The sequence below is a fragment of the Carlito syrichta genome, unplaced genomic scaffold, assembly GCF_000164805.1.
Source record: "Carlito syrichta isolate Samal-C Ts95f unplaced genomic scaffold, Tarsius_syrichta-2.0.1 Scaffold287575, whole genome shotgun sequence".
NCBI lineage: Eukaryota > Metazoa > Chordata > Mammalia > Primates > Tarsiidae > Carlito > Carlito syrichta.
The window spans coordinates 392,354-536,532 of NW_007231671.1; positions in this window are offsets into that span (position 1 = coordinate 392,354).

Here is a 144,179-nt window from a genome sequence, read left to right on the forward strand (position 1 = left end):
AGTGTTTCAACAGTGGAGTTAAATCAGTGTTTTTAATAAACTAATCAACAGGAGAAATACCACAGAGTAAGACTCTGAGAAGTGCAAGACCAGAGCTAGCTGGGTCATTTTGCAGCCACTGGAACTGAGATAAGAGCTGTCAAGGGCCTGGGATTAGACAATATTGCAACAGTGGAAACATTAATGATATAGTCAGGAGTTAGGACCAGCACTGGGTTCCTCATCTATGCCCCACTTACCAGCAGGGTGTTTGGGGGAAGGTTACTTAGCTTCTTTGTACCTCAATATCTTTATCTGCAAAATGGTGATGAAACTAATAACTAATTCATGGGGTGATTGTGAAGGTTAAATGAATTAGCACCTACAAAGCACTTCTAGAGAAGTAGCTGGCACACAGTTGTCACTCTATGATGGAATATTATTCCTACTACCACTTTTAAGTAGATACAAGCATGACAGAGAAAAATATGCAAAATGGCTCCCAATTTCTAACTTGAGTGACTCTGAGAATGGTGACATCATTCACTGAAAACAAGAATAGAGAAAAAAGAGGCAGTAAAATAAGAAGAGATTAGCTATAGAGTAGAAAAGATGCCTACCTGATGGAACAGGATCCTAAAAGAAAACAGAGAGAATAGGATCTAGAATATAGGAAGGGGACTTGGTCGTGACCAGACAAGGGTCAAGTAAGACAATATCGGAAGTAGCTATAACTACCTTTGCTTCAGAGAATGGGAAGATTGGGAATTGTCCTATCCACAGGCCTCAGTTTACTGGGTGAATGTTCCTGAGTGGGATATAATGAAATGGCAAGAATGCAAGAAATTGTCACTGTAGCCACCCAAGAAGGAAGGAATGAGGCTTGATATGCACTCATAGACTGATAGAGAGGGAATAACTGATGAATAAAGGAAGAGGAGACCCCCAAAGGACAATGAGTAGGTATAGTGGACATTACACCAAGAGAGAGATAGAAGGGTGGGCAGGCATCATGGGAAAGTTTACTTGTTGTGGTGTTGAATCAAGGAGTAGGGAGTTGCGTAAGGCCAGAGTGAAATCAGTGGACCTGATGGTGTCAAAGAACCCTGAGGTGGAAGTGTCGGTGAGATAGATTGCATGTATATTGAAGTAGTCCACTTTGATGGTACAAAATGGGCTGTATGGTTGATTGTGACCTAGGTACTCATATCCTCAGTAACTGTAGGAGGATGACTCAAACATGGGTGGCTTCATTAAAGCAATCAAGAGGATGGAAGATGAAAAAGTTGGGTGGCATGAGCTATGAAGGAAGGTGGTTTTACCTAAAGATACAGGAACATTTCTTTGTAAATGGGATAAAATAGTTCAAGGAAGGCCGATCCTTCTGGGCATTAAGTAGACCAGAACACCATCACTTTAGCAGGTAGCAAAAAAAGGAAAAATGTCAGGGAAGAGCCAGGACTTCTTTAAGGGTTAGAGAATAAAGCCTGTGAATAGTTGACAATGTCATGGAGGAATTTATCATGCAAGGAAGCTCTAGAGGGAACAAGTGAAAGACGAGAAATTAAGGAGCATGGAGAGGGGAGATGAAAAAAATCAAAGCAGTGTGTGGAAAATCCATTGGTGGACACTGGGGTGTGGGGGAGCAGAGGGAGTTTCATGGACAAAGATCAGAGTGTGTATGGCATAGTCGAACACCTTCAATGATCCACTCTGGCCTCAGCATGGAGAACAAGGCCTGAGCAGCAGAAGAAGATGACTTGAGTGATCATTAATTAATCTGAATATCTAGACTGCTTGCTGCTGGATGGGTAGATAGAAGGAGAGAATGCAACAAGTTACAGGTCACTCTCACATACAATCAAAATACAACAGCTCTTCAGACTCCAAAGGGAAACTGAGGCCTAGTTGTCAAGTAGTGTTCAAATACGCCGTGGCATCATCAAGGGTCAATCAGGTTAATTTGTTAGCTCATTGCTCCTCTCTGGTCTCCGTATTCTAATGCAGTAGGTCAAGTCTTAGAACATGAGAGTAGGACTAATGATAAATCATTAGACTTCAAGTCTGAACCTGAACAAGTCAGCGAGAGACAATAGAAGCTGATAATAAAATCTTGGTGGAAAAGGGACAAGAAATGCATTACTTTGCTTTTTCAAATAGTTTACATGAATACTGCTTATTTTCCCCCAAATTTGCCTTTTGGTATGGTCTAATGCATACATAAGAAATTAGGCTGTTATTAATTGCTGGTTTAAATGGAAAAAATACTTTGCTTTGCAACTTTTTAGAATTAAAAATTTAAATACTTGTGGTTTTTGATGATGTTTAAATGTTAAACTTCCATTTGTGTCTTTGTATTTTATCAGCAAAAAATAGCTAAACTGTTTCACAGCTCAAAAACACTTGCCGTATGTGTGTCAAAAGTTTTTTGAACCAGGCATGAAGTTAAAACTTCATACCTCAAATTCCACCCAAGTCATATTCAAATATATTTATAATTACTTTCCATTCAATTCAAGAATAGAGTTATTATCTTTTCATGAAGCTCTTCTCAATAGTATAATATTCATCAGATCATGAGATATGAGAAAGAGAAAGGACGATGCCTAGAATTGGGGCTTATATGAAACAACTTTTTACAGGATTAAAATGCAATACATTGGGGGAAATGAACAAACAAGAAAGAGACCAGGGAATTTACAGTTGGCTGCCACGATCAGAAAAGGGATCTGGTAACATTTTTTTTTTTTTTTTTTGCTTTTACCACTAAATCCCTGAGAGAAGTATTTGATGCTTTGCGTTTGTAGACATGATCTCAATTTTAAACTATTCTAGAACCCATTCATCTGATCATAAACTACAGTGGTAAGCACTATTCATGTTTACCTAGTCGTAGGAGAATATATCTTCAAATTATTGTGGGATTGGAACACAGAGATTTTTTTTCCCCACTCTATGACCCTGCATGGTACAATATGGGCCACAAGGGATATGTCAAAATAAATTTTATCTTTTCCCCAATGTCTTTGGACTGTAACTACCTTTCTTTAATCTTTGGAAGGAGACAGTACAGAGATTACCAGCTACATATAACACATGCATGTCAAATGGAAGCTTTCTTTCAAATTTTATAATTTAAGTATCCTAAAGTTAACTGGGAGCCATGATATGAAATAAACAAAACAACACCTTCTTTCCTTCATCCTTTTGTCTGATAGGCAACAGGATAGACATTGTCTAAAATGGAAAATTCCTTCTAGAATGTGGCATGGGGGTTGGGAGAGGAAGCAGATCTTTGAATTTGAAAGTAGTGTAGCGTAGCGGGCTGGGTGGCTCAGCCTGTAATCCCAGCGCTTTGGGAGACCGAGGTGAGTGGATGACCTGAGCCCGCGGGTTCGAGACCTGCCTGGGCAACTTGGCAAGACCTCATCTCTACAATAAAATAAAAAATGAGCCAGTCGTGGTGGTACGCACCTGTAGTTCCAGCTACTTGGAAGGCTGAGGCGGAAGGATCACCGGAGCCCAGCAGGTCTAGGCTGCTGTGACCAGGAGCGTGGCACTGCACTCCAATCTGGGTGACAGGGTGAGACTCCAACTCAAAAAAACAAAACAAAACAGAAGGAAAGTAGTGTAAGTTGGGTAATTTTAGGTCAAAGATTGACCTACATTGTTTTATCCAATGTGAAAGACAAATATGGTGATAGAAGTTGTCGCATTAGTGTCACATTTTAAAATACAGATGTTTCATGATGGGCAAGTCTACCCTCAAAGGCCAAGAAAGATAATAGGCCAAAGAAAGAAGCTGTATACAGTAAGTAAGTCCCCTATAAATGAATGAGCTCTCTTCCAGGAATGTGTTTGTACATCCAATTTGTTCGTGAGTCCAGCGAAGTTAGCCTAGGTACCCAACTAACATAATCAGGTATTTAGTACTGAGGCAATAGGTTTATAATACTATTCACACAAATAACACATAAAAAACACACAAAAATAAAGAAAACATTTTTAATCTTACAGTACAGTACCTTGAAGAGTACAGTAGTACAGTACAGTATACCAGCTGGTACACAGGAGTTGGCATTCTGTGAGTAGGCAAGGAAAGTTCCTGCCTGGAGGAGGGAGAGGAGGTGGGAGGTGGCAGATCTGAAGGGTCATCAGCAACAGGAGACTGAGGGCCAGCTGCAATGTCACTCATGCCTGTTGTTGATGTCATGAGTTCTGGTTCCTTGTTGCATTCTAGTCTTTCTATCCTCTTGAAAAAATGATTCAGTGATATCTGGGTAGCAACTCTTTTTTTCTCGTCACGGTGGCACTGGATTGTGCCCTGAATGGCGGCTGTAACCTTCATGTACAGTTCTACATTTGGGTTCTGTGCCTCAAACAATAACAGTGCCTCATCAAGTAATGTGAGCATATGTTTGCATCTTTGAAAGTTCACAACTTGAAGATTTGTATGTAGGGGATTTACTGTATCCAGTTTTCTAGAAAGAACCATTTAATAGGGACTTATGAACGAAGCCATGTCTGTGTCTCAGACAGTGGTGAGACAAAATTGTGGATCCGTGTGCCATAATCCCCCAGACCCAGGGCTTAAATGCCACAGGGAAGGAGTGATTCAGAAGAGATGTTTAAGACAATTGAAATATGATAACATCAAGGCTGTTTGACCTAAGAATAGGATTTATGGTAAGTACCTGCTCTTACACAAGGAACAAAAGATAAATGGGAACTCTTAGAGACCTTCCTGGAGCTGGGGTCAAACAGAAGTCAATATGGCAGATTAGCATCCAAGATGAAGTTGCTTTAGTTTTCTCAACTGATGTGATGTGGAAAGTGTATCTCTCTCACCAAAAAAGGATTGTGATCCCTAAATGAACGAGAGCTCATCAACTATCAACATTCTCCAGAAGACATGGGTCCAGTTGCTCAGTGTGCTAAACCCTCCACTCTGATTTGCTCTCAGTTGAACTCACCCTTTCTCAGTCTTCCCAGACACCATACCTTTGTCTTCTTGGGTTCCTTCCTCTCTGGCCTTCCATCCTGGCTTGGCAAATAAATCTATAACCATCTATTTGTTTAGGAGACCTCATTCTATTCTCTGTAGTCTCCCATTTCTCATACTGGTATTCTCAATTGTAACTTGCCATTAATCTTACCATATCCATGTCTCTAAGTGGGACAGTGTCCTAGAAACAAAAAAAATACATTTCTAAAGCTTTTGCACATTATATAGGAAAATGCAAGATTTGAATACACTTAAAATCTTGTGGATTGTAGTCACTCCAATTGTCATATTTTATAAACATGTGTGGGCTATTAGTGCTCACTGAGTCACCATCACCCCATGCTGCATTATAACATCAAGTGTCCTGGAATTGTACCACTCCAGGACAGGCAATCTCAGACTGCAGACATTGGGACTCTCATCACCCCCAAGGTAAATGAGCTACATCCTCTGGCTACTACTCTGCAACCAGCAACCTCAAATAGGCCCTTAAGGCAAAATTTATGAGGACTCTCATCCCCCTTTAAGAATCAATCCCGTAATATCCTATACTTCCTGTATCATAATCCAGACCTCAACTCGTCACTTCTCAAACACTGATGAAGCTTTTGGAAACTGTCTTTCAAGAACCAACAATCTACCATCTAGATGTATCCTCTTCTCAGAGCTTTCCTTGATCTCCTTGAACTCAGTTTTAGCCTTTCTCTAAGGAAACTATTTCTCTGAATCTTTCTAGCCCATCAGTTTATCCTCTCACAATTTAGTATTCCGAGAAGACAAGACGGTTGTTCTCTTTGCTGTCCACTGATGCTTCCAGCTGTTTTCCCATTAACCACCATCTTTGGGTATTTGCACCACTTGATTCTACCACTCTTCTTACCCTTCTCATTAACGCCATCTGCCAATCTCTGAATCTTTCCCTTCCTTCTTCAAAGACTTTAGCAAATGGTTTGTAGCCTCACTCTTCACTCTAGATCCTGCTATTCTCCTGTGTGGGAGTACCACATCCTCTTCATAGCTCTTCAAGCATCTCTTTCATGGATGAGGAAGCTTTCTCCTCTGAATAGGTTAGTTAACTACTTCTACAAACTTTCTTTGAGTATAGTACATAGTTAACCTGAATCTGATGAAGCAATCTAACCATTTGGTTGAAAGCAAAGATTGTGCAGTAAGAGTAGTCTCATTTGGAATCCTGGCACTACCATGAATATTTCTTTTAATTTGGGCAAATCACCTAACCATTCTAAACCTAATTTTTCCCACTTCTAAATTGAAGAGGATATTACCTAAAGTGAATGACAGTTAGATAATTGAATGAGATAATATATAAAACTTCTTAACATATCATTCAGTCATTCATTTCTCTAATACCCCCATATCTATTAAATATCTAGTACATAGTGCATTCGGTAGGGGGAAAACACCAAGGAGCCAATACAAGGCAGGTCTTTCTTTTAAAAACTTGTTGAATAATGTATATATTCATAAATCAAAGGATCACTTTAATAAGTAAACAATTAAAAACAACATAAGGTCTCCAAAGGAAAGGAAAGATGTGCTAAACAAGAAGATGATAGAGGAAGATGACCTAGAACTTGTAACCCACAAGGACTCTCCAAATGGGAGATGTTAGAACCAAGGTCAGATGATGCAATTGGCATTAACTAGATGAAGAGATTTTTGTTTTATTTTTTTCTAAAGTTTGACCTTTTAGAGAAGATTTAGGTTCACAACAACATTGAGAAAAAGGTACAGATTTCAGGCATAAACTCCCCCATTATCAGCACCCTCCATCAGACTGGTAGGTTTGTTATCATTAATGAGCCTACATTGACACATCGTTATGCAAAATTCATAGTTGAACTTGGAGTTCACTCCTGGTATTGCGCTTTCTATGTATGGTTTAGACAACTGTGTAATGACTCATGTCCATCCTTATAGTATCATACAGAGGAGTTTCACTGCCCTAAAAATTCCCGGTGCTCCATCCCTCTTTTTCACGTTCTCAATCCTTGGCAATCACTGCACTTTTTACTGTCACTATAGTTTGGCTTTCCAACATGTCATAAAACTGGAATCATACATTGTGTGGACATTTCAAATTGGCTTCTTTTAATTAGTAATATGCATTTAAGTTTCCTTCATGTCTTTTCATGATTTGGTAGCTCATTTATTTTTAGTGTTGAATAATATTCCATTGTCTGGATGTACCACATTTTATTTATTCACTCACCTACTGAAGGACATCTTGGTTGCTTCCACACTTTAGCCATTATGAATAAAGATGCTATAAACATCGATGTGCATGTGTTTATGTGAACATAAGTCTTTGGTTCCTTTGGATAAATACCATGGACCATGATTGCTGACTCCTCTGTTTAAGGATATGTTTAGTTTTGTAAGAAACTGCCAAACTATTAAAGTGACTTACCATTTTGCATTTATACCAACAAAAAAATAGAGTTTTTGTTACTCTGCGTGCTTGACTCTGTCAGTGGTCTTAGTTTTGGACCTTTTAATCGGTATCTCATTATGGTTTTAATTTGCATTTCGCCGATGACATGTGATGGGAAACATCTTTTCATATGATTACTTGCCATCTGTATATCTTCTTTGGTAAGGTGTTTTATAAGGTAATTCGTCAAATTTTTAATCAGGTTGCTTATTTTCTTCTCGTTAAGTTTTAAGAGTTCTTTGTATATGTTGGATAATATTCCTTTATCAGAAATGTCTTTCACAGCATCTTTTTAGAGTGTGTGATTTGACTTTTTATTCTTTTGAAATTATCCATTGTCTTTTTGCAGAGAAAACATTTTTTTATTTTTTTTAATTTTATTTATTTATTTAGACAAGGTCCTGCTCTGTCACTCAGACTGGAGTGCAGTGGAACAATCATAACTCACTGCAGCCTCAAACTCTGGGGCTCAAGTACTCCTCCCATCTCAACTTTCTATAATAGCAAGAACTATAGGTGCACACCATCACACTCGGCTAACTTATTTTTTAAAGATAGAGTCTCATCACTATGATGCTTGGACTGGCTTCAAACTCCTGGCCTCATACAATCCTTCTCCTTCAAATTCCCAAAGTGCTGGGATTACAGGCATGTGCCACCACACTCCCTCATTAATTTTTCATCTGTATGTAGCTATACTTAAAGTGGTTTTCTGGTAGATAACATAGAGTTAGGTCTTATTTTAGGGTTCACTTGGACAGTCTCTATTTTTTTAATCAGAGCATTATAACCACTGATGATCAAAGTGATTATTGATGTAGCTGGGTGAATATCTACCATAGTTATTATTGCTTTCTATTTGATACACTTGTTCTTTGTTTCTATTTTTGTCTTCCACTTTTCGTCTGACTTTTGTGACTTTGAACAAGCATAAAACTCTATTTTCCTGTCCTTTCTTAACATATGAGTTTTAATTTTTTAACTGTTTTAAGTAGTATGTAATATAAATTTACACTCCACATCCATTTTCAGATAACACTGTAACACCTCACAGGTATTATATCTTATAGTAACAAAATAATCCTAATCCATTCCTTTTGTGCTTTGTATCATTGCTACTATTTATTTCACTTTTATATCAGCATATATAAGGGCATATTTGTATATAACACATATACATAAGCATTCAATATTGAATACTTGTTTACTATTATTGTTTTAAACAAGCTGTTATCTGTTCAATCAATACATGTTTCTTTTAAGAATAAGAAAAATTAAAGTTTATTTTATTTTCAGTTATTCCTTCTTCAATGTTCTTTATGTGGGTTTTAATTTCTACATGCCAGAGATTTTCCTACTCCCTAAAGAACTAGTTTAACATTTTTTGCAAGACAGGCTTACTGGCAACAAATTCTTTTTCCTTTTTTTAAAATGTTGCTTGAGTGTCTATTTGACTTTCACTTTTTAAGGATAATTTGGTAATGTATAGAATGGTAGATTGGTGAATTTTTTTCTCTTAACTGTAAAAATATTTCACTCAACTCACTTCTTGCTTGTGTGAATTCTGATTTGATTGTAATTCTTATCTTTTCCTCTTTATTTTCCAATTGGCTTTAATTTATTTGGTCTTTGATTTTGTGCACTTAGGAATATATATATATATATAGTATCTAACCCGCTCATTTTTTCTGAGCTTTCTACGCTTTGGTGTCTGGCCTTCACTTGTGCAAAATTGCTATTATCATTTTAAAAGTTACTTCTGTTTCTTTCTTCTCTTTTTCACACTACATATGTATTATTTTATGTAAAATACATATGTATGTATTTTACAGTTGTACCACAGTCCTAAGATATTAAGCTCCCTTTTTTAACTCCAGCACCCTGCCATATCTGATTCTGATGCTTTCTCTATCTCTTCAAATTCTGCTTTTTGCCTTTTAGTGTGTCTTGTAAGGTTTTTCTTGATTGCCAGACGTGATGTATGAGGTAAAAGGAGTTGCTGTTAATAGACTTTTAATAATATGGTGTTGCCAGGCATGGTGGCTCCCACCTATAATCCCAGCACTTTGGGAGGTGGAGGTAAGAGGCTTGCCTGAGCTCAGGGGTTTGAGACCAACCTGAACAATTTGGCAAGACCTCATTTCTAAAATAAATAAAAGAAACTAGCCAAGTGTGGTGTTGTATGCCTGTGGTTCCAGCTATTTGGAAGGCTAAAGCAGAAGGATCGCCTGAGCCCAGCAGACTGAAGCTGCAGTGGCCACGAGTGAGAAAGTGACAGAGTGAGACTCCAACTCAAAAATAATACTAATACTACTAATAATGTGGTGGTGGTGTGATATGAGAAAAGAAGAAGTAACCTCTAGGCCTATGATAAGGTCTCAGTATTTTAGGAAATCTACACTTACGGGCTATGAACTTCACAGATATTTCTTTTTATTTTCTCCCCACTTTAAGATAGACGGGACTAATAAAGTTGAATGGACTGTGTACTTCCCTTCCCCCACATGGAAGGCTGACTGGCTGGAGTGGGGTATTCCCCTTCTATCAGCTCATTTAGGCTCAATCAACACCCCAGCTGGTTAAGCTCTTGTTACTAACTTTCTGCTGGGGGTAGGCCTTGTTAAGAAAAACGGAGAGCTCGGACATATTTCAAAATGGTTGCTTTCTCCTTCCCCTGCTGAATGCATGAGGGAAATTTTCTTCTATATTTACTGTGAAAACCTGGTTAAGCTCCTGAAGGTAAAATCACAAAAGTATGGAGGCCCCCCCATGATTGGGTCTCTCCGAGTTGTCCCTATCTAGCCTCTAGCAACTTATCAATTAAAGCTCGGGTTTTAGTACCACAGCACAGGTCCCCATGATGGTTTTGACTTATGCATGTCTGTTCTGGTAAGTCAGGACTCCATGCATTTGCCTGTGTGGAGTAAGAAGTTTGCTATGTGTCCTCACTTCGCATGAATCCAAGAAAACTTGTTCATCTTTTCAGTCCATTTGGCTCTTTATTTGTTGTTAGGATGGAGTGGTGATTTCCAAGCTCTTCACATGCAAAAGTAGAATTTGAATTTTCCTTTTCATTTTATTTTGTGACCAGAGAGATACATTTTCAGATAAAAGAAACAGCATGTGAGAAAAATCTTACTATTGAAAGGATTATGTTGTATTATAAGAATCAAGAGCTTGCCAGTGTGGCTTAAATAAGGAAGGAAAGAGCAGGTATAGCTGTGGCAAGAGAAACAATCAGAAACTAGAACATTCTAAGAGCAACTGGAAGCCGTTGAAAGGTTTTAGGCAGAGAAGTGTCATCATCATATTTTTATGCTCAGAATTTTACTTCATATAAAACTCCACTATATTTCTATATCTTTGTAATGAACAATCCAAACACTAAATCAACACAATCTGTTTACAATTGCATAAAAAGAAGAAAAAACTTAAGAATACATTTAGCAGATGAAGTGGAAATCTTATACTCTGCAAACCTTAAAACATTTTTGAAAGAAATTGAAAAAGACTTAAACAGAAAGACATTGCATGTTCATGTATCAGAAGACTTAATATTAAGATAGCATTACTCCCCCAAATGACCTGCAGAGTCAACACAATCTTTATCAAACTCCCAGGAAAATTTATAGAATTTGAAAAACTGATACAAAATTTACATTAAAAATTCAATAGAATAGCCAAAACAATCTTTAAAAAAGATCAAAGTTGTAAGAATCATTTCAAAACATATTACAAAGCTACCGTAATCAAGACAATAGTCAAAACTGACATAAAGATAACATATACAGATCAATGGAATAAAAGAGTCCAGAAATAGTCTTGAGTGACATCACTGAACATGGTGAAGCAGAGAAGTCCAAATCTTTCTCTCCACAAAAGCAATAAATAAACTATCAAAAACTGTCAGAATCAAATTCCTCATAACTGTGAAAAATAATCAGAAGCTTGCAGCAACCATGTATTGGTGTAATCAAGAAAACCCAGTGAACCCTGTAGGAGAGTTCTGTGGTATTTTATATTACTTGGGTTCCATTCTCCATACCCTAGCTCAGCAGCAACTTTGAGGAAAATCATTTGCATCACTAGGACAGTTACCTAGTATCAGCGAAAGCAGAATGGATTTTATTATCAGAGAACTATAGCTATTTGTTTCACTCAGAATGCTCCAAGGACTGAAGTGGTGACCAAAGGGGCATTTCTATGATTAAAATAAAATGTATTTGTTTCACCTGGAACAAGGAATAACAGTTGGGTACAGCAATAAGCTAATCAAAATGCTTTGCAGGAAAGACTAAGAGAGAATTTGACTTTTGGAGTTGTCATACTATATAATTTGAAAGTACAGTTTCCCAAAAAAATAGTAAGGCATACAAGAAAATAATAATGATGGCCTATACACAAGAAAAAAATTAATAGAAACTATTCCTGAGAAATTAGACAATAATTTTAAATAAGCTTTTGAAATATTCTGAAAGAGCTGAAGAACTATTCACAGATAAACAAATAAATCATGAGAACTTTTCACAGATAATCAAATAAATCATGAGACCTATTCACAGAAGATAACCAAATAAACTAAATAAACCATGAGAATGATATTTCACCAAACAGAAAATATCGATAAAGGAATAGAAATTATAAACAAGAACCAAATAGAAATGTTGACATTCAAAAGCATAATAATTTAAATAAAAAGTTTACTAAAGGGCTCAATGACAAGTTTGAGCAGGCAAAAAAAGAATCAGCAAACTTGAGGTAGCTCAATTGAGATCATCCAGTGTTAAGAAAAGAAAGAAAAAGTAAGATAAATTAGCAGTCTTGGGGATCTGAGGAGAATCTCCATGCACATCAACATGTGCAGAGTGTGAGACCCAGAAGGAGAAGTGAGAGAGAAAGGAGAACGAAGAACGTTTGATAAAAACATGACAGAAAACCCAAAATCCGATTACATATACAAGAAGTTTAATGAACAGTAAGTAGTGCAAATAAAAGAAATCAACACCAACACACATTATAATTAAATGGCAGAAACACACAGAGAGAATCTTGAAAACAACAAAAGAGAAATGACGTGTGTATAAAAGATTCTCAATAAGATTAACAGCTGCCATCTCATCAGAAACTATAACATTCAGAAAGGTGTGAAATGAGCTATTTAAAGTGCTGAAATAAAAAACAAAACAGTTAACTAATAATTAAATATTCATCAAAACTACCCTTCAAAAGTTAAGGATAAATTACTATATTCCCAGAGAACCAAAACTTGAGACAGTTCATGGCTGGTAGACCTGCCCTACAAAAAATGCTAATGAGAGTCATTTTGGTAGAAATGAATTACTAGTTACTAAACAGTAACTCTAATCCATATGAAAAAATTAAAAATACCAAAAAACATAGCTCCATAGATAAATATAAAAGTAAATATTAAAGTATTTGGCTTGCCACTTCTATTTTTAACTATAAGCTTTAAAACGCCATTGCATAAAACAATTATTATATATTTATGATGTTGAGCACCCAATGAGTAAAGATGCAATTTGTGACAATAACAACAAAAGAAAGGAAGCATTAATAAAACAAAGTTTTAGTATATTGTTGAATCAAGTTGGTATTCGTTTAAACTAGACTAGTATAAATTATGATGTTATTTTTAAAAAATAACTGAGAACTTATAGTGAAGGAAACAAGAATTAAATCAAATAGCACACTAGAAAACATCTATTTTACACAGAAAAAGGTAATGATGGAGGACTTGAGGGGAAAAGGACGTAAGATATATGAAAAACAAGAAGCAAAATAACGGATGTAAATTGCTTTATATCACTAATTATGTTATATACAAATAGATTAAACTTTTCAATAAAAAGGTGGAGATTGGAAGAATAAGTTAAAAAGTGACACAACTGTATGCTATCTAAAAAAGAACCACTTTAGATCCAAAGACACAAGTAAGTTGACATGAAATGATAAAAGAGATGTTTCATTTGAATACTAACCAAAACACAGTGATAGTGGCTATATTAATATCAATCAAAATATAAGCCAAAAAATTAATTAAAGATGAAAAATTACATAATGATAAAAGAGTGAAACTGTCAAGAAGATATCACAATTATAAACATATATGCACTTAACATCACAGCGACAAAATATATGAAGCATCAATAAAACTTCAAATTCATGGGTAATTTATTTTTGATAAGGTTTCCAAGAAAATTTGCTGGAAAAAATAATAGTCTTTGCAACAAATGGTTCTGAGAAAACTGGATAGGCACATGTAAAAGAATAAAGAAGACTCCCAACCTCACATTATATACAAAAATTCTTCAAAATATGATCAAAGATTTAAATGAGTAAGAGTTAAAATTGTGAAAATCTTTGAGGAAATCATAATAAATATTTTTGACTGTGGATTAAGTAAATATTTCTTAAATATGACACTAAAACACAAGGAAAAAATAAACATCAACAAAAGTAAAAAAAAACTTTGTGCTTTTAAAGAATTATCATCAAGAAAGTAAATTAAAAGTAAAAAGGCAACACATTTTCACAAATAAGGCATAATATTTGCAAGCCATACATATGATACTTGCATTTAGGCTGCAAAAATAATCTTTAGAACTCAAGAATAAAAAATAGATAACCCAATTTAAAAATGGGCAAAGGATCTGGATATTTCTCCAAAGAAGATATACAAATAGCCAATATGTACACTTTTAAAAGCTCAGCATCACTAATCACCAGGTAAATTCAATTCACAACCACAATGAGATACCATTTCACATCCACTATCTTGTCTGTAATTTAAAAACAATAGATAATAAGAAGTGATGGCAAGGATGTGAGACATTGGAACGCTCATACATTCCCAATGGGAATGCAAAATGGTGCAATCTCTTTGGAAAACATTTTGGCAGTTCCTTAAATGTTAAACATAAAGTTACCCTATGACCCAGCAATTTTGCTCTTAGGTGTATACTCAAGAATATAGCAGACTTATTCCTAATAGCCAACAAGTGGAAACAACCCAAATCCCCGTCACTGATAAATGGATAAACATATACGGTATATTTGTCCACAGAATGGAACAGTATTCACCTATTAAAAAAATGAAGTAATGATAAATACTATAACATGAATAAATCTTAAAAACATTAAGCTAAGAAAAAAAAGCCAGTCACAAAAGGCTACATATTGTACAATTATATTTACATGAAATATGATTCATATAATTAATATTAAAGTATATGAATTATGTAATTTATATAAAATCATAATCAAATTTATAAAGATGAAAAGTAGATTGGTGGTTATCTAGGGCTAAGGAGTTTGTGGGAAAATGAAAAGTGACTTTTAAGGGATGTGAATTTCTCCTTCTGGTGATCAAAATGTTGTCAAATTGATTGTGTTTATAGTTGCACAACTCTGAATATACTAAAACCCCTGAATTATACAACTTTAAATAGGTAAATTGTATGATATTTGAGTTACATCTAAATAAACATGTGATTTTGTAAAACTATTTCTAAAGTAAAAAAATGAATTAGAGGATAACTGCAGAGACAGAGAAATCAGGAGGCAATTGTATTAATAAAAGGAGAGAAAACAGCACCTTGGATTAAGATTTTAATGTGAAGATTGAAAGAGTGGATTTAAGAATGTCTTCAAGGGTAAAATCAGTAAGATTTGGGATGATGGACTGAATATGGATGTTTAGGAGAAAAAAATGTTGATAGATATAAGCCTCATGTAGAAAGAACTTAGGGCTATGTTGCACATTGCTATGTTCCCCTACGTAAAACAATGCATGGTAGATAGTCAGCATTTAATAAATATGTGTGAAATCGATTAATAAATGAGTGAATGCATGAGTGACTCCTATATTTCTTACGTGCTTAAGTGCATAATTGTTGTTGCTTCTCCACAGATTTGAACTGAATTTACAAAAAAAAGATATAAAACAAATACCAAAAGTCTTCAAATTGGCATGCACCATGTATGTTAGTGACTTTCTGTTGAGAAGAGTGAAAAAGCACTGCCTGCAAGGATGAGATTGAACTTGGTTTTCTTTGACATGTTGAATTTTAGATACCTTTGAGATGTTAACACAGATGTCGTGAGCACACAATTGGAGATATTTGTCCAGAACTCATGATTGGTCAAGACTGGATATTCAAATGTGGGTATCAATATTGTGCATGCTTAAGTCCAAAAAAAATGTTCATATGAGGAAGTAAAGAATTCGCAGGACTAAGCCACGATAAATTCTAATATTTAGTAACCAGAAGAAAAGAAGGAGAATGTAAAGAAAAATGTGAGGACATGATCAGAATGGTAGAAGATCAGCAGATGATACATCACAGAAGACAAGAGACAAACATTTCTGAAGACTTGAAGTCTGGTTAACAGTGTTATGTTACTAAGGGGACAAATAAGAAGTCTGAAAAATGCCCCATTAGATTTAATAACACGTAGGTCATTGTTTGTAGAACTGTGTCAGTCATATGATGAGGAAAGAAGCCAGCCCACAAGTAGATTGTTTAATGAGTAAGAGGAAGACAACTAGAGAACAACACTACAGATGGCTTTCTTAAGATTAATTGCAAGAAAGCCCGTGCTTAGAACATAAAACATGCTCCATATTAGAAAAGATTAAAATAACCAGTGTATTTTTTTTAAACATGTGGTACCCACCCTGATAAGCTTCCTTATGAATGTGGATGTGTGTGGGTATATAAATGTATGCTCGTGAATTGCAAAACAATAATTATTTCCAATTGCCAAGTTACTGTAGCACCCAAAACATTTTGAAAAATAAAATTTGTTTGAAATTTTGCTTATGTGTTATCATTTTTAAAACATGTATATTATAGTAAATATGTGTGACAAGGAAGGAGAATAGTTGAGAGGAAACCTGGTTTGAGGACCAGAAGGACATTGTTGAGGAGAGTAAAGAGAGCAGGTGAAGGGCAGCTTTTATTTTTATTTTTTTTATTTTTATTTTTTTTGAGTTGGAGTCTCACTCTGTCGCCCAGACTGGAGTGCAGTGGCTGCTCCTGGCCGCCGCAGCCTTGACCTGCTGGGCTCCGGCGATCCTTCTGCCTCAGCCTTCCAAGTAGCCAGAATTACAAGCACGGCTGCCACGCCCGGCTGATTTTTTGATTTATTGTAGAGATGAGGTCTCACTGCCCAGGCGGGTCTCGAACCCGTGGGTTCAGGTAATCCACTCACCTCAGCCTCCCAAAGGCGCGGGATTACAGGCTGAGCCACTGAGCCCAGCAAGGGAAGCTTTTATATGGCAGATTCAACCTTGAAGGTGAACACAACCATGCACTTGCAAATTCTCTCCACTGACCTGTAGAAGTGTAGCGTGTGTCCTTTTATTAGATTCACCTTAAGTTGCAAATATTTCACAGGGAATTCACATGCTGTCTGCAATTTTGACCCCACTTTGAGTGATTAGTGCGCCACAGATCAAGCATGACCAATCTGAGATCCTAAACCCTAACACCTTCACAGCTAAGGCATTAGACTGTAGAAATACGAAGGTTTGTGGTACCAGATAGCATACGTTCCACCTAAAAGCATTCAAACTCAAGGTTTTTCTTTTGTTATTTTATTTTAAAGATGTGGGGTGAAATTCAGGATTAGGTATACAAATGGTCATTGTATAGGTAAAGTTTGGGCCTCAGTTTGATCCCCATTGCACCTGGTTTGAGATAAGGTACCCTTATTGATGAAGTGTCCTCCCTGCCCTGGCAGTTTCCCCCTACCGCCAATCTCTTTCTTACAGTATTAATTTTTCAGGGTCTGTTTATGAGTGAGAACATTCTGTTTCTGTGATAGATCACTGAGTATTATAGACTCTAAGTCCATCCAAGTTGCTGCAAAGTTCATAATTTTGTTCTTCTTTATGGCATCGTGATATTCCATCTTGTATATACACCACTTTTTTTGTATCCAGTCCACTTTCAATGGGCAGCACAGTTGGGTCCATGTTTTTGCTGTTGTGAATAATGCTGTAATAAACAGCACTATTTATTACATTGTGTGTATCATAAATTGTGTGTAGGTATGTTTTTCATAGACTCATTTGAGTTCCTCTAGGGATGTTCCCAGAGGCGGATTGCTGGGTCATATGGAAGGTCAATTTTGAGATCTTTTAGGAATTGCCACACTGTTTTCCACAGTAGTTGTACTAGTTTACAATCCCACCAACAGTGTAGAAGTGCTCGCTTTTCCCCACATCCTCCCCAGCACCTGATTTTTTTTTAGTTATTGATGATGGCCATCCTGATTGGAGTTAGGTGGTATCTCAGTGTGACTTTAATTTGCATTTCTTTGATGACTAGTGAGGATGAGCATTTTTTCGTGTATCTATTGGTTTTCATACGCTCATATGTCTTCTTTTGAGAAGTGTCTATTCTTATATTTTGCCCACTTTGTAATAGGGTTGTTTGTTTTTTCTTTTCTTTTCTGTGTGTTTGAGTTCCATGTAGACCCTGGAGGTTAGGCCTTTGTCAGATATACAGTTGGCAAATATTTTTTCCCATTCTGTGGGTCTCCCCATTCTCTTGATAGTTTCTTTGGCTTTGCAGAAGCTTGTCAGTTTGATGAGGTCCCACTTGTCTAGTTTATCTCTTATGGCATGGGTATTTGGGGTTTTGATCAGGAATTGGTTGCCAGTTCCAATTTCCATGAGGGTGTCTCCTGCATTTTCTAAGGTTCTTATAATTTGAAGTTTTACGTTTAGGTCTTTGATCAATTTAGAGTTGAATTTTGTGCATGGCAATAAGTAGGGGTCTTGTTTTAATTTTCTACACATGGTCAGCCAGTTTTCCCAGCACCATTTACTGAATAGGTTCTCCTCACCCCAGTGGCTGTTGGTGGAGGCTTTGTTGAAGATGAGTTGGTTGAGATATAGATGTTTGCTTCTGGATTCTCTATCCTATTCCATTGTTCCATATGCCTATTATTATACCAATTCCAGGCTGTTTTGATTATTGTAGATTTATAGTAAAGCTTGAAGTCTGGAAGTGTGATACCTCCCACTTTGTTTCTTATGCTAAGGATTGTTGTGGCTATTCATGGCCATTTCTATTTCCATATGAATTTCTATATTGTCATTTCCAGGTCTGAGAAGAATGATGTCGGCAATTTAATGGGTATCTTGTAATGTAATTATTTCCAATTGCCAAGTTACTCCAGCACCCAATACATTTTAGAAAATAAATAAAATTCATTTGAAATTTTGTCACAACCTTGAAAGTGAACACAACCATGTACTTGTTAATTCTTTCCATTGACCTGCAGAAGTCTAGTATGAGTCCTTGGACATCAATATACCTTTTGTTAGATTCACTTTAAATTGCAAATATTTTCACAGGGAATTCACATATTGTCAGAAATTTTGATACCACTTTGAGTGATTAGTGCTTTACAGGTCAAGCATGGCCAATCTGATTTCCTAAATTCCAATGCCTTCACGGCCAAAGTATTAGACTATAGAAATACTAAGGTTTGTGGTACCAGGGGGCTTGGGTTTCATCTAAAAGCATTCAAATTCAAAGTTTTTCAAAGTATTTTACCAGCCTAAGAAAACATGACTGCCTATTTTGTCACTGGTGTAGAGCCTCCAGGCTTCCGAAGAAACAAAATTGGGCCCAGTGTCTCAGTCCTTTCCTTGTACTCTCTCAATGCCCTCATACTACTCCCTGCTCATCCTTTATCTTTCCCTGCTTTCCTCCTCATGAATAACGTGCTATGCTTCCAAATGACTTTATCTTTTCCCTTGTCCCCAGAAAATGCTGCTGAGAAAAATGAACCAGCACTGCAAGGATGAGGTTGAACTTGATTTTCTTTGACATGTTGGGTTTTACATGCCTTTGAGATGTCCACAAAGAAGCCCTGAGTACACAGTTGGAGTTGTTTGTTTGGAACTCATAATTGGTCAAGATTGGATATTCAAATTTGGGAATCAATATTGTACACTTTTAAGTCCAAAAATTGTGAACATATAAAGAAGTAAAGAATTCATACAAGCCTTCAGTGCAATGATGTAAACTAACTATGAAAGTTAAATGTGAGCTGATTAAATAAAAACCCATGAAACTCGAAATTACCTATAGCCTACGATTTTCCCAAGAGGTTTTACATCAAAATGCCTCCAAAATGTAACTTCCCTGACTCTCCGGGGAATTTCCTTAAGAAAATAGTTCTGTTGAAGGCACATAAATATCTGTGGCATTGACTTTGATAAGTTCATCCCCGTGTGCTATGATGAAACAGAATGTCTTTATAGTTCTAATTTAATGAATAAGATTAGACATAGCACATCTACCTCCTAGAGAAACCGTTATAATAATTTGAACTTAAGCAAAACTGCTTCAGTACAAATTTTGAAGGCTAGTATATTGGCTATTTCATCACTAAAAGTTAGAGCAGAACCAAGAACTGAAACAGAGTTAATTCTTCCCACATCTTCCAAAACATCCCTCACTAACCTGGGGTTATATAAGGAGTTCAAGTGAGTCCTAACATGTCATCTCTACATGGTAAGTCATTCATGGAAAAATGAGCAAGTACAGAATGACATGAGACCTTCAGATCATGAGCTCCCATTGAAATAAATATCTGTCAGTCATTGGCAATGGCTTTTAGAAACAAGCTGCATTTTACATCTCTTGATGTAATAAAGATCACATCACAGCCAACATATTATCAAAGCTCAAACACAAATAAATGTACATTCCCCTTGCCAAGGCTTTTTCTCAGGTTTTATTGTTCCTGACAATGGAGCCAGTGTTGCGAGAACCATGTGAGTTGGCCAATCCACACATGCCCTGCTTTGTTCTCTGCCTAAACCTGCTCCTGCACGACTTTGGGACTCATGCTATTTATTTGTGTTGTTATTATTCAACACCATTTGGCAGAAATGCACAAATTCTGTAATCGTGCAGTCTGTCTCTGAAATGCTTGGGAAATTCTTCCGGAATGGCATGAAACGATAACATTTCTGTGCAAAGATTAAAACACCTCCGTGACACATCGTTGACCTTGACAGTTTCCATTGTGGAGTGAGTTGCAGGGGATGATCAAGAGACACCGGATCTTGCCCAGACACAGGTACATGAGCAGGCACAGGCGTATGAGAGGCTAGAGGTCAGGACACGCTCGTGGTAGATCAGATTCCCTCAGTAGATTATTGTCTGAGTGATCGTGGTGCCTGGCACCCTGTGGTGTTTTGGGAGGACATGCAAGGATGTTTGAGGCAAAGGGTCTTTCCTGGGTGGGTTGCACCACAAAGAGGTGAGCTAAATTTAGACACTGTGGAAATGGAGATGGATCAATAAAGTCAGATCCAGTTTCCTTGGGGCCTAGTCCAATCTCTGACACTCATGTGTTTTGTTTTGTTATGAGGGCACAGTCATGGCTCATGGCAGCCTCATCTTCCTGGGCTCAAGTAATCCTCTCAGCCTCCTGAGTAGCTGGGACTTCAGTCAAGTGCCACCATGCTAGACCAATTTTTCATGTTTTGTAGAGACAGGGTCTTGCTATGGTGCCCAAGGTGGTCTTGGACTTCTGGGCTCGGGCAATCTTCCTGCCTCGGCCTCTTAAAGTGCTGGAGTTATAGGCATGAGCCACTGCGTCCGATCTCTGACACCCATTTGTAATCTTGTGTTAGTCTGTTCACTTTGTGCCTCTGTCTCTCACCTTTAGTGCCTTCACCGCCATATTAGATGGTGATCTCAGAATTAAGTTAAACAATGTATTGAGCATTCCTTGTGTGAGAGGATGACTCGGTCAGGTCCAGGAGTCTATCACCAGTTTCCCAAGCAATCCAGTTCCCTCTTACTCTCTCACAAATGATCAATATCTATAAGGAGGGAACCTCCCCAAAAACCTGGAATTTATTTACAAAAAATTCTGTATTTATTCTTACATGTTTAAACTTCAGTCATCTTCAAAGTACTCTCCATTTGAGGCAATACGCCTATCAAGATGCCTTTTCCAGTGCTGAGAACAGTTTCTGAACTAGTCAATTTTGATGCCTTTTAGTGCTTCTGACATTTTTTGTTTCACCTCTTCCACATCAGTAAAACGTTTCCCTTTGAGGACTTTTTCATCTGGCGAAACAGAAAACAAGTTGCTCCAGGCGAGATCCAGTGAAAAGGGAGGGTGGGGCAGGGAGGTCATGTTGTTTTTGGTCAAAAACTGCTGAACACTCAAGACAGTGTGCTCATAAACCACCCATCAAGAATTGGGCAAACTCATTGAAAGAGTCTCAAAAAAAATTCATTGAAGCTGAACACAATGCTAGCTGGTCCACTGATGCCAATGTGTTCCTAGAATACGTAGCTAACAGGGGAAGCCTGTACTACAGAGGGCCTGACCTCCAAAAATAATTCTGGATTTTTGGGAGTCATTCCATACATGGAGTTTCAGATGTCTAATGGTTGTAGCAGCACCATTCAAGCAGATACCATTTGGTTGGTAAAATTGCTTTTCGAATACATCTAGTTTTGAAACCTCTCCAAATAGTGCGATAAACTGTGTCTCTCTGTGGCAAAACCTCAATGCCTCATAGCTGATTCTTCATCAAAAATGTGTTGTGATTATTCCATGTAGGGTTGCAGAATGAAGGCCATATTGTGAAACTCAAAGTCTAGAAAATCCATTCAGTGAACTCTACAGAGAATGACCCATAGTGTCTGATTTGGGGGAGTGTGATTCCAAAACCTCCCATCCTTTCCTTGTCTGGCCATGTAGTACACAAGGGGATAAAACAGGCTGGGGCCACATTTTAGGTGTGATTAGCAGCACTGCTCCTAACTTCCTAGCAAAGCTTGAGAGACACATTGTAAATATATGTTTCATTTCTAGCACCTATGACTGAAAATGAGGGCCCACCATCAAATGACATGCGGAAATAGAATTCTCAAATCTACAAGATATCCTCAATAACCAAAAAGTGGGTGGTGCTAATGGACCTCTCTGCCAGAGACCCAAGGAATCTGGCTGCCAGAGTGTAGACCGTTTGCCCTGAGGTTCAGACATGTAAGAGAGACACTGGCATTGTCACTTTGCTGTGGGTTGCAAATCTGGGATTGGAAGAGAGAGGGCAAGGCCTCTTGGGTACCAGAATTCTTCCCTGGCACCAACACTTTTCTTCCCTGATTTATTCAAGGCTGCAGCTTGCAGAAAACACCTGAGGGCAGAGGAAGGCGGCTCGTGGTAGGGCATTGCATTCTGGGAGGTGTAGTCTCTCACAATAAAATGCTACCTGCAGAGTTAGCGACAGGAAGAGTCCTTAAAACAGTGCATTCGATCATGCCTTTTGCAGAAAAAGCCTGGCAGCTCCTGGTGTATGTCACAATTGTCAAAATGATGTCAAGGGGAGGGGAGAGAAGAACAAAATTCAGGACAGGAACAAGGTGGGGGATTCAGGACCCCGATGATGATGATAATGAAAGCAAATGTCATCTGCTCTACCATTTTGCCTTGAATTAAACCCTGTAATCCCGCGCCTTTGGGAGGCTGAGGTGAGTGGATTGCCTGAGCTCGCAGGTTCGAGACCCGCCTGGGCAACTTGGCGAGACCTCATCTCCACAATAAATCAAAAAATCAGCCGGGCGTGGTAGCGCATGCCTATAATTCCGGCTACTCAGAAGGCGGAGGTGGAAGGATCGCCGGAACCCAGCAGGTGGAGGCTGCGGTGGCCGGGAGCGGCCACTGCACTCCAGTCTGGGTGACTGAGTGAGACTCCAACTCAGAAAAAGAAAAAAAAAACCCTGTTCACAAATATGGATCACCTGATGTTTTGTTTGTAATCCTGCTAATGCCTTTTTCTAATTCACCTTCATTTTAAGATATACAATAAATACAATAATGTTCTATTCTTCAAATGCCGAAATCACTTTTTTTTTGAGTTAGCGGTCTAGGTAAGAGTCTTCATGCAAATGTCATTTGGAATGGATTCTCAGAAAGGTGAACTTCACACTTCCCTTTCCATTTCAGGCAATATTTAACCCAGAGAAAATATGTCTGACTAACCATTGCAGATCCTACGGAGGAACAACAGTATTTGTATATTTGTTTTTCTTCGTAGTCGAAAGAAAGATCACTAACATCCTTTTCCAACATGAGCAAGATTGTTTCAAAGAATCAGGCCATGTTTACAAAAAAAAAATGAATTTGAGACAAATAAAATATGTAAGCCATAAGGTTGAATTGTAAAACAATATCACCAAGATAAAAGAAAAGTGCCTGTTGATATAGAAAACAGCCTTGATATTTACAATGAGAAAAAGACAACAGCATTCAAGAGGATATTACTATGCGTCTGAAGGCAATGTACCACAAGAAGTGTGGCTTTTTGTATCCTTTCATGTACTCTGTTCTACATCCAAGCACTGGCTCCCAAAGGTCACGTGCAATCTGATTAAGTGGAAACAAAGAGAGGGAAAAGGTCGCTGACAGAGTTAACAGGAAGTTTCTGAACTCAACAGGCCACTGACAGGGAAGACTACTTAAAAGCACTGCCCAATGGCTGGGTTCGGTGGCTCACATCTATAATCCCAGCACTTTAGGAGGCCGAGGTGAGAGGATTGCCTGGGCCCAATGGTTCGAGACCAGCCTTGGCAACTTGACGAGACCTCATCTCTTTAATAAATCAAAAAATTAGCTGGGTGTGGTGGTGCACACCTGTAGCTCCAGATACTTGGAAGGCTGAGGTGGAAGAATCACATGAGCACAGCAGGTCAAAGCTGCAGTGGCCTAGGCGACAGAGTGAGATTCCAACTCAAAAAAAAGTGCTGCCCAGTTTTGTGATTCCAAGCTCGACCTTGAAGTGTCCTTGAGCAACTCGGGCTTCATGTCATACTTTTAAAAATACACGAATGCTAGACAATGGCTAAGAAATCAAAAGCAAAAACCTCAAGGTGATTGCTGATGGTGGATAACAGCAGCACGAGTGAGTAAAGTAGGAGTATGTTCTTAATGTTTACTCTGCAATTATGGATATGCATTTCCCCTAAAAATATAGACTTTGAGATTAAGGGAAGACCCAGCAACACCAACGGACCCAGCGAGGTAGCCCATGGCACTCGGGAGGTTTTACCACATCGATGGTCTTTCCTTTGCAATTCACTCTGGCTGAAGCTGAAAAGCCTACTATGTTTCTAGAAAGCCTACTGGGTTTCTAAAATGTTCAAGACATGTGCTGTTCATCAAACGATGAACAGATAAAACAATGAGGTACATATACATGATGGAATATTATGCAGCCATAAAGAAGGACAAAATTATGAACTTCACAGCAATTTGGATGGACTTAGAGTCTATAATACTGAGTGATCTATCACAGAAACAAATAACTGAGTACCACATGCTCTCACTCATAAGCAGACCTTAAACAATTATCATAATACTATAAGAAAGGGTTTGAGAGTAGTTGGAAACTGCAAGAGGGGGTGGGATTGACAATAGTGGGAAACTTCCAGGTGAAGAGGGGGCACACCTCATCAACAAGGGTACCTGCATGATGAACATTTGTATACTTAACCCTGAATCATACCCCACATCTTCAAAAAAAAAATTTTTTTTTTTAATAAATAAATAGAATAAAATTCTCAAGCCAATCAGCAGAGGTCTAGTACTGAATTCCGGTTCTTACCTTCCACCTCTATTGTGATCTGTGTTCCTAGTTTCCACCATCCCCTCAGGCAGGACAGATTTTATGTGCATTCATCTGGATGAAGTGTGTGTTCATGAACTTGAAGCGTCTGGAAGCTCAGACAGTATCTGATACTCCAGATAAGACTAACTTCTAGCTGGAGATGAAGAAAGGCTTTCAATAAAGATCAGAGGGAGAACTGGGTGATGGTGCAACGTAACAGATCTTCTTTTTGCCAACTCCTGGGAAGGAGAAGGGGCTAGGGACATGGAGAAATGGAAGAAGGGCAGAAGTTGGGCAAAGAGAAGGAAGTGGATATTAAATCTACTCAAATTCCGCAAGATCAGAATACACACAGTGAACCCAGCCACCCCTGGCGTGGCTGGGATTCCATTCTGAGACTTAGTCACTAATATGCAGCATGTTTTTTGGTGACTGCTTAATAGACATGATGTCATTGTTTCAGTGTTTTACTAATCAACAATGACACAATTGCCAGAGAGCAGTTATAGTGCCGTGATGTTATGAATGGAAAAGGTTGAATTATGATGGGTGGGGATGGGACAGGTTCAAACGGTGGTCAAGCCATCTGGCTGGGATTTTCTTGGTGAACCAGCTCTAGACTTTTAGAGGTGGGGGGTTCTATGTCCCTAGAACCATATTTAAGAACTCACTGTTTTATGGCTCGAAGAAATACCCATAAAATTTAAAGCTTCTGAAATGAGAATCTTGGGGGATGTGAATAAAAACCCCAGACATTCCAACAAAAACAACCTTCTTCTCTCTGACAAGTCTAGGCTTAGACATTCCTGGAGTTTATTACCACAGAGCAGACCAAGCTGGCAGAGGAGCCCACAGGTCCCTGGGCCCCTCTGTGCCGTGCCCTCTCACAACTGTGCCTGCAAACGCCCTTTCTCAGCGGTTATGGATGTGCCCTCTGCCGCGGAAAGACCCCAGCAGGTGCAGATGTCTCTGCATGGAGAGGTGACCAAATAGGTGATCTGAGGCTCACCGTAGAGCTGCAGGCACTGTGTGACTTGGGAGGCGACCCTAAGTGTTCCTGGCCGGGCCATCAGGAGAGGGACTGGGGGTCTGTATACCTCAGGCCCTGAGTATAGATTGCTTAATTGTTGCTCTTCTGCGCCTGTCTCTATTCCACACCCCATTTCTGCTCCAGTTTATTTCCTCCTCACCTTGTTTCATCTTCTGCCTCTGCTGAGTCGATTATGAGCTTGATCAAGGACAGATGTCAATTTCTGGTAAGAAGGAACATTTGTGCACATTCCCCTACAAACATCCAAATGAGACATCTTTAAGTTAATTTAAGTTTGGAACAGTAGAGAAACTAACAGATAATCATAGACCCTGAAGAAAAATAGACAGCTCGAACGGTTCCTCGGAAAGAACCATGTAGAATCATCTAGACGTTTTCTTTGTCTCTTCCGATTTTTCTAGACTATGGTCCCAGAGCGCCTGAGCATGTTTAGTGAACTGGATGTTCAGTGAATTCTTCATCAGAATGGGGCAGAATAAATGAAAAGGGTACAGATTGAAAGAGTAGGTGACTGAGAAATATGGCGCTCTGCTGCCCTGAATATTTTTCTCCCAGGATACACTTGAGTAGTAATTACTCAAAGACATTCTGTGAAATAAGATAAATTCCAAACAGAGAGACATATGCCTCTAAAACTCCCTCCTCTGGGATGTGTGGAATTGTGATAGCAGGCACACGGTGCTATGCTTGGTGTGATGTGTCCTTGGAAATAAAATTAGTTAAAACCCCCTCGGCCTGGTAGTCATACCTTCAACTAAATCCACTGCTATATCACTGTTATAAAAATGCACAGTGAAAAGTCACTGATGCTAACTCAGCAGGAATAATACTACTCAGTAGGAATAGCGCTACTCACTTCTCAAACTTACACTGCTAACAAGGAGAAAAAGCTGAGACACATCACAAGAATTTTAAAACAAATGTGATCAAAAGAAGTCAAGGTGTGATGCTAGGAAGTACTGAGGCAATTGGAAAGACCTAGTTAAAGGGGCAGTGCATACGTAATAGTCGTTTTTGATAAAAATGTCAACCTCACGTTTCAAAGTAATCTTTTAAACAGGGAAAAATTATATGAACGAATGTGTTAATTTACAATGAACGTTCTTTTTCTTGCTTTAAAGTACAGACGTTTTCTTAGCTAGAACACAAGAAAATTAACTATAAAAATCGATGATTACACCTATTCAAAATTTAAAATTCAGCTCTTTAAAAATAGTGCTAAGAAAATTAAACAGATAAGGTCATAGGCCTGAAAAACTATTTAGAAAACCGATATAAAATAACATCATCAGGTAAAGTGGGGACCAGAACGAGGCTCAAACTTTACCTACGCAATGACCATTTGTATACATAAACCTGAATTGTACCCCACAACTTTAAATAAATAAATAGCATCATCATATTGAATCATCTGATCCATGAATATGACGTATCTCTCTGTTTATTAAGGTTTTTAATTTCTTACGGTAATGTTTTATAATATTTAATGCCCATATCTTGCCCATATTTTGTTAGATTTATTCCTAAGTATGTCATGCTTCATAATGCTCTTGTAAATGGTATTGTTATTATTATTATTATTATTATTATTATTGAGTTGGAATCTCACTCTGTCGCCCAGGCTGCGGTGCAGTGGTATGCTCATGGTCACCCCAGTGTCAACCTGCTGGCCTCTGGCCATCTTTCCACCTCAGCCTTCCAAGTAGCCGGAACTACAGCGTGCGCTACCACGCCCAGTTAATTTTTTTCAGTTTATTGTAGAGAGGAGTTGCCCAGGCTGGTCTCCAACCGCGGGCTCAGGCAATCCACTCACCTTGGGCTCCCAAAGTGCTGAGATTACAGGCTGAGCCACCAAACCTGGCTGTATTGTTTTAAAATCCCAGTTTCCAATTGTCTGTGGTGAGTGTATACAACTGATTTCAAATAAACCATCCAATTCATCTGGAAAAAAAACTGCACGGACATATCATGGCCATAGAGCCTGCTGAAAAGTAGCAGACGATAGAACTAGAACTATTTGGTGGACGTGTTAGCTGTAGACCTTCCTTTTGCTACCCTTCTCCCAGGACCCAAGGTGCTTTGGGGAGGATTAGGTTTTCTCTTTCTTTGTCTCTGGAAGCTTCTTACAGAGGAGTTCAATTTCCCTACAGAGATGTTCTTCGCTTGATACCTACTATCCTTACCTTTATACAGAGATTGATCACACCGGTTCACAGAGATATTCCAGGGCAAGACCACAAAGGCATTTGCTGCTCGCACACCATTTATGCGGTGTCAATAAATTCGGTAACCAAGATACATCATCTCTTAATGCAATATCTTTAAAATAAAATGTGAAAAGTCCACGTTGAACAAAACACTCCACCTTAACACAAAGGCAGGATCCACCCCTGAGCTGACAGACTCAGCCTCCTCACCTCTCCCTCCCTCTGGCCCTGCTTTGTCAAGAATATTCTTGCTTTCTGTTAGGTTGGCCAGGAAGTGAGTGATATTATCACATTGAGATGTAAACTTCATGTGTTTGCATCCTACACAAATGCCTATGATATGAGGAATTAGAAGGAAGAAGTGAAGGAGGAAAGGAAGAAAAGTTGGGAGAGATTTTAAAACACCAAAAATATGGTTTAGAAGAAAGAAAAGTCACAAAATTCCCTTTATTGGCATGACGTGCCAGTCTCCCTTCCATACCCATCAATAATGGTGCCCAGTAAACAACAGACCCATAAAAGCATCTTATCCAGGACAAACGAGTTTCCATTCACTCGAGGTCCTTGAGGTCACACAGAGGAAGGGTATCAACCAAGAACTACAGCGGAGGACAAGGTGCCGCTTGTTACTTAATGCCTTTCCCTGTGGGCTTCGTGTATTAAATAACCTTGATTCGAATGAACCTGTGTGTCATTCACATGGCGCTGAGAGACATGAACTTGAAAATCAATTTCTGTCATACTAATTTCCATTTCAATATCAGGGCATCCAAAAAAAATTCATGCAAAGAGCTCAGCATATTCATACGAGGCTGGGGGAAATTTCTCATCTGATAATTCTCCAAAAATCCCATAGTTAACTTTCAGATATTCTAATTTTACAAATGGTTGCAACTCAGACCCATGAAGTTTGAAGTAGGGCAAGTTGTCCATTTCATGGTAGGATGCCAAAGAATGGACCAAGTGAAGTAAGTGAAAAACAAAAGTCATCACTGCATTTGGAGACACACACCTGGGCTGGTTTGCTCTTACAAGAGAGACCCAAAGCCCACCTGCCCTCCACCCGTACCTCCCAGGCCTACACACATCCCTAGCTTTGTGTAGGGCCCGTGGAATGAGTTCACAAAAGCTAGTTCAGATGAAGGGTCATTTTTCAAATACCATGTACATTTGAAACATGTGTAGCAAATGCCAACTCTACAGCAGGGATCAGCAGGACATGGCATTCTGCACTTGGGAGACAGATGAAGACGTTGAGGAGGAGCAGGATCTGAAACACAAGCTCCTCTCCTGAGAATTGCGAGGTTCATATGGCACAGGTAATTGGAAAATGTCTTTGCTGGTCGGTCCAGGGTGCCCCTTAACAGGTGAAAGCTGATGCCGCCCAGGGCTGTATTTTTTGCTCTGGTATACAGCTCTGGATGATTTTACATGAATGCATATATTGGAATGGGTAGGTAGAAAAATTTCAGAGAAGGTTACAGAAACTCGCCATGCCGCCCAGACTCCGTCACCAGTGGACTACTTGCAAGACCTCAGATGTAGTGGGAAATCTTGACATTACAGACTTCGAATTTTAATGACTCTACTGACTAGATGTTTGACTTTGAACACATTTGTTCAACTTCCTGAACATTTTCTCTCTCTTAAAAAAATACTATTGTGATGTTTTGCCCAAGCACAACTGAGATAATGAGAAATTGCACAATTCATTTCTCTCCTTGCTGAGAGGTGTTCTCATGGGTTTGAATGACTGAAGGCTCCCGAACGAGGGAAGGCCTTTCATTTGTTCCATCCTCTTAGTAAAAATAGAAGCATTACTATAGAAACAGCAGCACTGGTATATATATATATATATATAAAGCAATCAACAACTAACAAAGGAGAAAAGGGTCACTATGCATATTAAAATGTTTTATCTCACTATGTAAACAAAAATTCAAATTCAGGAAGAAATCTATTTTTTCACTTGTAAAATTAGAAGTTGTATTTTTACAATGTTAGCTAATTCTGATGAATGTATAATAAAATAAAAATCTTATTTATATATTGCTGAGGTAAAATATGTCCAAACTTCTGAAAACAGATATCAAGCAACTTAAATTATTCCTGCCTTGTCTCACTGTTATATAAAATTATATCCTGCAATCAAAATCTAAATTTACAGCATATAATAATATTCAAATTGAAAATAATCTAAAATATAAAAAAACTTCATGAAAAGAAGGAAAAATAGAAACGTATTTTATATTCAATATTGACAAAGTAGTTAAGTTGCATCTTCTCTTGGATGGGATAGTATTTTGCATTCATTAAACACAGAAAATTTATGTATTTCAGTACATAATATTCAGCAAGCAATATAATAGCAACAATTTTACATATGTAAAGCACATCTCTACAGAAATACACCAAAATACTTATGATTGTTCTCCCTGAGTGGTAAGAATATGAGGGTCATTCCTGTTTCTCATGATTTTAAAAGTTATCATTGAAAAAACTTAAATTTTAAAAGAATAGCAGGAAAACATAGAAATCTGAAGACTCAACACCTATATCCAAATGGGACAGAAACAAAACACTCCTAATGTAAAACTAATGAAAATAGAAAAATAAAAGCATTGGTCTTATTTTTATTTCTCCCTGAAATGTTGATTGATAAGGTATGTGATGGTGGCTGACAACCAATTTCACATGAATTTTTGTATTCAGGTGAAGATCATGAAAGTAAAGCTTGAGTATGTCAAAAAACATAGTTTCAGCAAATGTAATGTAAAAATTACATTTAATTGCCTTTTATGAGCGATTCATGAATCCGGCAGCATCCCAGCTGTGAGATCAGCAGAGAAAAGATAGGCATGAACTGGGCAGGGGGATGGGCATTGTAGGAAGAAATGTGCTGAAGAAAGCAGCAATAAGGAACTGAAGTGGATTGGTGGTGTCTAAGTGACCTTCCTTATAGAGTTAAAACACAGGTGAATTCTTTGTCATGCCAGTTCAGACAGACTGGGCCCCTTCTGACGGGTTGCTTTTTGGAAAATTGGCCAGTTTCAAAGTTCAGTTGAATGATGTGACACCCATCATTATTCCGATTTGACGTGGTCTGCTGGGGCCCAGTGCAGGAGTCCAAACCTCACCCAACCTAATAATGGCCTCCTGTACATTTCATCTGACTGTCCCACCAGTTTGCTGTAAAGAAAGCAAACTCCTAATCAGGCATTGGAAGATTTTCAGACTTATCCCCAAAATAAGCTCCAGCTGATCCCAGCGAGTTCAGGCCTAATATAAATTTGGTCTGGACTTGATGCTTTCTGTTATATATTATATACAAGGGGTGAGGGGATCATCAGGCATTCGATTCTTATAAGGAGCATGCATCCTAGATCACGTGTGCGGTTCACAATAAGGTTCGTGCTCCAGTGAAAATCTAATGCCACCACTGATATGACAGAACATGGAGCTCAGGCAGTAATGTGAGTGATAGGGAGCAGTTGTAAATACAGGTGAAGCTTCGCTCACTCGCCCACTGCTCACCTTCCCAGCCCATTGGGGAGTGGATTAAGGACTCCTGTCTTGGAGGGCAGGACCCTTGCACTCTAGGCTTCCCCTGCAAGTTAAGAGTTCTAGGAACCCATCAGCATCAGTGTACCAGCTAATGCTGTTGTGAGAAGTTGCATTGTGGAAGAAACATCCTGAGTTGTGGCAAATAGGTAACTGGTTCTTCTACCATGACAACTAGTACCTGTCTACACTGCGCTGAGTGTTCAGCAGTTTTTGACCCCAAACAGCATGACCCCCATGTCCCACCCTCCCTACTCACCTGATCTTGCCAAAAGCAACTTTTTTTGTCTCCCTGGTTGAAAAAAGTCCTTAAAAGGAAATATTTTTGCTGATGTGGAAGAGGTGAAACAAAAAACAGCAGAAGCATTAAAAGGCATCCAAATGGATGAGTCCAAAAACTGTTTTGAGCAATGGAAAAAGCATCTTGATAGGTGTATTGCATCAAACAGAGAGAACTTTGAAAGTGACTGAAGTTCAAACATGAAAGAGTAAACACAATTTTTAATAAATAAATTCTGAGTTTTGGGGGGTTCCCCCCTCATAAACGGAAGACTACTTAGGAGACAAAGCTCACAACATCCCACAGCCTTTCAGTCACAACAGATGTGCATCTGGTCTCCTGTGAGTGAACACTCAAAATACAAGAGATATTTTGACAATGAGGAGAACATGCAAAAATAGACATATAATCTCTGCATTCCAGAAGACCACAGTTCAGCTCTCTGGAGTCTCCAGCCTGTTCTCTTGGTTTTTCTTCAATTCTCTCCATCACAAACTTCTCAAAGTCTTCTCCCAGGAGTGTTGGGAGACTGTCATGCTTTTATAGACCAACAAGGACTCTGAAATGTGGGCACAGCATTCTTCCAGACTCACTTTGTAGTAAGTCCTTGGTCAGTAGTATTTTTTTAAAGACATATTATACGTTTATGTTACAGATACAAAATGAGTGTAAAGATCTGGAATGAATTTGCTAACACGGAATTTCTGTGTTAGTACTTATTTTAAGTGATGGATAAATTCACATCATGGTCTTAATCTAATTACAGGGCTTTTCTTGCAGGAAGACACAGCAGGTTCTAGATCACAAGTTCTGAGGACAGGAGCCAGGGTTTATACTTTTCTTGTGTTCTGGCCCTCGTCATTGACTTTCTTGGTCTCAGCAAGTTAGTGACAGCCATCCATTCTTTCATCAAACCCCTACTGAACACCGTCTAGGTGATGTTCTAGATGCTAAGAGACACAGTGTGGAGGAAGACAGTGTTTGTACTCTTGTGAAGCTTGTATGTTTGTGAAGGGAGATGGATTTTTTTTAAATTAGACAGGAAATGTAGTAGCTAGTTCTTAGGGCTATGCTGAGATTTAAAATAGGGTGGTATGAGGGAGGGACTGTGTGGTTGACTACCAATATAATGGAAAGAAATCTTGGAGGAGGAGATATTTACAGTGAACTAGAAATGAAAGGCACCACGGACACCATAAATAGGGGTTCAGAAATTATCCATGGGGTACAGCATTTGTTATCTGGGCAATGGGTCACCTAAGAGCCAATCCCCACCACCAAGCAATATGTCCATGTAATGAATATGCATGTGTACCTCGATGAAACTAAAATAAAAAGCAAGCATCTAAGTTACATTATAAAATAAAAAATAAATGAATAGAACAGGCAACCCATATGTAGATCATCATGAAGAGCTTGTCAGGCAGAGGGAAGAGTTGGAGCAGTGTCCTCGGAATGAGAGAGAGTTTGGAGTGTTTGAAGAACAAAAATAAAGCCATGATGCCTGCAGCTTAGTGGGAAAGAAGAAAGTAGCATGGGGTGAGATCAGACAGGTGGGTAAGACACGACTCCTGCAGGGCCACCTAAGTGTCTTACCCCAACATTCATTTGCTATTGGACTTTGGAAACACAGCCACTCTTCTGGGGACTCAGTTCTTCCATCTTGAAACTAGTGATACCTTATTCATGTAATTTCTCAAGTTCAAGAATACAAACATGACACTCTCACACAGTGCCTTACACTTACTAGAAGGTCAAGCAATTTAAGCTGAATATTGATTTTGTTTTTTGCATGACAGTAAGAAATAGAATGACCTTAATACAAGAAGAAAAATGGAAAATATTCATTCAAGGGTGAACTACATAACTTTGAAAGGTGTAACATAATGATAAAAGTAGAGCAAGGGATGGACCTATTGAACTTGGAACACTGGCGCATGGGTGAGTAAATTTCTTTTCTCTACTTAAGTAAGAGCTGCAGATGGCAATAAACCAAAAAAGCATTTGTGTGCAAAATAAAGAAAAGTTATTCATTTTTTTTTCAAATTGTCCATCAGCAGAACAACCCAGAAAGTTCAAGTCCTTTGTGATTATAAACTATATTCTTATGTTAATATATTCATTTCTAAAAACTCTATTTTTGTGAACAAATAAGTTCTTACATGAATTATGGCTATAAATAGAAACTGGTAGCTTCTAAGTTTTGATTCTCCTCTTTTAGTGCCGAAGAAGGACTGTTCTTAAAGCTCATAGCAGTGACTGGTTGAGTTTCAGCCTATATTTTTCTTGCATCCCAGGATTTTATGTTTTAGTGAAGAAAAATCAGTTCTCAGCAAGCCAGATGGCTGTTGAGCATCCAGGAACCATCCAGTTCAGTGAACCCCTTAGAGCTGTGGGCACCCTGTGGCCACGGAGAGCTCACATTCTGTTGACATCATGCATTTCTATATGAGCCCTTTGATCTGAGTATGAAAGGTTTGTCCAGCCTTGGTACTGCATTGCTAGGGAGAGAAGTGCAATATTTTAACACTGAGGTACACAGCACCTTGGATATTAAGGAGACAACACAGAAAAGCAGCCTCTCCAGCTCCCCTCACTGTGTCAAATGACTGCCCAAAAATTCTGGAAAAGAAGATGAGAAAACTAGACCAATGAGATAGTAAACTATATTACAAGACTCCAGAAATTAAAATGGCCTTACCCTGGGTGATTATTTCTTGTCTCTAGACCTCAGCTTTCTCATTTGCAAAATGAGGTTTTAGGTTTTGCCTCCTGTGAGAATCCTTCCAGCTCTTTATACTCTGGTTATAGGTAATGGGGTCGAGACATATGAACAGGATTTTCTGATGTGTGTAACTGGTGATGTTTTATTTCTATGTTTGTTTAGAACTTAAGAGAGACAAAAGAACATCTACAACATGTTTCTAAAGCCTCTTAAGAAGGTTATAGTTTATATTACTTTCAAAAGGATTGACATCAGCTCCTTTTGGCATGTTTTATGGAGTTCAGCTGTGAAGTCATCTGGCACAAGGCTTTTTTTTAAATTACCCATCAAAAGTAGACTGGATAAAGAAAGTGTGGGACATATACCTAATGGAATACTACACAATCATAAAGAAGGACAAAATCAGCCGGGCTCGGTGGCTCAGCCTGTAATCCCGCGCCTTTGGGAGGCTGAGGTGAGTGGATTGCCTGAGCCCGGGGTTCGAGACCCGCCTGGGCAGCAAGACCTCATCTCTACAATAAATCAAAAAATCAGTCGGGCGTGGTAGTGCGCACCTGTAATTCCGGCTCCTCGGAAGGCTGAGGCGGAAGGATCACCGGAGCCCAGCAGGTCGAGGCTGCGGTGGCCGGGAGCGGGCACTGCACTCCAGTCTGGGCGACAAGAGTGAGACTCCAACTCAAAAAAAAAAAAAGAAAGACAAAGTCATGGACTTCTCAGCAAATTGAATGGAACTAGAGATAAGCATTCTTAGCAATCTGTTGCAGAAACAAAGAACCAAATACCACATTCTCACTCATAAGTGGGACCTGAACATTAATTACATTAGCACAAAGGTGGGATTGGCAGTAGCAGGATACCTGCCAGGGGAGGGCAGAGGGCACAATATAAAGGGTACCTGGTCTTAAACCAGGGGGAGTGAGGACCACTTGGAGGACCAAACGTCACCTGCACATAGATTTCGTATGTACCTAATCCTGACTTGTACCCCATATCTTTAAAATAAAAAGTTTTTTATTTTTTTAAAAAGAAGGTTAACAAACTCTATTGTTGTTATCATCGAAATGGAATATCTTACTCTTTAAGTAATCTCTTAAAAAATTTTATTTGGATTCTGATTCCAGACTACATTTTTTAAATGCCTCATTATACACTATCTTATTTATTTTATAATAATTATATTGTATATAAATTATGTCTAGCATTATGGCAGTGAAAAATCCTTTTATATGGTTATTGAATTAACATTTAGTGCATTTATTTATTTTTTTTTTTAGGTTGGAAAATATAGTTTATTTAGAAAGTAAGTTAGAGAGAGAGGAGACAGAGAAAGATTTACCCCCTCAAGGTAGGAGAGGGGGCCAAAGCCTTAATGCATTTATAATGCTTTATGTATCATGCCAAAGGCTTTTAAAGCTACCCTGATAAGAGAAATATTATTAAAAACTCTTTTTCTTCTGTATTATTTTTTTAAATTATTTTTTGTAGGGGTGGGGTCTTGTTGTATTGCCTAGGATAGTCTTGAACTCCTGACCTCAAGTGATCCTTTCACCTCAGTCTCCCAAAGTGCTCAGATGACAGGGTTATGCCACCATAGCCAGCTCTTTTTCTACTATAACTATAAAACACAGTTTTGAGATATTTTGATATTTTGTAAGTATTTATATTTTACACATTTGATCTACTCAATTTGAAAAACACAAGAAAAATGTCAAAATACTTCCTATTTTACATAAAATTGAACAAAGAGAAAAAGAAGTATCTTCCATCCAATTCCTCCAACTGAGGTTACCAGAATTGGAAGTTTGGCAGGTATCATTTCAGAATTTTTCTGTTTTATGTGCACACATGCACGCACACATCATTTATTTTATAACTATGTTGTCATATTGCTATGCAATCTGCTTTTTGCACTTAAAAATATATCATAAAATGGATTCATCATCCATTTTAATGGCTGCGTAGTCCTGCATTGTATGGATATACCATCATGGTTTAGAACTTATTCTATTATAACTCAGATTGCTTCCATTTGTGGTTTTGAATAATGTTGATTGGACATCCTCGTATATGTATCATTATATATGTATATATATATACATACATTAATAGCTATTTCTATATCATGCTCAAGAACTAAAATTGATGAATTAAAGGATTATTCATTTTTTTGTTTTATGGACTACAACCAAATGGCACTCCAAAAAAGTCATACTGAAATATAGCGCCACACCAACACCATGCTTTTCCATACCCTTGACAAGCTAAGATGTTTCAATCATTTTGTTCATTTGGGAGATGGGGTGAATAAAAATGGTATCTCATTGTTTTAACTTGCCTCAGTCTGATTATAATTTCATTTCATATATTTCTATGAATTAATTTCATGTTCACATCTTGTCCTTTTTCTCAATTGAGTAACTTATCCTTCTCGTTGATTCATGGTAGCTATTTGTGTTAGGAATGTGAATCATATGTCTTATCTTTCTTGCGAATATTTTTTCCACAGTGCCTCTTAAGTTTTAATGTTATTTATGGTATTTCCACCCCACCCCCGCCCCAACCATAAGTTTTTACATTTGGGTCAAGCTCCATCTTTTCCTTGAAATCTTCTGAATTTCAAGTCATTCTTCAGAAGGGCTCCCAGTAGCTCAGACTCACAAATCTATGCTCCCATATTTTCTTCTGTCATATTTTGAAAATCAAGTGATTCCCCAGTGCACCTGGAGTACTATTTCTTAAAAAATTTGTATTATCTTTTATTGTTGTACTGTTTTCTTTTCTTTTTTTAAATTATTAAACATATTTTTTATTTTAAAATTGTGGAGTACAGTTAAGGGTTAGGTATACAAATATGCATCGTTCAGGCACCCTTGTTAATAAGGGGTGTCTCCTGTCCCCAGACAGATATTGACTACCTTTGATCCCACCTCTCTTCCCCTCCCTGCTCCCCCCATAGTTCCCCGCCACTGTCAATCCTTTTCTTATAGTATTACAATAGATGTTCAAGGTTCACTTATGAGTGAGAACATGTGATACTCAGATCTTTGTTTCTGTTTAAGGACCTGGAAAACTTAGAAATATCGTTTCTGGATTCTGTTTTCACGACAGTGCCTCTGCATGTAACCTCAATACCCCCAAACTGACACTGCCAAAATACAGGAGGTTGGAGGCGCTTCCCGGCCAGCTCCTCCACTTGGTGGAGCCAGTGTGTGTCTTTCGGAATCTGCAGAGACCTCAGGCCCCTCTCAGGGTGGCACCCAACCAGCCCCCATCTTGCCTGGGACAGAGCAGAGGAATTGGCTTGAAAACCTGGCAGTGAGGATTGATCTTTGCTGGCATGCATTACCAAGGTCAAGGATGGAATCTCTCTCTGCATGAGAGCCAGAGATTGCTATCACTCTGTCATCAAAACACCCCCTCACCCTGCCTCACAGTGCATTGGAGGGAAGATGCCGGAGCCAAATTACACAGTAAAGGTGGAATAACTGACCTCATGCAGATGGGACGCAAATATCTTTATTCAAAAGAATTTACAAAGGGAATAGTAGGTCCTTTCTCAAAACGTTCCTATGATCTCATCTTCTTACAGCAGTAACAGAATCACCGTTGTTATTTTAACTGGAAGGGAGTTGACATGTACAACATGGTGAATTTTCTCTCTAACGCTTCATAAATGCCATCAAATAATATGAATAACATGTTGCATTATTTTTTTCTCCTTTATGTGTTCCCCCCCCTTGGCAATTGTTCAGCACCATGCACTATTGTTAGCAAGCTAGTCAAGTTTCAGAGTCTCGCTTCAGTTTTGAGACTAATTTAAAGTTTCACTCGATCTACTGCAGCTGTCAAAGAAAATGCCCTAGTTGCTATTCTGAGGCAGTCTTTGGTGTTTCTCTTCAATCCTTATTATCTGGAAAATCTCTAAATAAGTTCTATAAATGTAACTTTCAGCTGCTTTTACCAAAATTACTTGGATTATAAGGTCTTAAGGCCATTCAGTTTTATTTGGATCTAACTCACTCTGCAACTCATGATTTAATCATCGCATATCACCTATTTCAAAAGAAAAGAAGAAAGAGCATCAATATATTTTAAAGGACAGTGTCACCCCACTGTAACTGATGTACTCACTGTACCACAGATAGTTCAATATCTGACCTTCTGAATATCACAATGTCATAATGTTCAGAAGGTAAAATGTTTAGCTTTCTTCTTAATTCCTTCTTTCCTTCCTTCCTTTTTTCCTTTTGTTCATATATATAAAGATGCATATATAGAGCTCTATACACACATATGTAGGCATATATAGATATATTGTATATAATATGTGCTTATGTATGTGTGTGCATATATATATATTATATATAATGCATTTATTCCCCCAAATCCTATAGATTCATATCCATTTCTATTGAGTAGATATCAAGTTAGAGTAGGCTAAAAAGACTATTACCTTCCACACTCCACTTATTTTTCTCTTTTCAGAGCATTTTTGTTTTTAACCTATTAGCTTGGAAGAAACAGAGAGATTGCCAAAAAGAGGCATTTTGTTTTAATTGATGAGAACAACAAATAATAACATTCTTGAACACATATCAATTGGTGCAATAATTATTAGCTCACTTATTTTTCTTTGACAATAACTGTAATGTTTTCTAGCTACTATAACTCTACTTCCCAAAGAGGAAACCAAGGCATAGAAAGCTAAATTCACATAAGCAAGGTGTATAATTCCTAAGTGGGGGTGTGTGTGGACCCAGAACTCGGGACCATAGCCCCCGTGAGCACCATCACTCTTGATAGTGACACCAGTGGAATGAACAACTTGGGTGGTCAGTATCCACACTGGGCTTTGTGGCCAGCAGCGTATCCAAGAGTTCAAGGAAGAACAAGAAAGCTAAGTATCCTGTGATAGACACAGAGACCTCAGACATGACCACCGGTGCGAGGCAGGTATTCCAGAAATTTCTCCACAGGAGAAACTAGGCATATCTTTAGGGGGATACTGAAAGCACAGAGCTAAGAAAAACATGGCAATCATCTATAAGCAAAAGATGGTGAATGATAGAAACCCTCTGAGATGAATCAATAGCCAGTCAGAGGACAGCAACAGATACAACACGCAATATATAAAATCTAGCACTGACATCAGTGTGTGATACTGCCGGTCATGGCCAGGAGCCCGATTCATGTTTGGAGACGAGGAAAACATTGTGGTGTGCCAGGTAAATAATCAAAGCAGGGCCTGGGCTGGTGGGAGCAGGTGGGCGTGGGAGGGACAGATATTAAGGGAGACCGCAGAGGAACCCAGTTCCCATAGCAGTAACAATAACACGCGGGTTTATTTAGCATTAGCGTTTACAAACTTTTTCATATGAATAGTATAGTTTATCCTTGGGTCATCCCTGTGAGGCAGGGGTGATTACTCTCTTTCTACAAATGAGGAAATGAAATCTCAAAGAGATTAAGCCAATTCTCCCCCAAAGCACAGGACTGGTCAAGGGTAAAGACTCAAAACCAAGGTTTCTGAATCATGTGTCTTCAATGATGTTCATGTTCATTCTTTTATTCTATTTATTAGAAAAATGTTTAAGGTCAAATTTTGTCACATTCATCTAGATAGTACCTGAGGAGGGCTGAGGGATACCAAAAACAAACAAGCAAAAACACTTCTTCCCCCACCCACATTGTAAGGAACCAAGTAAGCCAGAAGAATGAACAGAGATTATGAATGTCACCTTTACTGCCAACATCATGGAGGTTGAAGAACTTTGCCTGACATCTACTGAGTGAGCTGGCTAATGTTTCTCCAAATTGAATGTGTCTAGTCACAGTCCAGAATCATCAGAGTCTTTTTTAATAGGACAAACAGAGTGCAGAGGCTGAGAGGAAAAGCTTGAGTCAGGCGATCTGGCCTGTCCCCTTATGTGGGCAGGAGAAAGAGAGAGGTCACATATTGCTCAAGTGGGACCCCCTCTTTCTTCATGGAAACACAAAAGTCATAGAAAGCGGAACCCTTTCCCACAGAAGTGCCCGGCTTTTGGTTAGCATGATAGTTCATTGACTGACTGCATAATGGATGAGTAGATGGATGGTGCTCACCTACTATTTATGATCAGTTTATGATGTGCTGTCAACTTTACATTTCTTGATTTTATTCTATTTGTGATGCTTTCAACAAAAACCCCACCTCCTTATTGCCTGTTCTTTCACCTTGAAATCATGTTATTTGGCATCTCTGCTCACACAACCAGAAATAGGAAAATAAACGGGCAGTCCTAGACAGCAGGTCCCACTGGGTATTGGAAGAGGGGCACAAAATAGTCAGTGATTTACAGTCAGCCAATGCTGATAAAATGGTCACCGTGTGTTTTTTACTGTTTACAAAGAATGTTTTATGTTGGATAGAACTCAACTTTCACCGTCATGTTGAGGATTTGTTATTGCAAAACCATCTTTACAAATAAAGAGGGAACTTGAACCCCCAGTATCAGGAGATCTGGAAAACCACTAATTGACAGAGAACAGGGATGGGTGGTCTTCTATCCTGCCATCTACAACCTGGTATGTGATTCATTTGGGCAACATGTTACGAAGACTCCCATAGAGGCTCCAGGTCTTCTTTGACAAGATGAAAGTTATCTCTTGTAAGCATCCATGACCCTCCTTCCACCACAAGCAGACAGGAGCCACCTGCTTCGGCTCTACCTGCCCTTCCCCACTAGCAGAAATGGCTGGAAGGATTTTTCATGAACTAAATCTCACAAGAAACAAATAAGAGCAACCAGGCAAGGCCAGGTGCAGTGGCTCATGCCTATAATCCCAGCACTTTGGGAAGCCGAGATGAGAGGATTGCCTGCCCACAGGTTCGAGACCAGCCTGGATAACTTGGTAAGACCTCATCTCCACAATAAATAAAAAAATCAGTCGGACATGGTGGCACGTGCCTGTAGTTTCAGCTACTTGAGGTGAAAGGATCACCTGAGTCCAGCAGGTTGAGGCTGTGGTGGTCATATGTGTGCCACTGTACTCCTGCCTGGGCAATAGAGTGAGACTCCAACTCAAAAAAAAGACAATCAGACAAAAGACTACGGAACCCAGAAGTCTAGTGTTGGAATTGGGTGGTGTGAAAATGCTGCTGTACTGCCAAGTACCATGACCCAGGGCAGGGACCAGCTGATTGAAGAGAAGGACAAGAAGACTCAGGATGGGGCAAGAAATGAGACCATGTCAATGGTGATGCTGGGGTTTTTGTTGTGTTGTTTTTTCTCGCCTGCCATTGGAGAATGATTTTGAATGCTAAAGAAGTGGAAGACAAAGTCAATAAGAAGTTTGGGGCTGTTTACTCTGACTTCATAAAATACTTGAAGACAGCATGAGCAGAGACTGAAATTCAGTGTGGCCAGAGTTTCTCTAACTGGAACCTCTCCAGGACTGGCGGGCCAGGGTCACTACACTATGAGCACCTCAGTGCCCCTTCCCAACCTCTATGCTAAGTTACTGAGTTCCCAGGTCACAGGCCGCACTGACCCATGTGCTATCTTCCTCTTTTTTTATGGACACTCTAATGTGAAATCATGTCTCTTTTCTTTAATTAGTATCAGCTCTGCTATCTTAAAGCATGCCTTTGACTTCCCAAGTTTAGCTGAATGTATTTTCAGGAAGAGCCTTTTGTCAAGACAACTCCCATGTGACATCAGGGACATTCCTTCCTCTATTAACTCTGTGGGGTGTTATCCAAATCATACTAGCACCTGCACAAGTGGACTGGACAGAGAAACCACATAATACCTAGGCCTCACTGCCACATTGAAATTGTTTTCATATATTTAATATAAAACACTTTTCAATCTTTTAAATTTATCGCATAAAAAAATAATTTTGGTAGAACATTTTTTCAAGTAACTACTTGCATGGCAAAAGGTGAAAATAATTCCATCTGCAATTGCCTTGACTCATACTTGCATGTGCAAATAAAGTTTAGTGACAGTTTTCACAAACTCATGAATCAGCTTCTTATATTTTTTGTCATGTTTTAAAGAAATGTCAACTCTTTTATTCAGAATGGTGGAGTGTAACACAATATACCTCCTGCAAGTGTTATTTTGTTATGTTTTTTGGTAATCACTTTAAAAAATAGGAAATGTCAACAAAGGATCATAAACCCATCCCAACACAAGTGGATATATATTTTATTGTAATTAACTAAGTTAAGTTGAACCCATGTGAAGAAGCAGGGAAGAATTATTTTTAACTTGTAACTGAATTAATTATTTATTGACAAATTGACTATAAAACTTTACTTATTATACTAGTAAGCAGAGACAATTCTAAACCAGTGATTCTCACTGAGAAGAAAAACCCACATTTACAAACTCCTACCCAGGTGTAAATACCTTCTGCTTCATTCCTGAGAAGTAGCCTCTTAGGTCTGTTTAAGAAGCACTAAAATTTGGAAATGTCCATTTTACGTAAAGCCAGTTTACTTGTTAATACTTTTTGACATTTGGTCACAGTTCTGCCATCCAAGAGCACTGCAAAACAAGTCTATCCCATCTCCAACATGACAGAACTCCAGATACTTAGAAGACAGCAAAACTGTCCACCATGAGCCTTCTTCTATGTGGCCCATATAGCACCAGCTTTAGGAAATGTTCCCCTGCATGGTGTTTGTAACTTTCAGATCCCTCACACTCGTTTTATAAACAACTCTTTGAAATGTTGCTGCCCAGAATTGAACATGATGTCCCAGATCTGACCAGAGCTGAACACAGTGTGGCAACACCTTCCTTGATCTAGAGTTCACAGTCAATTAGCACAATCAGAGACTGTTACTACAGTTAATGGGAATGACATTGTGTTTGCTGTTTTTAGGTTCATGGGCACCTAAAAATCCAAGCTGGTTCTGTGCCACCCTCCTGTCCTGGTACACACACACACACACACACACACACACACACACACACACACACACACACACAGGAACTGATAGACAACATGACTCTTCCATTCCATGAAGAAATGCAAGTTTTGAAAGCTGAATTCAGGACTTCAACCCTGTGTATTACTTCAATCCAGCATCCTACTCTTTGGATGCTTGATTTCATAGTTATTTCTCTATGTTTGTGTAAACCAAATAAGTGAAGACAGTCTTCCTTTCTCTCTCTCTCTCTCTCTCTCCCCCCCACCCTCGCTCTCTTTATATATGTGTGTGTATATATATATTTTTTTTTTTTTTGACAGAGATCACAGATGGACATGGCTATGACTAAAAATGGGGCCACTATAAATCACCCTCCTAGCTGACATGGCCTTTGGGCGCGGTTTCAACAGACGCAGCTCTGTAAGGAGTCTGTGTCAAACACTTGGTCTTAAGATTTAAAAAATATAAAAGCTACAGCAACGCCTCTGAAACATGAGACCAATATGACAAGCACATTTGAAATTGATTCACAACATCAAGTTCACTTCTACCTTCTATATCACTGACGACGCTATTTTCAAGCTTTCTATCACTCCATGATGGTATCGCCCTTTCCCACCTATATTTCTCCCCTGTCCTGCCTTGCTGTGCCAATGTACATTTTCCTTTCACATCACATTCCAGTCTCATCAAAATTCTACCCTGAACAGATGACCCAACACACTCAACACTTCTAAACTCTGGAAACAAGATGAATAAGGATACCACACACATACTTAGTGCTTATAGTTTACGCATCGTAACGGCCACTCAAAACGGAGCACAAATTCTTCTTAGTGCCTCCTCTTTTACATCACTTCCTGCCAACAGGCCTTGGGATCACTGAGTTCATATAGTTCCAACTTGAACTTTGCTTCCCCAAGTGCATTTCTAATTCACTCTCTCGTCAAGTGTGACAAAAAACACAATTTGCGTTTTTTTCTGACCTGGTATTTCTGCAAGTGTCCACTGTGACTAGAAACCCCAAGTTTAATGGGAACCTCTCAGGATGGCCAGAGGATTTTTTTTTTCATGAAAGCATTCAGATGAAGTCCCAGATGGCCATTACAAAGAGTGCTTCGAATGACATTTTCTCTTGCTTTCTTCTTCCATCAGCAGAACATGATGCCAGCTTCTAAATGAGAAAAATAGTCTTCCAGAGAGCCTTGGTACCCTGCATAGACCTTGGCTTAAGAAGACGTTTGGAAGAAAATATATGTTACATCGTGCTGGAGGCTTTCATTCTTTTGTCAACTCTAGCACGGAAAGAAGAACTTGTCACCCCCCTCGCCAGTGTTTTAAGGCTGGCCTCTTTTGTTGAGAGAGTAAAAAAGGTAGAAATGGGAACTCTAACCCATAATTTTTTGCTAACATAATGGAAAGGGCATGTAGCCACATAATAACTGCATGCTTCAGCAGATTACTTGGTAATATTTTTTTAATTATCAAGTTACTTTAAACATAATTACCACATTACCTGACATTCTCAGATCTCCTTGTAGTTCTCCAGAAAATAAAAATAATGCGGTCTTTATGTCATTAAAATTCATTTGTTATTGTGTAGGTAGCTGGCAGAAAACTAGAATGTATTAGTATGTCAACTGTGTTATCTACAGCACTATTAGGAAATAGCATGCATTTACACTATAATTAATGGGCAAATTCCTGTGTGGGAACTACATTTTTGAGAATGAAAAACATGTTCATCTTTAGAAAATCCCATGAAACCTTCACAGCATCGCAGACGGTATCCCTGTGGGTAGGGTTTCACCTAAAAACTACCACTTCCCCATATACTCTGTTGTGTTTGCCACCTTGTCTGTTAAAACTCCCCCACATTCAAAAAGAGCCTGACAAGAATATTATATGATAAGGAAGCCTTCCACATTGAAAACTGGTTTGTCAAAATCATCTTATTCCTTTACTTGTGATTATAAAGCAGAATGGAGCCTCAAAGAGGTTCGACTCAAATTACCAGAGTCAGCAAAGAGTCTCAAATTACCAAAGTCAGTAATCCAATTTCACCTATATTGTGGTCCCATAACATGTCTGCTAGAGGAGCCTTATTTGAAGACTCAAAGTGCATTCCCCTTCTGTGAAAGCACACATGAAATTTGACAGCTCGAATTTTATTTCATTTCTATATGTATTAAAAAGAGCATCCATTTTTCTGTCTTCAGGAACATGTATTACCACAAGGAAGACTTTCTAGATGTTTGGCACAGACAGCTCATTTCTTGTTGGCTGACTCCATTGAGGGGAGGATGGGATTAATGAGACCAAAGCCTTGTATACAAATTATATCTGGATATGTCAGATCCATGCTGATCCACAGTCACAGATGGCACTGACTGCAGTCAGCAAGCTCATGCTTCTGGGCATGGTCATCAGGAACTGGGAAAGTGAGACAAATCAATGCACACTTATCACCTGTACTAGAGGAAAAATTCTATCCTGCTTATTTATGTCAGGACCTGGGTATCATCTGTCTATGTACACAGCATTATAAAGATGTTGAATAATATAAAGATGATGTATGTTTCCAGCATGAAGCCAATGTTTCACCACTCTGACCTGACATCATCAGTAATGCTGCCAGACTTTATACGATTGTGCATCTAGAGAAAGACACTAGAAGTAAAATAAATAATGGTTGCTGAGAGGTGCTTATACATTGGAGAATTCTCTCAGGGAATTGCTGTCAGAGTTTTTGATTCGTGTCAGTAATTATTACCACCAAAGCCTGGGCAAAGATTCCTTTTGAGAGAAAAAGGTTGATTGATAGCAAGGCAGATGCATTTCCAGAAACTCTTGGGAGCAGGAAGGGATGGGTTTATCATCTCTCTCCATATTGCCGCTGTAGTGACCTCTGGATAAAGATGATGGTGTTCTCCGGGGCCAGCAAAGCTGTGAAGTAGTCCATTTTAGTCCCTTTTGGGCTGGTATAACCAAACACCACAGACTGGGTCACTTAGATAGAAAGACATATCTCACTCGCAGTTCTAAGGACTGGGAAGTCCAATGCTGCAGGGCCACATCTGGTGAGACCACACCTTGCTGCATCAAAATATGGGGGAGGCCCGACATGGTCAGAGAGCACGGAGGAGAGAGAGATCAGGAGAAGTCCTCTTTTTACCAGGAAACCACTCCTGCAATAATGGCATTCACCTATCCACAAAGACAGAGCCTCCACTTCCTAATCACCTTTTAAAGGTCCTACCTTTCAACACGGCTGCATTAGGTTTCCAATGCATGGATTTTGAGGGACACATTCAAGCCATAGCAGTGACCAATTGGATGATTTGAGTGAAGCCTGTGCAATCAGCCTCTGGTGTTCCCCAGGGAGGCCCAGCGCTGTCCATGCCCACAGTCTCCCTCCAGTGGTTTTGGTAGGGCTTTCCTCCTCTAGTTTCCTGGTCACACCAAGCTGTTAAACTCTACCAATTGCCATGCCGTAGCCTGTGGTTTTAAACAATGCTCTGGGGTACAAAATGCTCAGCCGGGCTCAGTGGCTCAGCCTGTAATCCCGCATTTTGGGAGGCTGAGGTGAATGAATCGCCTGAGCCCGCGGGTTTGAGACCCGCCTGGGCAACTTGGTGAGACCTCATCTCTACAATAAATAAAAAAATTAGCTGGGCGTGGTAGTGCATGCCTGTAGTTCCAGCTACTTGGAAGGCTGAGGTGGAAGGATCGCCGGAGCCCAGGAGGTCGAGGCTGCGGTGGCCGGGAGTGGCCACTGCACTCCAGTCTGGGAGACAGAGTGAGACTCCAACTCAAAAAAAAAATTGCTCTTCACACCAATTCAATCTCTTTCTGACTCCTCTGGATACATCATTTCTGATGTCAGTGCTGGGGTCTTTTTCTGGTTCTGGGAGGAGTCCTCTCAATTGCTTCATTCCCTCACTCTCTCTCTCAAGCTAGTAGACCTCCCGTCTAGCTTGCATCTTGACTCTCCTCTCAACGACCTCTTGCTGAGACATCAGCTGCTCTTGAGAGTGTTTTTGGGCTTGAACTATTTTACTCTCTGATGCCACTGTAGTCAGCTCCTTTGGGGAGACATCAGAAGGTGTTTTATGGGCCACTTCTACCACCAGGCAAAAATCCCTGCTCCATGAGCTAGCACTTTTAAGGGGAGGGACAGCAGGCTGGAATCCTCTCTAGTGGCCTCTCCAGGTATAGAACCACTGCTCCTGAGTCTAGGCAAGAGTCTAGGACCCCATTATTCTCAAGACACCACACCCAAAGCTGAACTCCCACTTCAGTAGTGAGGGTTGGAAGAACTGGGCAGAAAAAGGGTCACCCCACCTCTCAGCCCCACTCACTCAGGTCTCAGCCTCAGCATCAGGCAGCTGGGGGCAGATTGAAAACCTGATGTCCTGCTCCTCCAGGGAAGAAGGTCCTTGGCCTGTGCTTTTGACTGCAGAGGCATAGTCCCCACCTCCTGAGCTGATGGGCAGAGGAATGAAGCAGTCTTGCTTCGGGTACCACGGACTCTTGCCTTTCAATCTGAATCTTCAGCAGATGGTTCTTCGTTTGCTATTTACCCTTAGAATGATTCCAGAGGCTTTAATGATTAAAAAAAATAGTTTTCACTGGGGAGAAAACCAGAGGAAATCCCCATACTGTCTATCACTCCTGCTATGTGGTCTATTATTTATTTAGTGATCTATTTCTTAATTTACAATATGAGGATTTTCTAGTTACTGTCTTGTTATTGATTTCTAGCACACAAATTACAATCAAAGAATATAAGCTGTGTGGTTTCAGTTTTATGAAAATTGAGAGAATTTAGGACATAGTATAAGGCCCTCAAAAAAATGTTGTGTGTATCTGAAAACACTGTACAGTGGTGCAGAGGATTTATCTGCTTGGGAAAAATATACCAAAGCTTGCCATTACCATTGTGGACTTATCTCTCACTCCTGGGCTGCTATCAATTTTGTTTTATATCTTGTAAAGACATGTTTTAAGAGCATATTAATCCACAAACTTTTATAAATATGTAGTAACACTTAATCTCTAGTAAAGCTTTTGTTTTAAGGACTATTTTGCTTGAAGCATCACTATACAAATATTTGGGGGAGCATTTGCATGTTATATTTTTTCCAACTATTTGCATTCAACCTTTCTTGCATTATATTTTAGATAATATTGCCGTGATTTATCATAAGTAAGCTTTTTAAAAAGTATGTTCTGAAAATCCTTGTCTTTGGAGAAGAGTATATGATCCATTTATAGCTAATGTAATTATGTGTATATTTGAGTTTAAATATATCCTAATACTACATGTTTCTATTTGCATCACCAGTTTTTGAGTCATTTTTCTCTCCAAGGTCAACTTTTAAAATTGAATAAAGAATTCTATTATTTCATTTTTTATTATTAATTTGAATACTTTATTGTTTTGTTCTATTCTTTTCACAATCTTAGCTATTACAGCATGTATTCTTGAATTAGCAAAATCAAATATGCATAATTATTTTTACCATCCTCCCTGATAATGCAAGGACTTTAGAATATTATGCATGTCTTTTTTATCAAGTCTACTTAAATGCTATTTCCCCCCATATTTCATTTAAATATACAAATAGTCAATACTCCTTAGAACTTACACATAAATGTATTATTTTAATTGAATTTATTCTTTTTCTACGTCTGGTCTTTTATCAGAAATTATTTTCATTCTGCCTAAAAAGAACTCTGCTGTTGGCAAGCTTTCTTAATTTTTAATGTGTCAAAAATGTCTTCATTTTCTTTTTATTGTTGAAGATAGTTTTGTCTGTTTCATGATTATATACTAGGAAATAGGTTCTTTAAATATATACTAGATAAATAAATATATATAAGCATGTATATATGTTTTTATGTATGTGTCTGTTTTTATGATTAGGTATATATTCATAAATATCATATATATTTGTGTGTATGTATATGGCTAGTTAGTTCTCAGGATAAATTTCTTCCTTTAAATGTCACATTTCTTCTTATATGGGTTTTTACTTTGGTTTTATGCAGGTTCATTGTAATGTGTCTAAATCTGCATTTTTTTACATTTATCACTTTGAGATTTTCAAATTTCTGGTTAACATATTTACCCACTTCTAGAAAATTTATAGCCATTATTGCTTCAAACATGTTCTCTCTTTCATTTTTCTTCTACCCTGCTCTTGGTACTTTAATTAAATTATGTTAAACCTGATAAAAATGTTTACTATATTTCTTATCCTGACTTTTGTGTTCTTCGTATACTTCTTTTTCCAGTCTTCATTCTGGAATTTCTTTCTAAATACCATTTTTTTTTTTTTGAGTTGAAGTCTCACTGTCACCCAGACTGGAGTCCTTCCACCTCAGCCTTCCAAGTAGCTGGAACTACAGGCGCACGCTACCATTTTTTTTTATTTATTGTAGAGATGAGGTCTCGCCTGCCCAGGCGGGTCTCGAGCCCAAGGGCTCAGGCAATCCACTCACCTCAGCTTCCCAGAGGCGCGGGATTACAGGCTGAGCCACCAAGCCGGCTCCTTTGTTTTCTTAAGTATACTTACAAAGCTCTTGTTTGTTGACCTCTACAATTGTGTCATGCACCTCTACAGTCTATTTTTACTTTTGACTATCAACCACATTTAGCTGCCTCATTGCCTGTCTTTTTCTAATGTCTGCATTTTCTCTTGATCATCAGTCACATATTCTTATCCCTTTGCATGTGTCAATTTTTATTGTATCTTGAACGGCACTGAGCATAAAATAACCAAAGAGTTGGATATCTTTTTCCCATAGAGAGGGTTTACTTTTTCCTTTGTTAGGTAGATAATGTGAAGGATGATCACATCAACTAGATTTCAGTGGAGTAAGAGTCAAGTTTCAGCTTTAGTTAGAATCTTCTTTTTTTTCTGAGTTGGAGTCTCACTCTGTCACCCAGACTGGAGTGCAGTGACCGCTCCCGGTCACTGCAGCCTCGACCTGCTGGGCTCCGGCGATTCTTCCGCCTCAGCCTTCCGAGTAGCCGGAATTACAGGCGCACGCTACCACACCTGGCTGATTTTTGATTTATTGTAGAGATGAGGGCTCGCCAAGTTGCCAAGGCGGGTCTCAAACCCGCAGGCTCAGGCAATACACTCACCTCAGCCTCCCAAGGCGTGGGATTACAGGCTGAGCCACTGAGCCCGGCTTAGTTAGAATCTTTTCACCACTTTTTTCAAATGTCTCAAGTCCTAGACCTACTACCTTATTTTTCTTTGTGGGTCTGACCCTCCTATATTTTTGCTTTGAGAGTTTAGTGCTTCAACCTTTCTCTTTCACCATGAAACTTCTGCTCTTTGGAACTTCAGTGTAGCTGTTCAGCATCCTGTTCCACACAGATCTGAAATATGGCAACTGTTGTGAGGGGGAAGCTTAACCCTGTCCTTGTTACAGACTCCTTCCTAGAGTATACCTTTGCCTATTAAACACTGGTTGACTTGCAATTTCCCCCCTGCGGCTTTCTGCCTCACCCCTATGCGCTTAGTCTTATCACTCAGCAAATGACCGCAAGAAAAAAACTGACCATGAGTTTAGAACTTCTCTACATGTTGATGTGTCAGTATCACTATGCATGTCTGTCAAAGTCTCCACCAGTTTCTCTTTGCCCTAACAGAGATCTACTTTCTAGGACAAGCCTAATCCCAGCCCATGCACAGAATCATTCCATCTCCCTCGGGGAAAACTCGTAGCCAATATCTGCTCACAGGGGAAGAATTCTACCTTCTCTGAAATTTTCATCTATTTAGTCCTCTTTGTTTCCATATCTCTCCATTGTGTTTGAAAATATGATTTTGATCATTCATATTTTCCTGTTTGTCACTATCTGCCTTGTCCTCCTTGGAGTAGAAGTCCTAAACTGTTGAATATTAGTAAGTTAAAAACCCACCTCAAGAAAGCATTTGAGTAAGAAGCTAATTGGAAATAAAGGAGACCAACTTGCTGCTTCTTCCATCATCTTATATTCGGCTTTGGAAGAAATACTTGTCTTATGAGTACTTTAAAAAAAGTTCCTTCTCTCAATCTCTCTCTCTCTCTCTCTCTCTCTCTCTCTCTGGAAATTACAGTAAAGTTCATTTTGAAGACTCATCAGGATGCTTCACAATTATTACAAAACTATTTCCTTCATTTAGTGATGGTTGCTAAGAGCCCACTTACTCAACCCTCAGACTCATGTCTGTCCTTTAAAGTCTGATGGATCATACTTCTGTGACTCCTCTGTGCAAAGAATTTGCCAGACCTGGGAACTGTCATCTTGCAGAGAGAAATGACAAAGACATATGTTGTACAATTATGATTCACCCAGAGAAGAGTGTTTTAAATGGTTAAGTGGGAGTCCTTGAGCTACTTGAAGTTTCAAGTGAGATTTAAACGTTTTTTTGGTGGAGCAAAGCCTCTCCTATTTGTTCTTCGATAATTTCTAAGTACCCTGTAGCAACTAATACTCTAATTAATTGAGAAAAAAATCCTAATTTTAGAAGATAGGCTATCAAAGGCATACGATGAGAAAAGACTTTAACCACAGGGAAGCAAGTGGAAAGGATAAGACAGCTTATAAAGGAATATTAAATAGATGGTTCTGGAAGGTTTTCTCTGATTTCATTTAATACATAAGGTAAGTCTCAACTGGATCGAACATTTTTAAGAATTAACAGACACATTTCTCAGTATTCTTCTTAGAAATGTAGTCCTCATCTAAAAAAAATTATACATATAGCATCTATCTTACATTAGAGACAAGCTACAAGATCATACACAAATCCTTCTCAAAGTCATTATCTCATTCTTAGATATTATTCCTTTTTTTTAATCTCCAAAGGAATCCTTTATTGACCAGAGCAGGACCATGGCGTGTTAATATATACATATTTGCCAGATGACTGGCAGGCAGTAATCCCTTTGCCCACCCACCATCCCCAGCATTGATTTCCTGCCCCCTGCACATGGGAAGGGGATGGCTGCCCCACCCAGGCCACTCGGCCACACTCCCCTGTAAACAGAGGAAGAAAGGGACTTTTCTGTAGCTATTCCTGCCCATCAGAAAAACCAAGTATTCTCTTAAAGAAAAAACAATACAGAAATCGAAACATTACTCTTAAATGCAGATATAATTTTTGGATTCTGCTGACTCCCACCAATTGGCTAAAATCAAGCAAGCATTTTCTTTCAAATATAGAAACCTCTCTCAGTCAGAAGAGAAGAAATGAAAGAACACCACACTTGGAGAATACATCATTTGCTGTCAACCTACCAAATACCTAGTCTCATTCTCTTTAAGCTCTGACCAAATATATTCAGTCTCTTTTGTAAACAGTGTAATAAATTAACATAAAATAGATGGCATTTCAAAAGCCTACCTCACAATATTATTTAACTTTAATTTTTAATTTTTCTTCAAATTCTTTATTTCTTTCAAATCGGAAACTTTTATATTATTTCTGCTATCTTTGTTCCAAAATCAGAATGTATACTAATCACCAAACTTTTGCAAGGCCCTAAAGCATTGATAAAGAAATATCTACAATACCTGTAACTCTAAGGGAATTATAATCTACTCAACAAGGTGAAGATATAATAAACAATATAAAGGTATGATTATTGTAAAATGGGAGTCATCTTGTATATACACAAGCATATTTTAAAGAAAACAACTTAGTGATTTAAAAAAGAGATAGAAAAAAAGGAGATACACCTCAACTTCCAATTGAATCACAGCCACTTTTGCTTCAAGACCTCTGTGAAAGCCCCCAATTAAGTAGTGGAATGATGTATTTTCACAAAAGACTAACAGTGGTCAGACCAGAATTCTTTTATGCTCTGTTCCAAACTGTCCAGTAAGGAGGCCCACCCACCAAGACTAAAAGACCACCACAGCTGCACACACTGTCCATCTAGGAGCCATTCGTGTCACCCAGAATCTTCCCTCAGTGAAAGCTGCCCTGATGGGTTCAGGGAGTCTTGTCGCAAAAACATTTTACCAAGGAGTTCTGGCTTTGCTATATGAAAGCCAATTATGCATTTAAACAACCTTAACCTACACTTCTTGAGATGAGCCATACTCATCACATAGATCCAGTCCCTGACTTGGGAGCCAATCACTAACATTCAGTACAAGAGGATTTCCCTAGACCACCCCAAAATATGAGGTCCAGCAATTAAGTCCACGAATCATCCTAGAAAAAGTATCACCTACCTCACTGCTAAATATCACTACGGTCACCTTTGAAGTCCTCCCCTTGGAAAGTTATGCACCGACACCAGGGCTTAGTTCACCTGTCAAAGCAATTTCGGAGCTCTTTCTGGAATGGCCATCAGAACCGTCGTGGTATTACCCTTGATGTCCCAAATGCCATCGAAATGGCTTCCTTTTAATATTTCCTTTATCTTCAGGCAAAGAAAAAAGTCACTGGGGGCCAGATCAGATGAGGAGGAAGAGTGTTTCAGTACAGTTATTTGTACGGTGTTGCCAACATAAGCTCACGGCGTCAAGTTCGTGAACTTAATTGTCATAGTCAACAAATAACGACAACAGTTCTGATGGGCATTCCAGAAAAAGAGTTCCCAAATTGCTTTGATGGGTGGACTAGGCGCTGGTAGTGATGCACAACTTCCCAAGGAGAGTACTTTGAAGACCATAGTGATATTCAGCCATGAGGTATGTAGCACTTTTTCTAGGATGGTTTGCGAACCTCATTGTTGGACCTCATATTTTAGGAATTAAGCAGTTAAAAATTAAAAGTACATCAGATCTCACTTACTTTGAGACATGATACAACGTGGGCAGCTTGTTAGCCTCTGGGTTCTGCTACTATTGTTAGAAGTAGGGATGGCAGATGCTGGAATGTTTGAGAACGTTATCAGAATGTTTGCTTTAATTGAATCAAGTGGTCACTATGCCACTTTCTAGATGGTCTATGATTGTGGCTAGAAATATAATTCAAGAGAGAAGAGATGAAATCTCTTTGTGTGATTAGTTTGGCAACAGAGTGTCATCCTGTGCCAGTGCCCAGACTGCTTCTTTGAAAATAATTGATCAGATAATTCAACTGGGGATCTTATTCTTACACCTAATGCCATTTGATTTAGGAATGCAAAGGCATAGCTGCAATTTAACTTCAGTGTCAAGAAAACAAGCTCTGTCACATTTTATAAGCAAAGCCTTTTGAAAGCTGATAAGCAGCCATAAAAGAAGGAAAGCCATAAGACTGGGAGTTTTACATTAAACAAACGTCCGCACACGTGTGTGTGTGCCCCCATTTCATTCACTCCATTTGAGATACACATCTCTTGCTTCTTCCCAAAGTTGACTTATTCTCGTAAACATTTTAAGACAGTAAAAAGAAATTGCTAGTTTTATATTGGCCAACCTCCTTAACAAACAAACCCAATGCCACAGTGGCTTAGTGTGGTAATAATTTGTTTTCCATCCACACAACATCCAGGGCACGTTCCAGTTTGAGTGATATTGTTGGAGCAGTTCCATCATGAAACAACTTAGGCATTCAGGCTACTTCCATCTTGGGTCTGCCACCTGTTGACACCTGGGAGCCCTGCAGGACCCTGGAATCCTCCACTAGGTCTTCTGCATCTGGCCATCCTATGAGCAGAAAGAAGGGGTGTGGAAAGTTCCAGTAGATACCAGCTTTGAAAAAGCACACACCTATGATTGCTCATGTGACATTGGCCAGAACGCAGTCACATGGTTCTGCTTAACTACAAGGAGACTGGTAATGTGCTTTGCCTATGTGTTCAAGAAGAAGAAAACAAAAGGTCTGGCAAGCACATAGCATAAATTTTAGTAAATTAATATTGTTCAATTCAACCTCTATGGAGAACAGTATGACGATTTCTAAATGAAATAGAGATTGACCTTCCATATGAGCCAGCAATTTCCCTTCCGGGAATATACCCAGAGGGACGCAAATAATTTTACAAAAACAAAACAAAACAAAACAAAACCTCGTCTGTGCAATAAATTTTAAAAAATTAGCTGGACGTGGTAGCGCACTCCTGTTGTTCCGGCTACTTGCAAGGCTGAGAAGGAAGAATCAACGCAGCCCAGCAGGTCAACGTTGGGGTGGCCATGAGCATGCCACTGCACTCCAGCCTGGGCATGGAGTAAGACTCCAACTCAAAAAAAAAAAATGATACCTGCACATGCTTGTTTATTATAGCACTATTCACAATAGCAAAAATCATCTAATCTTGCTGCCCATTGAACTGGACTGGATAAAAAAGTGGTACACATTCATGATGGAATATATGTAGCCATAAAGAAGGACAAACATATGGACTTAGCAGCAACTTGGTTGGATTTAGAGCCTATAACACCCAGTGATTTATCACAGAAACAAAGAACTGGTGTCACATGTTCTCACTCATAAGCAGACCCTGAACATTTACCATAATACTATAAGAAAGAGATTGGCAGTAGCAGGATACTGCCGGAGTGTGGGGGTGGAGACACAACAGCCATCAGGGTACCTGATCTCAAACCAGGCAAAGTGGGAACCAAAGGGAGGCCCAAACCTTACCTGTACAATGTCCATGTGTATACCTAATACTGAATTGTACTCCACATTTTAAAAATAAAATTTAAAAGTGTATATATTGCTCAATTACAAATGGAAATATTTTCAGTGTTACTTTTCTAAATAGGTGATCCTTTCATCATCTTCCTATGTGTTCACCTATCCAGCTTTCTTTCAAAACTTAATTTAGCTTAAGAAAAGAAAATGGAGAGTTAGCATTGGACCCATGTGCTTGGAAAGCAAAGGGAAACTCTCTTGGAATGTAAACGTGAATCATAAAATATCACCTATTAGCCAAAAACAAATTGTTTGATTTGAAACACTCTCTGTGTAGGGATCAGCTCCATAATCCAGTATCAATATTTTCTTGATATTGGAACTTCTTCCTACAGGATTAAATGTGTAACTCCTTTCTGGTTACTTCGTGCTGATTCAGATTTCCCCTATTTTTATTTTTATTTATTTTTTTGTTTGCTTGTTTTCGAGTTGGAGTCTCACTCCGTCTCCCAGGCTGGAGTACAGTAGCACACTCACGGCCACCCCAGCCTCGACCTGCTGGGCTCCAGTGATCCTTCCGCCTCAGTCTTCCAAATAGCCGGAACGGCAGGCGCGCACTACCATGCCTAGATAATTTTTTTAAATTTATGTAGAGACGAAGTCTTGCCCTGTTGTCTGGGCTGGTCTTGAACCCGCGGGCTCAGGCAATTCACTCTCCTCGGCCTCCCAAAGTGCTGGGATTACAAGCGGAAACACCAGAAACACCGAGCCCGGTCATTTCCCCTATTTTAAAATATGTCCACTTAATTTTGTTGATTAATATAAACTACAAGCAATATACAATATAATTTGATAATTTAAAATTCTCAGAAGATTAAACATTTTCATAATATACTACCAATTCTGAATAGATATTATTTTAGTTACTGCACTTATCTAATCTGGATTTTTAAAAGATGACTCCTTTTGAGAGGAAAATGTCAATGTGTATATGAATGCTAGACCAAAGATATTCCCTAGAGGAATTATCTTTTTCTATTACCTTGTTTTTCTTAATTTCTGTTATTTCTTTTCCAGAAGTCCTTATACTTGTGCAAGTATACGTGTAAAATGACTATTATTTTCCATATCATTCGTTTTTGTCAATTTACACATTCTGAGGACTACCAGATACATGGAAATAATACAGTAATTATAGTAAAGCATTTTGTTTCTTATGCTGTAAAAATTATCCTTATTACATTAGAAATAGATCAAACATTTTCAGATATCATATTTAGAGAATTACAAAATTATAGATAACCTACCAAAAATAACTATATATAATTGGGATAAGTGCCAAGAATAATTGCCATAGGCTCACAAATAAACCAATTGTTTTTCATTTAAGGGGATACTTGATACTTTTTTCTCTGTGAATGAAAAGAAACTATTTGAAAACTGAATAGATCACAATTGCTGGAAAGTGCTTTTAATGGTACCTAAAAAATTTTAGGTTTATTTAAATATTAGAGTATTTATGTTAAATCAGTCTGGTAAAAATTAAGTTGTTTTTGATCAAATTGTACAATGCAATGACACATTAAATTGAATATGAATAATTACTTATTAAAACTGAAAATATATCCTCAGCAGAGGTACAGAGTTAACTCTACAGAGACTTTTTTTCCAGTAGCAATAGGTCAATTGACAGAGTTGTGAGACCAAGTTTCTTAGATGTATGTTATCCCCTTCGTGTGTTTCTGGTACACACCATACTGTGCGATCACTCATGTGATTATCCTCAAGTTATATTTGTTGAATACTTTCTTTCAAATGATCAGCCTGTAAACAAGGAAACTTCATAAATTGCTAGTGATTATAGTCACTCCTCAAATTTTGGAAACAACAACTGGCATGTCCTTCAGAGGCAGATGAAGAAACTCATTTAAGACGTATGCACAAGATGCCCAAGTCAGACCATGCATTTTTATCCAAATTACAGAACTTTGCAAACTGCTTAATAAAACCCTTTCCTGTGCAAAGTAGTACTGCAGGCATGTGGGCATAGTCTTTCTTCTCAAGAAGAAATTCATTTCTCATTCTGATGAAGAGGCCTACATTTATAGGGGGGGAAATGTAACTCCCAATACCAGGTATCAAATAAAAAGCAATGACAAGAGGAAATAGACTAATCACCAGGCAATCATTCTAAACACTAACTGTAAAACATAGTGATCTGGATGGAGCCAGGACAGCTCCATGAGAATTGTGATAGGACTATGCCCTGAAAAATGGGCAAGTCTGGGATAATTTGCCAGACTGTGGGAATGCAAACCTTCAATATTTTGTTACTGTTAATGAAACAAGCCTTCTGAACCAGTGCGACGCTCATAATAATTATTATCTATTTAACTGTGAGCATCAAATCTTCCTTTTTCATTCTTTGATTGTCATTCCTATCATTCCCAAGAGGTGATAGCATCTTTTTACAAAGTGCTTTTTGCCTCCTCCATTTTGGTAGCCATTCTCAGAACTACAGCTCCATAGGGCCACATCCAAAAATTTGCTTCCAAGTCATACATTTTTTTAAAAGTACAAACATATTATTTCCTGGTATTAAAACTCTTTAGTGCCCTCCCCCCTGAAAAGGCAAAGATCACAAGGAGTAAAATCACATAAAAGGATCACTAGATGGGTGTACCTCTCCACTCAATATCATAGCTATTTTAGGTTGCATGTTGCCAGCCACTGACTATTAAACAGTTCTAAAAAAAATACTCTTGTGTACAGTACAGGTGTTCTTGAAAAAACACATCTGGATTTAAATCCAGAAGGTGTTGAAAAACTTAAACAAGGAGGTATCCAGTCAGCTAAAATTAACAGTGCCAGGCTGTGCTGATGAAATATCCCAGGAAGCTTTGTGTAGAGAATGTCCAAAGAGCAAAAAGTTTCCCTTATCTATAGAGCGATGCTATCTGGATGTAAAAGGCGTCCCTCCTCATGGCGGAAAATACACATCAAATACACAGGCCTACTCTGACCACCAACCAGGCAGGATACAACCACCCATTCCAGAAAAGCTTTCATGGAAATGTAGGAGCAGAGGGAATTTCCTTCCTCTCTTTTAAAGGTTCAATAATTTGACTTTACAACATAAGTTGGCAATAAACACATTAATGGGAGAAAGGGCTTGTAAATGTATCACAATTTGGAACCTACAGGACGATTTGCATGGGGCAAGTACTATCTTCACAATAGCAGAGTAATTTCCACCCAGAGTTCTTGAAAATCACTCTTTCCAAGCTGACATGCTGCCTTCAACATCTCAAATTAAAACAAAACAAAACAAAATTCAAACATCCTATACCAACCTCTGAACTACAACTTCCTTAAGGACCTTGCAGCCTTCTACACAAGCAGTAGAACTCTGGAAACTGGTTCATGGACTTACTCCAAGTAGTTCATTTAATTTAGTTCATTTTAAGTTGACATCTCACTGTTGCTCAGACTGGAGTACAGTGTCATGATCATGGCCTGCCCATAGCCTTAACATCAATTTTTAAATTTTTGTAGAGACATGATCTCATTATGTTGCCCAGGTTGGTCTTGAATTCCTGGGCTCAAGCAATTCTCCTGCCTCGGCCTCTCAAAGTGCTGAGATTGCAGGCATGAGCCGCTGTGCCCAGCCTCCAATTAGCTTAAATACGGTAATTAGGAACTTCTTTTGGTCTCTTCTTGAATGTCTCCTTCATGCATAATATCTACATTGTCAGTCAAAGAGAGTTATTCATTACATAGTTTTTAGACAGGTCTTTTATTTCCCATCACTATTCATAGTCTCTGTTTGGCAGGCTGTTCTTACGCTTCAGCTTTTTGCGCTTTTTTTTTTTTGTAGTTTGGTCTCTTTAAGAAGGAAATTCTTTTCCTCATTATTTCTTATAATGGTATCTAGATTTCATCTGATTTTTGAGCAACTTCTGCTACTCAAGAATTTGAATGACCCTAACTCTGACATGAAAAGCTGCATTTGGAATAAAGCAGGATTCATGAAGAAACCTGCATACACAGTAAAGACATCACATTTTCATTTAAGCTGATAGACATTAGTCATGGTGGAATGCAGGGAGCATTTATATCACTTTATAGATGTTTTCTTGACATTTCTGTGAATGAGCATGAGAATTAAGATGGAATATAATACTTTAAAGATAAAATTGGGCTGAGGTTAACAAGAACTCATTCTTCTTTTGGCTTCAGCTATAATATTTTATGAAAGCTGGAAGTTTAACATTGGCTTGTCTCATAATGTTTTTATTGCAAGACCTCATCACTGATATTTCAATTTATTAACAAGAAGAAGAATAGAGTGGCTTATGTATTTATCAGATAGTAACTAGATAATATGTTTCTATCATTTTATCAATAGGATTTATTTTACATTGGTGATTTTCTGCTTTAAATAATACATCACATGAAAAGATGACGTGTTTTGTTTAAACACTTGAAATTTTGAATTCACACATATGCATCATAGACACACACACACACACACATAATATGCAATTCGTTACTTGATGTTTCTGAACAATTAAAATACACAGATATAAAACTCCAGACTAGTTTGCGAACTTTCCTAAAATTCAAGCCATAAATCCAAGCAGAAGTCTTTCGGAAGTATTTTCTTGGGAAAAGGTATTTCTGCCTGCAACTTACATCAAGAGAGAATAGCAGGGTCTTGCAGGGAAAGCCTATGTGACCCTACAGCTAAGAGACAGGGTGGGCCCCTAACTGACCCTACCTGGAAACTCTGGAGATAAAGGAAAGGGTGAACCTGGGTGGAGGCAGCAGAGGGGTCTCAGCTGCACTCTGTAAGATGGGGGTAAAGAACACATTTTTTGTGGCCTATCTTGCAAGCTCTCAGAAAGAACTCCTGGAGATGGGATCTTGTCCCAACAGAAGCTGAAAATGGACTTCCAGCTTGGGGGGGGTCTGCCTACAGACAGGCCCAGAAGGAAGAGGCACTCACTAGAATCAGGTGATTGTCAGCATGAGTCCCAGAGATGAGAGGTCCTCAAAGAACACACAAAGGATTCCATGAGAGGGAGAGATCCTCCAAACCTCACCAACCCCAAGAGCACAAAAACAGAAACAGTAGTTCTAGACAAGGCCCAGTTAAGGCCAAAATGCCCTGCTCCTTCCGAAGTTCTACCTTTCACTCCCTTGGAAGAGTTACAAGAAGAAGAATAGAGTGGTTTATGTATTTATCACATAGTAACTAGATAATGTTTCTATTCTTTTATCTATAGGATTTATTTTACATTGGTGATTTTCACTCCCTTGGACGAGTTACAAATGGCAACCAAGAAGAAGAAGAGAAGATAAGGAAGAGAGAGAGGCAGAACCAATGAATACTTGTTTCCCCAAGGCAGATTTCCCCCAAAGTTTGAGGGAGAATTTTTACCTTCAAATGGAGTTGTAAGCGTTATTATATACAACACATAACAATATATGATCTACAGATAAACAAAGCTTATATAGGATAGATGATTATATAAGATAGCCTAAATAATGTGACAATGTGGCAATAACATGATAATATTACTTATGAAAGAACCAAAAAGTCATGGAGTAAAGATTAAAGAAGCTCATTCACCTAACACCTTGAAAATAAATTAACATGCAATTGTACATATTTATGGGGTATAGTGTGAAATTACAATACACGATGATGGCATCAGGGTAATTGGCATACCCATCACCTCAAACATTTATCATTTATTTGTGTTAGAAACATTTAGAACCCTCTCTTCCAGCAATCTGAACATATACAATAAATTATTGTTTACTATGGTCACCCTATAGTGCTATAGGACACGAGAACTTATTTCTCCTATTTAACGGTACTTCTGTCTTCATTAAACAATCCCTCCCTACCCCTCCCTCCTCCATCCTCCCAAGTCTCCAGCACTCTCTATTCTACTCTCTAAATCTATGTGATCAACTTACTTTAGGTTCCATATGTGAATGAGAACCCGTGGTATTTATCTTTCTGCGCCCGAACTTATTTCACTTATCACAGGTTTATGCATGTTGTCACAAATGATAGCTCTTCATTATTTTTTATGGATGGGTAGTATTTCATTGTGCTTAAATATCACATTTTCCTTATTCATCTGTTGATGGACGCAGGTTGATTCCGTATCTTGGCGATTATGAATAGTGCTGCAATAAACAGGGAGAAGCAGGTATCTCTTCAACGTACTCATTACCTTTCCTTTGGATATATACACAGTAGTGGGATTGCTGGATCACATACTAGTTTTAATTTTGATTTTGTGAGAAAACTCCATACCATTTTTCACAATGGCTGTATTAATTTACATTCTGACCCAAAAAAGTATAGACGAGTTCCCTTTTCTTTGCATCCTCACCAGCATTTGTTATTTTTTTTTCTTTTTGATCATAGCCTTTCTAACTGGAGTGAGATAAAAATCTTATTGTGGTTTTAATTTGATGATTCGTGAAGTTGAGCATTGTTTTATATACTTGTTGGCCATTGTGTGTCTTCTTTGCAAGATGTCTATACAGATCATTTGTCTACTTTGAAAACTGGATTATTTATTTTTGTTTGTTTGTTTTGCTGCTGAGTTGAGTTCTTTCTATATTCTAGATATTAATCCCCTGTCATATGGATAGTTTTCAAATATCTTCTCCCATTCTGCAGGTGGTGTCTTCACAATGTTGATGTTTTCTTTTGCTATGCAGAAACTTTTCAGTTTGATGCAATCAAAGTTGTCTAGTTTTTATTTTGTTGCCTGTGTTTTTGAGGTTTTATCCATAAAATCTTTGCCCAGACCAATGTCCTGAAGTGTTTCTCCTATGTTTTCTTTTAGTAATTTAATAGTTTCAGATCTTACATTTAAGTGTTTAATCCATTTGACTTTATTTTTTTATGGGAAGAGATGGGGGTTAAGCTTCGTTCTTCTACATATGGATACTCAGTTTTCTCAGCACCATTTATTGAAGGGGCAGTTCTTTCCCCAACGTATGCTCTGGATACTTGTGCTCAAAATCTGTTGGCTGTAAATATAGCAGTTGGTATTGAAAACTATCAATGAGTTCTTGAAAACTGCAACTTTAAAGGAAATAATGTACTCCAGGTGCTTGGATAATGTTGTTTCATGCAATGCCATTTTGTCATAACATTAATGAGAACAAAATAAAATTAAAACATTGGTTTTCTTAAAGTCTCAGTTTCCAAGAACCTATTTATGACTTTAAGGGATGACTTGCTGTACACTAATTTTTCCTGTATCATCTATTCCGTTATGTTGGTCTATGTATTTGTTTTAATGCTATAACCATGCTGTTTCAGTTATTGTAGCTTTGTTATATAATGGAAGGCAGATAGTGTGTGATTCTGACAGTTTTGTTATTTTTGCTCAGGATTGATTTAACTATTCAGGGTCTTTTATGGTTCCATACATATTTGAATATTTTTTAATATTTCTGTGAAGAATGTTTTTAGTATTTTGACAAGAATGAATTAAATCTGCACATATCTTTCAGTAATATGGTTATTTTGACATTATTTATTCTTTCAGTCCATAAATATGGGGTGTCTTTTTTATTATTTTGTGTGTTTCCTTTTCAATTTTTTATTAGTGTTTTATAGTTTTACTGGAGAAAATTTTTTTACCTTCTTTGTTATATTTTTCCTAAGTCTTTTTTTTGTCATGTACATGAAATTGTTTTCTTGATTTCTTTTTCAGATAGTTTGCTATTAGCATATGGAAAAATTACTGATTTCTCTATGTTCATTTTGTATCCCACAGCTTTACTGATTTTTAAAATTAGTTTTAAGAGTTTTTGGTGGCTTTTTTAGGGTTTTCTATATATAAGATCATGTAATCTCCAACACAGTTTGACTTCCACTTTTCCAAGCTGGACAACAGTTGCTGGGTTTTTTTTTCCCTTACATAATTGCTCTTGGTAGGACATTCAGTAATAGACTGAATAAGAGCAATTTTTGGTTTCAGTTTTTAGAGGGAAAGTTTCCATTTTTCTCCATACAGTAAAATATTGGGTATGGACTTACCATATATGGTTTTTATTGTGTCAAGATATGTTCTTTCTATGTCTAATTAATTAAAAATTTTTATCATGAAGGGATGTGAAATTTTGTCAAATGCCTTTTCTGGATCTATTGAGATGATCATATAGTTTGTATTTTTCATTCTGTTAATGTGGTGTGTCTCATTAATTAATTTGTGTAGGTTGAACCATCCTTGCAATTCTGGGATAAATTCCACTTGATGATGGTGTATAAATTTTTAGATGTGCTGTTCAATTTGGTTTGTTAGTATGTTGTTTAGGATTTTTGTATCTATGTTTATCAGAGATACTGGTCTGTAGATTTTTAGTTCTGTTGTGTGCTTGTCTGATTTTGGTAACAGGGCAATGATGGTCTTACAGAATGAGTTTAGAAAAAAATCTTTCTTCCTCAATTTTTTGAAAGAGTTTAAAAACGATTTGTGTTAGTTCTTATTGAAATGTTTAGTAGAATTCAGCATTGAAGCCATTCATACCTGGGCTATTTTTATGAGGAAACAATTTATTATTGCTTCAATCACTTACTAATTACTGGTCTGTTCGGGTTTTTTTACTCCTTTCTTATTTAATCTTTGTAGGTTTGTATGTATCTAGGAAAATATCTGTTTCCCCAAGGTTTTCCAATTTGTTTGTAATAGTCTTTAATAAACCTTTGTAATGCTCTCTTATCAGTTGTAATGTCTTATTTCTCATTTCTGCTTTTATTTATGTGAGTTTTTGCTTTTTTCTCCTTTTAATTAATGGATTGTCAATTTTGTTTATCTTTTCAAAAAAATAACTTTTTGTTTTATTGATCTCTTGTATTGCTTTTCAGTTTTGATTTTGTTTATTTCTGCTCTGATTTTTCTTTTTTTTCCAATGACTGTGGATTGGTTTGTTCTTTCTTTCCTAATTCCTTGAGGTGTATGATTAGGTTGTTTATTTAAAATTTTAGACTTCTGTGATATAGGTGTTTATTGTTGTAAACTATCTTCTTGGTATTGTTTGTCTGTATCTGAACGATTTTGATATATTGTGTTTTTATTTTCATTTGTTACAGAAAAATGTTTGATTTATTTTTTAATTTTATTGACCCATTGATTATTTAGAAGCATGTTGTTTAATTTTCCAAAGCTCCTTTTGTTATTACATTTTAATTTTAGTCCATCATGGTAAGAAAAGATACTTGACATGATTTCAATTTTTCAAAATTTGTTGAGACATGTTTTGTGACCTAGCATATAATTTATTCTGAAGAATTTTTCAATTTCGGATGAGAAACAAAGTGCAGTGTGCAGCTATTGTGTAAAATGTTGTGTAGACGTATGTTAGATCTATTTGGTTTGCAGGGCGGTTTAAATGCAATGTTTATTTGTTGATTTCTATGTTGGTGATCTGTCCAATGCTGAGAGTGTGCTGTTGAAGTTTCAAAGTATTATGTTTTTGGCTTCTATCTCTTCATATAGATCTAACATTTGCTTTATATATCTGGATGCTCTGGTGTTGGGTACTTATATATTTATAATTGTTATATTCCCTTGATGAATTTATCCATTTATTGCTATATAATTGCCTTATTTGTCTCTCTTTACAATTTTTAACTTAAAGTCTATTCTATGTGATGTAAGAATGGGTACGCCTGCTCATTTTTGGCTTCTGTTTGAATGGAACATTTTTTCCCATCTTTTCACTTTCAGTTTGTGTGTCTTAGCAGATGAAGTTAGTTTCTTGTAGGCAATATATAGTTAGGAATTATTTTTTTTGTTTTTAAAAATCTATTCAGTCAATCTATATCATTTAATTGAATAATTTAATCCAATTCCATTTAGGTTTATTATTGAGAGTTGAGGACTCACTCTTGTTATTTTGTTATTTGTTTTTTGATTCTTTTGTATGTCTTTTGCTTCTTTCTTCCCCTTTTATTGTTTATCTTTGCACGTTGGAGTCTTATGTAATGATAGGGCTTTATTCCTTTTTCTTTCTCATTTGGGTATCTGCTCTATTGATAAGTTTCAACAATTTGTATGTTTTCATCATGCTAGTTGTTATCCTTTCACTTCTAGATGTAAAATTCCCTAAGCATTTCTTGTAAAACCTGTCTAATGATAAAGAATTCTCTAAGCTTTTGCTTGTCCATAAAATACTTTATTTCTCCTTCATTCTGAAGGATAACTTTGCTTCTATTTTTCAAAGTGTCTGTGACTTTCAACAGTTTGATTTTACTGTGCCTAGGAGAAAACATTTTCAAGTTGAATTTATTTGGGGACGTTGGAGCTTCCTGAATCAGGATGGTCATATTTATCTCAAGCCTTGGAACAGTAATCAGCTATAATTTAATTAAATCGATTTTGTATGCCTTTCCCCATATTTTCTCTTGAAAAAAAAATCTAAGATGAAAATATTTGTTTTCATAATGGTGTTCCATAAGTCCTGGAGGCTTTCTTCATTCCTTTTTATTTCTTTTTACTTTTTGCCTGACCGATTTTTTTTCCAAAGGACCTGTCTTCAGGTTTATCCTTTCCTTCTTTTGCTTGATCTACTTTGTTGTTTAAGCTCTCAATTGTATGTTTTATTTCATTTGTTAAATTCTTAAGCTCCAAAATTTCTGTTTGATACTTTATGATACCAATCTCTGTTAAATTTCTCATTCAGATAATGAATTGTTCTTCTGTGATTGTGTTGAATTGTCTACCTAGGTTTTTAGCATTTGACTAAATTTTTTTAAGATTACTATTTTGAATTTCTTTCAGGCAATTAATAGACTTTCTTTTAGGGTGGGATTACTAGAGGATTACTGTGTTACTGAAGGATTATTGTATTCCTTTGGGATGTCGTGTTTTCTTTCCTTTTCTTGTTTTTTGTGTCCCTATGTTGTTATCTGTACATTTGGTAGAAGAGGAGGAAGGACTATTTCTAAACTTATTCTACAAGACCAGTATTATCTTAATACCAAAACTAGACAAAGACATAACAAAGAAACAAGCCTACAGATCAGTATCTCTGATGAACATAGATGCAAAAATCCTCAACAAAGTACTAGCAAACCAAGTTCAACCGCATATTCAAAAGATCATCATTATGATCAAGTGGGATTTATCACAGTGATGCAAGAATGTTTCAACATCACAAATCAATAAATGTGATAACATAATATCCACAGACTGAAAAAAGAAAGTCATTTTATCATTCTAATTGATGTTAAAAAATCATTTGATGCAATTCAACATTACCTCACGAAAAAAACTTTTAAAAAATTGATATAGAAGGAACATGCCTCAACACGATAAAAGTCGATCATAACAAACCCACGACTAGCATCATACTTAATGAAAAACTGAAAGTCTCTCCTTTAAGGTTTTGAATAAGACAAGGATGTCCACTTTCACTGCTTTTAATCAACATAGAATTGAAAGTCCCAGCCAGAGGAATTAGACAAGAGAAGGAAATAAAGGGCATAGATATTGAAAAGGAACAATTCAAATCATCTTTGTTCGTAGGTGATAAGATTTCATACTTAGACAAACCTAAAGTCTCTAATGTAAACATACTAGAACTGATAGACAAATTCAGTAAAATTGCAGAATAAAAAAATCAACATACAAAACTGAATATCATTTCTATATGCCAGCAGCAAACTATCTGAAAAAGGAACCAAGAAAATAATCTCATTTACAATAACTATAAATAAAATAAAATACCTAAGAATAAACTTAACCAGAGAAATGAAAGACCTCTTCTAAGAAACCTATATGACGCTGATGAAAGCCTAAAGAAGACACACACACAAAATGGAAAGATATTCCCTGTACATGGATAGAAAGGATCAATACTGTTAAAATTTCCAGACTACCCAAAGCAATCTATAGAGTCAATGCAATTCCTATTGAAATACCATTGACTTTTTCACAGAAATAGAAAAATAATCCTGAAATGTATATGGAATCACAAAAGAAATAGTCAGTTAGGTAACATGATTGCCCGGCTTTATTCTTTTTGCTCACTTGACATACATTACCTGACTTAAAATTATACTATAAAACTACAATAGCCAAACCTGCATGGTACTGACTTAAGAACAGACACATAGACCAATGCAACAGAACAGAGAGCCTAGCGATAAACCCACACATTTACAATCAACTCATTTTGGATCAAGTTGCCAAGGCCATACATTGAAGAAAGGACAGCTTCTTTAATAAATGGTACTGGGAAAAACTGATTATCAACGTAAAGAATGAGATAAGAGCCGGGTTCGGTGGCTCAGCCTGTAATCCCGCGCCTTTGGGAGGCTAAGGTGAGTGGACTGCCTGAGCCCGTGGGTTCGAGACCCGCCTGGGCAGCAAGACCTCATCTCTACAATACATCAAAAAATCAGCCGGGCTATGGTAGCGCCTACCTGTAATTCCGGCTACTTGGAAGGCTGAGGTGGAAGGATCGCCAGAGCCTAGCAGGTCGAGGCTGCGGTGGCCGGGAGCGGCCACTGCACTCCAGTCTGGCCGACAGAGTGAGACTCCAACTCAAAAAAAAAAAAAAAAGAAAAAGAATGAAATAAGACCCCTGTCTCTTGCCATATACAGCAATCAAATCAAAATGAATTAAATGCTTAAATCTGAGATCTGAAATCATGAGACCACCAAAGGAAAACACTGGGGAAACACTCCTGGACATTGATCTGAGCAAAGATTTCTTGAGTAAGATCTTAAAAGCACAGATAGACAAGTCAAAATGAACAAATGAAATCACATCAAGCTAAAAAGCTTCTGCACTGCAAAGGAAACAATCAACAGAGTGAAGAGATCACCCACAGAATGGGAGAAAATATTTACCAATTACCCATCGAATAAGGGATTAATAACCAGAATATATAAGGAGTTCAAACAAGTCGACAGAGAATAAATAATCTAATTTTAAAATAGGCAAATAATTTGAATAGCCTTTCTCAAAAGAAGGCACACAAATGGCCAATAGGCATATGCAAAAAAGTGTTTGACATCACTAATCATCAGATAAGTGAAAATCAAAACTACAATGAGATATCATCTCATCCCAGTTCAAATGTCTTTTATCCAAGAGAGTCTGTAGAAAACATTGATGAGGATGTCGAGAAAGGGAAATCCTTGTACACAGTTGATGAGAATGCAAAGTACCCATTATAAAGAACAGCATAGAGAGTCCTCAAAAACCAAAATAGAATCCGGCAATTCCACTGCTGGGTCTCTATCCGAAAGAAAGGAAATCAGTATATCAAAGAGATATCTGGATTCACATGGTTACTGAAGCACTCTTCACAACAGCCAACACATGAAATCAACCCAAGTGTCCACCAACGGATGGATGGACAAAGGAAAACGTGGCACATCCATACAATGGAATAATACTCAGCCACAAAAAGAGTGAAATCCCATCATTTGTGACTGTATGGATGGAACCGGAGGACATTATGTTAAGTGAAATAAGCCAGGCACAGAAAGACAAACATCACATATTTTCACTCATATGGGGGAGCTGAAGAAAAAAAAAAATTGAACTACTGGAGAGAGAGAACAAAATGATGGTTACCAGAGTCTGGAAAGAGGAGTAGGGAAAGTGGGATAAAGTGGGGATGGTTAATGGGAAAAAAACAAACAACAACAAAAAGTACACACACACACACACACACACACACACACACATTTAGATAGAATCAATAAGATCTAGTATTCTAGAATTCAGTAGCACAATGGGGGACTACAGTCAACAGTAGTTGTTTTTGTGTATTTTAAATTAACTAAAAGAATGGAACTGGAATGTCCCTTGCACAAAGAAATGATAAAAGTTTGAGATGTCAGATATACCAATTATCTTGATTTGATCATTGCACAGTGTATGCCTGTCTCCAACGATTGCTTGTGCCCCATAAATGTACACACCTATTATATACTCACAATGATTAAAAATAAAAACATTAAAAGAAAAATATGAAAATGAAATATTTCTTTATAGTCGTCAAATGGTAACCATCCTGCACCCCTACAAATAATAGTCTTTAGCCTAGAAAATATGATGCCAAAATGACTCATGACTGACACTTGGGGTTTACCATTATTTTCCATCTCTCTCTCTCTCCCCTCTGTCTCCCTCTCTCCCCCCCTTCTCTCTCTCTCTTCCCCCTTTCTCTTCTCTCTCTCTCCCCGCTGTCTCTCTCCCCTCCTCTGTCTCTGTCTCTGTCTCTCTCATAGAGATGGGGCGTGACTCTGGAGCCTAGGCTGATCCCTAATTCCAGAGCTAAGCCATCCTCCCACCTCAGCTTCTGAGTACCTGAGACTACATGTGCGAGCTATCACTCCCGGCTTGTTATTCTTTCTGTGAAAGAACTCAGGCCACTGATGAAATCCCATGTTTTCTCAGTGTGAATGGAAATGGTGAAATATAGAAGGTTACAGGAAATGCTTTAGCAATAGGGCCTCGTGCAATTTTGTAACATAGTCAGCAGTCAAATATTGAACAAATTATCCAAATTTATTAAAAGGATACCTTAAGGCTAATAGCCTCAGCCCTAGTGAGAACAAAACGTACCAAACCCCACATCATCTTTTTAATAATTTCCCACTTTTCAAATAAAAAATGCAAAAATAGTAAAAGCTTATCTCAAATGTTTAAAGCGGTGACTCTCAACCTCAGCCGTGGGGCGCCCATCCTCAGAGATGCTCATAAGTGGGTGTGGTGTGCTTATTTTAAGTAGCCAATATTGCAAACCAGGTATTTGAAAAGGAACTTAGAGGTAATCTCACCTCTTTTTCAAGCCAATGGAACACCTTGGGAATTAAGCCAAGCTCTTTTGTCTTCTCTCTGGAATTTCGTAAGTCCTCTACTCAATTTTGATACTGAAAGTTACATGCAGTACATTTTGTTTTATTTTTTTGCCAAAATTAGACATGTGGTTAGGCTTCATTTGATTCTAAACATTATTGCACCTACTTTATCCCATTTATCTCAGCTATTTGATCTTATAACTTCTGGAATCTGACCACACGACCTGATCCTTTAGTCAAACCCTGTTTTTCTTTGACCTACTCTGGAAACTTTAGGAAAAAAAATCTTAATCAAATTTTTATTTAAAACCTACTTTATCTGGATACAAGTATTCACTTCAACTTTTACCAACAGCTTATAGCTTTAGGGTGAGTTCTTGCTGCCCAAATATTTCCTGGAGTTAGCAGAGAACCTAGGATGTGTCACCAGGCCATCCCTACAAAATAAATCTAAAGAATTGATTTCACTTATGTAATTTTTAGGATATAGTTATTCCAAAAGAGCAGTACTTACAGAATAGTATTTTTCCATAGAGCATTAAAAAATTAGAAAAAGGATAACATCTCTCTACCCACAACCCACAGCTTGAAGACTCTTCCTAGTTAATCGACTTGGGTCACTGCCACACTGGTTCTGTGGTTCACCATTTCTGGAACACTCCTGACTCAGAAGCCCAATATAGCCACATTTCATCAACAGATACTGTTTTTATGAGCTCTTACTGCCTGCATTTGAACCAACACCACAGTGGCTTCCTCAGCCGTCTCCTTAATCCAGAGGAAAGAAAGCGTTGGTGACTGCCATGAGTGTTTCCTTCTCCTGAGGGCCCCTGTCTGCTGAGGACGCCCCACTGTTTCTGCTTCAGGTGACACTCCTTTGGCCTGTACTTCCAGTCCGATGTTTTAGAAGAAAAACAAAATTATGCAGTTTGGGCGCTAGGTACCAGCTGATGTATAGGTGGGGAAACAAGAGATGCTGGTCAAAGAGTACAAACTTTGGGTCTAAAATGAGTTTATTGTGGGGTCTGCCAGCATAGTGAACAAAGTTAATGATATTGTATTGTATACTTGAAATTCACTAAGAGAATCAATCTTAAGAGTTCTCACCACACACACACACACACACACACACACACACACACACACACACACACACACGACTACTACATAAGATAATGGATGCAGTAACTAACTTGATTTTTATAATCATTCCATTATACACACACACACACACACACACACACACACATCAGGGGTACCAAAAAAATGTTTATACATTCAACCAAAAGATGGCGTTAATCAAATGAATACTAGTTTCATCACGCAACAGGAAGGACAGTAGAATTGGCCACTGCAACCATCTACCAATTGTGACTTGTGTTCATCTTTTGTTTTGGGTATATATTATCACAATTTTAATACATTTTTTTTCCTTTCTCAAAATTTGTATACATTTTTTGGCATCATCTGCATATATGTATATTAAATAATCATATTCACACCTTAAATATAGACAATTTTCCTTGTCAATTATACCTCAATAAAGCTGGAGGTAAGCAAAGTTGCTTCATTTAATGAAAAAAAAGGAGAAAGAAATCTGTATATTTCTCTACCTAGAATAGCTTTCATTTTTCAATAGACTAAGAAAACTGTTTCAAAATTTTGATCAAATGCTATAATGAAATATACAGAGATCCCTGTAGACCATAGGGATGGCCTGATTCTTGAAAAACACTAACGTGTATAGATGGAAAAGAGTTCCATGACACAGTGCAAATTTGGGGGTATCCATTTGTTATAATAATATAAGATAACAAGCAACCCCAAATCTTAATTCTTACAATGACAATGATTTCTTTCTTTTATTTTTTATTTTAAAGATGTGGGGTATAATTCAGGATTAGGTGCATAAGTGGTCATCATACAGGGAAAGTTTGGGTCCCTTTGGTCCCCACTTTGCCTGGCTTGGGATCTGGTACTCATTGATGTTATGTGGCCCTCCCCCATACTTATTGTACAAATCAGGACTTCTCTAAGTGGTAGAAATAATTAGGACTCATGAGTTCATTGTGTTGTAAGTTACTTTTTCAGTTTTCCATGAGGAGATTGTGTGCTGGGCCCAACAGAAGAAGCCTTGATAAATAAAAGCCACTGGAGCCTGGCGTGGTGGTGCATGTGTGAAGTCCCAGTAGCTCAGGAGGCTGAGGTGGGAGGATCACTTGAGCCCAGGTGTTCAAGTCTGCAGTGAGCTATAATCATGCCACTTCACTCCAGGATGGGTGACAGATTGGGATCCTCTCTCAAAAAAAAAGTTACATAATCTGAAGTTTGTGGTGTGTACCTTTTTTGACAATTCATTTCTTTGTTAAATACCATTCAAAAGTATATAATTCCTCATTCAATTTTCTAAATTTGATATGTATATAAATTTTTGTACCTTTTTGTACTCATTTAAGTATTTATTAACGCCAGAAAAATATGACGACTTATTTAGATTTTATGTGTGAGGAAGTTTGTACAGTTCTTTAGCATTTTAGGTTCTTATGAAATTGTCTTTTTTAAATCTTTTTTAGCGGAAGCTTGGCCTTCTTTGAGGAGAGATTCTAAGCACGTTTCTGTCTTTCCATGATGAACACAGGTTCTTATGGCACTATACTAATTATCCGATTTTCGTCTTACTTCACTATGGGTCTGTGACCATTTAGAGCTTGTTATCTCCAGGGTAATTTTTGTATCCGTCTTCTTGTAATGCCTCAGGGGGTTGGTGCCTACACTCTCTGGAAGTCAGTGACTATTTCCCAGAAGATGACAGCTTGGTATTCCGTTTGTCAAGTCACCATTTGGGTCAGTTTCAACCATCTTTAGTAGTTCTGATTCATGCTCTCAGTGGTGACAGCAATTGCCTTGTGGCAGTGGTTCCCAGACTCTGGTGTCACATGGCTTCTCTTCCTCTATTTCAAGGACAGTCTAAAAGTCCAGTCTCACAAAAGAGTTGGCAAGTAAGAAAGACTTACAGAGGACGCGATAGGTGACACTCTCTTGGCCCTCGCGTTTGTAACTGCCTTCTTCACCTCCATGGAAGTCTTACCCTATGAAGTCTCACACATGAAAGCATTTTTATTAATTTTTTACATTTTGAAGTGCACATTCAGGGATACAAGTGCAAGTGTTTTACACGGATGGGTTGTGTAAAGGTGAAGTTTGGTCTTGTGTTCCCATCACACAAATAGTGAACATGATACCTAACAGGTAGTTATATATTTAATTTTATTTATTTTGTTTTGATTGTTTATTTTAAAGATGTGGGGTATATTTCAGAGTTAGGTATACAAATGTTCATTATGCAGGTACCCTTGTGGATGAGGTGTGCCCCTCCCTCCCCTGGCAGTTTCCCACTACTGCCAGTCCTATCCCTCCTCCCCTGGCAGTTTCCCACTACTGCCAATCCCTTTCTAATAGCATTATGATAGTTGTTTAAGGTCCACTTATGAGTGAGAACATGTGTTATTCAGTTTTCAGTTTCTGTGATAGATCACTGAGTATGATAGACTCCAAGTCCTTCCAAGTTGCTGTGAAGTCCATATGTTTGTCCTTCTTTATGGCTGCATAATACTCCACTGTGTGTATGTACCACATTTTTTTATCCAGCCCAGTTTTGATGGGCAGCATGGTTGGTTCCATGTTTTTGCTATTGTGAATCATGCTGCAATAAACATGCTCGTGCAGGCATCTTTTTTGTGGAATGATTTGATAATAGCCATTCTGACTGATGTAAGATGGCATCTCATTGCAGTTTTTATTTACTTTTCTTTCACGATTAGTGATGTTGAGCTTTTGAAAAATATGTTTGTTGGCAACTTGCATGTCTTCTTTTGAGAAACATCTGTTCACATCCCCTGCCTACTTTTTAATGGGCTTATTTGTATTTTTCTTGTTGAGATGTGTGAGTTCCTCGCAGATTCTAGATATTAGTCCTTTGGCAGATGGGCCATTTATGAATATTTTATCTTATTCTTTAGGGTGACTGTTTACTCTGCTGATTATTTATTTTGCTGTGCAGAAGCTTTTTAGTTTAAGTCTCACTTGTTTATTTTTGTTTCTGCTGCATTTGTTTTTGAGGTCTTAGTTAAACATTCTTTGCCCGGCCCAATGGCCATAATAGTTTTCCTAGGAATTTTATAGTTTCAGGTCTTACATTTGTGTTTTTAATCCATCAACTTAATTTTTTATATGGTGAGAGGTAAGGATTCAGTTTTATTATCTGCATATGGCTAACCAATTTTCCCAGCACAATTTATTGAAGAGGGTGTCCTTCCTCTTGTTTATTTGTGTTGCCTTTGTCAAAGCTCAATTGGTTGTAAGTATGCAAATTTGTTTCTGGATTCTCTATTCTGTTGCATTGATCTATGTGTGTATTTTGGGGTTTTTTTTTTCATGCTTTGGTGACTATAGCCTTATAGCATAATTTCACATCAGGTAATGTGATACTCAGATCTGGGTTTTTTTGCTCATAACCACATTGGCTATTTGGATTCTTTTTCAGTTCCATATGAATTTTAGGATTTTTTTTTCCTGATTCTGGGAAAAATGACATTGGTAATCTGATAGAAATTGCATTCAGTGTGTACATTGCTTTGGGCCATATGGTCATGTTAATTATATTGAATCTTCCAATCCATTAGCATCGAATATGCTTTCATTTGTTTGTGTCATTTATGCTTTCTTCCATTCGTGTTATGAAGTCCTCCTTACAGAGATATTTTGCCTTCTTAATTAAATGTATACTCAGGTATTTAATGAATTTTTTCTTGTGTGTGTGGCTACTATACATGGGATTGAGTTATTGACTAGGTTCTCAGCTTCAACATTATTTGTGCATTAAAATGCCACTGATTTTTTAATGTTAATTTAGTAAACTACTAAAGTTGTTCAAGTCTACGTGTCTTTTGGAGACATCTTTAGAGTTTTTTAAGTATAAGATCATATCATTAGAAAACAGAGACAATTTTTCTTCTTATTTTCCAATTTGAATTCCTTTCTGTTCTTTCTTTTGTCTGATCGCTCTGGTTAGGATTTCTAAGACTGCAGAAACAGGAGCATCTTTGTCTTGTTCCAGTTCTTAGGGAGACTGTTTTCAACTTTTCCTTCTTTAGTGTGGTGTTGACTATGCGTTTACTATATATTTCTATCATCTTGAATTATGTTCTTTCAATGCCCAGTTTGTTGTGGGCACAATAACCTGCACTACAGAATTTTCGTGTTTAGGAAAGAAAAAGGTACTTAACAGTTTTAGTAGCATTATGAGGCACATTGTGTAATTCATATGAAATCACATTTTGCTGCAGCTTTCACCTTTCTAGTAATAAAATGTTGTTTGAAGGATATTTCAAGTACTCTTCATTTAATCCTTAGAGCAGTTAAAGGTAGAAAATGTGTCACCAACTGCCTCCAGTGTTGGTTATGAAAAGCCTCAGTGAATAGCTTGAATCTCAGGAGATCATCTACTAAACACGGATAAAACAGAGGAAAAGCAGAACTGATTTGATCTTTAATGCAGGTATCAAAAGAAATCCATATTCATTCGGCACCAAGGAGGTTGAGCGTACAGATATGCGGACATTACGGATTTAGAATTCAGTAGTCTAGAGTCTGCCCCTCTGGTTCCCACGTGCTGGCAGAGGTCTGGAGGCAGGGCCAGTCTTTGGCTTCCGACCAGGGCCATGCATATGTGAGGTTGAGGATGTGGGAGTGCTGCCTTACACGGCCTGATGCAAAAGTCAGCCAGAACTCTCCTGGCAGTTCTAATCCCCACTGGGCAAGGAGGATATGGGAGAGTCTAAGATGCGCTCAAACAGAATTTTGAAGCATGACATAGAGCTTAGAATATCAGAGTTCTACGATGATACTATGGAAAGTAACAACACATGGGTAGGAGAACACATTCTAAAAATGTTTTCAGGCCCTTGTGCCCTCAAATGGAAAGTGAGCAGTACAAGAAAAAGCAAATGACCTCCAAAACAGCTGGCCTTGTACATGTCCCCCTTTTAGCCCTGAAGCAGTAGCAGATGGCGGTTTCTGCCTGTTGTTGCTAGTATTTTTTTTTAATTGTTATCATGCGTTAATAATTAAATGTTGTCAGCATACTTGGAGCCGCTCTGAACTTAAAAAAACAAAGCAGCTTTGGTCCCTCGAGCTTATCACCTAAATAAGACACAGACTTTTAAAATCATCCAGGGAGAGGAAAGAAATAACACAAGTCAAAGATGGTTGCCTATTCTGATTGCAGTTTTCCCTGTGCTTTCTTCGCTTCCTCTTGGCCAGTTGCTTTGGGATTGGGAGGTTAGCCATGACAGTTAGACTACTGGCTTACGGAAGTGGCCCTGAGGAAACATTAAGAAAGCAGGAAGATGGCCTGTTTGGTGGAGTACAAGGAGAGGAGCCACTTCAGAGCAAAATGGAAGAAGATGCAAAAGAGAGAGCAGACAAGTGGGTTAGAAAAAGACACTGAGGCCACACCTATCACAACAGTGCACAGTCGTCGCTGCCCAGGAAGAGGAAGAAAAGGAAGAAATGCACCAGTGAGGAGGAAGTGAAGTCAAATCTAAGCAGTAGATCATCTTACGAATGTGACTAGCATAACCATCGGATTGAGCCTCAGTACTTCAGGGTTCTGGAAAGATCGCATGAGGATGCAAAAGATCTTCATCAGGATGAAGCAGGGACTATGACAGAGGAAGTACAGGTATGGAATTAAGGGGAAGAATACTTCTCTGACCATGGACAGGTGGGCCATGGCATAATCTGACTGTCAAGTTTCCAGTGGGAGGTGAATCAACCTTGTTTCATAACTATACATGGAAGAGTAGAACAGTTTGGGGACTTGGTTCAATCAGACCTGAGTCTGGCTGGCTCAAAAGCTAATGTTGGCTCAGTCAGCAACTCAGTCTGGTTTAGCTACTTACTTCTTTTTCTTTTAGTTGGAGTCTCACTCCATCGTCCAGTCTGTAGTGCAGTGGCACGATCACAGCCACCCCAGCGTTGACCTGCCAGGCCCAGGTGATCCTTCCACCTCAACCTTTCAAGTAGCTGGAACTACAGGTCCATGTTACCATGCCCGACTAATTTTTTGATTTATTGTAGAGACGAGGTCTTGCCAAGTTGTCTGGGCTAGTCTCGAGCCTGCAGGCTCAGGCAATCCACTCGCCTCGGCCTCCCAAAGTACTGGGATTACAGGCTGATCCACCAAGTCTGGCCTACCTACTTACTTTTTAAGAACCTTTTTCTCCTCATCTGCAAATAGGGTGACAATACCTCATAACAGCAAATATTTACTGAACACCTAACGTGTTTGGCAGCTGTGCTAAGCCTGTGTTAATCTTATTCATTCTTTCCAAATACTTAATAGTGTGAAGGTTCTCATTGTCCCTGTTTACAGGTAAGGTAGATTGGGGGCAAGAAAATGGCAAGTTTTTGTAGGCGAGTAGAGTTTGCACTCTTTTTTAAGGGGCAATAATGAGTCACTGAAAATTATTGATCAGAGAGGTTTTTTTTAGGTATGGAAATACAGCATCACTGTGTTAGATAATGTAAGAAATAAATATAAAGCAAGAAGATCAGCCAAGAGATTACTATATTAGTCCAACCATCATACAATAATAAGAGAGATACATACGACTTGACATTAAGATCATTATAATTGAGATAGAAGAAAATAACAAGAGTTGGCAAGATTGTGGAGAACTTGGAACACTGTACATTGATGGCAGGAACGTAAAATGTTGCCGCTATTGTGGAAAATAGTTTCTCAAAAAAGTCAGACGTAGAATGCTATATTACCCAGCAATCCCACTCCTAAGTGTACACCTAAAGGAAGTGAACACAAGAACTTGAACAGCCACATGTACACCAGTGCTCACTGCAGCATTCTTCACATCTGCCAAAAGATGGAAACAACCCTTGGCCGTCAGCAGATGGATGGATCAACAAGATGTGCCATATGCCCATGATGGAATATTCAACATGACAAGGAATGATGTCCTGGCACATGCCACTGCATGGATGAACCACGAAAACACCATGCTGAGGGAAATAAGCCAGACAAAAAGGACAGGTGTTACACGATTCCATTTATATGCGGAACTTCAAACAGGCAAATTCACAGAAAGTGGATGACGCGCTACCAGGCTAGGAAGAGTTGGAAATGAGGGAGTGGTTGCTTCAAGGTCACCAAGATTCTGTTTGGGATGGCAGGATATGGAAAATATGTGGTTATGACGGTTACGTCACATAATCAATGGAATGAACGTCACTGAATTGTGCACTTTGCGTGATTAAAATGGAAAATGCTATGTGATATGTATTTTACCCCAGACTTAAACATTAATGATGTAATGTGCCAAAGGCCGTAATGTCGTATACTCTAAATGGGTGAATTGGGTGGGATGTGGATTTTATCTCAATAAAGCTGTTCAAAAACAAAATAGAAAGATGCAGAGTATGGGCCCATGAGAACTTTTTTTTTTTTTTGAGTTAGAGTCTCACTCTGTCGCCCAGACTGGTGCGCAGTGGCCCACTCCCGGTCACCACAGCCTCGACCTGCTGGGCTCCGGCGATCCTTCCGCCTCAGCCTTCCAAGTAGCTGGAATTACAGGCATGCATTACCATGCCCGGCTAATTTTTGGATTGATTGTAGAGATGAGGTCTCGCCAAGTTGCCCAGGCAGGTCTCGAACCCGCGGGCTCAGGCAATCCACTCACCTCAGCCTCCCAAAGGTGCGGGATTGCAGGCTGAGCCACCGAGCCCGGCTATGAGAACATTTTTAAAAAAGATACTAAGTCCTTTTCCATAGTAGGAATTGATGGGTAATACGATTTAGGGAATAAAATGAATTAATTGAGGTTTCCAGACCTTCAGAAATGGAACAATTAAGAGCAAACGCTGGCTTAATAGGGACAGTTGGGGACCCACAGCATGAAGCAGGAGGCAACATCCCAGAAGAAGGGGATGCAAGTGTAAGTGGGAGGAAAGGTATGAGGGAGACAGAGATGTGCTGTCACGCACAGAGAATCTAGCTACTGATGGGACAGATCGTCAACAGAAATGGCCCAAACACAGCTGCCAGTGAACTCACCATAGATGGAAAACGGGAGAAGAAAGAGAACTCAGAGAGGAAGGTGAAAAACCGATGTCAGAGACAGAGAGAAAGTGAGACAGAACCAGGAAAGACAGAGAGAAAGTGAGACAGAACCAGGAGTCCATCAAGAAATGGGTGGATGGCCATGTGAAATGTGATGAGGGCCCAGGAGAATTGGAAACATCCCTCAATGGGACCAAAAGGTGGCCTCTGATGATGTCTGATGGATGGTTTCAGTCGTGTTGTTGAGCAGAAGCTGAATTTTAAGAAAAAACAGGGAAATAATTGGAACAAATAAGGGTTCATAGATTTGAAAATGTTGACTGTGCTTTGACAAATCTGAGTATGCATGACTTTACTCATAAGAAATGGGCCTTCAACACTGGGCACACGGGCATCAGGGTGGGAACCACGGATCCTGGGTGCTGCTCTGAGAAGAAGGGAGGAAGGAGGGGTGGAGGCTAAGGGACATCCCGCCACCCGCTGGGTGCCAGGCTCACCACAGGGGGAAGGGGCTTGTCAGAAGTCCAAACCTTGCCTTCATGCAATACACGTATGGAGCAAACCCTCACATGTACCCTGTAACTCTAAATAAATAAAAAATTAAGTAAGCAAAAAGCGAAATGTCACAAAGTGGTATACAAAGTGATTTTTTTTTCCTAAGGCCCTTTGGGGTCTGATTTCCATAGAAAAAGTTTTCCTTGTTCGTTTTATAATTTGGAAAATCTCGACACCCTTATAATGAAAATCATTTGAAAGAGAGAAATGGATAGTTTTGTGGTGGTGATGGGAGAAAAGATCGCTTTCTGAGAAAAAATGAAAGAAACCCTGAAATTAATTTTCCAAAAAGGAGTCAGGCATGGGGAAAACTGTCACTTCTTGGGAGCAGGATGAAGAGGGCATGAAGAGGTGGTGTTTTGAGGACCAAAGAGGGCTGGTGCTGAACCAGGAGAAGGAGCTTGAGGGTAGACCATGTTCACAGCCAAGGCAGAGGCTGCAGCAATCTACGAGGAGCGGGCAAGACTTTGATCAAGTAACCATCTGTGACTAGAAACTGGAATGGGATCCCAGTCAAGCCAGAGCGCCTGTCTGCAGCTGTGATAGCAACGAGGGTCCCAGCCTACCCCAGGGAAGGGACTCACCGCCCACCAAGGATGAAAACATGACAAAGCTTCACAAGATATCTTAAGATCAACTTACCCAAGCTTATTTCCTGCCATTGCCCACAGGACGGAGGCTGTTCCTGGACCGACCAGAGTCCTCACTTGCCCCCAAATATTACATCCTTTTGTTCTGCTCCTGGGGGTCGCCCGTCCACCATTCTTCTCCATAACTAACCATATTGCTCCCACAAGCAAGACTCTGATTCAGGAAGCCTTTCTGACGCAAATAACCAAATGGTCCCCCCACCTCAAGTCCTCGACATGACACACTGTCTTGCTTTGCATTTCCCTCTGACAGAGCTCGTCTCTCCAGCAGTCCTGTCAGTGCCTGAACACGAGAGCCGCATGTGGCTGCGGCAACAGGCCGAGTGTCAGGGCTTCTGCACTCGCGCAGTCCTGGGATCCCTGCTGGTTCCCTCCACCGCCAGCTGAACTGCCTGTTCCACACTTCACAGTTTCCGGTGCCTGCAGGAGACTTCGAATCTCTTTTAATGTCTTTTAATGTTTTTAGAAAGAATATGAATCTAGGATGCTTTAAGAGCCTCTGCTTCGTATCCTCCCAATCTCCCTGCCCAGCCTCACGTCAGACGCATCACTGACTGACACAGAAAAAGGAGGGGGAACAGAACATGGGGGTGGGAGAGCAGTAAATGAAGAAAACGAGGGAGGGAGGAAAGAGAGAGGGTGAAGGGAGGAAGTGAGGGAGGGAAGGGAGAAAGAGGAGAAGGGAGAGAGAGAAAGAATGACAGAGAGAAAAGAGAGAGAGAGAATGAGAGGAGAGAATGACAGAAATAGAAAAAAGGAAGGGAAGAAGGAGGGAGGAAGGAAAGAAGGAAGAGGGGTAGAGGGAGAGAGAGAGAGACAGAGAAAAGAAAGAGATAGAAAGATAAAGAGAGATAGAGAGACAGAAAAAGAGAGAGACAGAAAGAGAAAGACAGAAAAGAAAGAGATAGAGCCAGAGAGGCAGAGAGAGGGAGAAGTGGGAACGCTGACACACTGGTATAAGCTGCCCACGGTCTGATAGGCAAAGACCAGGCATCCCAGTGGCACCAACGTCTTGTGGAACCAAGACTGAAGAGCAAGCTGGCCTGGCTCCCCCGCCAACCTGCAGCACACACGCAGGCCTCGCAGACAGATGGAAAAATGATTTGTCCACACAGCAGTGAGCTGCGCCTCGCCAGCGCACGGCTTGTTCCAGAGCTGGTGTTTTTCTCTGGTCTTCCTGCCAAGAGAGCGGAGCAGCAGAAGACAGGCTCGGTCAGTGCCAGGAGGCTCTGCGGCCAGCGGCAGCCAGGAGCACACGTGGACCCATCCTGCGGTGCTCATGGGGGAATGGCAGTGCTGAGCCCCAGCTACCAAGGCCAGCACTGTCTCTGCCGCAGGGCAAGGGCTCGGCACAGCCGGTGACCCGTGGGTTTTCCTGCCTGGTCCTCACTGCTCCCAAGGGAATCAGGCTGGCCAGAGCTGAAGCCTGGCTCCTGCCAAGCCCAGGGTTTGGCAGGACAGAGGGCCCACTCAGACCTCCCGAGTTCTATCTCATCTTCCTCCCCGCAAGACAGAATTCTCTCCAGTGTAGGATTCACTCTTGTAGAATTCCCTCCTCGCCAGCATGAGCTCAAGGTCAGTATCAGCCCAACAAACCATCAAGGAACATAACCGAGAAGTCTGGAAGGTTTTTGAAAATCTCTAAATTGAAAAAGAACACTCGTGTCCTCCCACCTTCCAGGAGACCATCTCTCCTTATTGATGTTGAGAGAGACATTGTTTCCAGGGTGTTTTAAAATGAGTCCAAGACGCCATACCCGACCCATGATGTGACGGATCGTCAAGGTTCGAGTCTCTGCTCTCTTGGCTTCCTGGAATCCCTCTAGAATTTAGCACAAGATGAACCAGAGTCTAGAAATAAAGCCGGAGTCTTAGATTTCCACGTGATGGTTTCCAAGGGTTGTCATAACAAATTAGCACAAACTCGGTGGCTTAAAACAACAGGGTTTTATTTTCTCACGGCTCTAGTGGCCAAGTCCTAAATCAAGGTGCTGGCAGGGCCACATGCCCCCTGCAGCTTCTAGGAAAGGATCCTCCTTTGCCTCTTCCAGCTCCTGGTGGCTCCAGGCATCGCTTGGCTTGAAGACACATCACTCCAATCTGCCTCCCTCTTCACATGATTTTTTTGCCTGTGTATCTGTGTCTTCTTTTCTGTCTCGCATAAAGATATTCACTGTTGGTTTTAAGATGATCTTAACCTAGTGATGATCTCATCTTAGGATTTTTAGCTTAATTATATATGCAAAGGACTTTATTCTGTATACAGCCATATTCTGAGGTTCCGGGTACATTTTTTTTTTTTTTTTTTTTTTGGAAGAGGACACCACTCAAACCACTACAACTCTTTATTGCAGTGTGACCATGGATAAATTATAAAATTGCCCATGCTGAAGACACTTAATTAAAAATGTAAATATTTGAAATCAGATATTTCCAACATCAAGAAAATATAGCAGATACTTATATAACCCCAGTTCAGATGAAGGAAATGCTAGCTAGCATCTATCATGTTTTTATTGTCATTTATCACATTTTCCTTACTTTTTTTAAAAAGTAGAATGCTGTTCATCTCATTCTCCATCTACTTCAAGTGTCGTCACTGTACCTGAAGTATTTTTGCATTCATTGGCAATTTGCTTTTATTAATTGCTATTGCTTTTACTAGTTACTTTAATAGTACTTTATCCATGGTGGTGCAAATAAACCAAGTGTACTTATTTTAACTGCTGTGTTGGAGACTGAAGAGTTGGAATTGACTTCTCTGAGCCTTGGAATATTACGTAATATTCTTGCCCTAGCCTCCTCACAACAGTGTAACAACTGAAGGAGATAATTATGTGACTAATCCACGCACACCTTGTAGCAGACATGATTGTAAGGTAGAACGCTCCTTAATTTCTCCTAAAATATCCACCTCACACCTGCACTCAAATATTTATCACAGCACTAACCACAATAGCAAAAGCAAAGAACCAACCCAGGTGCCTGTCAGTGGTGGACTGGATAAAGAAAATATGGTACATTTAAACCATTGAATACTCCGTAGCCATAAAAAAGAGCAAAACCATGTCCTTTGCAGCAACATGAAAGCAGCTGGAGACTGTTGTTCTACATGAATTATCTTAGAAACAGAAAACTGGATACTGCTTGCTCTCAGTTGTAAGTGGGGACTAAACACTGAGTATACATGGGCACAAGGATGGGAACAGCAGACAGTGGAGACTGCTAAAAGGGGGAAGCAGGGAAGGGGATAAGAGTTGAAAAGCCACCCCTTGGGTACCATGCCCACTACCCGGGTGACAGGATCCCTGGAAGCCCAAACCTGCACATATGCCCCTTGGATCTAAAATAAGACAATAAAAACACATTTAAAAATATAAGCCGGGCTCGGAGGCTCAGCCTGTAACCCGCGCCTTTGGGAGGCTGAGGTGAGTGGATTGCCTAAGCCCGCGGGTTCGAGACCTGCTTGGGCAGCGAGACCTCATCTCTACAATAAATCAAAAAATCAGCTGGGCGTGGTAGCGCGCGCCTGTAATTCTGGCTACTCGGAAGGCTGAGGTGGAAGGATCGCCGGAGCCCAGCAGGCGAGGCTGCAGTGGCCGGGAGCGGCCACTGCACTCCAGTCTGGGAGACAGAGTGAGACTCCAACTCAAAAAAAAAAATTATCCACACCCTTTATTGATGTGCTGCAATTCAATGTGCCCATTACTATTTTTTTAAAATCACTAAGATTTTGTTTCAATAAATCATTATTGGCCAGGTGCAGTGACTCAAGCCTGTAATCCCAGTCCTTTGGGAGGCCGAGGCGAGAGGATTGCCTGAGCTCAGGGATTCGAGACCAGCCTGGGTAACTTAGTGAGACCTTGTCTTTAAAATAAATTTAAAAATAAGCCCGATGTGGTAGCCCGCACCTGTGATTCCAGCTACTTGGAAGGCCGAGAGTGGAAGGCTGAGATGGAAGGATCACCTGAGCCCAGCAGGTCAAGGCTGCGATGGCCTTGAGCATGTCACCGCACTTCAGCCTGGGCAACAGAGTGAGACTCTAACCAAAAAAAAAAAATCAGCCAGGCTCGGTGGCTCAGCCTGTAATCCCACGCCTTTGGGAGGCTGAGATGAGTGGATTGCCTGAGCCCGGGGTTCAAGACCCACCTGGGCAGCGAGACCTCATCTCTACAATAAATCAAAAAATCAGCCGGGCGTGGTAGCGCGCGCCTGTAATTCCAGCTACTCGGAAGGCTGAGGCGGAAGGATCGCCGGAGCCCAGCGGGTTGAGGCTGCGGTGGCCGGGACGGCCACTGCACTCCAGTCTGGGCGACAGAGTGAGACTCCAACTCAAAAAAAAAATCATTATCTTACATTATTTGCTAGCAGATGCTATATAAATGACCTTTAGCAAAAGCTCTTACATTTATATTGGCATGGCCTTATTTTAGCTTAGCATGCTATGGACACTTAAGTAACCCATTCTAACATTATGTCAAACTGGCAAAAATATTATAATAATAATGTTTAATCTCTGACTCGCCTTTACTAGACCAGAGATGGTGGCACAGCAAATGACCGCTGTCATGCTCTATCTAACCGCAGGCAGCATGAGCAAAGCGCCTTCATCTGAGCCCAAGATGCAGTATAACTAAGGAGAGACAGTTAAACCCATTAAACATAGCCTCATTGTTCAGGAGTTCAAGTTTGCACAGCTCATGTATCCTGACTTCCATACAAGATGAAGTTCATTAAAACCAGAAATACTTGATATATTTTGTCACGATCTTTAAGACTTCTGATCTTGCCTTGGACTTCTGTTGATAGAAGATAAAAGTACTTGGCTGCTACATCACTGTTTATCATATAAAGTGTTGCCTGTGTTTAAGTCACAAAATATGCATGTGTAAGACTGTCAGTTGGTGTAAAACAATAAGAGCCAAGAAAGAGATCGAGAGGGCAGAAAAAGAGTGGCATTGAGAGAATGTCACCAGAAAGGCTGAGTGTCAATAAAATCACTGCCACTAAGCCCAAAAATTAATCATAAGCTCCTGGTAGCAAAAGCAAAGAGGGAATGCACTACATAGTTTGAATGATCTAATAAATGATAGCCTATACTAGTAGGCTTGACAGTATAAACTGTTTTTCTTGGCACTTAAATGCCCATAAATACATCCTGAATAAATAAGAAGCAATGTATTTTGTGGGCTGAGAATCAGCTGTGTCTTCAATAACAACAACAAAAAAATTCTTCATCTTTATTTTTTATGCTGACCTTCAATAAAAGGCAAGAATCGTTAAATAGTAGGTCTGAAAAGATTTTTTTCATGGAAATCTAAGGAAATGAACTCCAAATAAGTGGCTTTCTAACACTATTATTGATATAGTGATAGAGATTTTTGGAACCTAAAAGAATGAAGAGTTAACATGTCATATACTTTTCTCTTTGTTTTCTTAGTTGGATTTTTAGAAAAGGATAAAAGGCTGAAAAGTGATGGGAGTGTAAGAATTTTATGTTATTGATAAAAAGAAAAGCCAAAGCTTGAGATGTCAGGGGTGTAGATGACAAACCGATGTCAATTGAGAAGTCTGGCTTATATTCTGACCAAGTTTTACAGATTTGTGCAACAAAAGGAAGTGTGTGTAGCAAAAGGAGAGTCTGCACTTCCCCAAAATAAAAATTTTAAGTCTGCTCAACTGCACCAGTTGCTATTGTGTGCTGGAGGTATTGAATGAGCCAAGGTCAGAGATGCTAGGGACAAGAGTTACTCATTGTTCTCTTCTACTGAAATTAACGTCGGCCTTGGGAAAGAACCACTTGCAGAGATATTCACTGGGTTGATTAAGCTGCACGGTTTATTACCTCCACATAACTGAAAGAGCACGTTTGTTGAATTTGTTGTTTATTTTTACCCATTTGGATGATGCTGAAAAGTTTCTGCCAATATCAACTATTTTGGTTTGAGCAGTAATTTGTTTTTAACTGTTACTAATGACAGGAACTGGTAAATATGTTCTATTATTCTGTGCAATTAGTGCTGAAATGTGACATTAGGATCAAGCCATCAGCAAAGAGTGGAGTGTTACATTTAAAATTCTTATTAATTTGATGCTTAGGTGTTTATTTATTCAGCAAAGCTTTATTGCATATCTCATATGTGTCAAGCATCGCAATCAGTTCTGAGGATACAGCAATGGAAACGGTATAGTGTCTATTCTCAGGAAGTTTTCGGATTATTGAAATATGACATTAAAAGTACATTGAAAAGATAATGCACTAACCCAAGGTACATGATCTAACCTGAGACTAGGGATAGATGGTCAGAGAAAGTATCCTTGAGGAGATGTCTAACTAGACTTGAAAAAGAGAGCATAGCATCTAAACAAAAACAAGGTTATAAGAAAAAGTGAGACTTAGAAGAACTTTAGGTAATCTCCATCAGAATTCACATTCAAGGGCAGCAATATCTGTTTGGGATACAATACACACTTTTGCAACCTCAAAAACCAAAATAGAATGTTAGAACTTTAGAGTGTCCCAGGGTGATGATATTCCTGGGTGAAAGATGAGAAAACGCTTACTCTCTTGATAATCCACCAATCCACTTGTTTAATTACTCCATTAATCCATAGTGACAGATTTAATGCATCCCAATAAATAATGCATCAACAGACAAAATAAGAAATCTCTAAGAACATCTGAAATAAGCATAATCTAATGGAAAAATAAAGTCATTCAGCCAATATCAGGAAAATATTTTTTCAAGAATACGTGTTCTATTTGCAAAACTTAATTTTACATTAATTTTTACAATTCAACACAATTAAATAATCAATATGATACAAATCACATTCTCTTCCTTTTTTTATTCTCATCTGAAAAAGCAATGAGCTAGAAATCAGTAGCATAATAACTAGCTCATAGAACAAGCATACTTGGAAATTTAAAAATTCATTTCAGATGGATCATAGAAAAAAATCACAAAGAAAACTTTTAAATATGCAAAATCAAGCAATCATAAGAATACTATGTGTCAAAGTTTGTTCTTTTTGAAGTATCTTATAAATTTGTATTTTGGAGAAAATACATAGACTTAATCACTTATATATAAAGAATAAAGGCTGGCATAATGCAAATAATGAGATACACAAAAAGGTATTGATGACATTGTCTTGTCGTAACTGAGAATTGAGTACATGAACCTTTATTTTATCATTTTACCACGTAGTTACTTATGTATTATACACCCTCTTGTATGAATAATATATTGCATCATTAAAAATTAAAAAGGAACAAGAGCACAATCCTATTTTATGAAATTTTAGAACAGAATGTTCTCTGTCAAAAAGTTCTCCACCCAACAGTGGCTCTCAGAGTGGTATACACTGTAGCCATTCTGAAGTTTTTGTTCTTGTTAGGAAATCAAAGACAGATAGTAGACCAGAAAATATTATATTGTTGAAAATGTGATCAGTTCCTCTGTAGAGATGCTTTCTAATCTGTGCTCTCTTCTTCCTCAAGGCCACATCGCCAGGTTCAGCATTTAAACACCTGACTGGCAGAGAATGTCACTGCTTCTCAGGATACTCAGAGTCATTTTTCCAAAAATAATAACAGTAATAATAAGACAACTGGTCAGGCTTTTTCTTTGCCTGAAATACTTTCCTGGCCCCCATCTTTTATTGCTGCTGTAACAAATTACCCAAATAAACAAACAAGCAAAAATAATAGATCAAAAAATACAGATTTATTTTCTTACACGGATGAATCATGGGTCTCCTTGGGCTTAAATTAAGATGTTGGCAGTGCTGAATTTCTTCTGGAAGCTCTAGGGGAAAATCTATTCCTATGAATCTTCTAGCTTCTAGGGGCCACCCACATTCCTTGGCTCCTGGCCTCCTTCTTCTGCCTTCAAAGCCAGCAGTGTCAAGCCCTTCTCACATTGCATAACCCAACTCCCTCTCTGTCTCCTGCTTTACTTTTAAGGACCAGTGTTATTAAATTGAAACTCATAAGATAACCCAAGATAATCTTAAATTTCATTTAACTAAGTTCAGTTGATTAGCAACCTTAATTTCATCTGCCACCTTAATTCCCCTGTGCAATGTACCCAAATATATTGACAGACTCCACAGATTAGGGCATGAATGTCTTTGGGAGTCATGATTTTGCCCACCACAACTCCCTGTAGTCAAGATCAGTGGAGACTGAGGCATAGGCATAATAATACATTAGTGTACAGGAGACAGCTAGAATGTCTATTTATTTATGGATTTCTACTCATTATATTGACCACTCAAATTAATTTTGTTTGTGTTTGCTATTAATGTGCAAGATTATATGTATACAGAACTTAGATACAGGCATTCAAAACTGTATTACTAATTGGTGTATGAGCAAAAACTAGCTTAAAGGAAAACAGTAGCTTTGGTCCAGGGAAATGTGCCTGTGGGGAATGTGTTGGATTAAGTGGTTGCTGGGGAGTGAAGAGAGTAGACTTAGGAGGGAGACTAGGTCATCACAGTGCAGTCACAACAAAGGTGTTGGCCAATGCCAGGGGGCGCTGGAGCTGGGCTGGCCCCACAGTTAATGCACCTTGAAGGAAGAGGGAAGTGTCTTCAAACAGCCATGAAGTAGTGATTGAAAACAGGGGCTACCTCCAGGGAAGGAGTGTGGCCTTCGACATGCCTGTACTCTTCTACATGAGTCAATGCTGACAGTACTTCTGGAAGCTGTAGAGGAAATGAGTTGTCTCCATCCTGAAGAGGAGTCTGAGGGGCACAGCACAGCACAGCTGCCACTGCAGGTCTCTGCTGGAATTATCATCAATGATAACAGCAGCCCTCCCAATGGGGGCCTATCAGATCCATCCAGCCTCCTCTCTCCCCACTGCCTTCTTCGGCATCCCAGGAATCACAGGAAGTGCCACACTGGGCCTTGACACCACTTCGTGGTTCACATGTGCTGTTCTGTCCTCCCTGGCAGCCCCTTCCCCTGCTCTCACTCACCTTTCCTCATCTCTAAGAGTCTATAATTCCTCCTTTTTGGGTGAATGAAAATGTTGTTTTCGTATCTTTCCAAGATTTCCCAGGGAAGAACAAGTTGACCAGTCTTCTATGCTACTGTGGTGCTAGTTCCTACTAAAGAAACGGCACTCACCGAGTGGTCCTGTGATGCTTTGATTTACAATGGAAGTTCCTCCGAGTTGGCTGCAATTTGATTTTGGTAGAGCTCTGACTTATTTACCTTTGTATCTCTACTGCCTAGCCAAGTGCCTGGAATTTACAGTGTTCAATAAGTATGTGTTGACTCACAGGATGAGAGATTACGGAGCAAGGATTTAAAGCCGGTAACAAAACGTCAGGACTTCTGGTTAGGTTTTTCTGAAATGCCTTTTGTTAAGCAAACTCTAACTTATGCACCAAACTATCATGATGATAAGCATTGGTAGCAATGATACATAGGGTCTGAAAGAGGAGGAAGCATATTTCAGTCTAGACAAGACACTAGAGTCTACAGTATTCAATTTTAGGACCATTCCTTAATATGTAATTCAGGTCTGCATCTTATTCCTTCATCTACAAAATAAACGTGTTGAACCATATGTTGTCTATAATCCCTTCTAATCCTAAACTTCTGCAATTCTAATTTTCCTTCTTTTTTTTTTTGAGTTGGACTCTCACTCTGTCACCCAGACTGGAGTGCAGTGGCCGCTCCCGGCCATCACAGCCTCGACCTGCTGGGTTCCAGCAATCCTTCTGCCTCAGCCTTCCAAGTAGCTGGAACGACAGGCACGCGCTACCACACCCGGCTAATTTTTTGATTTATTGTAGAGATGAGGTCTTTCCAAGTTGCCCAGGTGGGTCTCGAACCCACGGGCTCAGGCAATTCTAATTTTCCTTCTTAAATGACTCATCTCTCCTTATAATTCTTTCAGACTGAATTTATTTGTTCATTCATGTCTCCTTTGCAATACTTGAATAATTTTTATCCCATTAGAACAAAAAATCTAGCCTCAAAATGTAGTCTAATTGTAAAATGGCAAAATTGTTTTTGTTTATTATTTTTACACTTTTGAACTTTGTTTTCCATCTTTCTTTGACCACACCTTTTAGGGGGAAAAAAAAAGTTCAGCTTCTGGTGATTTTTTTTTTACTTTTGTTTCACTTCTAAGATCATTGTCACATTTCTGAATTATTCACTTATGTCTTGTTACATTATTCTCCAAAAAAGAATTTTTACCATAATTGGCATATAAACAAATTCCATGAGACTACATTACTAAGTCTAACTACACTTATTACAGGGGACAAAACCAGTGATTTCATATCTTTCAAAGTAAGAAAACATAATCTATGTGCATTATGAAAGTTTAATCTTTTTTTTTTTTTTTTGAGTTGGAGTCTCACTCTGTCACCCAGATTGGAGTGCAGTGGCCGCTTCTGGCCACCGCAGCCTTGACCTGCTGGGCTCTGGCTATCCTTCCACCTCAGCCTTCCAAGTAGCTGGAACTGAAAGTTTAATCTTAAATGAAAATATTGAACAAATTAATGTAGCATCAAGGATATACCTGTTAAAAGCCATTTAAATCCAAATTATAAGGTGACACTAACAAAATTGGCAGAGAAAAGAATTTTCCCTAAAGTCAAAAGGACATTGGTAAAAATAATCAGAATCAAGTTTTTCTGAATTCTGGAAATTAAAGGCTTACAGCAATCTATGGGAATGTGTATTCAAGAAAAATGGATGCATCTCAGTAAGAATAGCAAATTTGTGGTCTTTGACATTGGTCTATTCCCATCCCCCCTCCCAGCTCCATGACCACCTTGAAAACCAAAATTCTGGATCCACATTGAAAATCAGTAGCACTGGTAGCTTCTGGAGGAGAATGAGGTTTGGGCTTCTTCAAAATCTAATTTCTACAGAAATGTTATTATTTGAACCATTTGGTAGCACTCTGAAAGACCTTACTCACAAGGTAGCTCTGTGTTAAACTTGGCTCAGAGCTTTCCCAGAGTGAAGAATGTTTTTCCTTGGGGCATTTGGTGAAAACAACTAGAGGCAGTTGGCATACATTAGAGCTGCCTGAAGCAGTGGATACCAATTAGGCCAAATAATAGGCTTAAAATAAATTTGAAAGGACAAGCTCAGAAATGGGATTTCACAAGGGGCTTTGAAATGTTGTGACATATCCCTAGGCATCTAGAAGACTGAGTGCATTTTCAGGGCTGTGTGCATGCCCAGGGATGTGCATGTGCTCAGAAAGGCATCAACTCTCATCTCTGGCTAACCTTGAGGACCTGCACAAGACCAAAGTAAAGGTGCAGATGTAATTGTAAACTGCCTGGTTGAGTATTGAAGACCTGCCTCAACATGCAAAAAAGTTGCTCAGCAAAAACAGGTAAGGAGGCTTATCTGTTCAAGGTATTAAAGAATGTATCTATGAAACTACAGCCTAACTGACCAGATACCTTAGTGCCCACACACAGCAAAGCACACAAACTTTATAGAATTTGTTTTTTAAAATAACTTGAAAAGCAACAGCAAGCAGCAACAATGGGAGGAACCATAAAGAGTGAGGAGAATCTGATTCTCAGAGTTGCTAAATTATATTATTTTAAACGTCCATTTTATAAAACAAAAAAAAATTGCATGGCATGCAAAGAAAAAAGAAAGTAGCTTATACACAAAAGAGAAAAACAGTCAAGAAATTGTTCCTGAAGAAGCCCATATAGTGGACTTACTAGATAGACTTTAAACTGGCTATTATATTATACTCAAATAACTAGGGAAAGCCATGTCTAAATAACTACAGGAAAGTATGAGAAAAACATCTCACCAAATAGAGAAAATCAATAAGCAGACAGAAATTATATGAAAGAGTCAAATATAAATTCTGGAGATAAAAATATAACAGCTAAATTTGGCAATTTACCAAAGAGGCTTGACAGCAGAATTGAGCAGACAGAAGAGAAACAAACAAACAAACAAACAAAGGAATCATAAGGATAAGTCAACTGAGATTATTTACTCAGAAGAAAACAGACTGGGAAAAAATTAAGATCCAGAGCTTCAGAAGCCTGTGGACATTATCAGATGAATCAAGAGATACTTAATAGAAGTTGTATTAAAAATAATATTAAAAAAATAAAGGCCAAAAACTTCCCAGATTTGATGGAAAATATTTTAAAATTAATGCATTTCAAATAGAATAAACACAAAGAGATTAATAGCTAGACACATTGTAGTCAAACTGTCAAAAGAAAAACGGAAAATCTTGAAAGCAGAAAGAGAAAAATGACTCATCACTTACAAGGGATCATTGGCAAGATTAACTGATGACTTCTCATCAGCAATCATAGAGGTCAGGAGGAGATGGAATAACATATGGAATGTGTTAAAGAAAAACAGTTAATCAAGCATTCTACGTGCAGTAAAACTACCCTCCAAATATGAAGTATAAACTAAGATATTTTCAGAAAAACAAAAGCTAAAATAATTTGTTGCTGGCAGGCCTGCTATACAATAAATTCTAAAAGGAATCCTTCAGGCAGAAATGAAAGGACATTAGAGAGTAACTCCAATCCACATGAAGAAATAAAGAGCAAAATGGAGGCAAAAATGTAAGACCATATGAAATACAGTGCAAACGTAATTTTTGTTTCTAACTCTTATTTGCTTATCTGACTTATAGGACAAAGATATAAGAAATAATGATAAATCTGTGTTGATGTCCATGGTGTCTAAAGTTGCAATTTGTGCACTGTTAATAAAATAAAGGAGAAAGGGGGGAAAGGGATAACTGTGCCATATAGGAGTAAAAAAAATTTATATGTAATTGAAATTAAGTTAGCATTAATCAGAATTGCTATAAATTAAAAATGCTAATTGTTATCTCTGGTGCAATCAATAAGAAAATAACTTTAAAATAGTATACAGAAAGACAAAAATTTAAAATGATTCACTAGAAAATATCTATTAAACATAAAGAAAAACATTATTAGAAAAATAGAGAAGGACAAAACACATGAGACATACAGAAAACAAAGATCACATGGCAGAAATAAATCCAATTTTATCACTAATCGAATCAAATGTAAATAGATGAAAATTGCCAATTAAAAGGTGTTGATTTTAAAAATTGATTTGATTTAAAAAATTATAAACCATCTATATACTATACAAGAAACACACTTTGGATACAAAGGCACAAAAAGTTTAAGTAATAAATAGATACCAAAAAAAGATACATTATGCAAGCAGTAACCAAAAAAGAGTTAGATTTACTAATGTTGGACAAAACAGACGTTGAGGCAAAATTTGTTACTAGAGAGCAAAAAGGGCATTTTGTAATAATAAAAGTTCAATCAAACAAAAATGATATAGAACATATAAATATATATGTCCCTAACAACATAGTTCCAAAGTGTGTGAAACAAAGACTGACAGACTTAAAAGGAGAAACAAACAGTGCTGCAATTAGAGTTGGAGACTTTAATATCCTGTTACCAGCAATGGATAAAACAATTACAAGATCAGGAAAATAAAGATCAAAACAGCATTGTTTTGGGATGAATTTGTTTCCCCCACAATTTCATACCATGATGTCCTAACCCCCTTCTACCTTACCAGGTGAGTGCATATGGAAATAAGATCTTTAAGACGTAATTTTGGTAGAAAGAGATCATATGAGCCTTACTCCAATGTGATGGGTGTCCTTATAGAACACAGACATGCACAGGGGAAAGATTATGTGAAGACATTAAAAGAAGATGGTCACCTACAAGCCTCAGAATAAAATAAGCCCTACCAACACCTTGATGTTGTGCTTCTAACCTTCAGAACTGTGGGAAAACACATTCTTTTGTTTTCTAAGTCAACCAATTTTTGTACTTTGCTATGTCCACTGTTATAGTTTTGATGTTTGGCATCTCCATACCTCATGTTGAAATGTGAACCTTGATGCTGGAGGTGGGGCCTCATGGGAGGATTTGGGGTCATGGGGATGAACCACTCCTTAATAGATTAATGACCTCCTGGGGTAGGAAGGAGAGTGAATTCTCATTCTATTCGCTGAGTGAGGGCTAGTTGTTAAGACAGTCTAGCACCCCCCTCAATTTCTCTCTCACCATGTGATTTCCACATGTGTTTTTTACTCCCTTTCACTTTTTCCATAAGTGGAAGCAGCCCGAGGCCTCACCAGAAGCCAAGTAGAGGTTGACACTACGCTTATTGTACAGTCTGCATAACTATGAGCCAAATAAACTCCTTTATAGATTACCTGGTATTCCACCACAGCAACACTCAACGGACCAAGACAGCAACCCTAACAAACCAATATATACTCTACAAACCAATTAGAATCAATAGTTATCTATAGAATACTCAAAAACAGCATCGTATGCATTTTTCATAAATGCACATCATATATATTTTTTAATAAAGACCATCTATTAGGTCACTAAATATTCTACATAAATTTAAAATGATTGAAATCATTCAAAGTATGTTTTCTGACCACAATAGAATGATGTCATGAAACAAAAACAGAAGGAAATTGCAGGAGATCATAAATATGTGAAAATCAAACAACATACTTCTAAATAATCATGAAGAAGAAGTCAAAGAAGAAATCATAAGGGAAATTAGAAAATATTTTGAGGTGAATTAAAATAAAGATGTATCTTCTAGTTAATGGGATTGCAGCTACTGCAGGTCTGCAAAAGTAATTAGAGCTATAAAGTCCTATATCAAAAAAAGATTAAAGATCTAAAATTAATAATCTAAACTTCTGATATAGTATCTCAAAAAAAGAGTATACCAAACACAAAGTAGGTATCAAGAAAAAAATAATAAACATTACAGCAAAAATAAATAAAATAGACAAAAATAAAAGTAATAGAGAAAATTTTAAAAACCAAAAATTGGTTCTTTAATAAGAACAAAACTAACCATAAAAGTTAGAGATAAGATTCAAATTACTAAAAGAATAAATAAGTGAGCAGACATTACTGCCAATCATAAAAAAAAATTTCGAAACAATTACAAGGAAATTCTATGAGTAATTGGATGCCAACAAATTTGATAAAATAGATCAAACAGACAAACTCTTAGAAAGACACTATTAAAACTGGTTCAAGATAAAACAGTAAAAGCGAATAGATGTATAATAGCTAAGATATGTAATTAGTAACTGTAAAACAGCCCACAAAGGAAAGCTCAGTATCAGATCAGCTTAGTAGTGAATACTGCCAAATATTTAAAGAAAAATGTACTAAATTTGTTAGTTTCCAACTCTCCCTGCCCCAATGATGTTCTTTTCAGAACCTCAGAATGTGACCTCTATGTGAGAAAAGCAGTGGTGCAGATGTAATTAGTTAAGATGAGGCCATGCTGTAGTGGGGTTGCCCTTAATCCAATAAGACTGCAGTCATTATAAGAAGAGAAGAAACAGACATGGAAGACAGACATAGGGCAGAGACTAGAGTGATGCTGCCACAAGTCAAGACATGCCTGGACTGCCAGAAGCTAAGACAGGCAAGGAAAGTCCTCCCATAGAGGCTTTGGTGGGAGAATGAACCTGCCAGCATATAGATTTCATATTCCAGAACTGTCAGAGAACAACAATTTCTGTTCACCTAGTGAAATGTACTCTAAAAACAGATTTCCTTTCACATGGAACTAGGAAAAGGGTGAGTAGTCAATGCCCAGTTTTTCTTCCCAATTAAATAGCCAGAATCTGTGTAATAATTGATCTACATATTCTCCTCATCATGTACATTTATCTGACCACAGCACGATTGTTGGACTAAATTGCTAATGAGATTGCCAAATAACTAGATCTCTCTCAGTGAGTGAGCCATCTTCTCCAGAGGTTTAAAATTTCTCCATTACTATCCCTCTAATATATAATATAAAATGCTTTGGCAATTTCATTATAGAGTTGACAATATCACTGAATAGGATATTGTATATTTAGGGTGCTCTTGAAAACAAAACAAAGAAATTCAAACCAAATAAAAATTATAGGAAAGGGGAGCAGAGTCACTACTGCCTTGGACTGAGATTTGAATGAGATGAAGTTGGCATTTGATAATGGGAAATCAGAGGTTAGTCTGAGAAGGGGAAAAAATGAGAGAAAAGATCTGCTAAAGAAGACAGTCTCCACTGAACTTGGCATTTCCCTGAAAAATGAAATGCTGTTGAAATCCTCCATGCACCCTCTGATGCCAGCAAGGGAAGAGTTCCTCTTTGCCTCTATAAATTCTCATAATGAAGGCAGGGGATGCTGGAGGATTCTTCTTAACGCCTCCTGGGTGGAGTATACCTGCCCAGAGAAGATAGGTATAGAAAGCGTGAGTGACAAGGGAGAAAATATATCAAGGTCACCAAGAGCCCAAAGACACAGATGAGTCATTTGCTAGACCAGGAACAATTTAAGTGCTTCCTCTAGGCAAGGAGTAACTCTGAAATAGAAGTGGGATCCTGGCCAAGAGACTGGAGGATCAAGAGGAAAAGAAAGTAGTCAAAATGAAAACACTCACATCCAAGTAGCCAAATGCCTCACTCGTGAAGTGAGCGGGAGAAATTGTAAGCATGGCCGCCAATATCTGTATGAAAAGGATGGTAGCTCCCTACCTTGTGGAAGAAGGCTATTACAGCCATTTTAAAAAATAATAATTAAAATAAATCAAATCAGAATCTCAGTTTGCCTTGCCAAAATGTGTTACCATTAAAAGACAATTGCACACTTCAAAATATATCTAAAAGTAGTTGTTTTCTGGTCCTAAGTAAATGTAGTTCAAGCAAAAGTCTTTTAAGCCTGATTTACAGAAAGAAATTCAGTTTTCACCCCCCCCGCCCCCCCCAACTTCTCATTCTTTCACATCTTATCTTTTTTCCCTTTTCTCCAGGGCACTCTGTATACAATCTCTGCCAGTAGACTCGTGTTGCTCTATAGCCAGTAGTCATCTGTGTAAACTTAACTGACCTAGTGGCTATGGTACTTAACAACTTTTTACAAACAATTTTACAGTTAAATTGCATTTTGTCCTCTCTACCATGGTGGTGAAAGTAACAGACCATTTGGGGTAAAAGGGATCTATAGAAAGAGAAAGTCTAGTTTACTAAGTTTTGCAGACTAATGGGCAATTTATCATTGATGACATGGCTCAACAAAACACAAAGATAACAAAAATAAGAATGAATGTGATAATCAGAAACTTCAGAATCTGAAAGAAATAATGATGTTGCTACCCCTTTGCCTTCAGTTAGTACTTTACTTGAATAAGCTCAGAAGCATGGAAGAGCTTGCTACACCTTTCCCAAGCTGACCATGCCTCTCTAAGCTCTCGCAGGACACAATGTGTATCCTTATGTCAGATGTGCTCAAATACACACTGCATTCATCTCTTCCAGAAGGAGAAAAGGCAAAGAGGGAACTAAGATCCTGAATTTTCAGGACTCCATATTCAAATCACTACCACTGCTATAATTTTGAAAGCACATTCACATCACTTGAATATAGTTTATAAATGCCTCAAGGGCGGAGGATGTTATATTTTCATTTCAAATATTTTATGCATGGCAGGAAAAATAGTTTCTCAATAATTGTTTATTGAACTGAGCCATTAGGTTGCCCTAATCTGTGGTACTCTGATCTTAAAACTCTTTGGCTTGATTCCTTAAATCTGAATCTGTGAGGTTAATAAAATGACAAGAAAAGCTAAATCCACAATAAGAAAAAGATTTCACAAAGTTTCCTAGGTTAATCAGTGCATTCAGAGTGTTGGAGAATTACAGATGACTTGGGAGATGTATGGTGCACCATGCTCCCATTGACACAGAGGAGAAGAAAGACTGTCCTGAAATCCTTCTTCCCTCACCTGGCTCAGTTTCCCTGAGTCAAACATGTCTGCTGTGTGGTCCCAGACTTGCTATTACTTCCTGAGTCCATAGTGACTTTTGGCTGTCTGGGAAGAGAGATTTCCATCATCCAGAGACTGCCAGAAGTACACAGCCCACTCAGGCATTGCTGCAGTCCCCGACCTGATCACACTGATCCTCATCATATTTTGCTGTAATCATCAATGCTATTGAATTGTTGTCCTTTTCATTTAGCCAAGGTTCAAACCCCGAACCACAGAGAAACAAGGCTCTGCCTTAGCTTCTCCCATATAAAGACTACTGAATCCTGCTGTTAAAACAACTGCAAAGCTTGAGGAATTCGTGCTACTTGAGGGCTAAACTCTGACCTCTTTTCTCTGTCTTGCCAAATTCCTAAGTAAAGGGCATAGGGAGACATGCCCTACAAAGACTCATCAGATGGGTTTTATTAGCCCTATATAACAAGGTTTGATTTCTGGTATAACATCACATAATAGATAAAGAAGAAAATCAAAGTATGTTACGACCTTACAAAGCCCAGCTCCAAGCTCCTTTGAAGATGTATACCAACTATTTATTCTCTCTGAGGTCTGCTGCCATTGAGGATTCATTCGCATATAAAGAACTTGAATGACTCAAGGTCCCTTATCTCAGTGCCTCCTATCTCAACAGGGCAGTTCCTTTACTGATTTCAAAATTTCTTAAGACAAAGTCTAACTCTTGCTACTAATTGCCCATCAGGAAAGCTTTGAATGCACCTATGACCTACAAGTCTCCATTGAAGATGACCCAAACAAATGCAAATCTCACATGTATTGATTCATGATTTTTTTGTAACTTTTGTCTTTCTAAGACATATATAATCAAACTACAATTCAACCGTCTCAGGCACATGTTCTCAGGACCTCTTGGAACAGTGCCATGGGCCTAGGCCATTCACATTTGGCTCGGAATAAATTTTCTTAAATATTTTACAAAGTTTGGGATCTTTTATCAACATACTGATACATACAGTCTTTATGTATCAGTATGTCCTAAAGACTGTAAAGACAGCATGCAGTCTTTAGTACTGTCCCACAATCTCTGTCTAAAGATTAATAATTTCTACCAATTATTTTCAGTTTAGCCCTTTAAGTGTGCCACCATTATTTTCCTTTTTATTCTTGGTAGGCAAATTTTTTTTCTAGCTCATTAAGATAATCAGATTCCCAGCTACTTGGAAGGCTGATGCAGAAGGATCACCTAAGCCCAGCACATCGAGGCTGCAGTGGCCATGAGCATGCCACTGCACTCCAGCCTGGGTGATAGAGTGAAACTCCAACTCAAAAAAAAAAAGGATAATTGGATTCCCCTAGGTGAGGATTTCCTCAGTTTCTCCCTCACTACCTGCACACTACGTGTCTCCCCTCCCATCTACCTACACTCACCACTGGGATCCCATCTTCTTCTGTTTCCTTACAGAATTTGCTCCAAAAAAAATCATCCCTTTGCTTCCACAGAAGTACATTTTTCATTGCTTTTTCAGAAATCAAACTTCCATCACAGTTTCAGAAATCAGGTGCCCTAGAGTCAGACAGGCCTGCTTTTCAAATATTATTACTATGTATCTTTGAACAAGTTGTGCATGCTTCTCCACTCAATGAATATTTTCTGCTATCCTACTTTGTCAATCACAAATTCAGGCATTGTAACATTGTTCTTGCTTAGATAGAGAATATAAACTAATAATCATACCATTGAGTGTGAAAGGAAAAATATATTTATTTTTAAAGATTTACTGTCTTTCGCCTCACTGTATCCTGAGACCCTATCATGCTGGTCTAGAATGAGAAAACTGGTGGGGAGTTGGATATAAGCTGTGATACCAATGCTTGTAGAAAACCATTAGGGAACAGGGAAGCAGGAAGCACTAAAACTATGCACCTAGACCAAGAAGGATAGAGAAAGGCAAGGAAGAAAAGACTTCATGCCACTGTGATGGGAAAGAAAAAGACTTTCATAAAATGGGATTGGAGAAAGAAATAAAAGAGTGAGCTTAAAACGGAGGGAATTTGTGGTAAAAGGGATATCTGCAAAGATGATATTTGGTAAGTTTGTTAAGTAATGGGAAAGTTATTTCCCTCCTCTAACTTTATTGATAACAATCTGTTAGGTATAACTAATTGTGGAGTCAGAATTCTACTTTGAATATTATGACCTTTAGGACTGGGAGAGGCCAATGCATTACAGATGTTTAGATTAGATAACAAGATCTTTTTTATGTAATCTGGACACAAAATCCTTATCAGATATGTGATTTACAAATATTGCTTCTCATTCTCAAGATTGTCTTTATACTTTTTTGATAGCATCATGTGTCAAAAATACAGTTTGCATACTTTTTTTTTTGCTTATGCTTTTAGTGTCATATTTTAAAATCCATTAACAAACCCAAAATCTTAATTTTAAAGATTTATCCCTCTTTTTTCTCCTAAGAGTTTTATGGTTTTAGCAATTTCATTGCTAAGCTTCCTCAACTTGATAAAAAGCATCTACAATAAACTTACTGCTAACATAATACTTAATGGTGAGAAAACAGAAACTTTCTTGCTAAGATCAGGAGAAAGGCGAGAATGCTCCCTCTCACCACTGCTTTTCAAAATCATATCGAAAGTCCTAGCTAAAGCAATAAGGAAAGACAAAGAAATAAAAGGTATACAGATGAAAAAGAAAGAAATAAGAAATAAAGAAATTTGTCTTTGTTCAAAGTTGACATAATTATCAAAATAAAAAATTCAAAAGAATTGATTAAAAACACTCCTGAAAATAATACATGATTATCGACAAATTGTAGGATACATGGTTAACATACAAAAGCCACTTTTCTATATACCAGCAATACACAAGTGGAACTAGAGATTAAAAGCACAGTACCATTTATATTTCCACCCCTCAAAATTAAATACTTAGATATAAATCTAAAAATATGTACAATATCTCTATGAGAGAAACTATAAAACTCTGATTAAAAATAAAAAGTACTAACTAAATAAATGGAGATGTTCGTAGATGAGCTAACATCATCAAGATGTCAGTTTTTCCCAGCATGATCTATAGATTCAATGCAATCAAAATTAAATTCCAGTGAGTAATTTTGTGCATATTAATAAAGTTAGTCTAAAGTTCATATGTAGAAGCAAAAGACCCAGAATCATCAACCCAATATTGAAACAGAAAAACAAGTCAGAGGAGTGGCATTACCTAACTTTTAGACTTACTATAAAGTTGCAGTGATCAAAACAGTATTATATTGGTAGAAAATAAACAAATAGATCAATGCAGCAGAATTGAGAGACCCAAAGTAAACACATAAATATAGTCAACCAATCTTTGACAAAAAAAGCAAAGGCAATACAATAAAAGAACTCAGACTTTTCAAAAATGGTGCTGGTATAACTGGGAATACACATGCACGCAAATAATCTAAATACATACACCTTTCCCAAAAATTAACTCAAAATGGATCATAGTCCAAAATGAAAGATTCAAAACTATAAAACTCCTAGAAGATAACAGGAGAACATTTAGATGTCCTTGGGTATGGTAATATAGTTTTGCACACATTACCAAAGGTAGAAGGTGTGATGGAAATAATTAATATGCTGAACTCAATTAAAATGAAAAACTTACTCTGAAAAAGATAATTTCAAGAAAATAAGAAGTCCAAAGACCGAGAGACAATATTTGCAAAAGATTCATCTCATAAAGAATTTTTATCTAGGAGGCAGGGAAGATGGCAGCCGAGCCAGTCAGATAATGCAAGTCCCCATGTGAATGAGTCAATGTATGGAAAATTTTGTGTATGTGCTGGTGAGCAAGTGGGCATATGAGTGGTGACAGAGTGGGGGCTAGGGAGCTAGCAACCAGCATTCTCCTCGTACAGTGGCTGGTACCACAGCATCTGGGCTTGGACTCTAGCGATTCCCAGGATGCTGAAAATGAGCGCCATTTTCTCTTTCTTTTCTTTCTTTCTTTCTTTCTTTCTTTTTAATCAACAAACCTTCCCTGGCAAGAAAACACTGGGAGAGATTGTCCAAGTGGGGCTCATGAGCAGGTGACCAGGTCCCTTGTGCAACAGCATGCGTTGCACCATCTCTACTTCATCCCTGGTTCTTCCCAAGTTTCAGAAGCAGAGCACTATTGTTTTTTTCAAAATGGACAAAAGTTTTCCTTCAGAAAAGTGGCAGGGAGATACTACTGCCCTGGGCGCTCCCTCACCATTGAAGCAGGAGAGAGACTGCTCTGGGCTTTGCCTCATCACTTCAGCACCTTGCAGGGCACTGCAAAGGCTGCAGACAGAGTCCAGTGGCAAGTTCCCATAGAAGAGGAGAAGAGAGGCACCCCACCAACATATTGAAGGCAGGCAGGAAAGTGCTCTGACTTGCTCGTGGACCAACAGATCTAATCTCTGTGACTGGAGGATCAACTACTCAGGGCTGGATTGTGGCCCAAAGGGAATATCCTGGGAGCACAAACTTCAGAAGGACCTGACGACTGCTGAGTTCCAGGCACCCCACCCCCTACCCTGATCCAGCTCTGGGACAAAGGGTGTGGCGAGAAAAGGAGGAGGAAGAACTCCAAAGAGATCAGAGTCCGGGGCTGACCCAAACCCCCAACTTCCCAGCAATCCTCTGAACATGAGACCCACACAGCTGTGCCACGACTGAGAGGGACAAACCCAGGCAGAGATTGGAAATCAGTCACAATAGGAGAGCTGCATTCCAGGTTAGGCCTGGCTGTGGCACCCCAGTGAGAGTACATAGCTGGGGAAGAGACAGTCCTGTACCTCCCCGCCAGAGATCTCCCTGTCCATACAAGAGTGGGAAGGGAGGCTTGCAGCCCCACCTATCTCCTCGGTCGCTCCTCTTTTCCTGGTTCATTCCCTGAGGAGAGAGTGAAAGAGGAGGCTCTGTAGGAGAGACCTGATTAGAGGAACAATTACAGGGCCTGTAACAAGAGGTCAGGGTTTTTTGTTTGTTTGCTTTGTTTTGTTTTGCTTTTGTTTTTTAAATTTTCAATAATTTTTTCATTTAAAAAAATTTTTTTGACTGTTTACTTGTTAGTTCATCTATTTTAAAAATATTTTTCCTTTGTGCATGAATGTGTATGTGAGGGTTTTATCTGTATCCCCCCCCCGAAATTTTTTATTTTTATTTTTATTTTCTTTTTCTGTTTCTTTTTCTTTTGTCATTTTCTGTTTTTGTGTGTATGTGAATGATTGAGTGTTCATCTTTCAATTTTTGTTGTGGTTGTTGGTTTTCATTTTTTTGTTCTTCTGGGCCTTTTTTATATTCATTTTTTATAGTTTAAGGGGAATGTCAATAGATGTGTGAGTTCGGCCTGAATCCCTTTTTTCCCCCTTTCAGTCTTTCTCCTTTTCTTCTGTATTCACTTTGTGCTAGGCATGTGTGTGTGTGTTTGCTTTTATTGGGGGTCTTTTTGTTGCTGATTTTTTTTTTCACTTTGTTTTTATTCCAGTTTGTTTTCGAGTGAGTATGTGTTCAATTGCTTTTGCACTGGTTTCTGCTTTGCATGGTCATATAAACTAGTAGTGGGAAGCCGGGCTTGGTGGCTCAGCCTGTAATCCTGCGCCTTTGGGAGGCTGAGGTGAGTGGATTGTCTGAGCCTGCGGGTTCGAGACCCGCCTGGGCAGCGAGACCTCATCTCTACAATAAATCAAAAAATCAGCCAGGCATGGTAGCACATGCCTGTAATTCTGACTACTTGGAAGGCTGAGGTGGAAGGATCACCACAGCCCAGCAGATCGAGGCTGTGGTGGCTGGGAGCAGCCACTGCACTTCAGTCTGGGTGACAGAGTGAGACTCCAACTCAAAAAAAAAAAGTAGTAGTGGGGAATGGGTCTCAGGGAACACATACCACAATTAGTGAACATTTTAATTTTCAAGTGGTATCTGATCACTAGCACTCCATCCCCCACTTTATTCAAATTTCAAAAACTATCAGAAACAGTAAAGCTTCCCATCAACCATCCTATTTCAAATAGAACAAATCCAGAACCTGGATCAGGGAAGACTAGAGGTCTGAGCAAACATCAGAAGGGAAAGCCTCTCCCATTGACACTGAATAACAGAACTAAAGAGAAAAACAAGAGATCTGTCACAAATAAGAAAAAGCCAGGGGAAGACTTCAGGCAATTTTAAGTGTACCAAAGACAAAACTCCTAAAAAATCAGACCTTGGTGCCCAAACCATGGAAGTCACCAAAGACTGTCCCCAAAATATGACAGAAATTAGGGAATGGTTGGAAAGAGTGAATAGGACTCAAGAAAGACAAGATGTGACACCGAAAGAACTTATAAGAGAGATTTTGGCAATAAAAAATTTCATCCAGGAAATAAATAACACAATGACAAGCATGGAAAGCAGAATTAATCTAGCTGAAGAAAGAACCTCAAAACTTGAAGACCAGAACTTGGAATTAACCCAATCCGTAAAAAACATAGAAAGAAGACTCAGAAAGAAAGAACAAAGTCTACCAGAGAAGTGCGATTATATCAAGAGGCCAGCCTATGCCTGATTGGTATCCCAGAAGAAGAAATGGAAATGGAGAACAACTTGGAGCAAGTATTCCAGGAAGTAATCCAAGAAAACTTTCCCCATCTCACCAGAGATGTGACCAGCCAAGCACAAGAGACACAGAGAACACCCACAAGACATCAAATGAGAAGACCAACTCCTAGACACATAGTAATTTGCATACACAAAGTAGGCACAAAAGAAAAAATCCTAAAGGCAACAAGAGAGATAGGTCAGACTACCAAGTGGGGAAAACCAATCAGAATAGCAGCAGACCTATCAGCAGAAACACTACAAGCAAGAAGGGACTGGAGCCCTATATTCAAAGTCCTCAAAGATAAACAATTTAAAACAAGAATTTCTTACCCAGTTAAGCTCAGTTTTATCAATGAAGGAGAATTAAAATCCTTCCCAGACTTCCAATCCCTAAGAGATTATGCAGCTTCCAAACCAGCTCTACAGGAGACGCTTAAAAAGTTATTAGGCACAGAAGAAAGAAGAAAAAGAGTGACCACACATTTCCCAAGAGAACAGCAGAGTACAGAATCAGAAAACAATATGGCACAATAAGAAACTTGAAAACACATGCATACATTAACTCCAAAGCCAAAAGAAAACAAGCAAATGAAGAAAAAACTTTATAAGAACCTCATGACAGGGTTAAACAATCATATTTCAATAATCAGCCTGAATGTGAATGGACTAAATGCACCACTGAAAAGACATAGAATGGCAAACTGGGAAAGAAACCATGACCCAATTATTTGCTGCATCCAGGAGACTCATCTCACTTCAAGGGATGCACACAGACTCAAAGTTAAAGGTTGGAAAATGAATTCCCAGGCAAATAGATCACAAAAGAAGACAGGAGTTGCAATCTCAATATCAGACAAAACAATACTTAAGCTATCAAAAATTTTAAAAGATGCAAAAGGACACTATATAATGATAAAAGGGTCAATCCGTCAACAAGAAATATCCATCCTAAACATATACACACCCAACACAGGAGCACCAGCATTTATAAAACAACTACTAACTAAACTAAAAAAAGATATTGACTCTAATAGTATTATAGCAGGGGACTTGAATTCCCCGCTAATAGCCCTAGAGAGATCATGGAGGCAAAAAATCAACAAGGACATCCAGAACCTAAGCTTGAAACTCGATCAAATGGACTTAATAGATACCTACAGATTATTCCACCCAACAACCACAGAATATACATTCCACTCATCACCACATGGAATGCACTCCAAGATTGATCACATCCTTGGCCATAAATCAAGCATAAACAAATTCCATAAGGTTGAAATTTTGCCATGCACATTCTCAGACCACAGTGGAATAAAAATAAATATCAACACCAACGATATTTCCCCAAAGCCCACAAAGACATGGACACTAAACAGCATGATGCTGAACAACTAGTGGGTCAACACTGAAATCAAAGCAGAAATTAAAAGATTCCTGGAAACAAATGAAAATGAAGAAACATCTTACCAAAGCCTCTGGGATGCCATGAAATCAGTTCTAAGAGGGGAATTTATCTCTACAAGCACACATCAAGAAAATGGAAAGATCACAAATAGAGAGCCTAACAAATTACCTAAGGAAGCTGGAAAGAGAAGACCGCCAAAACCCCAACTTTAGTGGAAGAACCCAAGTCACCAAAATAAGAGCCCAAATAGGGGACATAGAAGACTAAAATATCATAGAAAACATCAACCAAAAAAAAAGCTGGTTATTTGAAATAATTAACAAGATTGATGAACCCCTAACCAGAATGACCAAAAAAAAAAAAGAGAGAAAAAGCCCAAATAAACACAATCCGAAATACAAAAGATCAAATCACAACTGATCTCAAAGAAATACAAAAGATTATCAGAGATTACTATGTACACCTATATGGAAACAAACTTGATAACCTAAATGAAATGGAGGACTTTCTGATATCACACCACCTCCCCAGGTTGAAACAAGAAGACATTGAGACACTAAATAGACCAATAACAACCTAGGAAATTGACTCTGTCATACAAAAACTACCTACAAATAAAGCCCTGGACTGGATGAATTTCCAGCAGAATTCTACAAAACGTACAAGGAGGAGCTGACACCAATCTTATTGAAAGTATTCCAGGCAACTAAGAAAGATGAAAGTCTCCCCAAATCATTTTACAAAGCTAACATCACACTGATACCCAAACCGGTAAAGATCAAATAAAAAAAGAGAACTGTAGGCTAATATCCCTTATGAACATAGATGCAAAGATCCTCAACAAGATTCTAGCAAATTGGATCCAAAGACACATCTCAAAAATCAACCACCATGACCAAATAGGCTTCATTCCCAAGATGCAGGGCTGATTCAACATTCACAAGACCATAAATGTAATTAAATACATGAACAGATGTAAAGACAAGAACCACATGATTATATCATTAGATGCAGAAAAAGCTTTTGACAAAATCCAACATCGCTTCTTGATTAAAAACCCTCAAACACCTAGATATAGAAGGAACATACCTCAAAATAGTAAGTGCCATCTACAATAAACCCACAGCAAACATATTGCTAAATGGACAGAAACTGGAAACATTTTCCCTGAAAACTGGAACAAGACAAGTCTGCCCACTCTCACACCTCTTGTTCAACATTGTGTTGGAACTCCTAGCTAAGGCAATTAGACAAGAGAAGTAAATCAGGGGTACCCCAATAGGAAAAGAAAAAGTCAGTTATTCCTCTTTGCTCATGATATGATCCTATATTTGAAAATCCAAGAGAATCTGTCAAAAACCTGCTTGCAATGATAAAGAACTTTAGCAAAGTCTCAGAGTACAAAATAAACGTGCAAAAGACAGTTGTATTCCTATACACCAACAACAAGCAGGCAGAGATTCAATTAAAAGCACAATCCCATTCACAATAGCCACACAAAAAAATGAAATGCCTCGGCATTTTCCTAACCAGAGAAGTGAAAGACCTTTACAATGAGAACTACAAAACACTGCTAAAAAAAAATCCAAGAAGTCACAAACAAATGGAAAAATATCCCATGCTCATGGATAGGAATAATCAACATTGTTAAAATGTCCATCCTACCAAAGGCAATCTACAGATTCAACGCAATACCCATTAAGTTACCAACATCATTCTTCTCAGACCTGGAAATGACAATACAGAAATTCATACGGAAACATAAATGACCACGAATAGCCAAAACAATCCTTCGCAAAAGAAACAAAGCAGGAGGTATTGCACTCCCAGACTTCAAATTAAACTATAAGGCTACAGTAATCAAAACAGCCTGGTACTGGTACAAGAACAGGCACATAGACCAATGGAACAGGATAGAGATTCTGGAAACAAAATTTCAATCTCTCAACCAACTCATCTTTGACAAAGCCTCCAACAACAACCACCGGGGAGGGGAGAACCTATTCAGTAAATGGTCCTAGGAAAACTGGCTGACCACATGCATAAGATTGAAACAGGACCCCCTACCTATCACCATACACAAAAATTAACTCTAAATGGATCAAAGACTTAAATGTAAAACCTCAAACTATAAGAATCTTAGAAAATGTAGGGGACACCCTTATGGAAATTAGAAGTAGGAACCAATCCTTGTTCAGAACCCTAAAGCCCAATACCTTAAGAAATAAGATAGACAAGGGGACCTCATCAAACTGATGAGCTTCTGCAAAGCAAAAGAAACCATCAAGAGAGCAGGGAGACAGCCCACAGAATGGGAAAAAATATTTGCCGACTGTCTATCTGACAAAGGCCTAACATCTAGAATCTACAAGGATCTCAAAAACACCAAAAGGAAAAAAACAAACAGCCCCTTTAAAAAGTGGGTAAAAGACATGAATGGACACTTCTCAGAAGAAGATATACAGGCAGCCAACAGACACATGAAAAAGTGCTCAGCCTCACTCATCATCAGAGAAATGCAAATCAAAGCCACATTGAGATACCACCTAACCCCAGTAAGCATGGCCATCATTAATAAAACAAACAACAACAGGTGCTGGCAAGGATGTGGAGAAAAAGGAATTCTTCTATACTACTGGTGGGAATGCAGACTAGTGCAACCTCTTTGGCAGACAGTGTGGTGATTTCTGAAAGAACTAGAAATTGACCTTCCATATGACCCAGCCATTCCCCTATTGGGAATATACCCGGAGGAACTCAAGTCATTCTACAAAAAAGATACCGGCACACGTACGTTTGTTGCAGCTGTATTCACAATAGCAAAAACATGGAACCAACCATGTTGCCCATTGAAGCTAGACTGGATAAAGAATGTGTGGTACATATACACAATGGAATATTATGCAGCCATAAAGAAGGACAAGTATATGGACTTCACAGCAACTTGAATGGATTTGGAGTTGATCATACTCAGTGATCTATCACAGAAACAAAGAACAGAGTACCGTATGTTCTCACTCATAAATGGACCTTGAACAATTATAAAACTATAAGAATGCTTTTGGAAGTAATGGGAAACTGTCAGAGGAGGGGGGTCGGATTGGCAATTGAGGGAAACTTCTAGGGGAGGGAGGGGCATGCCTCATCAACAGGGGTACCTGCATAATCAATGTTTGTATACCTAACCCTGAATTGTACCCCACATCTTTATAATAAAAAAACAATAAAAAGAATATTCATCTAAAATATATAAAGAGCCCTTAAAACTCAACAATAAGAAAATAAACAAATGATTACAATATGAGTCAAAGACCTTAACAGACACCTTACCAAAGAAGACACACAGATAATAAATAATTATATGAAAATATGATCCACATCATATGTCATCAGGGAAATGAAAATAAATATAACAATGAAATACCAGTTTTGAATGACCAGATTCCAGAAAATTGGCAATGTCAAATACTAGCAATGCTCTATTGTGAATAGAGCATGCAACAAAATTGGCAATGCCAAATACAATGCAACAGAAACTCATGCATTGCTGGTGGAAATAAAAAATGATACAGCCTCTCTGGAAGACACTTTGTCATTTTTTTTTAAGAAAACTAAACATGCTCTTACCATAAAATCCAGCAATTCTGCTCCTTGGTATTTACCCAAATGAATTGAAAACATATCCACACATGAATGGTTCTAGAAGCTGTATTCATAATTGTCAAATTAGTTCAGAGGCAACCCAAAATTGTAGATGGATGGATAATCTTAGTATAAATGAGTCATCAAGGCATAAAAAGACATGGAAGAAATTTGAATACACATTACTAAGCAAAAGAATAATATCTGAAAAAGGCTTCATGCTATGATTCCAACCATATAACATTCTTGAAAAGGCATAACTCTGGAGAGTAAAATGACTTGTGATTACCAAGGGTTGGAGGCAGGAAGGAATGATAGGCAGACCACAGTGGATCTTTAGGGCTGTGAAACTCTTCTGTAGGATACTATTAATACAATGGTGATACATGCCATTATGCATGTGTCAAACCCATAGAATGTACAACAGCAAGAATGAATGCTAGCCAGGCTCAGTGGCTCAGCCTGCAATCCCGTGCCTTTGGGAGACTGAGGTGAATGGATTGCCTGAGCCCGTGGGTTCGAGACCCGCCTGGGGAGCGAGACCTCATCTCTACAATGAATCAAAAAATCAGCCGGACATGGTAGCGCATGCCTGTAATTCCGGCTACTTGGAAGGCTGAGGCGGAAGGATCACCGGAGCCCAGCAGTTCGAGGCTGTGGTGGCCGGGAGCGGCCATCCACTCCAGTCTGGGAGACAGAGTGAGACTCCAACTCAAAAAAAAAAAAGAATGAATGCTAATGTAAACCATGCATTTTGGGTTTCTATGTAGGTTCTTCAAGTATAAAAAGTGTAATAAATGTACCAGTCTGGTGGTGAAAGTCAAGGGAATTTTATAGTGGAGAAGGTTATGGGGGTGGCAAGAAGTATAAGGAAACTCTGCACTTTCCACTCAATTTTTCTGAAAACCTAAAACTGATCTAAAAAAAGAAGTATTAATTTTTAAAAATATTGTAAACAAAAATGGAATAAAAAGGCAATTTAGTTGACAAAGAAACAGAATTCAAAATGCAAGTATTAAGATAATTAACAATTTAATGTTCATACCACAGTTGAAATCACAATATTGTTGTGTTGAAGAAAATGTAATAAACATTGGTGCAAAACATGTCATTAATTGTTCTTAAGAAAAATAACAAATAATTCCATTGGAATATGTTTTACCTAAAATTATAGGTTTTAAATGATGTTGAAAATGCTGAAGGAAATAGAGTATAAAGGCAAAAGGGTGTCTGTTTAGTTTTCTTAGAAAGAAAAAACTAGAAATGTCCTGTTCGATTGACGTTGACAATATAAAATATATTGACTCAGAATATTTTGAAATGCTGAAAGATAACTATTAGTAGAAATAAAAACACCTCATGTACTCTGCACATAACTATGGAAGATATAAGCAAACAAGATATATTATAGAAGGACATATTAAAGTTCAGAGCAAAAAGTAGATAAGACAGGAACTATCTAATGTCACACAATAATAGTCATAATATATTTTAAGTTAAAAGTGAGATACAAACTATACATGCAGCATGAATATAATTTTATAATGCAAATGTATATGAAATGCATAATTTTGTATCTAGGAAATGGCTGGAATGAACATTTTAAAGAGTTGACTGCTGCAATCTGGATAATGGTTGATTTTAAATTTTGTCTCATTATTTATTCCTGTGTTTTCTACATTTTCCTAAATGTTTGCATTTCACATACATAAACATACAAAAACATACACATAAAAGCCCCAATTCAGATATGAATGGACTATGGGTCATATAATTTAATATTATTTGACCATCACTCCTAAGCTGTAGGACACGTAAGGAGATTGATTAAAACCTGAGATCATTACCTCAGCCAAAACTGAACAAAGCAGGAAACACTTGACTAATGGGAGCCAGGAATCCATCATGCCAAGATAAAATATTAAAAAGTTATTAAAGCATTTCTGCCAAGTTGAAAGCCATAAACACAATTCCAATAACTGGAGCATGATTCATAGAAAGCATCAATTCTCTATAGAATGAGCACATAAAATTGCTTTCAAATCACCATGGTTTCACGGAACACAGTCTCTCATGTGCACACATCCAGGAATTTGGTACTGCCCACAAAACTGTTAGACATCACAACCAGTTTGGTGATAAAACCTTTCCCTTAATTCTGCTAGTGGGTTTCAGCACAGGTGATCAGTTTCCTTTACTTTAATAACAGACATGCATTGCACAGTCGGCTTTTGGTGAATAGATGAAGCTGGCAGCTTCCTCATGAATAGAGTGACTTTGTTAAGCATCACTTTTTCTCGGGTGCGCTCAGAGAGGAACTATGGCCATCCCCAAGCCTTTTGTCTGCTAGTCACAGCTGATGTGAGTAGATTAAACCAGAAGGGTAAGTTTACTCATTAACTGAATCTACTCCTAACTAAATATTTTAATGCTAAGACCAGGTGAGACGCAAGGAAATGAGCCTCAATGGGAAGCTAGCACTGGTTTGTAAAACTTAAAGAAGGTTAAATAGCATTTAAATTATATACTCAAAAAAGTCATTCAGTTTTTCAGAAAGTATCATGTGCCCAAAATAGGCCAAAATGACTATGACATCCCAGCATTCTGACTTTCTATAGTCAAAGATGAACTAAAAAGCTCCATTCTAAGACCTCACTTTTCTCTGCAAAAGACACAGCTTCAACCACTAACAGAAGAAAACGATTGTCAAAATGCTTCTTAAAATGGTATACATGGGGGAAAAAAATCCCCCTTAAAATGTTGCTAAGTGCTTTGCCATAAGAATGAATCTAGAATATATATTTTCTTTTTCTTTTTTTTTTTCAGTCTGGACTCCATATGGCATTCCTGGTTAGAAAACCATCCAATACACACATTTATTTTGTTCTTAAAATAATAGTAACCAAAATAGATGCAAAAATTATGTGTGAAAATAATGACTAACTCAAATTCTCCCAGAATTTAAACTACATTCAGCACGATAGTTTCCAAAGGCACTAAGCAATATAAAAAGTACACTGCATGAGACACGAATGACAATACTTCAGCAGTGAGTACATTAACAGTATTGTTTAATCATCACTTTATGCATTTCAAAATATCTTCATTGTTCCAAATTTTAACTCTGTACCCAGTGAATAATTACTCCCCATTTTCCTAAGTCCAAGCTTCTAGCAATCACCCAACTGTTTTCCGTTTCTGTGGATTTACCTGTTTTGGACATTCTATATACCTGCAATTATGTAATGTGTGACCCCTTTGCCTGACTTCTTTTGCTTACATTAAAGTTTTTGAGCTTTATTCACATTATAGTATGCATCAGTACTTCATTCATTGTTATGATTGAATGATAGAGCATTGTAGGTGTATCCCACAATTTGATTATCCATTCATCTATTGAATGACACTTGAGATATTTCCATCTTTTGGCTATAGTGAATAGTGCTGCTGCTAACATTCATGTCCAAGTATTTGCTTGAATATCTGTTTTCAAGCCTTTGGGATGTACACCTGAGAGTGAAGTTGCTGGGTCATATGATAATTCTCTGTTTAACATTTTAAGAGACCACCAAACTTTTTTTCACAGTCACTTAACCATTATACATTTCCACTAGCAATGCACAGAATTCCAATTTCTACACATCTTATCCCACACTTGCTGTTTTCAACTTTTTTTTTAATTCTAGCCATCCTCATGGGTGTAAATTGGTATCTCACAGTGGTTTTTATTTATATTTCTCTAATGAGAAATAATGTTGAGCATCTTTTCATGTGTTTGTTTTTTACCATTTGTATATCTTCTGTGAAGAAATGTTTATTAAAGTTCTTTGCCCATTTCTTATCTTTTGGGGTATTGTTGTTACGTTGTAAGAGTTCTTTATATATTGTGGATACTAGACCCTGTTCAAGTATATGATTTTTAAATATCTTCTCCCATTCAGAAGGTTGTTTTTTCACTTTCCTACTAATGTCTTTTGATGTACAAACATTTGAAATGCACAGGAGTTTCAACATAAGAAAGTCAGTCAGTGTCATAAACTACATTAATAGAATGAAGGGGAGAAATCATATGATTGTCTTAATTGAGAGAAATGCAAAAAGAGTATTGCACAAAACCAAACACCCTTTTATGATAAACACACTCAGAAACTAGGACTAGACGAAAAACTCTTCAACACGATAAGCAGCATTTATGACAAATCCACAGCTAATATTATACTTAGTGGTGAAAGACAGACAACTTTTCTTCTAAGATTGTGAAGAAGACAAACATTCCTACTTTCATCATTGCTATTCAATGTTGTACTGGAAGTCCTGACCAGAGCAACCAAGCAAGAAAAACAGGTATTCAAATTGAAAAGGAAGATGCGAAATTATCTTTATTTATGAAAGACATGATTATATATATAGAAAATCTCAAAGGTTTCACACAAAAAAATAGAGTTAATAAATAATTTGGCAAACTGATAGGTACAAGACCAATGCACAAGACATCAATGTTTTTGTACACTGGAAATGAACAATTCATAAAGGAAATTGTAGAAACAATTACATTTATAATTGCATTCAAAAAATAAAATGCCTAGGAAAAAAATTTAACCAAGTAGGTGAAAGATTTGTATATTAAAAACAGTTGAACATTGCTGAAAATATTTAAGCCCTAAATAAATGGAAAAACATCCCATGCTCATGTATTTGAAGATTTAATATTGTTAGGACTTTAATACTGCTCAAACCAATCTATAGATTTAATGAAATTCTTATGAAAATTCCAGCAGTATTTTTTGCAGAAGTGGTAAGTCAGTTTTCCAAATTCATATGAAATTATAAGAAGTCCCAAATAGCCAAAAAAAAAAAACTTGGGACAAAAGTTTTAAGACTCACACTTTCCAATTTAAAAACTTGCTGCAAAGCTACAATATTCAAAACAGTATGGTACTGCCATAAGGATAGACATAGAGACTAAAGGAATAGAATTGAGAGTCCAGAAATCAACCTATACATCTATGATAAATTGATTTTTGGTCAAGGTGTCAAGATCACTCAATGGGGAAAGAATAGTTTCTCAACTAGTGGTGCTAGGGCAACTGAATAGCCACATGAAAAAGAAAGACCTTGAACCTCTGCCTCACACCATATACAAAACTGAACTCCTAAGCAATCAACAACCTAAATATAAAACCAAAATCTAAAACCAAAGTCTTAGAAGAAAACATAGTGGCAAATGTTCATGAACTAGATTTGGTAATAGATTCTGAGACAGGATATCATAGGCATGAGAAAAAAAGAAAAGATAAATTGACTTAATCAAAGTATCATTTATTTTTATATCACTGAAATGACTGAAACAAAATGGCCACTGATATCTTAAATCACTTTCAGAAGTTGGTGTTTAAATGCATGGGCTCCATTTCTTCTTGGGTGGGGAAATTGTGAGACGTGTTTTGCAACATTTCCCAGAGTTTCTCTGCAGAATTAAGCTCCAGATGCCTACTGTGGTCATAGACTGATTAATGCACATTCTATTGGTTGTCTTCCCTTCCTCTATCACTTGCTCACTCCTCTTATCATGGCCTTGAACCGCCCAATAACCTACATGCACTCAAATCTTTGTCTCGGGGAATAATTCTGTGGGAACCTAACTGAGTTATAGACCAAACAACAGTAGCAAGAACCTTTTATTGAATCACCTCTAATACAAGGTTTTATTCTAAATATTAGGAATTTGGCAATGAATGATCTTGAGCTCCCATTGCATTTCAGTGTTATCATAGCCATGGATCTTATTAAGATGCCACCATTTTAGAGATGACGGGTCAGATAGCATACCTGTAGGAGTGTTTCTTGCTGAATTCATGTATCTGAACTTACAGATGTTAGATAACCAATAGTGTGGCAGAAAGGCCTAGAATTCAGAGGATGATGCAGATCTGAGTAACACCTACTTTCTTGTTCTAGACTCTCTGGAGAAAACACCAGCCTGAAACAAACAAACATAGAAATGTATGGATTAGAAACAAAGCCTTATGGAATTGAAAACTGAGCACTACAGTTGTATGGCTTAAACAAGAGTGTGGGTTTTGTTATTTCACGCCACACCCCACCAGATTATATCGCGTGCCTCCAGACGACAGCAACAACATCACAGCCGATACCAACAGCCAAAGTTACAGGTGTGCAAGCAGAGGTTGCCATGGGACAGAGTTAAGTCCTCAACACGGTGCACGAGCTTGTAGATACAGAACTCAAGCCATACTTTCTAAGGTCTAACTTCAACCACGGGAACACGGTTCAGTACCACAGCCTGTCACGCCTGCTCAAAATCAATCCTCAAAACTTCCAGCTGCTTCCATCTATCTAAAGATGTGGAAGATGGGGGCCAAGAGGAATCATAAAACACCATGGGAAATTCCAGAAACACCCATTCCTAACCTCTCTGGAGAATCAGGCTCCTGCCTATGGTCCCAAGCCTTTACTGTTTGACAGTCCGTTTCCCTTATCAAGAACTCAGAAAGTAGAGATTTGTTCTTGTTTATGGCAAGCATTGGCAACAAAGAAAACTATAAGGCTTAAAAAATGTGGTGCAACCCAAAATCTCAGTTACCCTGATTTGATCAGTACACATAGGCGTGTGTCAAAATATCACATGTACCCCCGTAAATCTGTAAAATTGTTAGGTAACAAATAAAAAGAAAAGAAAAGAAAAAGTGAAATCTGAGCAAAAGAAACTAAAGGCAAGAAACCATCGAGAGCTGAGGAGGAATCCAGCCGTTCCCTTCAAAACTGTCTTTCTTATTTTCTTTATTCACAAAACCAGTTTCCCAAGAAACAAGCCTTCCTTTCCTGTCTCCCTTTGCCCAACAAAACCTGTATTTTCCTTCCCCTTATAAAAGTCTGATCAGTTACACAGACATAATCACCATCAAGAGATAATAAAATGTTGAAATATTTCCTTGGTTTCAAGGTCAGAAAAAAAAGGCGTCATCACAGAAAGTTTATATATCAGCGTCTTCACATGAATTCTCAGGGTATGAGAAAGCGCTGGGCACAGGCCAAAATACGGAGTGTTGAGCTACCCAGAAACGACTTGGCCAGTCGGGAGGGTAAGAAAGTCTGGGATTAGAGCCGTTTTCATAAAGTGTTCATTGGCTCAGTTAGAATCGTCGCCTTCCTGTTGGCAAAGAGGCCGTCAGGGAAGCAAAAAAGTGAAGACCCTGCTGTTTCTCCCACCCAAGACTGTTTTTCTTTGATTCGTTTATTATGTAAGAACAGCAGAACTCTCCAGATGGGAGCAAGGGACAGAGTCTAGACATCATTTATTGGCCACTGAATAGTGGAAACAAGTCAGCAGCATCTACAATTTTTCTCCTCTTGGACTCCCCCAACCCCGATCTACCCCTTGCTTTACATTGCACACTTGAAAAGTTAAATGATCTTGACACTTAGAATTACTCAAAAGCTAGAGAGAGAATCCCAACTGTGTTGGGCATGGCTGCTCCCTTTTCCTGAGACGGTTTCTTGGGCTCATTGCTCCGTCATGGAGGCTTGCGATCCTACCATGGCTGCGACTTGTCTTCCTTGGCTCCTCAAAGGTTGCCTGCTGGTGAACAATAAATGAACCAGCTACCGACCACGGTGCACCCGAGAGCAGCTGTTTCCCCTGCAGGCCGTATTACTGAGGGATTCTTCCAGTCTTCTACTTGTTTTGCTTCATCTGTTGCACAAAACTTCACCAGATGTCTACGAGCACCAGGTGAAGAGTTAAGCGCTAGAAATACAAAGTCAACAAAGCCAAGTCGTCTGAATGAATCTACATTCAGGTTAGGAAGGGGGCTGAGTAAGTCGACAATCCCAGGCCCCTCTGTGTGGCCTGGTCACTGCTCACCTCTCTGTCCCTGTGTCTCGCCACTTGTCTCCCACACTCCATGCCCACAATGCCAAACTCCTCCAACCTCTCCAAGGTCTCGGCTGCTTCTTGCTTCCAGCTTGAGATGCAGGCTGTTCTTCATCCATGCCTACGGTAGTCTTCCTCAGCTCTTCATCTGGCAAGTGTTTATTCAACTTCCAGGACTTGGCTTGGAGGACACTTCACCAGGAAGCCTTCCCAGTGCCCAAGACCGGGCGTGGGGGAGACTTTCCCAGGAAGCCCTCCCGGAACCTGAGACTGGGCTTGGAGTTCACTTCCCTAGGAACCCCTCCCATAGCCTGATACTGGACTTGGAGGAAATTTTCCCAGGAAGCCCTCCTGGAGTTATGAGACTAGGATCAGAGGAGACTTCCCCAGGAAGCCCTCCTGGAGTCCGAGACTGCACTAAGTACTCCTCCAGCTGCGCCCATGGAGTAGAGTCCTTCTTACACTGCATCATACATGCCTAGGTCCTTTGAGAGCAGGGATGGTGCGAGCTTTGTATCTTTGGGACATGACGTCATGTCTGGGGCATAGTAGATACTCAAGAAATGCTTGTTGAGTGAGTGAATCAGCAAACTAGAGTTATGAGGGAGTGTTCTTCCAATGTTTGTTCAGCCTAAGCTCTTGCCTAAGAAGTTTTACGGAATAGTATAGAGTTCCTTTAGTGTTAAAGATCCTGTCATTATAAAGGTTTGTGTGAATTTCCAAAACGTTAGTTGGTAATGTGGTTATAAAAGAAAACACTCTGCTTGAAAAACTGCTTAAAAGCATTCGTGAAACTCTGGATTAAACAAAATGAAATCGATTTCTTTATTGCAGTCTCAGAACCTTCACAATACCTATACTCAGTGTAATCTCCAAGAGGCTACTGTGTGAAGCATTGTCTAAGCTTGCTTGGGCCAAAGAACTCTTTCATAGCATGCACACATTGCTCACCAACCCCTACGGGCTGCCTAGCCTGATCTAAGCACTGTTCACAGTCCTGCAGAGTGTGAACCAATGGGCACCGTCTCCTAAAAACTGGCTGTCCAGTCTAGTGGAACAGACAATAAACAGTCAAACAGATGCATACCCAAGTGATCAAATAAGTAAGAGACATTTAGGAATCCTTCATTAGTGCTTCTAAAGAATAAGATGTTTGATGAAATAATGGTTGGAAAGGGTGGTTTCTTTGGGAAGAATGATCAGAGAAGGGTCACCCAACAGGGACATAAAGAAGGGAAGGAGTCCTTAACCCACAGATTGAACAAAGAGTTTCCCAGGAATAAAGGGGGGCAGGAGTACCTGCCCTGACGTGAAGCAAGCTCAGAATCTCCAAGAACAGAAGTCCAGAGGGGCTGGGGCGTGAGGAGCAGGAGGAAGTTGTGGCAGACGGCGAGGTCCAAGAGGCAGGCCAGGAGGCACTGGGTCATGTGGTTCCACTTTCCCACTGGCTAAGAAGCCATTACAGTCGCCTAAGCAAGGGAGGTGTGATCTGAGCAGTGTTTTCTAAAGACCCTTCTGTTGCCTTCTTTTACCATCTTAAAATGTATTATTAAAGGACTGAGAGTTATGTCAGTGAATGAAGGACAAGCAAAAACTGTGGCAAAAGTTAGCGATGAAATCAACAGGCATTATTCTGACACCAAGAAGCAAAGTGTAGCAGCCACAACAACAAAAGTTCAGATCATCCAAAAACCTGTAATTCACAAAGAGGAAGAGACAGTTTTCAAAAAGAAATAATCAATAGCTTTTGGACCATACCCCTTAATAGAGTAAATTGTATGAACACACTGGGAAAAGATGAGTCTCACTGACTCCAACAAATACAGTGGGAACTTGTAATACACCTGTTCCATGGGTGAATGGGTGTTGTCAGTTCAAAGAGTAAATAAAAGTAAAAGTCAAGGCCCAGGTAAGAGACTCAGTAGAGGATTACCCAAATTTAACAACAATCCTAAAAATCTACATGCTGTGAAGCTAATGGTAACTTTTCTAAATTAGCAATGCTGATAAAAGGGCTGCTTTATGTTTTCCTATTTTCTCTAAAGAAACTGCTTTTACAAAATGGTTGCCATTTCACAAGGCAAAGAACAAGTAGCCAAAAAGTATAAGAGGAAAAATAATGTTATAACTGTGTTTGGCAGCTACAGAATCCTATTTTTCTGAATCTTATGGTGCTAATAGCTTTTGTCAGCTTTCTAAAATTTGTAATTTATTGTGTTATTCCTCTCTGTCTAAAAAAATTGCTCTTATACTAATTCTGTATTTGTAATGTTATAGTATTTTTCTTAAAGAGAACACTGCAGCCTGGGTCTCCGCTTGCATGGAGGTGTGAGACAGCCAGGCGTGGTCAAGAAACAAAGAACTGGATGGGGATGGGGATGGATAAGTCGAGAGGAAAAGTGTACACAAAAGGAAACAGAAAGCGTGAAATAACAAGGCTCAACTTTTAAAATTGCCAGGTGTGGTGGCTCATATTTATAATCCCAACACCTGCAGAGGCTGAGATGGGAGGATCACTTGAGCCCCGGACCTCTGAGACCAGCCTGGGCAACTTGGTGAGACCCTGTCTCAAAAAATAAAATAAAATAATAAAATAAAAGGGAAATACTCTTTTCAAGACTTAAAAGTTACACCTAAATCAAGGAACAGGTCAAAGAAGATAACATAGCTTTGTAGGGCTGAACAGGCTATTTGAAATGGGACTGGAATGAAGACCACCCACATTTCCCTGTGAGGCAAAAACTTCTACTCTTTTAGACATTGTGATATTAACTTTCCTTTATAGACGCCACGTAATGTATCATGAGAATAATACCTATCTTATCAATTGAGTGGATACATTATACTCTAATAGCAGTTAATAACATTTAATTAGTAGCATTTACTAAATTTAATTTAGTAAAATAACATGTAACCAAGTACTGCAGAAAGTTGTCTGAGTTTCAAAAATATTTATGTCATTTTCTCCAGAAAAAATATTAAAGACCAAAGCATATCTACATATGCGTACTAGAATTTAAAGCTTTTAATGCAGAAAAACTTCAAAGGCATCTTGGAGGATTCAAATGTGGAGACCATAATTATATCTCAAAATCTGTATTTACTTATTTTTGAGTAAATATAAAGCATATATAAATATGCTTTATGATTCAATAGAATACAACTTTTTATGAAAATTTCCCTCCCGCTACCATCTCCTGGTTGTCAATTACCCTCTCCAGAGGAAAAGAATGGTATCAATTTTTTACAAATTTCAAATGTACTCTATTCATTCTAAAAGTATATATACATAATACGCCAGCTTTTGCACAATGACTCAAAGCATTCTGCACCTTGCTTATTTCACTGGACAATATGAAATAAATAATTTTACATCAGTACTTTAAAAATCCAAATTGCTTTTTATGGATTCAGAATACTATGCCATATGGATAAAACAAGTTTCCTATTGAGAGCGATTTAGGCAGGACTAATTTACTAAATATTAAAGCATACTATAAACCTATAATAACTAAAAGTAGCATAAGAGTTGTTAAAGAGATAATGAAACAGAATGGAAAAACCAGAAATATAACATTGCTGTTTTCAGCACATTCCTTATTAAATTTACTCCAAAACATCCTATCTTTTGTGTTTCATTGTAAATTGAATCTTCTCCTCCTAGAGTCTGTATATATTCTGTATTTTCATTTTGAATGTCCCTACCTTGTACAACAATTTTTCAGTTAATCACCCAGAATGTTCCTAGATATATTATCACACAATCTGCCAATAAATAATATTGTGCCCCTTCTTTTTCTAATTTTAAGTTTTTTAACTTCATTCTCTTGTCAGATTGCATTGGCTTATAGTTCCAGAAGTTAAATAATAGTGCCAGCAACCATCCTGGTGGTATCCCTTACTTTAACAGAAATGTGTCTAATATTTTTTTCTCATTAATCATAATGCTAACTTTAGCATTATTATAAATATATTTTATCATGTCAAGGAAGCATTCATCTCTGCTTGTTTTATTATAAATTATCTTTTCATCAAGATTGGATATTGGATCTACTTATTCCTCTGTCATATCCAGGGAGATTAGCATATGAATTTTTTGCATAGATTTATTAATATGGATGTGAAATTAATAGATTTATGAATATTAAACAGGCATTCCCAGAATAGGCCCATGGCTTGTGGTGTATTATTATTTTAATATGCGGCAGGATCCTATGCATTAACCTTTTATTCATTTTGTCATTAATATCCATAAATCATGTCAGCCTCTTGTCCATTTTTAATCAGTGTTGGTTTTTGTGGTCAGCGTAAAGAGGACTTCCTGGCAGGGACCTTGGCTTCCCACCCCACTCCAGAGTTCCCAGGGAAGGAGGGCATCCCTCCTGCAGACACAGGTCCACCCCCTGCCATGGCCCTGGACACTTACCCTTGGCCTGAGTCCTGCTCACTCCCTCAGCCTGTGCCGCCAGCCCACTTGCTGGATTCCAGAGGAAGTAGTCCACCCAGGGTGACTTCTGCCAGGCCTGCCTTGCCTTCTCTTGCTGGATGAGACACCTGGGCAAAACGCAGGGACACCCAGCTCTGTGCCATCCCTCACCCCGTGGGATCCCCGGTCTGTCCATTTTCCTCTCTCCTTTTATTCGGGGTTCCCTTTTGGTAGTCTTTTGTGTCCTTTCCAGGGTTTATAGTTGTATTTGACAGGAGGCAGGAAGAGAGAAGTCCACACCAACTTGTTCAGACCTGATCCCGGTTACCTGAGTGAACAGTAGAGGAAATTGTAGCACTAACAGCAGTGATGTCATTGATATCAGTCTCAGTGACAGCGGGTTCCAGAAGAAATCCATTTTCTTCATCTAACCCTTCAGTACATTTACTTTTAAAGTGGGTTTCCATTCCGCAAAGCTTCCTACAACAGAATGATCAGGGAAGTGCAGTTTCTACATATTCATGAATTTGGCCTCTTGAGTTTTTGGAACTCATTTGGCTTTTACTTTTTTATTTTCTGGTAAATAACTAAACGTCTTCAATCTTCTATTTCTTTTCCCTGGATGAATGTATCTTTTCTTTAAACTAGCCCATAATAATGTTGTTAACATACTGTCACCAGGACCTCCTCATCTCTTTGAGTTCCTAAAACCCCATGAAGCTTATGTGCCTGGGAACACCAGGTCCTCCGTAACAAATTCTAAGACACAGACCTCGGCACCACAGAAGCACTTTGGTACTCGGTGGTACTTCAGATAACGGGGCCACCAATGGCAATGTGGGCAGACTTGGGTACGACTTCTTGGCCATGTGGAAGGGTCACAAAGGTCCATGTGAAGGTGGGATGTGGAAGACAAGGGGTGCTGCCTTGTTTCTTGAGGCTGATTTCACTTCAATCGAAATGTAATCGGATCCGATAATTTAAAGGTGTCTTTAGGTGAATTCCTCCTGCTGTCCTCCTAGACAATATCCAGGCCTTCTGGGTGGGTCTTCTGCAGTCTGGCTGTGGTGGGAGCAGCCAGAAGGCAGGGCTTTCGAATGCATGGTGTTTTCCAGTCCTCCCTGGGCCCAGTGAGCTCGTGCATTCCCTGAGTCCACCACCACCGTGGTGCCCCCGATTCTGTGGCCATCCGGTACCCACTGGCTCTTCTTACCAAAATCCTCGGCCTCAGCCCCCTGCCTCTTACCTGAAGATTTAGGAAACTGCACCCTCGGACTCAAACCTAGGGTTTTTCCCTCCTTCACCATTTACTGCAGGGGTCGATGTTTGAAATCTCCTGCTCGCCACTCACAGGCCATGGGCACCAGGAGCCCTGCTTCAGCCCTGCATGTTCTGTCTCCTGCTTTCACAGATAGTGTGTCACACCAGATGTCGCATGAGAGCAGCTTCTCTGGGGACAAGCAAGCCATCAGGCTGGGCATCTTCTCCTGGAATGCCCTTGGATTTCTGCCCTGCGTCTACCTACAAATTTCCCCCTACCCACTAGAGTTCTCATTGATGACATGAAAGGCAAAGATACACACTGACCTTTCTACTTTAATGTATTTTTCCTTAGCTGGACTTGGTGGCTCAACCTGTAATCCTGTGACTTTGGGAGGCTGAGGTGAGTGGATTGCCTGAGCCCGCGGGTTCGAGAACCGCCTGGTCAGAGAGACCTCATCTCTACAATAAATCAAAAAATCAGCCGGGCGTGGTAGCGCGTACCTGTAATTCCGGCTACTCGAAAGGCTGAGGTGGGAGGATCGCCGGAGCCCAGCAGATGAGGCTGCCGTGGCCGGGAGCGACCACTGCCCTCCAGTCTGGGTGACAAAGTAAGACTCCAACTCAAAAATATATATATATATTTTTTTTTTCTTCCCCCATCAGCTCCCTGGACACATAGAAAGGGGATTCTTCTTTCTCCTTGTATCAGATAGGTTCTTCTCAATTTATATCCCCTCCTTTCTTCAAATGGAACTCATTCTGTGGGACGCTCCTTTTCTGGGACTCACTCTTGTGAAGGGAGAAGCCCAAATAAAAGATTTTCTAAGTATCTTGCCTATTGTATTTTAGAGACAGAGTCTTGCTCTGTCACCCAGGCAGGAATGTAGTGGTGCAATCATAGCTCATTGCAGCCTCGAACTACTGACCCCAAGTGATCCTCCCACCTCAGTCCCCAGAATAGCTAGGACTACAGATATGTGCCACCATGCCTGGCACATTATTTTAAGGTTTGTTTTTTGTTTTTTGTTTTCTGTAGAGACAGTATCTTGCTATATTGCCCAGACTGCTCTCAAATTCTTTGACTCAGGCAATCCTCCTATCTTGGCCTCCCAAATAGCTGAGACTGCAGGCATGAGCCCTTATCCCAGGCTGTGTCTGTTCTACACAGATGCACTTGCTGACTTGGGTTACTGGCTGCTCTCAACTTGAAGTAACTCCTTCACCTACCCCAAGCCCTAAGCAACACTATCAGCACAAGTCTTTGCCTCATGTCATATTGATGGGGTGGGTGGAGGAGTGTGCATGTATTTATACCTTAAGAGGAGGGAGAATTAATGAGATAAAATTAGCAGCATCAGGTCTGGTAATACTACGTATCACATTGTCATTTTCGTGCCATGGGAACACTGGAGGCGTGTTCAAACATTTATCACCATTTAGTATCCAGTTTTCATAGAGTATTTTACTATCATCCTAATTAATTCTACCTTTCACCAAGAAACTCAGGATTGGTTGCTGTTGTTATCCCATTCTTATATGTCAGGGAACTGAAGCAGAGAGGTTAATTAAATGACTTGCTTTGATACCCGTAGGCTACGTTGGCAAGGCTATGTCTTAACAAGGTTGCTGGCACGGATGCCCCAAAAGATGAAATTTAAGCAACCTATTCCAGCAGGGGGCACCAACTACATTACAAATTTGGGTATGCCCTAGCTTTCTGCTGATGCAAACTCTTACAAGATGGTATACCCAAGAAGAAAATAGACTGAAAAGTGTTACAGAAATGACACCCTTCCTTGATATCCCCGACACAAAATACAGTTATGGATTTTAAGCAAATGTTAACAATCAACTGTCACCTTCTTAGTGTGTTTTAAAGAGTTCAAGACAGGTGTCCCTACCCCCAAAGTTCAACCCATTATGATGCCTAGAATCTTATGATCTCATCATCACAGTTACACTTTTCACTCCTTTGAGTCTTAAGAATTTGAGGACCTTATTTAAAAAAAAAAAAAATCTTCAGGAAAGGCAATTCCACTAATAAATAAGAGAGGACCTCCAAAAATGGAATTTTTTGTGGAGGGTGGATCCCTTGTAGTACAGGTTTCCCCCACTAGGTGATTGTTCTATGAACCCATTGGCATCGGTGTACCAGCTAGCATTGTTGTAAGAGGCTGCATTCAGCTTGAGTAGGTTTTTTTTGGAGATTCTTTCAATGCATTTGCCCATTTCATGATGGGTGATTTGCAAGCACACTTGCCCACAATCACTGAGTATTCAACAGTTTTTGACTAAACCCAGCATGATGCCCATACCCTACCTTCTCTATTCACCTAGTCTCACCCCAAGCAACATTTTTTGTTTCTCCAGATGAAAAAATCCTCAAAGGGAAACATTCTGCCCATGTATAAGAGGCGGAACAAAAAATGGCAGAAGCCCTAAATGGCATCAAACTTGACAGGTTCAAAAACTGATTTGAGCAGTGGAAAAAGCATCTCTTTTGGTGTGTTTCATCCAATGGAGACTACGTTGAAGGTGGCTGAAGCTTAAACGTGTAAGAATAAATACACAATTTTCTAATACAAAAATTCTACTTTGGGGGGAGTCCCCCTCACATGCTGCTGTCTGGGTTTAAGGAATTCTTCACTAAGATCGAAGCATTAGGTGGAAGAATGTGTGTTGGCAAGATGGGGAGAGAGTCTCTGAGGAATGTAGGTACACCGTGCACTGACTCCCACCTCGCACTTTGGAAAGGTCATGTGTTCTGTGTTTATTGGCTTCCGAACTCTTGCCTTTTTATATCTCTTAGGTGATACGGATTACAGAAAAGAGCTGAAGCAGAGCTTAGTTCAAATTTGGGGTTCCTTGTGAGGCTCTCGGAAGTGCTTAAGAGTATTTGATCTTTTACTCCTTCCATTAAAAAGAAGGCCCATTGTAACAGCCAGAAAACAGATACAATGAACTGACCCAGTGTCAAAAGCAGATGCCACATCAGCACCTCAGTAATTTTAACACAAATTCAGGTCAGTGGAGGCCTTTGTTAAAATGTACATTCTGGGAAGGGGTCTGAGGTTCTGCAAGTCTAACCAGTTTGTAGGTGTGGCCAATGCTGTCGGTCCCTCTGGAACAGGTGTCGAGTAGCAAGATACAAGATGACAAGTCAGGATCCAGCGTCCTTGGTTTTCATAGCTATATTGTGGCATTCTAGAAGTTACTGGGATAACTCTTCCCTTTCCCCATCACAAGACCATTTTCAAAAAGGGGTCTCGTATGAGCCAAATATTCTAACGCGTTCATCTCCACATGAAAGACAATGTTCGTGAAAGGAGTTGCTGCTGGTTCTTCCAGAAAGCGAGGGAAGCCCCAAAGTCCCTGAGACATCAGGCGACTCTGCCTTTTAGACCTTTTATTATCTTTCCAGTAGGATCAAGATGCAAAAAGTTGAGACCTCTACTTCTTTGGGAGGGATTCTTTTTAATTTAGAGAAACAGCACTGCCATTTTCCTATATGTATTTTATCTTAAAGGTATGCTAACAGAAATAGCCTTCAAATATTGCATTGCACCAAATGGATTCAAGAGCTGTATAGAAAGGTGTTTTGGGGACTAACGCCTCCAAAAACAAAAGAATTGATGTATTGGAAGAAAAATGCTTTGAACGGGGAAGGAAGAAGAAAACTTATTTATTGAGCAATACATACCTTGTGTGGGGCAAAGTATTGAAGTTGGTCTCCCTAATAGTCCAATGAGTGGATCAGATAAGCTTCATTTTACAGGTTACAAACACTGAGACTTAAGAAAGGTAATCACTGTGTTCAAGCAAAGCTCTTCAGATTCTATTTCTGTGCTTTTCTCGCTCTGCCATAAACCCTTTCTTGGAAACCAAAACTTTCAAGGTGTTCCTCATATCAAGACTCAAAGAGCAGTTGTCATTATTTAGATTACATTTCCACAATTGTTTAGATGTTTTCTACGTATGTCCACACACCTCAAGTAAAGCCTGTTATTTTGGGTATAATTTTTTGTATCAACAGATTGAGTTTAAGGACACATGTGGTCGTGACTACACAATATGTTAAATACTTGTAAGTGCTATGTAGAGCACTGTGCTGGGAGTTCATAGCATGAAGGACAGTTTCCCCACCCCAAAACCTGTGTTCTCTATCCTCATCCACTTCAGCCTGAACATGTCTCAAGGACCAGGGAGAAAGGCGAGCGCTCCAGGGGTATGGCTCGGGGAAGAAGTGGACACCATCACCTCCCAATTCCCCATTGCCTGAGACAATAGTCCTCACGCAAGGTGCGTGACACTTCCCTGTTAAAACAGAGATGACTGGGTCCACCTCCAGGGTTTCCGACTGTGTGGGTCTGGGATGGGGCCCAAGAATCTGCCTTCTGTCCAAGCTTCCAGTGGTGCAGAGGATGTGGACCTGGCAGCCACACTGAGGGGAACAACGGATGTTTCTGAGCTAGATGGCTCCATGGATGAGATCCAGCTTTGTGGATCTCGGGAAACCAATTTTTCAAGTATGTTCACATTTCTACAAAGAGACTCCATAACTTTAGCTAGAACTTCCAAGAGACTTTGCCTCCAATAGTTAGACATGAATGCAGTTAGCAGAATGATGCAAAACCTGGAGCCTACGGTGAATAGCCCAGGAAGGAGTCATTCTGAGCCACCTTACACACTATTGTATTTGAAAACATTATTATTAATATTATTTTGAATCAAGGTCTCACCTTGTCACCCAGGCTGCAGTGCAGTGGCATAATCATAGTTCGCTGCAACTTCAACCTCCTGGGCTCAGGCAATCCTTCTGCCTAGTTTTCTGAGCAGCTGGGACTACAGGCGTGCACCACCATGCTCAACTAATTTTTCAATTTTTGCAGAGACGGCATCTTGCTATGTTGCCTAGGCTGGTCTCAAACTGCTGAGCTCAAGTAATCCCCCTGCCTAGGCCTCTCAAAGCACTGGGATTACAGACATGAGCCACTGGTCCCAGCTGACATTATTATTTTTAAGACATTTTGATAAAAAACAAGAAAAGAAAACCCAAAAATCCCTTTTTGGCATCATTCTCTATAGTTTTATTATTGATAGAGAAAGAGAGTCAAAAATAAATGGCATATGAGACACACACACGAATCTATCTCCACCTAAGAAGCATACGGGTATTTAGGAGGAGCTGGTAGTTTCCATTTTCCATGTGAAAAACCGAATGTATTCTTCTCCAGCTTGATCTGCAACCACTAACCAGTTTCTAACTATACTTGTATAAAAACAACCTGGATAATTTTTATGAGGCATAATTTGTACCAGAAGACTCTCTTCCATCTCTCCTCTGTCCTGTTGATGAGTTCCCTGTGGTGAAGAGGAAATCTTTTTTCATGTTTCCATGGAATAGTTCAGAATATGAGACATATTTCAGAATTTGGAGTCAGACTACTTGACAAGTACATGGTCAAACCTCTGCCACGGGGTCACCTTCTGCTTGTGTGTGTGTGTTTTAGCCACACTAACTGCAGAAGCCAATACACACAGATGGACAGTCACAGAGATAATCAGACCCCTTCATGAGGAAGGCTGGAAGGACCTGACAACAGCACCCTCGTGTAATTCATGCTTTGAAAAGACTCCAAGGGGGTCGGTCACATAGCAACTCCATCCATGATGCAGAAATGAGAAAAATAAGAAAAACGCAGATTCTGTGGTGTGGAGCGCCAGCCGTGCTTTGTGGAAGAAGTTTGTCCTGTGGCTTGGTTGTCATGTCTACTGCCACTAAATCCTACCAAATCCTACATTTGTGATGTGTGATGATCTCTCCTGAGCAACGAGCAATCTATTTCTAGACCAGAAACCCCTTGATGGTAGAGGCCATTTCTTATGCACGCCATTCTCCCCAACTGTCCACACTGGCCAGGTGCTCTTGACAGTTGCAGAGACAGTGCAGAAGTGAACACGTCCATGATGCGACACCTCCTCCAGGTCCTTATATGCTCTGGGAACCAGTGTCTTCCACCATCCGTCTGTGCCCACTCGCAATCCTTTTGCTGGGAACTGGTTTGAAGACCCACCCGGAGCCTTGGACCTGCACTCTGTGTTCAGGTCTTGACAATGCTTCTGACTCTGGTCATCTTCTTGGGTTCTTTGTCTCGCCCTTGTCAAATGATTTGGCCAGGTCTGTCCACTGGGGACCCAAGCCCAGCTCCTAGAACTCTGTTGCTGGTCCCACCGGCCCCTGGCCCAAATGGAAGCCAAGTAAGGGAAGAATGTGGATGCTCACAGCACCTGGTAAGTAACCGTCCAGTGAGGGTTTCATAAGGAAGGAAGGAAAGAAGGGAAGAGGGCATGCATATCACCAGCAAACTTTCTTAGAAGGCCCAGAAAGGCATTCTAACTCATGTCCACAGGCTTCCTTCATTCTGCTTCCACTTCTGCGATTGAGTGACAGTTCTTATGCAGATATTTACTTTAACAAACTTTTAGATGTGTGCTGGTAAAATCTTCTTACTTTCATACTCCCTAATATGCCTTTCATTCAGTTCTACCTCAAGAAAGTCATTTATCTGTGATCATTTATTTCAGACAGGTCTTAACAAAGGTAAGTACTTTTCTTAGTGGAAGATCCTTCTCAAAGTTTTGTTTCAGGCAAAGCATGGTGGCATGTATCTGCAATCTCAGCACTTTGGGAGGCCAAGGTAAATGTTTTGCTGGAGACCAGGAGTTTGAGTCCTGCATGGGCAACATAACAAGACCCTTGTCTTTATAAAAACTTCAAACATTAGCCAGATGTGGTGGCACACACTGGTATTCCCAGCTACTCGGGAGGCTGAGGTGGGAGGATCGCTTGAGTCAGGAGTGAGAGGCAGCAGTGAGTCATAATTTTGCCACTGCTCTCCAGCTCTCAACAACAGCAACAACTAGTTTGAGGCTTCTTCCAATTCTCCTGCTTTTTCTTGAATGGTCCAAGTTCCCCAGCTCTTCTGGGAACTCACCTGCTCATTTATTAATTACTGGGGCATCATGGACAGGGCAGATGGCCTCAGGTCACCTCCTGTGATTTATAGAGAAGTCCCTTTTGTGAAAAAAGTACACAGACAGTTTCATTGCCTCTTCTAAGCTATAGGAAGCAGCACAAACAAAAAGTGTGTTTCCATCCAGGTATGGAATTCACAGGTTTATTCTCCACAGTCCAAATCTGTGGACTCCTGTGGGGTGCATGAAAAAAGATAGGATCGTTGGAAACGCTACAAAGAGTTCTGGAAATAAAATTTTAACTCAGGCTTTGACACCGCACATGTACTTTTAAAAAGCTGCATTACACGATGTTACAATTAAGCAGAAAACATCAAAACATGTTGTCACATGCAAATGTAAAACAATGGGCCGTGTCTGGCAGCATCTGCTTCAAGTTAAGTGCAGATGTGAGATGTTGATCGAAATTATTATCATTGGTGGGCGTTTTGTACTTTACCTTATATCACAATTTGCTTAATTGGTTTAGACACATTTTAATAAATTTGATCTTAATCCAATCAGGCAGAAATGTTCTGAGAAATTTACGTAATTGTTATTCTAATACCTGAATGCTCTCAAGAAAAGGGTTTTCAACAGTCTCTAGGTATTGAGGAATTTGGAGCTTGGTTTGCAGAGAATCTATGAAAATGCCACAGACATTACAGTGCGGGGCTCTTGTTCCATTCGGAGCCTTTTTTCTCCTTTAGTGTAAAATCTCACAAAGAAACTTTGGAAAAGGCAAAAAGGAGAGGGAGCCAAAAAGGCCCTTTGGTTGACATATTTTCCATCAAATCCCACGTGCTGTTCCGCTGGCTGTGCACCTACAACCTGTCCACATTGGAGGGTGACCAAGGCAGATCACGGCAGGACGGCCTAGCTCCAAGGGCACATTGCCGAGAGGGTCTTAGCATTCGCAGAAAAGCTCCAAGAAAGACACCTTCAGGCCACTCTGGGGTCAAAAATAGCATCCTGAAAGGCTCAGCGGCCGATGAGAGCTCAGAAATAAACAGCAATAATATAAATAGGCAAGAACCACACTGATGAAAATTGCACAGTGCTTGGCCCATCACCGGTACTCAGCAAAATGAAACGTAGCAAGATGAAATGCCAAGGGAACATTATGAGTTTTATCTGAAAGGCATAGTACTTTTAGGTAAGTCACGTATCGTCGCTTGATTATCTAGATGGCACTATCCTGTATAGTAACTTCATGTAGCTTTTAAATTTTTCACTAGTTTAAATTTGATGAAATTAAAAAATTAGCTCTTCGTGTTTTGAGTGACTAGTAGCTACACCGCATTGGCGGTCACTGTATCGGGTGAACAGAAGAAGAGGACTCTCATCATCCAAGTCACATCTGAGAGTCCTGCTGTGAACGAGCGCCTGGGAGACACCCAAAGGCATAAACAGGAGCCTGAAGCGACTGACAGAGGGAATAAACACAAGATGCAGAAGTACAGAACTAGCGGTGCTGTACAGAAAAGCTGATTCAAGGCTGGGCTTGGTGGCTCACAGCTGTAATCCCAGCACTTTGGGAGGCTGGGGCTGGAGGATGCTTTGAGGCCAGGAGTTCGAGGCCAGCCTGGGCAACATAGCAAGACTTTGTCTCTAAAAAAATTAAATTAAATTAAACAACAATAACAACAAAAAATAGCCAGGCATGGTGACACAGGCCTGTAGTCCCAGCTACTCAAGAGGCTGAAGAGGAAGAATCCTAAGCCCAGGGAGTCAAGGCTGGGGTGAGTGCGATCATGCCACTGCATTCCAGCCTGAAAGACAGAGTGAGATCCCGACTCAAAAAAAAAAAAGAAAGAAAGAAAGAGAAAAGAAAAAACAAGGCTAATTCATGTGGTCACCAAAACGAGGAGAAAAAAGCACATTTCTCTGGGGACACACAGGGTATCTGGAGATTCATTTTGAAGACGGAATCCTAGGGAAAGCCATTAAATTATTTAAACCCATATGCTTGTTTTTTTGTGTGTGTTGGGAAATACAAAGAGGGAAACCTTACGTTACTAAGATACCGTTCAATGTCATTTCGGTGTTCAGGGTAGACTTTCAGTCAGCACATCTCAGGGTGAAATGATCTGCGATACTTGGTGACAGGCAAAAGTACACGGAAATAAAAATTTACGGCACAAGACATTATTTCAAATTTGGTTTTTCATACTCTCCTTTCAGTGAGAAGATAGCAATCTCATCACTCGCAGCCTTTGTGCATGACTTACGATGACAACCCACCTTAGTGGTTCAACGCACCATTAACTTTTATCTTCAGTATTTTCCCCACATGAAACCTAAATCTCTATTAAGCCCCCTCAATAGAATGCAGTAAATTTCTCCAGAGTAGGGATAACCATTACATCTCTGTAAAAAAAACATCATTTTTTCCACATATGAAAATGGTTAAACTAAAAATTTAATGACTGAATTTAGAAAAGCTCCTCTAGGCCATAGAAAATGAGTTTAATCTGTGAATGTGATTTATGGCTGCTGGAGCCTCAAACTTCATCATGTGGTCATAGCTCACAATCACGTGTGTGGTGACACTCGCCTCCCTGTGGATGCCTGTCTTTGTCGGATGGGCAATATTTAGTGCCTCGGTGACGCTCTCAGAGCTACTGGAGTGTCTACAACCACCCGGCTAGACGAGGCAAACGTAACACCGGCTATCAAGATCATTGAACCTTAACTGAAAAATTGCCCAGAAGTCATGTTTTTCTATCGTTCGCATCAGAGTATTCTATCCCATCCTGGAGGTCATTTGAAATATAGCAGGGGAGGGTGAAGGTTTTAAGGTAGTGAATTAAACAAGGCCGGCTACTTAAATTAAGTCACACACCGACACAAGCTGCCAATGTACTGGGAATCGCAGGCACTCGCCACACTGTTGTGTGTGTATGATTGTAAATCACATCCTCATTGGCTGAACAAAGGCTGTGTATATTCTCAAGGGATTTGGGGCATTTTTATCACACAAGATAAGCTCAAATTTGATTATTTATAGCTACCTGCCAAATAACTGAGGTTTAATTTAACCACCTATTCTAATTACTTTAGGATTAATTAAAACATATAATTTCTTAATCGTTTAGATATGCATTTATAATTTTCATACAGTTAAATATACTGGGAATGAATGAGCATGTTGAAGAAAATTATTGTGGGTACATCAAATGCCAATAAAAGTTAAGATATGGTATTCAATATGTCTATATCAAGAAGTATTAAGCTAGGCACAGTGGCTCACTCCTGCATTTTGGGTGGTGGAGGCAAGAGGATTGCCTGAGCACAGGGGTTCGAGACCAGCCTGGACAACTTGGTAAGATCTCGTCTCTACAATAAAAAAAAAAATTACCCAGGCACGGTGGTGCATGCCCGTGGTTCCAGCTACTTGAAGGCTGAGGCAGAAGGATCACCTGAACCCAGCAGATCAAGGCTGTGGTGGCCATAAGCACTCCAGGCTGGGTGATAGAGAGACTCTGACTTAAAAAAAAAAGAAGTATTCAAATATCATCACTAAGAATCTCCCTCTGGGGAGGGGGGCTCGAAACATCACTGAGGATATCTGACTAGTTGGAGGCCAAACTTCACCTGCACGTCACTACTGATGCACCTAATCCTGATTTGAACCCCACATCTCTACAACAAAAAAATAAAATAAAATCTTCTGGGATCTCCCTCCCAGAAGATAGTCACACATTTCAAAGACAAACATTTATACATTTTAGCATAATAATATTTCATCATTTTTCTTATTCCTGGTGTGACCTATTTATAGCTGTGTAATGAATCAGTACCCTAAAATTTGATGCCCTAAAAGATTTTGTGGATCAGAAATCTGGGCGTGTCTCAATCAGATCTTCAGAGCTCCTCAAGGCCGTCGTCAAGGTGCCATTCAAGACCAAGTCAACTCAGGGCTCAACAGAGGCAGAATTGGCTTCTCAGCTGTTTCGCTGGTGGTCGTGGGCAGAATCCTCACAGACTGTCGGGTTGAGGACTTGCCTCCACACCATCTGGCCCCCACTGTCGGAGCAAGCTAGAAACCAGGAGGAGGGAAGTCATGGACTTCTACAACCTAATCTCCAACGTGGCAGCCCACCACATTTTCTGATTCTACTTGTTAGAAGCGAGTCCACACTTGAGGGAACCGGCACATGAAAGTTTAGGAAGACTGAATGACCTTGGCAGCCTAGGAGAATGAGCAAATAGTGGAGCTACCAAGCTCTGGAGGAAATGAAGAGGAAAGCAAGTTTTCTGAGGGGTTTTTTTTTTTTTTTTTTTTGCATTCTGTCGCCCAAACTGGAGTGCAGTGGTGTGACAGCAGCCTCAAACTCCTGAGCTCAAGCAATCCTTCTGCTTCAGCCTCCCAAGCAGCCAGGTCTACAGACACATGCCACCATGCCTGACTAATGATTTTATTTTTTTTTGTAGAGATAGGATCTCGGTATGTGGTCCAGGCTGGGCTTGAACTCCTGGCTTCAAGCCATCTTCCTACCTAGGCCTCCCAAAGGCACGATCCTTTGCAGGCATGAACCACTGTGCTAAGCCAAAGTTTTGGAGAGAGTGAGTACTGATGATGAGTATGGTTCCAAGTCTCTATGGGATGACTGGGGGAGGAATATCCTGTATGCCCCTGACACAGGGTCTGTGCGAGGCCAGGCTAACCACACAGATGTGAAAGCCAAGAGCACACACATGAGAAGTAGGTTGGGGAGCATGACTAGAGGTAGAAAATAGGAGGCCACAGGACCAGGATGACCACCAAGGAGTCCAACACGCAGAGAGAGGTGAGGCAAAGGAAGAGCATCCCAAAAAGGAACATAGAAGAAATGGTTGCAACAATGGAGTCACCATCGTGATAGCATCCAAGAAAAGCCAAAGCCAGAAGCCGAGAAGAACAGGAGTAACAGGAAAGAAAAGCATCTCTGTTCTGTGTTTGGCATGCTGCAAAGAGGTAAAGTGAGACAGGAAGTTAGATGAGTCCATGTGACTCGAGAGCTGCATAGTCATTGGGGGCTATGAGGAAGGGCATTGGCACCTGCCTGGTCATGTGGAAGACAGATTGTCACAAGTATGAAATGACCAGAAGGTGCAGGTAAGGACGGCAACTCAGGCTGTAGTTCACACGTGTTCTAAATATGACTTTTTTCTCCATCTTTTCTTCCTTATTCCCTGTATAAGTTGGTAGCTCCACTACAATCAATTTGGCAAGTCTTTGTAAAGTGTGTTGGCTGTGGCATAAAAACATGACATTATCACACAATTCTGGTAGAAATAGTTATAAATTCAACTATTCTTTCTGAAAGGCAGCAAATGTTGATGGCCTCTTAAAACACCAAGATTTCATAGTTGGAATGTATTCTAAAAACATACACAGGAATGAGTATAAAAAAAAAGTCATAGATTGATATTACTTTACTGTGGAAACCTAAAATCCCTAACCATAGAAGACATTTCAAATAAATCAAGGAACATCTTATATGCTGGTGAAGGTGACACTTCCTATTCCCATAACTGCTGAACCCTGAATTCTCAGCCGGCTTAACAAAATTAAGGGATCCAGACTGACAGATGTTCTACACCAGTGGTCCCCACACTTTTCGATATCGGGGACCGGTTTTGTACATGACAATTTTTCCACAGACAAGAAGAGAGGAGGTCATCAGGCATTAGACGCTCATAAGGAGCTGCAACCTAGAGTCCTCCCATATATAGTTCACAATAGGGTTCGCGCTACTATGAGAATCTATTGCCACCACTAATCTGACAGGAGGCGGAGCTCAGGTGGTCATGCCAGTGATGGGGAGGGCGGTAAACACAAATGAAATGAAACTCATTCGCCTGCCACTTATCTTCTGTTGTGTGGCCCAGTTCCTAACAGGCCACGGAAAGGACTAGTCTGTGGCCCGGTGTTTGGGAACCCTTTTTCTATCCTATTCAGCATGCAGAAGCCAAAGTCTCCTGAACATGGACATCCAGCCAGAAGATAGAGGAAGTAAGAGAGAATGGGGAAGCATATGCACACCTTAGCCAGGTGGATGCAAAACACCCCTTCCATCCCCACCTAGCTCCAGGGGAACCAAATAATGTAGTCCCTGAACTAGCAGTGACTTCCAGCGAGGAAGAGGAAGGGGATCACAACCTCAATGGACTGCTGGTCACCTCCACCTCTGCCCATCCTCTGGTCAAAACTGGTCCCTGTGCAGACTCATTGCTGCTCGCAGAATCTATCCTTCCCATTCAGGGCCTGGGAAGTCACATGTCGAGTATGTTAGATCGGTCTGACTCCCCTGATTGCCTCATAGAGCAAAACCCTACTTCCCAACATTGAGACTCCAAACATCTGTCCTCTTATGACCTCTCATCTTTTGCCTACAGACAGCAACATTTTGCTTGACCTTCTATCAATATTGAGAAGTAGGTTTTGCTCCATGAGGCAATCTGGGGAGCCAGACTGACCTGGGTACCTAACATACTCGACATGCGGCTTCCCAGGCCCTGAATGGGAAGGATAGACCCCGCGAGCAGGAATGAGTGTGCACAGGGACTCCTATCATGTCCTTTTTGTGGGATGTATTGTGTTTTTGGAAAAGAAGTGTTGAAATCCGAGCCCATGATACTTGCGAAGGTAACCTGATTTACAATCTCTGTAGATGTGGTCAAGTTAAGATAAGGTCATACTGGATGACAGTGGGCCCCAATATCAGTGGCTGGTATCTTTATAAGGAGAAATTTAGGCGCACACACACACACACACACACACACACACACTAACACTCATGAGTGTTTGACAGGACACATGAAGATGGGCAAAGATACAGGTAGAAATTAAAGTGATAGCTCTACAAGGAATAAGAAGGAGTGCCACCTACCACTGGGACCAAGAAGAGGCACAGAGGGATCTTTTCTAGAGCCTTTGAAGCAGGTATGTCCCAGCCAACAACTTGATTTTGGACTTCTAGTTTTCAGAACACTGAGAGAAGGCATTTGTGTTGTTTTAGGGGCCCAGTTTATGACAGCCCTACATCCAACATATGAGGTGTTACAATTAAGTCCATAAGCTCATCCTAGAAAAAGTGTTCCATACCTCATTGCTGAATATCACTATGGTCACCTTTGAGGTACTCCCCTTGGTAAGCTATGCACTGACACCAGTGCCTAGTTCACCCATCAAAGCAATTTTGGAACTCTTTTTCTGGAATGTCCATCAGAGTCATTGTTGTATTGCCCTTGAAGTCCTGTCATCAGATGTCTCCTTTTCAATATTTCTTTTATCTTCAGTAAAGAAAAAAGTCACTGGGGGCCAGGGCAGGTAAGTAGGGAGGGTGTTCCAACACAGTTTTATGTATAGTACTGCCAATGTAAGTGCATGGTGACAAGTTCATGAACTTGATTGTCAGACTTCAACAAATAAAGATGATAGCTCTGATGGCTGTTCCAGAAAAAGAGTTCCAAAATGGTTTCAATATGGGAACTAAGCACTGGCGTAGGTGCAGAGCTTCCCAAGGAGAATACTTTGCAGGTGAGGTGACTGTAGTGATATTCAGCAATGAGGGAGGGAGGACTTTTTCTAGAATGGATTGTAAATCTAATTGTCAGACTGCGTATCCTACAAATATTCTATTTCCAACTTCTCCCTTTGCAGCTACAGGCTGATTGATTATCTTCACACTTATTCTTGAAGACAATTTAACCAGATGTTTTGCCACCCTTTACCTTGGTCCTCTGTCTTTCCAAATTTTACTGCTAGGATGTTGACTGTCCCCTGCTTGGTATCTAAAGCAATGTCACATTTTCAGGTATTTGTTATAGCAACACCCACTTGAAGATACTCATTTCTGTATTAAAGTAATGCCAGTCAATATCACAGATAAATTCCATATCTCAATGACTTAGTTTCATACAACTTGGTTTCTCCCTATGTAAATCTCACTGACAGTAGGGGTAGGTGGGATGAAGCTTTACTCTGTGGGGTCATTCATGACCCTCATCTGGTACGGGGGTTCTGCCATTCTTCAGAACATGGCTTCCAAGGTGCTCTTGGTCAGTGAGATCCAGTCAATAGACAAGTGAAGTCAAAGAGCCGGAAGGAAAAAATACCAACTTCTTAACTGCTTTGGCCCAGAAGTAACTCATACCACCATCACTGAGGACTAGTTACACAGCCATACTTTGATGCAGATGGCTGTGAAACTGTCCTGGATGGACAGCCACATACGGATACAACTTTGCAAGATGGAATAAGAACATCCCAATGGGCTAGAATGTTTGTGTTTTCACAAAATTCGCATGTGAAATCCTAACCCCCAGTGTGGTAGCACGAGGCGATGAGACCTTTGGGAGATCATTAGATCATGAGGGTGGGGACCCTATGAATGGGATTCGTGTCTTTTTAAAAGGGACTCCTCTTTTATGAGGATACCTCATGTGACAATACAGTGATAAGTTGGCATTCGACAACACAGGACTATCACCTATTACGAATTGCACTTTCAAAGAATATTCGATTTTGTCCTTATTTATGGTTGCGCAATATTCTATCATATATATGTACCACATTTTCTTTATCCAGTGTACTTTTGATGGGCAGCTGGACTTCGCAGCAACTTGGTTGGATTTAGAGTAAATCATACTCAGAGATCTATCACAGAAACAAAGAACTGAGTAGTACCACATGTTCTCACTCATAAAAGCACCCTGAACAATTAACATAGTACTATAAAAAAGGAACTGGCAGTAGTGGGAAACTGCTAGGGGAGGAACAGGAGGCACACTTCATCAAGAAGAGTACCTGATCTCAAACCAGGCAAAGCGAGGACCAAAGGGAGGCCCAAACTTTACCTGTACAATGACCATTTGTATACCTACATCCTTAAAATAATAAAATAAAATAAAATCTGAAAAACAAAGACTATTCAAGAGTATGAGGAACATCTCATAAACTTAAAAAAATATTTTCTTCTACAAGTCATTTCTTGTCTTTCTCTGTATCTAAAGTACATCATTATCAATATGTAGCAGTAGATTATGGCTGTCTGTATATTAGATGTGACCAGTGTTTACTGTGTGAGTAAGATTCTTTGTCATTTCTATTTCATTCTTTATACATTTCTATATTTTCCCAGTTTATATACCTGGCTTAATACCTATACATGCCTTTTTAATCTGAAAAAGAATAACTGTTATTTTATTATAGAGTAAAAAAGAGTTTTGCACAGTGCCTAGCCCGTAATAGATGCCAGATAAACTTTTGTTTTGTCACAGATGACACTGAATCAGAAAGAAGAGAGAAAAGATAGTAAGTGAGAATCATTTAGGATCAAGACAGAGTTCCTCTAAGGATAGATTATTTGACCATGTGGGTAAGTTGAGGAAAAGAACTTAGTAAAGGAATACATTTCAGATATGCAATGATGGAGCAAAATACATGAACACCACAAGACCTGAGAAGGGACTGGTCTTGGACAGAAACAAAGACTAAAGAGACAAGGTTTGTTGAGCAGGCAGAGCAGTAAGAAAGAAGGGAGGGAGTTGAATTGTTTCATGACTTATGTGTGTAAATTTATCCCCCTAACATAGGTGAGGTTATCTACAGAGAAGGGAGGTATGGGAGCTAAGGAGAAGACTCTAATTCAGCTTTGTGAAGTAGGGCACAGTAATTCATGGCCACCGGGTTTAAACCAGAAAGCAAAGATTTAATGGCGAAGTGTTATATAATAGTCATTTAGAGCCTTTGCCTCGAGTTGTATGCTACTTTTTGTAATTGTAATGGTCTAACATTAGTTTCTCTAGTTTTGATCTGGATGGAAGCAGTCCAACAGCTGGACTCCATAGTCAATAAAGTATCCCCCTGGAAACCACTCTCCTGTGTCCTTCAGGCCAGCTCATAAGGAGAGATGGATCTTTGTGATGTGCTTTTTCTTAGCCTAGGCCTAGTAGGATATTTTGCACGTGAAGCGAAAACATACAAGAGATCATTTGCAATGCTGACATTTAGAAAAGTAAAGATTTACCTTGGTTTAAAAAAAATCTCTCTCCATAGCTCCAGCTAAGTTCCATGCCATTTCTTATGTCTTTGAGTGAGTCTTGGTCTTACGTATGCATTGTGACTTACCTACTTCTTTCCCATGACTAGTCAGGGTCCCTCCATGTCAGCTCTGTTCAAATTTGCTGGTTTCCATACGGAGAGCTCTACCTACTCCTTTTACCCTCAGAGGACAGGACAACCACCCCTTGTACATTCTACTTTGAAGGCAGAGCACCTGCCAATGCACCTGGCATACAAAGTGAGAGTTCCACAAGTGTTGGATGGCAACAAAGGAAGCACAGTGGCCTTTGCACACTGCTAAGAGACACTAAGAGCTCAAAAATCCTCTTCCTAACTGTCTAAAACTGTCTTTCAGTTGCTGTGTGAAGATAGCAAAGGCCCCGAGCCAATCAGGGAAGAAATTTCTTCTGTTAAAGGCATGAGATAGGTAGTAAACACAGTATTCTACCCTAAACGTTCTGCCAACTATTAATCCAGGTCGTAGGCATGGTACATAGAGTTACCAAACTGGCTTTCTACCCTCAATCATTCACTGCTGTATCAGAGTTTGCGCAGACAGAGTTATCAAGACCATAAGAAGGCAGAAATAGAAGCTGTGCCAAGACTACTTTGAAGAGAATGATGATGGAAGTGTTTATTAAGAGTCCTGATAAATAAAATACCATGCCTGGGATGGCTTATTGGTGAATGTGAGCTGTTTGGGGCTGATGTGCTTTATAATCCACATGTGCTCACCAGCTGACCCATATCTTGGTATCATCTGCTGGACATTACAGCGGTAGAAAGAGCATTCTCCTGGAATGGGAATGGGCATACAAATCAGTTTTCTCAAAGTAATGTCAGTATGTGTGAAATTTACCGTAACCAGGGCACTGTCAGATATATATATATGTTTAGGTAACCACTGGCTAATTTTATTTTTACAGTAAGCATAGGATAAAAAGAATCAGCATATTCATAAATGCTACAAAAACATTAAAAATTATCTTAAAAAATATCATTGCCAATGCTCAAATTTAAAGGCAATACAGTAGTAAATGCTAAAATTTTAGAGTTGTAGAGACTATACATATCAGAATCAAGACCTTATGGGTAGAGAAATATCAACTATTCCTAATTTGTAATATTTGTGATTAAAGGGAGGACTATTAAATCCTATCAATATCTCTTTCAACCAATTATGATGCAGTTTTTACTGTCAAGTTTGCAGTCCGTATTAAGCAATAATATCTTCTTTACATTAAAAATCATGTCCTGTAGGTCATGTCAAAATTTAAGAAAGTAAGATTAAATGAGAGTTAAATCAATTCCGCAGATAATTTAAGCCCTCTTCACATCTCTGAGATTTTTCTCCTGGAATATTCAGCTAAAGGTAAGTTAGGGACTTGAATCGTGCAGATAAAGCTTCAATGTTGTTTTTCATTTTGTTTGGGTGAATGTCGACATTACATTTTTAAAAATAGACATAATTTCTTGCCATTCCTCTAAGGACAATTCGGTCTTAATACATGGAGCAATATTTTTTAAACAGCCATTTAACAAGCTAAGTGATTCTTGGGAAGAGCTATGGGCATCTTGTTATGACCACAGGCTGCGTTCCTGTTCTGCTTTGAGCTGGACACATTCACAGCAGCAAATCTCAACCCTGCTGCCTGTTTATCAGCAAAAACAGAGCAAGGCGATACCCAGTCACCCCTTCACGTGCCATGGCCCTGAGTGTTCTATTAACAGCAGGTGGAGTTGAAGCCCAATAGACCCAACTCACAGAGATAAAGAAACTAATACAGGCCGTGTCCATGAGCACTGATCCACCTTTCTAGGTCAGCAGCTGCTCATGGGCTGGTTTCTCTGATTAAGGCAGGGGAATATAATGAGTGGCTGTGAACATAGCATCACTCTTGCTGTCACCACCACCCTGAATGCCACTTCTTGACTTTTAAAGGAATAAACTGTGGCATCCAGAAAATTGCTTGACTTCACTAAGAAAGTCCAAACTTTGACAGCAATAAAGGCTAGCATTTTATGATAAAGAATCTGCTTGAATTGCCCATGAAACACCTTTTCCAAGACTCCCTCAATCAGTTTGAACAAAGGGTAGGAATCAATTAAGGGTCATAATAATCAAGAAAAGGACCACGGTGCCTAGTGTTTCCTAAAGGAAGACCCTGAGAGACTCAGAATATGCCATCTTCAATGAAGTGACATTCATGTGACAATATTAACCCAGCTCAGTGGGATGCCCCTTCACCTGGCTCGTTGATGGCTCCTGCTGGCTTCTGAAACGTGAAAGGTATGTTAAGTTCATACCTGCTGAAGACATGCAAATCACTCCTGACACTGTGCAATTTT